Source organism: Ammospiza caudacuta, chromosome 27, assembly GCF_027887145.1.
Source record: "Ammospiza caudacuta isolate bAmmCau1 chromosome 27, bAmmCau1.pri, whole genome shotgun sequence".
Classification (NCBI taxonomy): domain Eukaryota; kingdom Metazoa; phylum Chordata; class Aves; order Passeriformes; family Passerellidae; genus Ammospiza; species Ammospiza caudacuta.
Genome location: NC_080619.1, coordinates 1,362,644 through 1,503,891, shown reverse-complemented (window position 1 = coordinate 1,503,891; position 141,248 = coordinate 1,362,644). Strand labels below are relative to the sequence as shown.

The following is a 141,248-nucleotide window of genomic DNA, read 5'->3' as shown; positions in this document are numbered from 1 at the left end:
ACAAGGGGGAATGGGTTCAATTTGAAAGACCAGGATTTGCTGGGATGTTGGGAGGAAATTCCTCCCTGTGAGGGTGGGCACGCCCTGGCACAGGGTGCCCAAAGTAGCTGTGGCTGCCCCTGGATTCCTGAAAGTGTGCAAGGACAGGCTGGACAGAACCTAGAGCAGCCTGGGACAGTGGAAGGTGACCCTGCCATGGCAGAGGTGGCACTGGGTGGGCTCTAAGGTCCCTTCCCACCCAAACCATTCTGGGATTCTGTGCCATGTACTCTGGAATGACCCTACTGGAGCAGCAAGGCTGGGGCAGAAGAATCCCTGTGGTACCCTGTCCCGTTCCGGCGCTCCCTGGAACGCGATAAATGGAGATAAACTCCCCAGAGCCATTCGCGAGCCCTTCCCCCTCACGGCACCGCCTCACCCGACCGCCCCCCCACGTGACCGCCGCCCGCAGTCCTCCTTCGGGTCGGAGCGCACGGGGTCGCTTCCGCTTCCGGCTCTGCCCAGCCCGTCATGGCGGCGCCCAGCGAGGCCGGGGAGCGGCGGCCTTTCGGGAGGCGGCTCCTCACCGACCCCTCCCGGCTTTTCCAGCACAACGCCTGGTGCGTGAGGGCTGCCGCCGCTGCCCGCTCTAGACCCCCGTGAGCCGCCCAGGGTTCTGCTGCCCTGCGGTGCCGCCCCGCGCTCGGCGGTGGGGTGGGGGTGGCCGGGGCGGGCTCGCCGTCGCCTCTCCGATTTGCGGTGTCTGTGGCCAAGCGCTGTGTAATGAGCCAGTCCCGACGTGCCCGCTCCGCCTCACGGGGCCCTGACCGCGGTGACCGCCCTCTTCTCCGGGCGCGCCTCGAGAGGCACCCTCAGGGCGTGGAGCAGGCCGGGGCAGCGGTGGATGTGGGGCTGGCGGCCGCACAGCGACTGCGGGCCGGGCGGGGACCGGCATCCCCGAGCGGGGCACTGCTCTATGTGGCCGGTGCTGGTGTCCGGGGGTCCTGAGCACTTGGAACTGCTCCCTGCGGGGTTCTGGGCCTTGGGGACTGATTCTCTGGGGGCTCCTGAACCTTTGGGATTGGTCCTCAGAGTGTCCTGAAACTTCAGGACTGATCAGCAGAGTTCTGAGCCATTCTCAATCCCTTCTGAAGCAGTAGAATTCCTCAGGCTCCTGTGGTTGCAGCAATTGTTTTATTGCTATGGTTAATAGAGGTAAATTACCTTCTGTCAGAATATCCATAACCTGACATTCTTTCAGTAAGGTTGTGCCAAGTGTGTGCTTGGAACAGGAGCTCTTTATGTAGATGCAGAAGTTGTTTTAAGTCAGTTAAACATCCAAATTCTCTAATTTGCTGGGAACTGAAGGTATTTTGCATTTTGGGGGTAAATAGATCCGCTTTTGGTCTCTGGCTGCTCTACCATGTCAAGAATCGGGTGTGTTTAATTTGTAATTAAGTGATATTTATATGTGTCAGCCTGTCATTCCTTCTGGGACTGTTCTATACAAAAGGTATGTTACAAAAGCATATCCTTAGTTTTCCTGTGGAAATTCTTAGTAATCTGTTTTTTCACAGACGTAATATTTAAGCCTTTGTTTTGTGAGTTAAAATCAGATGACTGATTCCTTGTGAGACAAGAACTGCTTCTTGAGCCTTGTACTCTGCTTTTCATTGACTTGTTTTAATGAAAAAAGGCCAAGTGAATCACTTTAATGACTGCATAACTGTGTATGTGCATTGAAGTTATTAATAATTCTTAATGCTTTAAAGCTTCCCCTAATTTTCTCATCATTTGATTTCATTTAACAGTTACCTTCCAAATAACCCAGCTGCCTTTTCTGCTTTAACTTGAGAGAGACGATGTAGTTTTGTGCTGAGTGCTGTCATGGTTTTAGCAAGGATCTATTCTCTTTAAATTTGACTTGACTGAGCATCCAAAATGGGACAGATTTAGGATCCCTCCTGTTTGCAATTCCATGAGTTCTTTCAGGACTAGGACTTGCACATGCTGACTAGGCTGTTGTGCTGGTGCTGGGCTGGAATTGGGGATCACATCTGCAGCCCAGTCCATTTGGAGGGCTCTCCAGACCTTTCTCTTTCCTACCATGCTTAGCTCTAGTTCATCTTATTTTTCACAACAGGGATAATGTGGAATGGTCAGAAGAGCAGGAAGCCAGTGCCAGGAGTAAAGTTCAAGAAAACAGCTCACAACTATTGCCACAAGACAAACAAGGTACTTTTGGAGAGTGTCCTCATGTGAGTCAGCTTTGTGCCAGGAATGGAACAGTCTGGCCAGAGCCACATCACAACATCATCAGTTCCTCTCTTCCCCCTCTCCCAGTCACTCAGGAGGCATTAACACAGCTGTGATAATGGGAAATTGAGGGGGAGGAACCTTTCTGGTCTTAATTTATCTCCCTGTGACTCTTCCACCTTCACTAGAGACTCCTGCTGGTTGGGAGGAGTCAGATTGGGTTACACTTCTCTGTCATGATGTGTGTGTTAAATACTTGTTAGTGTTCATTGTCAACAAAAACCTCTCTTGAGTGTAGAGTTGTTGCCTCTGCTTATTTTTGCTCTTTAAAGCTTAACTGCTAGTACACAGTTTTTGCTGACTTGCTGTGGAGTGAGCCCTGACCCAAGCTGATTTTCTCTCTAAAGGGTCTGAGAAAGTAGTGTCCATATCTCTACAAAGAGATATTTATATCTCTACAAAGCAAACAAACCACATGAGAACAATTTAATCAGAGAAAGAAAAATTATTTTATCTTGATTGTTTATCCTCAGATAGACAGCAAAGGGATTCCAAAGTTTGAATTTTGTATGATTTAAAGGATATTTATCACTCCAAAATGCAGAGCTTACTCGTCTCTGAATCAAGCTCAAGGTGCTCAGGTCTTTGGTTAAGTCATGGTTGAAGCCATTCTGAGATGGTTAATAATGCATTTTCTCCACACCTGGTAGAGATCATCTAGTTCCTCAAATGTTGGTGAAATGGTTCTTTGGTTTGATAAGAAACTTATCTGATGATGATCTTGTTATACCCTGCTGAGCTCTAGGGTGTATCTGCTCCTTTAGTGAAAATTAAATCGAGTGTGTCACCAGTCAGATGATGCTGAGCACTACTGGAACTATTGAGACACTTCCATATAGCTTCCAGTTGTGTTCACAATAGCAAATTTAATTCAGCAAAGAGTAACCCTCCTAATTTCTTGGACTCCTATAGATATCCAGCAGTTTTCCATTGTGATGCCCATTGTGTTGAGCTTATTTTAAAATATGGTTAGCATTAAAGGGTGCTGTCTGTCATGCTTTGAGAACCTACATACAACTAGGAAATTGTGGAGTAATTTGCTGTTGGAACCGTTTGTCAGAACTCCATGATATATTTTCCAGAGTGAACAATGGAGGCCAGTCAAATGTTGATGGTTGCTATTCACTGGGAAGCCTGTGGAGACAATGGGATGGCTGGAAAGTAGGGAAAGCAGCCCAGGCAAATGTGCTTGAAGGGTCTGGTAGTTTGAGAAACAGGATGTCCAAGGAGGAGAACAAAGGCAGAATATTGGTCATTATGACTGTATTATTCTGTGGACTACTTGGAGATGTCAGGATTTGTTCTGAAGAAGGAGGGAAGCTCTGTGGCTATGTGGAACTTTTGTCTCCTGGCTGGGAAAAGAAAGAGAGAGAAATCCAAGTTTCTTGGTTTCCTTTTGAGGTTCCATGATTAGCCCCCTTGCAATTCAGGAGGTCCCTGGTTCTCTTCTGGTCTTTTTGAACAGTTACTTTTGTTTGCTCTTCTTTTGCACAGTGAAGGGGTGAGAATGGGCTTGGCTTTGGGGGTATGCTCTTATAAAGGTGAGCAGGAAGTCAGGAGTCCTTATCAGGAAAGTCCCTGAAGGAATCTGGCTTGCACACCAATGGCACTGTGAACTAATACTCCAAAAAGGGCCTGAAATAAGTGTGATGTGAACTTTTCTGGCAGGAAGCCATGGTCATATGTTTGCTTAAATCTGTTTCTTGTATGATCTTTGTCAGCTGGCCCTTAATTTTTTGTATTTACATTGTTACTGATCATTTATTCAGGGCTTTGAAAACAGCAGGCTCCAAGGTAAATGAGCTTCAAATAAAGCTTCCCCACATGTAGTTTGGAGTATGACAGCTCTTCAATAGCATCCAACAGAATTTCAAACTAATGTAACAAAGGAAGAGTACAATGTCTTCTTCACCAGTGTAATGTGGCAAAAATATGGGCAATCCAAAATGGCTGGGCTGGAATTTTGTCCCAGTGTCTCAAGTAAGCATTCCACAGCAGTCAGGCTGTCATGGAATTGTTGGAGATGAGCAGGAATCAGGATCTGTGGTTTTGTTACGCGAAAAAGTTTCAGCCTCAGAAGCCTTGCATATTCCTGCTGGTACATGGGAGAAAGAAAGTTTAGGGTAGAGTGTGCAAGGGTTTGGGTCAATAGCACTTCTTTCAGCATCAGCAGTCCCTGACTCCTTCCATGCAAACAGTGAACTGACCTGGCTCTGTTCACTGTGACCTGCAGTGAGATCATGGTGCAAACTTACTGCTTGTGTCTAATACCAGACATTAAAGTTTCCTTCATCTTCGTGGGTAAGAACCAGGCTTCTTAAAAGGAGAAAATCCTTGTAGTTGAGGTAAAGAGATTATTTTCTATATAGCTCTTTGTGCTGCAGGGATATATCCTACTAAAAATAGACATATGACTGATTAGTGCTTCTTTGTTAAAGCCATTTTTGTCTATATTTGGCTGAGGCTACATATTTTTCCAGGTGTTCTGGGTTCACTCTACCATCTCACTTTGAAACAGTTTTATGTTCTTCAGGAAGACTAATAAATAAACAGCAGTTCAGCTAATAATACCCTACAGTCATTCTTATTCAGTAATGCATTTGTTGCCATCCAAAGATGGTTGAGGAGTTACTTATTATTGGCATGCAGTTGGGATTTCTGGCCATGGATGTTAATGTCTGTAGGTGATTTCAAGCACAGGATGCTATAATTAGGCATCAATTCCCAGAACAAAAAACTCATCACATTGATGAAGTCATAGAAAGTCACTTGGATTTGTAGCTTCCCGTGGAAGAAATAGTTCCCCCAGACTGTACTTGATCTGAAATCTGTGAAAGTGTGTGGAAATAAGTTTGTAGGTGACTCAAATTTCACTCTATTGTGGCTTTGTAAGCTTTTCCAACTCCCTGTAATACTCCTCTTTCTCCTGAAGTGAACCATTTGATGTGAAAGTGCTGCTGCTCAAATTAATTCTGTTCATCTTTAGCCTGTCCACCTTAGTTCTCCACTGGTACTTTAATGCAGTGGTCACTGTTGATTCCCCTCTTTTGTTTTAGTTCATAAATGTGTGATGCTCTGACATGCGCAGAACTATGGAAAGTAAAGTTATCTGGACTGGACTCCAGCAAAATGTGGAAAACATGCTGTCCTGTTACCTGCAGGATTGCATAAATTCTAACTGAGCTTCCTGCCAGGCAGGGAGAGTTAACTCATTTTTCGGTTTCTCCACCTGAAAATAAGAGCAGTGTTGGACAGGAGCTTTCAGCTCCAGGCAGCTCTCAGAAAATTCCTTAGGAGTTGTGCTTTACACTTAATGTCACCAGGCTCCAAATTAATTGTTCCAGTCAGCTGAACAAGTCAGTGTTAGAGATGGAAGTAAAACCTGGATTTCTTTAATCCGATCTCCTTCAAAGAGACTTTTTCTGTTGCTGGCTTCCTTTAAATCCTACCAGGAGACAGAGTTTCCTCTTCTCTCTTTTCCCTTTTTAAGTCCTAACAAAGTGTCTGTGAGGACATAGGCTGAGTGTTTGTGTAGGATTGCAAATTTAAATAAAGGATTTTCAGTCAGTAATGTCACTTATTACTGTAGGTTGGTGCATAAGTGCCTGCAGTGATCCCTCACTCTCTGAACTGATTAAACCCTGAGACCTTCTGATTTGATGCCTGGTGATGTTTTTGCTTGTGTTCACAGAGGAATATGAGGTGAATGCTAAGAAATACTGGGATGACTTCTATAAAATCCACGAAAACGGCTTCTTCAAGGACAGGCACTGGCTGTTCACTGAATTTCCTGAGCTGGCACCTCACAGGAACTCAAGCCAAAATGGAGATTCTGTACATGGATTTAGTAACAAAGAAGAATCCAAAAAGGAAGGGCTGGGAAGCTGTGAAATTTGCCATTGCTCGTTGGAAACCAGGACAGAGAGACAGTTAAACCTGATAAAAAGCCCACCTGGAGGCCACACGGAGGGGTTGGCTGCACAGAAAAACAGTGATGGGCATTACCCAGGATCAGCTGCATCTTACCGTATATTAGAGGTAAGAGCTGGAAATCAAAGTCACACATCAAAGCCTCTCTTGTGTCAGTGTGACTGGGACATAAAAATGTGTGTCACTGCCAAACAGCAAGGGAGGGGATGATTGCCTTCAGTCAGTAAAATGCAAAACTTAGAGGGTAGTTTAGAACTGAACTAAATCTGTTGGGATTCTTTTGGTTCAGACTCTGAATTAGCAGAGCACAAGAACTGTAAGAAGTTTACAAGTATAGAAGCCAAACTCTTGCTATCAGATGTTCAAACAAGCATTTTAAGGTCATCTTTTGAAGAAGCTGATTCTTCTACTCTGTATAAAGCTTCCCCTTCTGTCCTGATTCAGGGCAAATCTGTGAGGAAACTTACAAAGCAGTTTCTCTGGAAAGCAGATTCAAGTGGCCCCTCCCCCAGCTGGTTCAGGAAAATATTTCCCAGGAGAAAAGTGGAAAAAACCTCTTTATTTAACAAGCAAAGTATTCACAGGCATAAAAAATGAATAATACTGAACCATAAAACCTCTCACTGTTCTGAAGAGATGGCACCTTCAGAAAACCCCTGTCGTGGTGTGTAGCTTGGCTCACTCAGTCTGTTATCAGTCCCTCAGTGCTGGAATGCTGCATCCTGGGCCCTGGTGGGCCACAGATGTGTGCTCCCAGTGTTCTGGGGTTTTAGCCCAGAGCAGGGTCGATCAGTTCCAAGGAAAAGAAAAACCACAGGAAAAGAAAAACCACAGTCCAGGGAACTTTGCTACCTCAGCTAGCTAATAACTAAAAGTAAAGCAGAGTTCTCTCCCACTGCCTGTCTTGCAGACAACACAATCCTTGAGAAGGAACACAGAGCAGAGGGAGCAAGTACAGTTTCTGCAAACAAACTGCACACTTCTTCTCTCCTCCTTTGCTCTTGGAACCAGTCTTAAAGATGCAGAACTTAACATCCAGCATAAACAGAACTGACAAACAGGGATGCAAGCATCATATAGTCACCCTAGGACACCTTGTCATTGTCTTCTGCATGTTTGTGCTGACTCCTGTTTGCCTTGGGAGATGCAAAACAAAGCAATGAAGCCAAGAATGTAAAGATGCTCTTGGGTTTGTTCCTTAGGGCCTTTGTGATAACAGGGAATCCCAAACTGATACAGGCTTTGTCCCAGAGAAGTTTGTGGCAATTTTAAGTATTGGACGGCTCACAGCTGGTTGTGACCTTTTTGCTCTGTCACCTCTAGTTGTTCACTGTAGATATTACTGGATTTGTTGAATACTTAGTATTATATGAAAGTCCTGCCCTTCCAGGGAGAGTTAGTGTGAACTGTCCTGAATTTTTAAATTTAATTTGACACTGTCACAATTTCCTCAGACTACAGTGTTCTCAACGTGCATCTCCTATCTCACCTGAGTGAGCTCTTTAACTTACAGCTGTCACTGCAAACCCCCTGCGGTGTTTTCTGCTCAGTCTGTTTCAATTTTACTGATTCTTTAAACATTCAGAGGCAAATTCCCTAAACCCAGTTGTGTGAGCCATCATCTCTTCAAATGGGAACAAGCAGAAGGGGTAATTGGAGTAAAGCAAACCTAACTTCTCCATTGCTCTGATTTTCTATGGAAGTGAATGTAACTCATCCATGGCCTTTGCCCGTGCTTCAGTGACTCATAATGGTTGTTATGCTTGGGATTCCAGCAAAAACAGCTTTCAAAAGAGTAGCAATGTATAGCTCATTATTAAGATTTTGACAAGAGCTTGCTTAGTGGTTTCCCGCACATGTAATCCTGTTCCTCAGACCTTAACACACTCAGATCTTGCATGGACACTTCAGAATAGTCACTGCCATTCTCAGCTTTACTAATGCATAGTTCTTCCTTACATGGCTGTAGAGAGATGATTGAAAATTATCTGCATGTACATGCTGAAGGAATTATTTTCACTGTATACATCTGCTCTGTTTATGCAGGTTGGCTGTGGGGCTGGGAATACAGTCTTCCCAATTTTACAAACCAACAAGTAAGTAGAGACAAGAGGAAATGGCTTCCCACTGCCAGAGGGCAGTGATAAATGGGATATTAGGAAGGAATTGTTCCCTTTGAGGGTGGGGAGGCCCTGGCATGGGTTGTCCAGAAAAGCTGTGACTTTCACATTCCTAGAAGTGTCCAAGGCCAGGTTGGACAGGGCTTGGAACACCTTGGTCTAGTGGAAGGTGTCTCTGCCCAAAGCAGGGGTGGGACTGGATGATCTTTAACGTTCCTCCAAGCCCACACCATTCTGGGATTCTGTGAAGTAATTCTCAGTAGGCTTTCACCTGCATGAGATACCAGCCTCTTAAAAACAATTGGAAAAATGTTCCATTACAAGCTCAGAGAAAAGCCAAATGATAATGGTATCTTTGCCATCTGCAGCTTCGGGTTATTGTGTTTTGAGCTTGGAAGCCCTTGGTTTTAGATTTAAAATACAAAGGAAGCAGTCAGTTCCATATGAAAAGAATGGACATAAAGGAGCAATGGAATCCACCAGATTTTGCACAAAAACTAAAGCCTAGGATTTCTGGGCTTTGTGCATTTGAAACACTCCTGAATTCCTCAGCATAAATGAGTTTCTTTGATTTATTGCAGTGACCCGGGCTTGTTCGTTTATTGCTGTGATTTTTCTACAGTAGCTGTGGATCTTGTCCAGGTAATCTCAGTGGTGACTTATGAAGATGTGGGAAGTATCTGGGGCCAATTGCCCATTAACACAAATCTATACCAGCTGCCAGTGACTCTCTGGCTGTGCTGGCAGCTTTCTGGTTTTAGCCAGCCCTGGTGCTGACCCTTGCACTGGGAAATCTGGAAAATGAGCCATCAAAGATAGTAGAAATTAGGGAAGTAAAAGTTCTCAAAATGTCACGGTGGCAGCAAATAAGTCAGACAGATTTTATTCCCCTGTGGTTGGCAGTACTTTTCTCAATGCAGTGTTCTTTTAGCTGAGTAACTTGAAAAAAACTCAAACCTTGAAAACATTCAGGCTATTTTTTAACAGGAACTTAAGCTGGTTTTTGTTTGTGCGTGTCACTGTCACCACAGTTCTGGGAACATGGTCTGATTTCTTCTGTACAAGCACCTGAGGAAGAATCATGTTTGTGGTGCAAGAGGTTGGAGTTTGGTCAAAGGACAAATACCACTGATAAATTTCTGGTCAAGGCAGTACTGAGAATATATGAAATATCAAATGCAATCCTGAGATGACAGGGGAGCATAGCACCACAGTCAGCATCCATTTCATCTTCTTTATGTGACACAAGCACTGTTTGTAGAGGCTTCTGCAATCTGTAGCAGCAGCTAAATCTGATTTTTTAAGGCTGTAACTTTAGGCAATCAAGTTTTATTTTTGGGGTATAGGGAATATCTGTTTGTAGATTAAATGAATATTGATTTCAGTGATGCAGAGAGGTGCCCTGATACTCTCACTTATGTAAAGGTTTCCAATTTATCAGTATAAATCTCTCATTTCTTACCAGTGTTAGTGGAAATTCTGACCTTAAAATTGTGATCAACCCTGGTCCAGTTTTATGGGTTTTTTTGATTGACTGTATCAAGACCAAAGCTCTTTGTAAATCTCCCGTGTGTAAATATTTTTTCACATTTCACACCTGTTCCTTGCCTGACCAAGGAATATACCTGACACAAAAGTCCAGTGAGACAGCAACAGATCTCTGGACACACCTCTTGATAATGTGAAATTTAAAATACTCCATATAATACTAATAATCCATATAGTCCAGCTTATACTGAGATCAGGGTCTGCTACTAATGTTACTTATTTCTCTCCCTCAAATACAGAATAATGCAGAATATGATTCTTCTCGCTGCTTTGCATTTGTCCATGACCTGTGCAATGACCAAAGTCCTTTCCCAATGCCAGAGGAGAGTCTTGACATTGTTATTCTTATCTTTGTCCTCTCAGCAATTCTCCCAGAGAAGTAAGTTTTAATAATTCCTTCTGATTGCAGAAGATAATTCTTCTATGACTGGAGTTCTTTAATAATCTCCTATGAAGGAAAATGAAACTTTGTTCTGTTTGTGGTCTATTACAGGGACCTGATAAGGTCTCCAGGGTGAGAGATGGACGAGAACCTTGTTTCTTGATCAGAAGGCTGGATTTATTGATATATTATATATAATACATTATAACTATACTAAATAGAATAAAGAGAGCAGTTTGCAGAGGCGGCTGCTAGGCTAAGAATGGAAAAGAAAGAATCTATAACAAAGTTGTGTCCAGGGACTCTGTCCCTAGCTTGCACTTTGTGATTGGCCCTTAATTATAAACAAGCACATGAGACCAATCACAGAGGCCCCTGTTGCATCTCACAGCAGCTGATAATAATTGTTTACATTCTCTTCTGAGGCCTCTGCCTTCCAGAAGACACAGAAATCTGAAAGAAAGGATTTCTGTGAAAAAAATGTCTGCGACAGTGGTCCAGTTTTCCACGAAGCCTCAGCAAACAAAATTTGCAGGTATTTGCTGTTGTAACCAATTCTGACAGAGGACAGGGTGATTCATTGCTTGGATCACTGTTCTGAGCCCCAGCCACACTGAGCACTCACTTTGGAAAGTATTCTGCTGGATTTTCAGGCTCAGAGGGTAGATTAATTTCTAACATGGGAGGCAGCAAGAAAGAAGGGTTCAGGTTCAGGAAAAATGTGAGGAAAGCACTGTAGTCTTAGTGTGATAATTGTTGCAACCTACACTAGTCTCTTTTTTTGTTCCCTTTAGTTTTACTTCACAACACTTCTCTTCAAGTTCGCTTACTATTTGTTTTGCAGAAACCAGTGGAGATCCTTTTGTAATCAGGAAGAGAGAGCAGTTAATCCCTGCTGTGGCAGGATGTTATCCTTGTAGGAAAAAAAGCATAATTGGGCAATGTCAAAAAATAGAGGCCAAATAAAATGAACCCACCTGACTCTGGGAGAGCTCAGAATGCTGCTGGCTTTGGGTAGCTCTTTACATGAAGTTGAAATGTAAAAACTTTATTCCATCTTTTTGGAAGGAAAGAAACATGATTTTGCAGCTTGTTGAGTGTCCTGGTTTGTTCTTCTCTCAGAATGCAGTCCATTGTGACCAGACTGAGTCGCCTTCTGAAACCAGGGGGAATGATCTTGTTGCGAGATTACGGCCGTTATGATCTTGCCCAGCTTCGGTTTAAGAAAGGTATTTCCTTTCCCGTGGGAATTCTTGCTCCATCACTAGTAGATTCTGCTTCTCTGAAGCTGTGTCTGCCCTGTTTGGAAGCAGCTCATTAATTCTGCAAAGCACAGTGTGTGCTGGAGAAGGGCCCATTGTTGGATGGCAGTTGTTGATTTTTAAGTGATCACTGGTAACTGTTTTTATCTGTCTTCTCTTAGGTCAATGTCTGTCTGATAACTTCTATGTAAGAGGTGATGGCACCAGAGTCTACTTCTTCACACAAGGTAGGAGGCCAGAAACATCCCTCTGACTCTCTTCACCACTTCTTGTCCCTGTGCCCTCCTGATTGGCCACTAGATCTTTTCAGCCTCTTTCTTGGAGCCCTGTGAAATGTTAAGTATCTCCCAATTAAACAGTGACCTGGGCTTCTCAGCTTCTGGTGCAAGCATGACATGGTCAATTTCCTTAGTGGAAAATCTTTTAAGAGGAAGACTGGTGTGTTTGCTACCCTGGGAGGGGTGGGATTGGAGGAGCTCTCCTTGTATATTGGCTGCAGATGATGGAGAGAGATGGACACCACTTAGCAGGCCTTCCCTTAATTTTCCTGCTCTCATGTGAGGAAATCAGAAGGGTGTGGTTCAGCATGGAGCTGAGGCAGCCCCTCCAGTTCAGCTGCTGCTTGGTGTTAGCAGCAATTGTTACTCTCCTGTTTATCACCAGCTGCACCTCCAGTCCCTCCACTACTGGCCTCTGAGCACAGTCAGTTCTAGAGCATTGGCACAACTGAACTGTTCCCCTCTGCACAAGTCATGTTTGGCACAACAAAATGAATGTTTAATGCATGTTTGGTGAACACTTCACAATGGAAAGCATCTGATAAAGAAGCACAAGCTGAAACCTGTCAGACTTTTCCTACAGAAACTCCAGACAAACCACGTGCTCTGGGAGTAAGCTCTGCTGCTCAGCAGGACTGGGGCACTGTGAGACTTACTTATTTGGTCAGGATTATCTGCCAGTGGAATTGTTGAAGCCTCAAGGGCTCTTGGAGCTTTAATTGGGCCCCAACAGGGTGTGGGGTTGAGGGATTTTTTTTGTTTTCCAAATTTAACCTTAATGAATCCAATTCCCCTCCAGCCTAAGCAGCACAGATCTAACTGCCACTATTTAAAAGCATAGGTCTGATCCTGTTCTTTGCTCTTGTGGACTCTGAAATTCCTCTGGGCAAGGGGGAAGTAATAGCTCTGTCCCAGCTTGCCAGAAGATGCTCCTTAATTGCTTACTACAAGCAGTATGCTTATTTAAAACTGCTGCTGTTTCCTTTGTCAAGTCTCTAGTTCTAGATGTACTCCAAATAATTCTTTCCTTCTTTGCTAGAAGGAAAACTTGAAAAACTGTGATGTTAAACTCCCCTAGTAAAGTAGTTGTCTTGTTTGATCATTTGCCTGCTAGGGTGAGACCCTGGGTTTCCTCTGGCAGGATACTGATACCTGTGAGCAGGTATCAGTTAAAGAAAAGCTATGGTCTCCTCAGTTTCCTTCTCTTTGCTTCCAGATGAGTTAGATCATCTGTTTACCACAGCTGGGCTGGAAAAAGTCCAGAATCTGGTTGATCGGCGATTGCAAGTGAACCGTGGGAAGCAGATGACGATGTATCGGGTGTGGATCCAGTGCAAGTACTGCAAACCCAGCACCCTTCAGCCATGAGGCATGTGGACTCTGGGCTGGAGCCTCTTCATCTCCTCCTTGGTGACATGTGTGTGATGCCATTCTGCACACCCATGACCTCAGTGCCTTGTACCATGCCTGGCATCACTTCAAGTGAGTTTTGCTAAGGATTAATGCCCTGAGAGTAGAGCAAGCATTTTTGATGTCATAGAATCACAGAAATATACTGAGTTGGGAAGGACCTGTGAAGATCAAGTCCAACTCCTGGCCCTGCACAGGACACCCCAACAATCCCACCCTGTGCCTGAACACATTGTCCAAACACTCCTTGAGTTCTGGAAGCCTTGGGCAGTGACCCATTCCATGAGGAACCAGTTCAGTGTCCAGCCACCCTTTGTGGGAAGAACCTTTTCCTGATATCCAGCCTAATCCTCCCTGGACACAGCTGTAGCCATTTTCTCAAGTCCTATCCCTGGTCAGGAGAGTGAAGAGATTGGTTCCTGCCCCTCTGCTGTCCCTCAGGAGAATGTTGAAGATCCCAGTGAGGTCTGACCTCAGTCTCCTCCAGCTGAACAGACCAAGTGTCCTCAGCCAGTCCTCATATGGCTTCCCCTCAAGGCCCTTCACCATCCTTATGGCCCTTCTTTGGATGGTCTCTCATGGCCTAATGTCTTTTTTATACTGTGGTGCTCAAAACTGCCCCCAGCACTTGAGGTGGGGCTGCCCCAAAGCAGAGCAGGACAATCCCCTGCCTGACCAGGAATGCTTTACCTAATGCCCAGGACAGAGATGTCCTTCATGGTGCCAGGATGCTGCTGACTCATGTTCAACTTGCCATGGACCAGGACTCCCAAGTCCCTTCCTACAGCTGCTCTCAGCCTCATTCCCCAGTCCACCCACACATCCAGCCTTGCCCCTTCCCACATGCAGAATCCAGCACTTCCCCTGTTGAACTTCCCACAATTGGTGATACCCATTTCTCCGATTTGTCAAGGTTTCTCTGGAGGCCCTCTCTGCCCCTGAGAGACTCGACAGCTCCTCCCAGTTCAGTGCAGACAGCAAACTTCCTAAGTATTCCTTCAAGTTCTGCATCCAGGTCATTAATGTGGATGTTGAAGAGCACATGCTTGAGAAGGATGCCCTTTAAATGTCATGCTACTGGTCTGCATTTTAAAAATTATTTATGGTTTTAACCTAAGAGATGGTCATGGTGTCTTACAGCAGCTGAGCAAGTTGAGTAGCTACTTGCTCATCCTCTGTATTTCCACATGAAATAGGAGAGCTCTGACCTTATCTCTGTCTTGTGTACTCTTGTCTTTGCAACAAGCATACAAAGGATAAACCTGCTCTTCTCTGCAACGGCTCACTGATGTGAATCCCTTGGCTAGTTTATCTCGTGCAGCTATTTCCTAGTCATTCAGGTGTGTGCCAATCCATGAGTTAAAATACATTGATCTAAGGGCAGAAATTGAGACTATGTGAGTCTCTCTGTACCAGCTTTCCCTAGATGATTCAAGGTGTGGAGAAAGCAATGATGCTGTTCTGCCCTCATTGTCCACAAGAATGTCCTCCCAGGGAATCAGCAAATAATAGCTCAGATGCTATAAATTACTCTCAGGCAGGGTTCAGGTTTTCAAGTTTGCTGCTGATGCCGATTTTAGGGCACCTTCAGAGTGCAGCAGATCGGAAGCAGCTAACAGGACCAGGGTTTATAAATAATTACCTGCTTTTCCTACTGGCTGCACCTCCCAGGTCACAAACTACCCTGCCATGGTGATGTGCTAAACCAAAACACATGAGACACTTTCTTTAATCTGAAATCTCCAGGAGGTTTAATTTTTGCACTCTTGTTTCATTTCTTAAGAGGATGCCAACACTGTGGCTTTCAGAAGGGATTTCCCTGTCTTTGACAGCAAATACCTTTATCTCAGCTTGTTTTCTTCTGTTATTTTTAGGGTGTGGTACGGCAGATATTAGAATAAGTTTCATGCTCTTCAGTGTTGGTTTGATTAATGTAAATCATGCTTGCAAAGACTGTAGCAGTGGGGAACAAAGTGACATGGACCCCCTTATGCATCCAAAGGAGATTGCTTTATGGTAGAAATTGCCTTTTTTATACCTTTAATCTCCACCTGACATAGCTGAAACCAAACCGAGGCCTAACAGAAAGAGGGCACCCATTGGCTGGCTCAGCTGCAGCGCTGCTGTCCGCACATCCTATCACCCAATCAGCTTCCTGCGCATACACTGTCCGCACATTCCTTCAGCCAATCAGCTTCCTGCTCATACACTGACCATGTGTTCCTTCAGCCAATCAGCTTCCCACTCACACACTGTCCACCTGTTCCTCCAGACAATCACAGCCTCACTCCCAGCTTGACTCTCTCCTCACTCATAGCTGCCTCTCAGCTTTCAACCAACTTCCACCATCCAGCCTGCAGCTGTGCCTTTCCCACTGGGCCTTCTGGTGAGCATAACCTGAGCAACTTTAACAATTATACCCCCATATCCCACATCTCCCTGCCTGTTTTGGTTTTTTTATTAGGCAACAAAAACCTACAAGAAAAAACCTAAACAACTCCTAAAACATTAATAACAGTGACAACAATAATAACTATAAAAAGTTTTCAAAAACTCTAACATGCTTATAACATAGCAACTATATGCACATGGAATCAGAATAGTGCAACAAAAGGTGGCACACACCGTAATGGAATCCACTCTACCTGGTTGCCTGTGGAGACAGAGGCTTAACCTCTTCCCCATGTCATTAAGTCCAGGGGTCCTTTCCATTGTCCAGTTCATTTACCATTAAATTTTATTTTACCAAAGTCCTTCACCATTTCTGGAGATCTTAGATGAGTCTTAGTGTTGAAGGAATACTGTCTCTCACATGCTGTTTGTCCCGTCTCATCCCAATTTAAAAAAATTCAGGACATATAAGGCCTTTAGGTAGTCTGCCATGAGGGCACCTCAGCTCCCCCTCTTTTTGTTTTTCAAGCATGGTTTTTAGGGTTCTATGGGCATGCTTGGGGATAGCTTGCCCTGTGGGAGAGTGGGGAATGCCCCTATGGTGAAACACACCCCATTGCTGCAAGAAGTTAGCAGCTCACTCTGAGGTCTAGGCCGGCGCGCTGATGGTGTCGGGAAGGCCCAGAGTGGTGAAACAGGTGCGCCAGTGCCCGATGGTGTCACAGGCCTTCTCTCTGCTATGAGAAGTTCCCATTAGGAAATGGGAATAGGTGTCAATAGAAGCATGAACATATCTCAAACAACCAGACTCTGGGATATGGGTAATACCAATTTGCCAAATGGAGTTAGCTGTTAAACCTTGGGTGTTAGTACCTTCTGCTAAAGGAGCGAGAGCAATCCCACAACAGGAGGGACAAGACAACAGGATATCACGAGCCTGTGAGGAGGTCAATTGAAATTGTTTGCAAAAAGAATGAGCATTCTGGTGGAAAAGGCCATGAGATAACTTGGCCTGAACAAAAGTATTTGATACCACACCGGTCATTACAGTAATATCTGCATAGTTACTACCTTCTGCAATAGGCCCAGGTAAACCTGTGTGGGAGCAAACAAGTAACACATAAAAATCATGTTGCTGGCTGATAATCAAAGTCCACAGTAAACAAAAGATGGTTATTAACATGCATTAAATAGGAAGATTCTAAACGGAATGCAACATTGGCAGCATATGAGGAATCAGTTGTGATGTTAAGTGGTTCTTGTGGAAATAACTGAAAGTCATATCGGATAGCAGCCAATTCTAAAATTTATATGGAAGCATCTTTTAACATTAATACCCTTTTATGCCACTGGGCAGAGTCACCTCCACACCAAATCACTGGAATTTTGTTGGTTTTGCTGGATGTGTCTGTAAAAAAAGTTGGTCCATTGACAGGGGGTCATGCTGCAGCGGCGCTTTGCATACAAGGGGAGGTTACCTATCTCTGTCCATAAACAATGGGATAATGGATAGATAATTGTCCAGAAAAATATGCAAGTACAATATGAAAGTTAGTGTCTTCTGATAGTAACCATGCAAAATTTCTTGCCATGTCTTTACTTGCAGGTTATGTAAATGGTATGTGGATCTAGCTTGGCTGTTGAGAGTTTGTAGTCGCTCTTTGCTTTTCTTAATTGGATTAGAAGACATATCATTAACAGTCCACACAGTCTTTGTTGCTGTGTGAGGTAAGCATAACTGTTCTAACACATGTAAAGGGTCTTTAACAAACCATCAAAACAGAGCAGCAAAAGGTTGAAATTTGCTAGCAATTATTACAAGGTACACAGATTAATCAGGATCCCATCTCCAGCTTTGTCGGTTTTCTAGTGCTTGAGCACAGTGTGCAAAGGCAGCTTCTGGGGTCAGTTGTCGAAGCAAATGTGGGTAGGGGTTTCCTCTGAGTAAGTCAAATAAAGGGTGTAAAAGTTCTGTAGATAGACCCAAAACAGGATGCAACCAATTCAAGGAACCTAGGAGTTTCTGGAATTCATTTAAAGTTAGGGTGTCTTTAACACTGATGGTCTGTTGAGTAATTTTCCACCCCAGATAATACCACGGGGACTCATGTTGCACCTTTCAAGTCCCACAATGAGTCCTGCATTTTTAATTGCCTGCATGACAGCTACCTGGATAGAACATAAGATGGATTGATTGTGAGCTGCAAGTAAAATCTCATCCATATAATATATATGGATGCAGCTAGAAATTTACAATGGACAGGCTGTAGGGCAAGATTGACTACCCTTTGGCATGTAGTTGTACTGTTACATGTGCTTTGTGGCAACGTGGTCTGTTGAAAGAGAAGGAAGCCAACCCACCTTGTCGTTGATGAGCATTGACTTCAATTTATTGATTAAATCAGCCACTTTATATAACAGTGTTAATTAACTTCATGCATATTGCAAAATCCAAGCTCACGATAGGTTAACAGAGAAAACTCTAACCCCTCCTTTTGTTTTACCACACCCATGATTGTTTATTGAAAACAGGACCAGCGTTCTCACTGTGATATGAAAGGTTCCCAAAACTTCCATATCTGTTCTCAGAGTAGCTATCTTTTCCCAGAGAGCCCAAGGACAGAGTGTTTTGCCTGTTATGGGAAGACTGTCTGAGAACCTTATTGTTTATAAAGTGGTGCTTGAGAGAGCCTAATTGTTTATAGAATCAAGCCTGGGAAGTGCTTTACAACTACCTTTTACTTTTCCCTCTGCTGTATACCTTCATGGCCTCTTTCTTTAAGCCATGCTAGAACCAGACTCTCCACAGTGGTCCAGTGAAATCTCTTCTTTCTGCATGATTCAAGGTAGGGACAGAAGAGGCAAACCAATGTGCATCACCAGGATGCAAAGGGATGGTGAAAAACCAGTCTTTTAGGTCTAAAATTAATGTGGGCCAGTTGAGGGGAATCATTGTGGGTGATGGAAGCCCAGGCTGCAGAGCCCCTATAGGTTCAAAAGCTGCATTTACTGCCTGTAGATCCGCCAGTAATCGCCACTTGCCATTTTACTTAGGTATACAGAATATAGGGGCATTCCAAAAAGATGGGCAGATATTGCTTAAGGACAATTGCTCTTCCACAAGCTGTTTTTAATTTAGTAGCCGTTCCTTTTGTAGGGGCCATTGGTTGATCCACACAGGGTCTTCAGTCTGCCATGTGAGTTTACATATGTCCAGTATTTGATTTTGGAATGGTTGATCAATGGCCCCTATGAAAAGAGGTTCTCCCGTGAGGTTGAGTCTATTTGTATGATTGTTCCAAATTGTCCCAGAACATCTCTTTCCCCTAGTGTGGATGGTATAGAGGCAATGAATGGGGCAATCCAGGCAGTTTGCCTATCAGAGACAAGGACAAGTTGAAGGTGAGCACTTGGTCTGGGGCGCTGCATTCCTCCTACCCCAGTTAGGGTCAATATGGGGCTGATTGTGGGCCAATTACTAGGCCATTCATGGCTTTTAATAATAGAGACATCAACTCCAATATCAACAAGCCCTTTAAAATTTTTGCCATCTATACTGCAAATCAAGGTTGGCTGAGCTGTTGTAATAGAGCTTGTCCAGAAAACCTGTGGCTGACCTGTGCTACCAAAGTTATTTGTGCCTTGTTTACCCTTGCCACTAGGGGTTTTGTTGGAAAGGGGAATAAGTTGTGCTATATATTCACCTGCAGGTATAAAGAAGGGTGGCACAGGAGTCCATAGCATAATTTGTATTTCTCCTTCATAATCCAAATCAATAACTCCACGTAGTACAAAAAGTTCCAGTTTAGTGGCAGAGGCTATTACAAAGCATGGATGTTATTACCAAGGGCTCCCCACACTCCAGTAGGAACTAAGTGCACTGAAGATATCATAAGAGTTACTAATTCTCTGGAGGCAAGGTCCAGCCCTACACTTCCTGTGGTTGCAGGCAGGAGCTTGCTTGTCAAATGTTTTGCCTTGGATTTTTTTAATTTTCTGGGGTGTGCAGACCCGTCCCCTGCCAGAAGCTTTCTGGCTGTGTAGCTTTCCCTTTTACAGGGTACTGGGAGTGGCATTCAGCAGCCTAATGCTTCCCTCTTCCACACTGAGGACATTCTCTAGGCGGTATTTTTATCCCGTCCCTTTGTTGAGGGCAATCCTTTTTAAAATGACCCATTGAACTGCATTTAAAACAACCCCCTGCCAGCGTGTCCAAAATCTGGAAGTGTGTGGCTAAAGCTGCTGCTTGAGGGTTAGTATTATAAGCAGTAGTTCCCACATTTTGGCATGTTCTAACCATATCTGCTATGTCACAAGTATGCGAGTTGCGAGCAGCGAGCAATGCCTTTCTTAGGCATATCTTCATGAACGAAGAATATCTTCGTTCACATTTGTGAAAGCAAACTGCCGCAACAGAATAACTCTGGCTTCATTATTATCAACTTGCCAGGAGAGCGTGGCTTGTAGTCTGTCCAGAAGCTACACAAACGACTCCTCCAGACCTGTAAAATCTTAACAAATGACATGTTGGAATTGATACCTGTCCCTGGGAGTCACCGCAGTGCTTGCAAAGCTAGGTGGGTGATGATATCATACACATCACACGGGTAGCCTGCCTGTGCTGTAGGGACTGCGAAAGCACCCTCCCTGGTCAGCTGCAATGACAATTGGTGGATTTCTGTCTCACAGCGTTTCCGCCTGGGGTTTCCTCTGAGTAAGTCAAATAAAGCTGTTGTACACAGCTCTCAGTAATTGGTTAGCCAGACTGCAAACTGCGCCTCTGTTAGAATAATTTTCATTATGCTTTTTTAGTCATTAGGTATGAGGACAAACACAGTCCTCATAGACTCTAGTAGCTTAGGTCATGATGGGAAGATATGCCACTTTCTTTTACTAGTGTCCTCAGTTCTCTAATTACTTTATAGTCTAGCTCTTGGTATGCCGGTGTTCTTTCAACACATATTACTGGGCAGGCTATAACAACCGCCAAGTCACCCTCCTTCATGGCGGCTTCCCTGCATTTCTGCCAGTGCTGGACTACTGCGTCACCATTTTGGGCAGGGAAAGAGCCTGCACCCATGTGTGGCACCGGAACTCCACACTGAGGCGATCAACTACACAAGGATTTCCATCAGGGTAAGGCAATGCCATGAGGCTTGGGTTAATCTGGGGGTAAGGCAATTCTGCAGAGTATGGGTTAACCTCAGGGTTGTGTACGGGATCTGGTGGCGCTGAGGGTTCAGGGAAATTAATTTCTGAAGCCAATATAATGGCTGCCATTCACACAATTTACTTTAATGGCCACCATGATTGTCCCCCATGTGGCCAGGTGCCCACAAGTTTCAACATAGCGGCCTTTGGTAGTATCAAAAGGTCTCTGCCCCACCACGTGCCGGTCTGATGAAAGGGGTCCGTTAAAGGGAAAGTCTTTAACATGACGAGACACCCAGTCCAGCAGGATGCTCAGTTTCGCATCAGCCATATTAATAGATTGCTGATGTAGGAGCCGCCATACCTGGTCCAAGCTCCTGCTTTGTTCCAGGGATATTCCACCTCCCATATTCTTTCCTCGGGTATGACGTTGAGTCTCGATCGTGGGGGTCAGTCGGCATGCGTGCCAGAATGGCCGTGCCCTACCTCTGCCGCAGGCAAGCAGGATCACAGTTCAGCCACTGGCTGGGATCCAGACCACCAGAAACGGCCGATAAATGTGGACCCAACGCCAAAGGATCGGGGCAAAGGAAAAAAGGAAGGACTCTGCTTGCTCCTTCGAGCTGCTTTATTTTTTTCCCATGCAGAAGCGGTGCCAGGGTGGCGCCACGTGGAATCAGCAGTGCAGCACAGGAGTTGTTCTTTCCCGCGGCAGGAGCAGCGCCGAAGCGTGGCAGGTGACACAATACTCGTGGGCAATGGCAGCGGTGCATGGCGGCGGCCACGGCAGTGATCTCTCCCACGGCAGGAGCAGCGCAGCTGATGCCACACAGGTGTTCTTCGTTCTCGCAGCAGAGAGCGGTGCTGGCTGCAGAGAGCTGCCCCATGAGGGTGCTGGCAGAGCACAGGTGGAGCGTGGAACCCACACGGCTCAAAGAGGGTGCAGTGGCAAAGAGTGGGGAAACAGAGACAAACAATGTCTTTTATTGGGGGGGTGGGGTGGAATCCTGGGAGGGGACTGTCTGCCTAGCTAGGAGGGGTCTGAGGGGACAAATGTAAACATAGCCTAGAGCAGGAAAGTCACAGACCAATGGCAGAAAGGAAAATTGTAACTGACAGCAAATTCTCTAGGTAAAGGGCTGTAACAAGTCGACAGACAATCTACAGGGCAGGATTTTTGAGGATAAACAGAGAAAAAATCTGGAATTATTATAACTGCCACAGCAAGACAGGCTGCAAACAACCCCAGACAGAGATGAAACATACTCCTCAAACCCCTACTGCTATAGGCAGGGAGAGACCAAATATCTTCAAACCCCCACTGCCACACAGGTATACTCACCTATGCTAGGTGAGGTGCATGCACCTTTGATTCTTGAATTCTTTCCCAAACTTTCCTGGATCCTTTTCACTGGATCCCTCCCAGACTCTTCCCAGCCGGCCCATCCCTTGACCCAGTGGGACCTGCTACCAGAGCAATAACACACACCCTGCACCACTTTAAAGGTCCTGATTCAGGCCAGCCATTCGGTAGCAATGGGGAACAAAGTGACACGGACCCCCTTATGCATCCGAAGCAGATTGCTTTATGGTAGAAATCGCCCTTTTTCATACCTTTAATCTCCACCTGACATAACTGAAACCAAACCGAGGCCTAACAGAACTTAACAGAAAGAGGGCACCCATTGGCTGGCTCAGCTGCAGCGCTGCTGTCCACACATCCTATCACCCAATCAGCTTCCTGTGCATACACTGTCCACACATTCCTTCAGCCAGTCAGTTTCCTGCTCATACACTATCCACGTGTTCTTTCACCCAATCAGCTTCCTGGGCATACACTGCCCATGCGTTCCTCCAGCCAATCACAACCTCACTCTGAGCTGTCACTCAACTGACTCTCCTCGCTCATAGCTGCCTCTCACCCCTCCCACCGGTCCGGCCTGCAGCTGTGCCTTTCCCACAGGGCCTTGTGGTGAGCATAACCTGAGCAACTTCAGCAGTTTAAGAGTCACAACCTCATATCCCACAAAAAACCTCATGTGTTTGTGTGAGCCTGGGCCACCCTTAGGGAACTACAGTTTTCTCCTGTTAAAGTCTCTCTAGTGCCTGCCCTTTAGTTGAAGAAGAAAAAGCCTTGGCTGATATCTCTTGCCTTATTTTAGTACATGAAGCATCAAGATGTGTTACATGTGTCCTGCTGGCTGAAGCACAGTTCCCCTGTATTTTGTTTGCCAGACACTTGTATTTGGAGCTTGACATTTTCACCTCTAGAGCCACATAGATTATGAAATAACTGCTGTCTTGAACCAGAGGAGAGAGGCTGTGCTAGTTTGAAAACAAACCAATAGGAGATCTCAGGTCAGAGCTACAATTTAATAGGGAAGGTAAATAAAGGCAAGAAACACAAGCTTAACTTGACAGAGTCAGGATACAACCTGACACCCTGTTGGTCATGGCGGTGATAGTCCCATTAAATGGTGACTGCAGTCCTCTTGAGGTGATAGATGTGGTTCTGTTGAAGCAGTGATCCTGTAGAAGGGTCTGGTCTTCCTCTGAAGGTCCAGTGGTGGTTATGGAGCTCTTGTCCTCTGGGAATCCAGTAGGTAAAGATTCCTATTTGGCCTCTGCCAAGCACAAGCCTGACCCACCCCAGAAGCTCTGCAGTCACTGCTGTGTTTTCATGCTAAACTTATAAAGTCTGGTTCCCTGGCAAGGCTGAGGCCTCAGCCAAGGTCTAGGCAAAACACAGCTCAAATCCTCTGGCAGCAGCTGAGCAAGCTGAAGTCTCCTCAGCTTATCCAGGTGCAGAGTCAGGCTTAGCAAGAGCCCTGTGAGCATTAGACCTGACATGACTCATGTAACTTCCTCAGTGACAGACCTCCTCTGTGTTCCTGGATCCTCAGGCAGTTCCCTGGGGTCCTTTCCCTCTTGGTCCCTGAAGGAAGACCTCCTCCTGGGGTAGCTTTATCTCCCTGCAAGAAAAAATTATTGGGGTACACAGTCAGCATAATTAGCATGAATTAAAGTAATTTGAAAAATGCCTTATTATTTAATCATCCAAAGGCTTGTAAGCAGTGCAGGAAAATATGTTTTTAATTATAAACACAATTTATGTAAGTTGATAGATTCCCCTTTAAATTTAAACTCCTGAATGGGAGAAAATGAAGGCTTATTTGTTTGTGCTTTCAAGGCTGTATCCCAGTTGCCTGGTTTTAACTTGGACTTCAAGCAAAAACTTGCAGCCCTGTGAGCCTGGAGCCATTGAAGTTGCTCTTTGCCTTTCTTAATGCTCTTAGTTCTGCTGGAGTGTTTAAGCAGTCACTCAGCAGGGCCCATGCTGGGCAGACATGCTTTTGTTTCCTGTCCTCCCGGTGGTGTTCAGAAAACAACAAGTTAATGCCCTTGAATTGAGCCAGGCCTCCTACAGACATACTGTTTGAGCTTCCTTAACTAATCCCTGCCAGCTCCTCTCTCTCAGAAGCTGCTGTTCTCCTGCCACTCCAGGCCTTGCCCACACAGCTCTGCTCAAGTACCTTGGTTCTGACTTGCAGCAGCTTCTGCCATTCCCGCTTTGTGCCTGCTGAGCAGTCTGGGTTGCTCAAGCTTTCCAGTATGTTCAAAGGAAATTTCCACATTGACTTTTACCATGCTGAAAAGACAGGTTAAGTGCCATTAGTGTTTTGGGAGTTTTTTTCCCCTCTTCCTTCTTAACAGAGTAACATTAACTCTAAAGCCTTCCTAAGCATTTCTGCTGTGGTTTTGTTCCCAGCATTCCAAGTCTTGTGGTCTGTGGCCTACAGGCAATGCCAGTGTGGCCTGATGAACCTCCCAAGCAGAAGAGATGATTTCATAGTTTGCACATGCGCTGCCCCGGCGATCTTGGAGCCAGGCATTGTTACACTTCGGAAAATCTGGTCCTCAGTCTTGCCAGAAGATGGTGAATTTCCTTGGAGATTCATAGAGTGTTTTGACTGGAAGGGAACTTTATCATCACCTGTGTGACCCCTCACATAATCCTTTCATGTAGGGGTAATGCTGTCAAGCCTGTGACTTTGATTTGAACTTGGAGCTAGTCCTTCAGAAAGACTTTGATCCAGCTGTGGTGCTGAGGGCTCCCTTCACTGGCTCCAGTGAAGGGCAAAGAAGCTTTTGCCTCCCCAGGTACATCGTTCTCAGAGCATTGTGGTTTCACAGACAGGCTATGAATTGGGAGGCCGGATGGAACAGGGGAGGTGATGTGAACAAAGGGCTGTGGGGTATTTCTGATGCTATCGCTTCAAAATGGAGTAAATTGTAAATTCCACTGCAAATCAGAGCTTTCACCTTATCATCCTGACAGCACAGCAAAGTGAGAACAGCAGTCATCCATAGTGATTTGGATTGTTATAACAATGGTCGTCAAAAAATTCTTTTGACCAGGGGTATGTGAGATCAGACACAATTATCTTCTCTCCCAAATAATTCTGCTCTACCTTCTTTGAGTATCCCACCACTATTTCTAATCTGCAGTGAGTTCTAGAGCTCTGGGATAAAACCTGATTATTTTCAATAGAAGTGTGAGCAGAGGGAACCTCCTTGAGCACACACCAGCAGCTTTTGGCACTGCATCATAACAAAAGCTGGAAGAGCTTCTTGCTGTCATTGGCATTGGGATGAACTCTGGCTTGTCCCCACTGGATTCTCTACAGGAATTGCAGCCCCAAACTGAACTTTACTGTTTTTCCTGAGCACTGCTGAAAGATGCACAGATTTTACTGCCTAGAAGTGAGGATGGGGCTGCAGGGATCAAGTTATTACAGGATTTGGGGACCATCCTTCCATCTCTGTAAACACAGATGAAGGGAAACTGAGTCATGCAGTCTTTGTTCTGATCAGTCAGCAGGATCTGATGTCAGTCAGAGAAGTGCCACCATTTTTGGTTTATTGCCATATTGGGGAAAATAAATCCATGAGAGAGGATGCCACAATCAGGACCATTTTTGCTATTGTTATTATTTCTCTTCCTTGATGGGAGTGCCTGGCACACATTCTTGTGTGTGGTGTCCCTAGACACTGACTTCAACAGAAGTTCTGAATTTAACTGTGTTTCAGGGCAAGATGGAAATTACCAGGAAAATGATGATTTGGAGGAATTTTTTTGAGGACCCTCCTGCAAAGTGAGGTACTCTGGAGGAAAGGAGTTGTCAGCTCTGTGCTTAACCAGCAAAGCTCTGGAGTTTGTGCTTTTAGCTCTTGCCGAAGGCCATAAGTTCCTATGTGTGGCTGCCTGGCTGAATGGGAGCTTGTGTTGCTTAAAAAGTGGAACACATTGCAGGAAATTACCTTTGTAGGCAGCCCTGAGTGCTAATCTGAACTAAATAGGATACAGCATGTCAGAAGAGCATGAGCCAGACTTGGACACTTGGCTGGAACACAGGCAGGGAAGGGCAAGGGAATCTGAGCCATGTGTGCTTCTGCTTTTCCCTCCTGCCCAGGGATTGTATGGCATGGCAGTTTTCATGCCAGTGAAGGCTTTTATTCTTGGTCTTTGACCCACAGTGGGATGAGCAGGAAATGGCAGCGATTGGAAAGCAGTGATGGCAAAGCTCACTGGCAAGTCTTACATGTCAGCACCTGCCAGCAGCTCCCAGCCTGTTGGCAGTTTCCAGGAAAGAAGAAAATCCTGGTGGTTTGGACCCTGCTGTTCTAAGCTGTGTTAACCCTAAAAAGCCTTCACTGCAAGTACAAACATAGCATGGGATCAGCATCTTGATTTTGGGGTGGAGCGTGACTGCTGTATTCAGGTTATCTTTGGATAAGGACACTCGTAGCTCTTGTAATTTCATGTTATGTGGAAATTAGGGAGTTCTGGGGGATTGCCAAATCTTTGGAATATGAAACTTACTTTCAGCTCCTGGGAAGTGGGAAGCTGCTGTTGATAGTCCGTGGTTGCATGGGCCAGGCACACACCTCTGTGCTGTGTGTGCAACACGAGGGGATCTGCTCAGGTGTAACGAGAGAGGTGCCACCTTTCCCTGGGGTCACTGGATGTGGCTTTCCTCATTTGGAGATTAAATTGCCTGATCTCCCCTCAGACTCCTTCATTCCTGGGACCAAGCTCAAGGCATGCTGCATATCCCCCTCACCTGGGGAGCAGTACCTGGACAGGGCCACCTCACTGCACTCTGTAATTACACAGTCACATAGCTTTTTCCACATTCGGTGCCAATAGTGGATGTGAAGAGGTCAATGGAGGTTACGCAGAAAATTAAATCTTGACTTTTGCACAACTGCAAGTGACTTCTTCCCTACTGAGATGAGCCTCGTTAGGAAGATTGGAATGTATTTGCAGACATTCACAAAGAGGCTGAATATACTTAGAAAAAAGTGTGTGCAGTAACTCTGGCTTTACAATAGGATGTTGTTTGGATTTTCCTCTTACACTAATCTTAGAGCAGTTTGTCTAAATAAGGCTTTCCAAAGCCCTGTAAGGTAGAATGTTATTATGTGTAACAGCTGAGGCATGGACTCAGACCAGCAAGGAATCAGAATCATTTATTCAAAGAAACAAGATGGTTTTATAGACTGCTTCAAGACACAGTATTTCCTTATACGGTAATTCTCACTAAGCAACCTATCACCCATCACCACGTCAGCAACACGCTTTCTTAAAATCCTTCTGTGGGGTGGCCACGGCTGTTCACCCATCTGTCAGCTTCTGGCAGCTCCTCTCTGCAGGGCTCTGCCACGTGGCACCTCCTTGCCCCAAGGTCAGGCAGAGACAAGCCTCTCTGTGCTGCCATGTGCTTCTCTGTGCTCCCATGTGCTCCTGCAGGTGTGTGCCACGGCCTGCAGCTCAGCTCCATCCTGTCTCTGACCACAATTCCCTCTTTTTTTGTTTTATACAAACAAGAATCACTAAACGAAACACTCCCAACATTAGAACATTCCAACATTGGCCCACAACCCAAACCAAACAAGCTCCATTCCTCTTGTTCTCTCAGCTTCCCCACAAGCTGATGATAAAGCCAGAACAACCAAGGTTGGTTGAATCACTCTTGCAGGTACCCATCATGGACTGGAATCTATGAAAACACAAGCATAACTTTGTCCTCAGGTTATCAATGGAAAGGGTCCTTCCCATTTTCTACTTTCAAGATTCTTAGTAAGTCTGAGTGAACTTGTGATTCACAAAAATGTTGTTAGACTGCAGTTAGGTCATTCTGAATGTGATTGTAAAAATTAAGAACATGTAAGGCCTTTGTGGGGAATATAGCCCATCCCCACACTCCCTCTTTTTTGTTTTAACAACTATAACATGAACATGTTTCAACCCAGTAAAACAATGCATCTAAAAAGCAACAAGCACTACTGAGCAAAAATAAGCCAGATAATACCTTTAACTGCCTAAATGCTTTACCATCACCCACAGTCTGCCATCGCTGGAGAGTCCTGTTGCTGTTGACCTCATTTCAGAGAGACAAGACACACTCTTTTAAGATGTGAAAAAATCTACCACTTTATTTTATATATCCCTTTATATAGTTTCATAAACCCTCCCATGTCTCTCCCCTATTGGTCAGTAATTAGCTGTTACCCCATAGTAATTGGTCAGTCTTGAACAAGGTGTCTACGTGCAAGAAAGGGTTGTTTGTGAGATATTGTTTTATTCTTTTGCTGAGACGGTTGGGATTGTTGAAACAAGAAAACAGTCCTAATCTGTAGAATTCTTTTGCAGGGAAACAGGTTGGTTTTTGCTGTTACAGGTTTCTGTTTTCATGAAGAGCTGTTAGCTTTCTCACAGCTATGTCAGACCAAGGTAGGATTCAGTCTGCAAGGCCTTATACAGGCCTGCTGTTTGCCACCACAGAGACCCATTTCACAGTGAGAACCTGGAAAGCTCTCCCTGGACAAGGTTTCTAAGTTTGCCTCAAAAGGGGGTCCAGCTTTTATAAGACCAAATCAGCAAGTCAAAATGAATTGATTACATTTCTAGTGCAGAAACACTTGGGTCTGATGGTATATTTCCCTAACTAGCCAGGGCCAGGGCTAGGCCAGGGCCCAAGCCTTGACTGGAAGGGTTTCCCCAAGATATGTACAAGCAAACCTTTATTAATGTAACCAAAAGAATGCATATAAGTAACATTAAATAATTATCTCACAACTAAATGCCTTCCTAAAAACTCTATGTATTAATGCTGTCTGGATCCAGAAATATACTACCATCACCCAGTTAACCTTTAATCTAATTAACTGTCATGTTAAAACCTACAGCTTAGCGAAAATATAAAGTTAGTTTTTAACAAGAGCAAAAAAATACTTAAAAATACAGGAGCATCCATAACAAAAAGCAATTAGAACAATCCAGGGGGTCACAAGGTGGTGTGGTAAAAAAGCAGTCTTTGAGATAGGCTCCAGGATTGTGGCAACATTCTGAGTAACAAAAACAGGACAGTTTCACAGACCAGCGGCAGGAACTTTATCCCAGGCTTGCAGCCCCCTGCAGAAGGTGGCGGCCCAGTCCCCCTGGGCAACCCCTGCCTTGTGCAGGGAGCAGGGACGTGGCACTGCGCCTGCCAGTGCCACCAGGCTCCTTGGGTCCCCTTCTTACTGCCCACATGCAGAGAGCTGCTCACGTCCCACCGGCCCTGCTCTGTCACCGGCGCAGCGTTTGCCTCCATCCCCTGGCTGTGCCGTGTGCCCGCCAGCATGGCACAGCTCTGCCATGTGCCCGCCAGCATGGCACAGCCCTGCCGTGTGCCTGCCACCATGTGCTTGGCGCCTTGCGCTCACTGCCGCCGCTACAGCACCGTGCCCCTGCAGCTGCCCACGCCCTCCCGCCCTCCCGCTGCTGCTGCTGCTGCTGCTGCTGCTACACTCTTGCAGAGGGCACACAGAGAGGGAACACATACCGTGAATGGCACACAGAGAGGGAACAGGGTACCGTCAATGGCACACAGAGAGGGAACACATACCGTGAATGGCCCACCTGGCTCCAGCTGCTCACCACAACACGGCTCCACCTGATGGCACAGGGCAGAGCAAGCACTTCTAGGATACTGTCAGGGTGCCCTCGGGGATCAAATGGGTTGGGGAACCAGAAGCCATCTTCTGGTTCTCCTCCATCAGCCCCAACAGACTTATGGTCATTTGCTGGCAGTGCAGAAGGGGTCAGCACAGCTCCTGCAGTGGCACAAGTGCCCTTCATTGTCCATGCACCATGAGTGCCTTGCATACTGTCCACCACGGACGCAAAAGCTTTGTCAGTGCTGCATTGACTTGCATAACTCTGTCCCACAATGCATGCCCAAAAGTGTCCCATGTCTGAGGGTCAAAAATATTGGTGTCATCTAAAGTTGAATCCTAGTCTTTTGCCCAGAAGAAGAATCCATCCAAATCTGTGGATTCAACTTTCCTGACATGCTTTTAAAAATCTCTTCTCATGTCACTGCAACGTTCTGTTCATCCCCCATTGTTCTCAGCTGCTACCTTCAGTCTTGCAGAAAAGTTGATTGGCACCACGAGCTTCATTTCAGCTCCCAGGCTTCGTTTCAGCTCCCAGGCTTCATTTCAGCCACCTGTTAAGTTCAGTCGAGCGTTGCTACCGGTGCAACCACTAGTTGCCTATCAAGTCCCAATGTGGGATGCCATTTTTAACAACTGAGGCACAGACTCAGACCAGCAAGGAATCAGAATCATTTATTCAAAGAAACAAGATGGTTTTATAGACTGCTTCAAGATACAGTATTTCCTTATACGGTAATTCTCACTAAGCAACCTATCACCCATCACCACGTCAGCAACACGCTTTCTTAAAATCCTTCTGTGGGTGGCCACGGCTCTTCACCCATCTGTCAGCTTCTGGCAGCTCGTCTCTGCAGGGCTCTGCCACGTGGCACCTCCTTGCCCCAAGGTCAGGCAGAGACAAGCCTCTCTGTGCTGCCATGTGCTTCTCTGTGCTCCCATGTGCTCCTGCAGGTGCGTGCCACGGCCTGCAGCTCAGCTCCATCCTGTCTCTGACCACAGTTTTGCCCATTTTATGCAGGAGAAAGAAAAGCAGGGGGCAATCCCTGTTGAGAATAAAGTCCTCTTGTATTCTGGGAATCCAAGAGTGAGCAAGGACAGGGAAGGACTTTCTGGCACGTTCAAGAGGATCATATTGTTCCAAATGCTTGCAGAACCAGCGAACGTTTCCAGTAGTGTGTGCTTTGGGATCACAGAGATCTTCCCTTCCTACCTGCAATGCTTGTTTCCCCTCAGCTGGGCCATGGCAGCTGTGCAGTTGCAGGTGGGTGCCCAATTCCAGGTGCCTGCACACAGCCACCTTCCTCCTCCAGCAGCAGGACACACATTGCCTTGGATCAGGGCTCCGGGGCTGCGCATGGCTTGCTGCTCCAGTGAAGGCAGAGTGACCTGGATGCCTTCCTACTGGGTTTGGGTATCAAAGACTCCCTAATGGGGTACCTGAAGGTGTAGAGAGAGGGAGGGGCAGGAACAACCTCAGAGATAAACTCCATTGTATAGGAGGGTGGAGACTCTGGAATGGCCTCAGGAAGGAGTCAGGCATTGATCTGTTATCTTTGAGGCGTTCAAATCTCAAATATCAGTTGTCTCCTTAAGGAAAATGAGGAAAGACACTTTTAATGTTCCTAGAGTGGCAAAGCCCTACCCTCAGTAGACAAGAATCCACACAAGGGCAACATGTTTTGAATGCCCCAAGCCTAGAAAAATCTTCACTGGCAGCTCATGCCTCATTAGGTCTAACAATATCTGCTGTGCAGACAAGGGTAGGCCTCTTCAGGATGTGATGCCTGGAGGAGACATCATCCATGGTGTTAAATCTTCAAAACCCTGTTGAGTGTTGTACTCTTGTGAGTTTTGGTTGGTTTGTTTTTTTTTTTTTTTTTCCCGGTGCTATAAAATGTTTGGATTTGAGATCACTTATGCCAGCTTTTATGTTTTAAAGATTCAGGCTATTTGTTGTTTTTCTCCAGTCCCCAGCTGCCTGTGTCCTAGTATCACTGAGGACTCTCAGCTATTCTGTTGTGTACCTTGTATCAGTAGATTTCCAGACCTTATGGCAGTACAGAAATGCTTGGGAAAATGCAGTTAGTGTATTCCACAAGCCTGGAAAGCAGAGACAAAGAAAAGTCACCAAAAACACATTAAAAATATCAGAATCTTTACTCTTGACATTTTACCTTTTCAAAATTGAAGGCAGAAGGAACTTGTTTGATGCTCTGTTAAAATCTCTATAAAATCTTACCCAACTTTGGTCTAATCTGTCCTGTGGGTTAGCAGAGAAGCTGTGGTGGGAAGGCAAGGCTTGCCGCTGTTTTGCTGAGTGTGCTGTGCTTGTGGAGGGGAGCTCCAAGCTCCAGTGAGAAATAAGATGGCTGTGGCAGCTGAGTGGTTTTTCAAAACATGATACAAGTGCTGTGTACTAAGCATATGACTGACATCCAGGGAGGCTGAGACAAGAAGAGGAGAGCTACCACAGTAATGTAATCAGAGGCATTAACACTGGTTGATGGCAGACCTGGAAAGCAGGATGTGGACAGGAGAGATCTGGCAGAGCTGATGCTGGCAGAGAGCTGGCTTCTCCCCATGGATGAGATAATATTTGGTCAGCCATGTGCATACTCTGTTGCTCATAACAAACTCCTCTGAAAGGACCAAAGCTTAGGGGCTCTTAAAAAGTTAATGAGAAAAAGGGAAAACAGAATAGTTTCATACATCACTCAGGTGTGGGCTGGAAGGAGGAGTTTTCCTGCATGAGAGTTCTTGGAGGTCCAAATAGTTTCTTCTCTTGCTGGACCAGAATGTGAAACACTCAGAAATTGCTCCCTAACTGTAATATGATGGGAGAAATCAAGCTGAGGTCAATAGAATCTTGATTTCTAAACTTACATTGTTTTAGTTTTGACGCTTTATAAGCTTTTAGAAGTAGTATCTTAGAAGTTGATATTAGAATTTTTAATTGAATCAGAAAATTTCCTGTACAAAATGACGAACTATTTACATATTCCAGCCACTTTGAAGAGCAAACCTTTCCCTGTAAGAACAGAAATAAGCTGACCTTTTCTGACCGAAAGCACCTTCCGATAAGTTGGCTTTCCTTATTGAAAAAACAACAAAAAAACACCCAAAAAGCCAAACAAACAAACAAAAAAAAACCCCCACAAAACAAAAAATCCACTAACATAAAACAAACAAAACACTCCACCAATTCTCTGCTGAGTCCAAACCTGGGGGATCAGCTCCCAGGAGAAAATATGTCATAAAAAGTAGTCCAAGTGTGATGTGTCAACACTGATAATTATATTTTTACCTGAAAGACCTTTGCTCTTCCAGTGAGCCCAATCTCACATGTGCTGGCACATCACAGTTGGAAGTGTTGTACCAGGCTGGGCTGTGCGGTGCATCTCTGTTCAGAGCTGTGTCCTGATGAAGTGTAGGAGGAAAAAGTTCTGAGATCAGTGGGAAATTTATCCAGTAACTTCCTTCCTACTGTTATCTGACAAACTTTTCTAAAAATCCCTTGTACCTACCTGTACTCTGCTGACAGCAAGTGGGATCCTTAAAGGCTGTTCTAAAATTCCTGCTTACAGCCAGAAATACAGTTACAAGTTGTTGATTCCTTCCCTCTCTGTGCCACAAAGGGACCAGCTGCCATGTTTGGTGTGAGGTGCAATTTTGGCATCTTGGAAAGAAGTTGAAGCTGGAAGTGTTGTTCTGAGAAGCTCTTCAGAGGATGGAGGTGGAGAGGACCATATTGTGCAGCAGAGGAGTGTCAGGAAGGATATGACCACAGTGAGGGTGAGCTTCTGGACATGCAGGAGCAGAGCTGAGGTAGCACTTGGACTGCAAAACACAAGGGCTGCCTTTACAGGATGTGCTGAAGGGGATGTGCCCCAGTCCCGAATTGGGGAGTGAGAAGAGAAACTCCAGTTATTTCAGAGGAATGCAGGGCAGGAGAAGGGGAGTCACAGGGGGAGAACAGTGCAACCTGAGTTCATCTGTTCCTTATCAGATGTCACCACCTTCTGTTCTGGCCTGACCTGGCAGAGCCCAGGGCTGTTGCCATGAGCCCTCTGACAGGCCTGGAACTCAGTGGTGCATCAAGGGATGTCTAGAAAAACATTTCTGGCTGCAGTGGATTCTCCAGGAGGCTCTTCCTGGGAATTTGGTCCTGCTGGAGGGAAGGAAAAGAGGGACATTGGTCTGTGATTTTGGGGAAAATGACAGTGAGCAAACGACCATCAGGAAATGACAGAGGTTGTGGCTGCTCCATCCCTGCAAGTGTAAAAGAACGGGTTGGATGGGGCTCAGAGCAACCTGGTCTGGTGGAAGATGTCCCTGTCCGTGGTAGAGCGTGGGACAGGACCTTTGGGGACCTTTCCAACATAAACCATTCTGTGATTCTGTGACAGCAAAAGTTTCTTCTGTGGCCTACATGGAAATACTGATGGCATTGTGATACCTGGCAATGCAGTCCCTCGCAATGAATGGAGAAGGAGGAGGAAGGGCCCCATCAGGCGTTGTCAAAAGCCACAGGAAAAATTAGCCCAAAATGATCCCCTATAACCCCTAAAACACAAAGGTGGGGAACAGTACCATAGATTGGTTGCTACTGGTGTCCAATTCTGGTGTCCACTCTGAGAGGGTGAACTGCTCCCTTTGGAGTTGGAGGTGTTTCTTAGGGCAGTGGAGTCCAGAAGAGCTAGAGGGTTCAGTAAGTCAGTCCCTTTATTAGGTGTAACAGCTTCCACAACTCCTCTCCACCCAAAATCAAACTGAAATGCACTAATGAAATTTAAACCTCCTTGAACAATGTTCACTGCAAGTGGTCCTAATTAACGTTCCCCAAATGGCTGTAATTAGCTACCAGCTGATGGAATATTTACTCCAGGATTTTTTCTTTAAAAACACAACCCAATACAGACACAAACAACTATTTATTTAATTATTTATTTTACAAATTCCTACCACTAATCATGCTGAAAATGTGACTTACAGAGCAGGAGCTGAAACTGGAGTGGCTCTTGTACTGAAAGAAAAACAGATTAAAGCACAGGAAAAGCAGCTTGCACAAGCAGGCAGCACTCCCAGAGCCATTTGCTGCAGCAACTTAACAAAGTACAATAAATTAGCAATTTTAAAATAACACAATTTCCCCCATCACCTTGCAGGAGCAGTTTTTCCACGATGCTCTGCCGGCTCCTCTCCACGTCTCTTTTGCCAAACTAGTCGGCTCCAGTTCGGTCATAAATCGCTCGATGTCACGCAATGAAGGGGAGGGGACGGAGCTCCCTCTGTGTTCCCAGCCCTGGCAAATCCTTTATCGAGCTCGAAGAACCTCCGCTCCCATTGCTAATCCGCGCCTGCCTCCCCTCGGACAGGCCTGGCCACTTCCTCTCCCAACAATCCTCTCCTGCTTGTTTGCTTTTAGGAAAGCTGATTCAGCCTTGGAGCGAGCGGCTGCAACAGCCGCAGCGCTGTGGGTCCTGCTCCTGCTGCCTGCAATGAGCCGAACGAACTGCAGTGGAATTGCTTCATTCCAGCTGGAGCAAGACCTATCTTTAATCATTTTGAGGCCTCTTTTCCCGACTGTGGTGGCAGTTTGGCCTTGGAAAGGCGAGAGTGTGTCTTGGGGGCTGCTGAGGCACGCGGGTTGTGTCTCACAGATGTTATACCTGCTGGATCAGCCCTGAACCAGGGGCCCGGCCCATTCCAGGTGGTGTTCCCAGGGGGCAAGGATGGAGTGGGGATCAGCTGGGGGTGCTGAGGTGCCCTTGTACCCTTTACTCCGGGGGATGAGAGTGGTTTGGGGAGTGAGATTGCTCGTGAGTGTGTAAGATGGAGACTGGAGAGGAGGTGAAGAACTGGGGGGTGGGATGTCATACGTGCACTCCCTCTCTGGGGTATCCTGGGACAGGGGGCAGGTCAACCTCTTCTACCCTGGTGGTGGCATGTCCCTAGGCCAGCCCTGCCCCACCCCCAGGCCCTGGCTGGATCTGACCCTCTCCTTGTGCCTGTCATGCCCCAGCACCCTCTGCCCCTTGCTGCCCCGCCATCTGTGATCACCCCCTGCCCCACCTTGCTGACCCTCAGCCCTGACCTCACCCCAAGGCTGGATCCAAGCCCTGCATTGTGCCTGCCCCCACATCCCTCCATGACCCCATAGTCCACCTTGACATTCTGTTGCCCCTCAGCCCTGTCTGACCACCCTCCATCCATCCTGCGGCCCCCAGGCCTGCCCTGACCCCCAGGCCCTTCTAACCCCGCCTTGTGCCTAGCACCCCAGTCCCGCAGAGCCCACGGGACTCTGAACATCTGCTTCCTGCCCACACGTCTATTACTCCCCAGTGCCCCCCAGGCCTGTCCCCATCCCAGAGCTAGATCTGAACTGCCCTTGAGCCCGCTGCCCCTTCAGCCCCCCCGAATCCTGTAACCCCATGGTCCCTCCTGAGCCCTTGCTGCTCCCCCAGACCTGTGTGACACCTGCCATGCCCCCTGCCCCCTCAGACCTGCCCTGAGCCGCAGGTCCAAATGAGGGCCAAGCCCCACCCCGGATCCCGTAGAACTCTGATCCCTGCTGCCCCCCTGCCCTGTGTGACCCCCGCCCATTCCCCCTGCTCTGACCCCCCGGCCCCACTGACCCCCCCACCTGCCGCCCCCGCCCCTCCCTCCGCCCCCTCAGGCCCCACCCCATTCAAGCCACGCCCCCTCTGACCCCCCTTCCCCCTCCCGCCGCGCAAGTCTCGCGAGACGCGGCGCGGTTTCCCCAGCGCGTGTGCCCCCATCGGCCGGGCCGGGCCCAGCGCCGCGGGGCGGGAGGGACGAGGGGCCGCACCTGCCCCGGCCCCACCGCGCCCGCCGGCCCCGTGCACCCCCCGCCCCGCCCGCCCGCCCCACCTGGCCGCCGGGTCTTTCCGCGAGGCCTTTGTCCTTCCGCCGCCGGCCCGCGCGCGCTCCGGCCCGGCCAGGCCCCTCACGCGAGGCCGGGGATCCGCGGCCTACCCCCAGCCCGGAACCTTCCCTCTCCACCCCTCGCCACCCTTCCCCTCCGCCCTTCTCAGCCTCAGTGCCCGCGGTTCAAGCCGCGGAGCCGCCCCCGGCCTCCTCTTCCCGCCCGTGCCGCCGCCGCCGCAGCAGGTTCCCTCCCTCCCTCCTCCTCCTGCTGCTGCTCCTGCCCCCGGCGGCGGCGGGATCCGCGCGGTGCCCGGGGAGCGCTGGGCCGGGCGGCGGCGGCAGGAGCGGCAGCGCCAGGTGAGACCCCCAGGGGCGGCGGGGGCAGCGTGGGGACACTTCTCGCCTCGTCCCCAACCGGCCTGAGAGTGGGTGGGGGCGGCCACGGGGAAGGCGGTGGCGGGGGCTGGTACCGCGGCCCGGGTCACGGTTGCAGGGCCGCGGCCTGAGAGCCAGGGCGGCGGCAGCGCGGCCTGGGCCCCTCGCTGGGCACCGAGCAGCGCAGGCCCCGCGGCCCGGCCCGGCCCGGCCCGGCCTGGCGGGCGGGGGTGAGAGCTGGGGGCGGCGGAGGGGCTTGGTCTGCGAAGCCTCGGGATGAGGGCTGAGGCGGTGCTGGAGGGGAGGAGGAAGAGGCCGAGGCGGTGCAGCAGCTGGCAGCGGGGCAAGGCTGCTTGCTTGGCGGCTGCTGCGTCTGCGTCCCGAGTGGGTAGGAGAGGGGTGTTGGAAATCCCCTCCCAGGAGGACAGGAGGGAATGCTAGCCCTGCCTGGAGGGATGCAACGGGTCCCGGAGCAGCCCCCGGCGGGGGGAACTTGTGTCAGCCCCTTCCCCAGAGCAGCATCCCGGTGTGGGGATGCGATTCCCTGCGGATGGTCGCCCCATGATGGACGAGAACCCTGGGAGCGCTTGAACATCTTTGCGTTTGCGGCTTGTCTGTCATTTTCCTCGCTACTCAGATTTCCTGTTTTGAAAACTGGGCTGAGAGCTTTGTTGGGCTTTTAGAGCCCGTGGCAGAAATATGGTTGTTTAATAACCACTTTTAGGATCCCGTTAGTTTTTGAAGGTTGGGACTGATTTGGGAGAGGAGTTGAGAATGCCCCCGGATGGATTCACTTTGCCCCTGTGATTTGGAGCCGCAGCGTTTGGAGGAAGCAGCAGGGACAAAATGGACAGTTCATAAAAGGAACAATTGTGCACTGCCTGTTCTAGAGGGCACTTGCTGCCCTTCAAGAACTTTCCTCATCGCATATGCTCTTTACACAGCAAATCTTTATCTTCTGTTTCTGGCCTTTTTATTTTTTTCTACCTTAGTCCAGAAAATGGAACTGGAACAGACATTTCTGGAAATGAACTTGATTGGTGCAGTTGGGAAGATGTGATTCACAGTTGTAATAAATGGTGAATTTTGTCCCATTTTTTTCTCAGTTCAGGATTTGAATTATGTATTTCCTGATTTTTAACCTGTTTACACAGTTATGCAGGGTAGATTTTTAACCCTTCAAATAAGGCCACCCATAGTGTTGGGTTGCCAAGAGGTACCCCAGGTACCTTTTGGGCGTAAAAGCTGCTATTTTAGAAGGATCTGATGCTTTACCTTGTAAATTAAGAGGTTTAATTGTGTGTTATTTTCTTCTTATAATCCCATTCTGTGCTTGGAAGAAGCAAAGCTGTTATCAGTGAAATCTTGAGTTCATGGAGCTTGAGTATTTCCAGGATTGGCCAAAAATAAATTATGGGGTAAAGAATGTTGCTTTTTTTTTCTTCTAGTCATGCAGCACAGATGAAAAGCTCTGAAGCTTTTAGTCATAACACTCTGGTCCCATGTTTTCATTTTAATAAAGCATCCAGTGGGAAAATGTGTCATAATTTGTTTCTTGGATTTAGAGATCTTGAAATGGCTGGTACAACAGAGGAGAGGAAACTCCAGCAGGGTTATGGTTTAAATACTATAATATGGTGGCAAAGTCATGTTGTTACTACATGGTAATCTTGCATTTCTCTTGCAAGAAAATGCTGTCTACATGGTTGTGCTGCAGAATAGGCACTCTTAAGTTTCGTCAGTGGCACGGAGTACTAAATGTCTCTGTCTTTCCTTGCATTTCATAATCTGAGTGTTATTCTTCCATAGCAGCAGAAATGATGGAAGAATTGCATAGCCTGGACCCACGCAGGCAGGAGCTCCTGGAGGCCAGGTTCACCGGGGTTGGGGTTGCCAAGGTGAGTGTGAGTACCTGTGGTGACAGCTATGACTGCTTAGCCATCCTGCCTTGTGCTTGGATTGGGTTTTTTGATTTCTACATGGATAATTTTTCTTTGCACACAAATTCTGTGTCACTTGTTGTGTTTTGAGCTCTAACCTGTGAAGTATGTTAGAGAGGAATGAAAATGGGATCTCTGAGCAGATGTTTTGTTGTACAGAAGATTTTGGGCTCTAATTAAGTTCTTAGGAATTGTTCCATCTTATGGCATCTTGTGTGCCCAAAGCACTCCATGACAACTTTGTAGAACTGGGAATCTCATCTGGCCCTTCCTTTCTCCAATAACATCTTTGAGAGCTGAATTTGGCTGCTGATGGGATACAGTTTCAAGTGTTGTGTGTTGGATACAACACATAACCAAACTGAAACATTGAGTCCTATTCTCTGGGGTGCAGGAGCTAAAATTTTCTACCCCATCAGACAGAACATACAAAAAAATGTTTGCATGGCAGCTCTCCTGTGTCTGATCCACAACCTGCTAATAAAATCCCATCTTTATCCTCATGTACAGCTTCCACTTGGTCAGGCACTATCTAAAGCAAGGCACCCGAGTAACAACCTTGTGTCATTGCTTCGTGTCCTGCCATTAAGCTGTGACTTCTCAAGGTGCTTGGTAGTGTTAATGTCAGACTTTCTGAGCAATGAAATGGTGACAGAACTAATTTTAAACTAGGTCAGGGATAATGAGTTAATTTTTGAGGGAGATACTGAATTTTGAACATGAAGGTAAAGCAACACATTGTTAGATGATTTTCTAAAGCCATTTAAAATTGTTTTGAGATAAAACCTTGTAGATGCCGCATTTCTCTGAAAAACACAAAGTGATTCAAAACTTGAAAGAGTTTTGTTTGGATTTTCACTTTTCTTTCTGCTCTGCCTCTCAGACAGAGTTGAGTCTGGGAAGAGAGCAAAAGGAAGCCAAATGCTCAGCTGTAAGAAAGATTAACACTAGAAGTTAAGAGGTAACAATTTCAGTTGCTGAAGTAAGAGTGTGGGGATTTTTTATCTTTTTCCCTACTCTTAAGACTTCTAACATATTAAATTCTTTTTATTGCATGAAAGTTGATGGCATTTACTGTGCTGTGATCTTGTTTCATACAATGTTACAACTTTTCATGTACTTTATCACCTGTTTCTTGCCTCCTGGCCCCCGTTTTGTCACTTCAGAATCTTTAGCTGTACCAGTGCAGATAAACCCAAACATCTTACTAGAACAGCTAAAAGCATAGACACTGGTATAGCTTTAAAGCAGTACCAATGTGTTTAGCTTTCACAAAGAATGTTAGGAACTCTTCCTTTTAAAGGAATAACCTTTGAGAGATACAGGAAAGCAAATCTTAATTATGTTTCCAATATGTTTAGAGCAGAAAGTACGTGCCCTTTTCTGTAGGGGTGAATACTGAAAACTTGTTTTTAAAGCAATCCAGGGAAAAAAGCCTTATTTGTTGGAGACCTCACTTTGAGCAAAGCTGTTCTGTTACTGAGTTTTATTTTTACCTGTTGTTACAGGGTTATACGTTGTACTAGCCAGTAAACTGTTAAAGTGTATTACACTTATTGCAAACAATATATTTATTTACTTGCATTCTTGCTAATTTGTAATAGATCAGCCAACCATTGATATAAATTAGCATGACTCTACTATGTTGCAGCAAATTTTGGTTGCAATATTAATTTCAGCTACTACATTCCCTCCCAGGTTGGTGCTTCAAATTCCCTCCCTACCCCCCCAAGCCTCCGTCCGTCATGCTCCGCACTGGCATTGGTAGGTCACTGTCTTCAAGGGAATATATTGGGAAAGCTGTGATACAATTTTGTGTGATTCAGCTGAGATTTTTAGCTGGCTCCAATGAAATGTTTAACGAAAGAACCATGTAGTAAGTGAGTGCCATCTAGTGGGGCAGGGCCTGGCCCATCCTCCTGGGATGGAAGGTATCTGGTGCTGTTTATTGCATAAAAGGAAGAAGTGTCATCTCAGATGTGATTGGATGAAGGCAGCAGGCAGTTGCACTGAGCTTCCTGCCTTCCTCCCACTGGGTGTATCTTGCTGTGTATGGAGTCTTTCTTTAATGTTTAGCAGCATTTAATGTTTTTTAATGTTTAGCAGCACAGAGTATATTTTGGACCTGTATAAAATGAAAGCATTCGTATATACCTTAATACAGCTTCAGCTTCAAGCCCACAGTTCATCTGTGTTGTTAAAGAGCAGCTGTAAGTGTTTGGAGGTATGAATGAGAGCAAGCTGATCTAGAACAAGTTTTCAGGCTGGAAACTAGAAAAAAGCTTCTAGCCATCAGAGTAATGGGATTGTGGAAGAGCTTTCCAGTAACAACAGTAGAGGATAGAAATCCTAAACTGTTTTGGAAACAACTGTGTGCTTGTCACCTCCTGTGGTAGCTGAAGGCACAACCCAATGACCAAGGTCATTTGCAGCTCCAAAAGCCTCAAAATTCTGTTGCAAGTCTGTGATGAAGTTTCTTACTTAGTAGCTGAAGAATGTATCTCACTAGAAGCTTGGAGTTAATTCATTGAATCAAATTTATGAGCAAGGAATGTTTCTAGGCAACTGTTATACTCCTGTGCTTCACCCATGTCACTAGATAGCTTCATAAAGCTGGTGATGCTTTAGACGTCTATTCTTGCCATATGGTGAAGTGCCATTCTTCACTAAATTCCCAGAGCAAGTCCCTGAATTAACGCATGACACTGACATTGACTGTTCCTGCTTATTTAGCTCCTGTTTATATTTACATACTGGGAAAACCTAAGTGTATATTCCCATGAGGCATTATGCTGACTAGACATTTTCCTTAGGTCAGGAGGCCCAGGAGACAAAATGTGAGTTGTTTCTCTAGATAATATTGTTTAATTTTGTCTGTTCTCATCTTCCACCTCCCTTTCTCCTATTTGAGTGCTGCCTTTAAGATATCAGGCAAGTTAACTTGAAGGGATTTGTGTCATTTCCACAGACTTCCTGGATAAGAATTTAAATTAGTAGTTGTGATGGGTGAACCTGTATTTGTACACAGCCTGTCTCAGGCTTAACCAGGGTGGATCCTCACAGCGGCACATGTGTCTTCTACAAGTTTGGTTTTCAGAAGATCTCTGAACCAAGCTCTGTGTGCCACTTTTATAGTTAAACTAAAATGGCTGAAGTACTTCTAGGGAGCATAGCTGGGCTCTAGGAATCTTGTAGATCCATCTGACTGTGCCAGAGTTTAAAAAGTCGTGGTCTTGGTAGCTAGTGCTCTTTTTCCTCCTGCTCTGAGGTAATGATGCAGAATATATGCTGCCAAAGAATTGTTCATAAAGAACAGTATTTGCTTGGATTAGTTTGGTTTTTACTTATTCTCTGTAACTTTTGAAGTCTTGATCGCTTCAGCAACTCCAGTTCTGTGATGTACTCAGCAATAGTTTTAGCAGCAAGGTTACCATGTGGAGAATTTGTGTTTGAGGATAATCATATCTTCCTTGGAGGGAAGTGGTGCTGCTCAGTGGTGGTGCCCAACAGGTGTCATAGGCCATGAGAAGAACCAGTTAATAAGAGTTGTAAAACTTAGAATTGAGTTTTGCAGCTCCTGCAGAGTGTGCCAGGACTTTATGCCAGATACTTGAAAATTGTTTGGATGCTTCTGTGTGCAACATTACTTCAAATGTGTTGTCTGGCTGCTAGAGCCCAGAAATAGTTGTCAGATCTCAGTCCTATTTCTGCTCCTAAGCTGAGGGTTAGGATGAGTCGCGTGACCCTTCTGTCCAGTTTGCCATCAGTAAAATAAAAATACCATCTTTCCAATCCTAGAGAACTCTCGAAGCATAATGGAAGCCAAGCAAATCCTGCTGCAAATCTACTTGCCCATCTGATAGAGTGGGGGTTACCTGTGAACATCTGAGAGTAGATTAACTTCTCGTGGCAAAAAGACCTCAGTGATTCAGGGATTTCATTATCAGCAGTAATACTGAGCTTTTCTAAATGTCTAGCTAAGAAGTAGGTTGTAATTCTCATACTTACATGATGCTTGAAATAAGATAAGAATATGTTAATTAAACCTGACATAGTAGCACTACACCAGAGTAACTGTAGAGCCATTTGACCATTTCACTTTGGTGTAAACCTGTGTGGAGTCAGCACTAGTCTTTAGTGGAACGAAGGATTGGCTCTTTGCCTTTGAAATCCATTGATCTGCTACAGAATTCAGAGGAACTTGGTTATCCTGGCTTGAGGTAGTGAAGCATGTCTATCTCCATGTCTCCTTCATTTGGACAGCAAGAAAATTTTGCTGTGCATGTTGCTGTAAGCCTGTGTTGGAGACTCTGGCTAGGCAGCTGGAATTCCTAGAGCTCCTTTTCGGTACGAGGAATTGGAGAGCACAAAATGGAGACTGCCCAGTTTGAGTTGTGGAGTGATGGATCATTTCTGGGAAGTTGGGGAGGCTGTGGAAATGTACAAGTCATGGGAGGCAGAAATGGTAAGGGGGGCTGAGTCTGCTTGGTGTTGTTCTAGATGATCTGGTGGGAGCTATTAGCAGGATAAGTTGTTTCTTTGGAAGTCTCAGCCATTGAAGCCTCACTGTGGGCTTTCCAGGGGCTCTGGCAAAGGGAGAAATGACGAACCAGCTCCTGTGACTGGCCAGATTTTATATTCTTGCCTCTTGAGTAGGAGTCTTCAAAGTGCCTGCTGCTGTTGCATCCAATTCTTAACATGGAGGCTTTATTGTGCATAGGTAGGTCACAGACTTTGAAGCAGCAGTTGATAGGTGAATCACCAGGGAAAAAAGCATGCCAGCTTATCTTGGAGAGAAATTCCTTGTGGAGGAGGAAGTGTGTGCTGTTCTTGTGCTTGTCATTTGGGTAAACACTATAGGTACTATTAGCTTGTTTCAGATGACCCACGTATTTTGAATTTTTGCTGAGTCCCATCACCAATTGCCCTGACAGGGCACAGTGGATGAGTGGGCTAGAAGTAAGAGCAGAGAAGTGCAGTATTATCCCAAAGTGGTCTGTGCTAGAAAAATCAGATAACTTCTGGAATAAAATTCATGAGCCTTATCTGTATAAACTATTGCATGTATATTATGTGCTAATATGCACCCTGCTACTTCCCTGGCAATATACTCATGTTAATGTTCTTTGTTTACTTCAGGGTTTTTTTTCAAAATTCATGTTCATTCCTTCAATTCCTTCTGTGTCATGTCCACTTAAAAATTGTATGCTAAATTAAGTATTGAACGTTTATCCCAGGTCAGTTGCTGAGTGAAATATAAACAGTCAGGAATGCTAAAATATAAATTTGAAGCATTTTTTATAGATGCACTAACTGACTGTTAGCTGAAGGGACATACTCAGATATATGGTTTGTCGCATCCATGCCTAAACTTGTTGCTATAACCAGCTGACACCTAATTTTACACATAACCCCATGTTATCTGGATAATCAGGAAAACTTGCTTTTCCTTTATCTTGACATATTACATGAGGAGAGGTGCAACTGAGCACGAGGCCATGTTCCTGAAACATCCTAGGTATTGCATCTTTGTTGCTTTGAGTACAGCACATTCTAGTGAATAATTTGGGTTTCCATAGCCAAAATACTTCAAAACAAGACTTTTTGCCAACTTTGCCAAGTTCAGCTCTTGTCTGTAAAGGTCTTATCCTTTAGACTAAGAAAAGTGTCAATGGAAGGTCCTCTTAAATGTGAGCAGGGGAAAAGCAAAATGATGCATTTGCTCCATTGCATGGGTCAAAACATGTCTACAAAGAATTAATTATGCATTTGTTCATAAATCAATACACGTGACAGTGAAATTGCTGGATACCTGTAGACAATGACAAGCTGTTCTGTTCCAGTTCCCTAATGAAGAAGTTGGTTCGTTTTCACCCTTTCTGCTACTGCACTGAGTTGAGTTTTACCACATCATCAGTGTAGGTTCTAGAGGAACATTTGAAATAAAGAAAAAAAAAAGGGGTGGGGGGTTTCTGGTCAAGAATCTGACCAGCATTGAACTCCTCTTTTATTGATGTGAGACATGGTTTTGATTCCAGCTGGTAGAGCTAAAAATTTCCAATGCAGGGTAGTCAGTGCAGGTACTCGTAGTACTGGAAGTAAGAAAAACATTGTGGATTTTGTATTAGGCATTTTTCCAGCTGCTTGCATCCCAGAACTTTACATTAAGGTGCAAACTGAGTGGATTTCTTGAACAAGATAAACTTGTATTTCTGCAAAAAGTGTTAGTATAATTTTTAGCTATAAGTGGCCCCATCAGTTTATTTTCCAGGTGATCCCCAGAATACAGGGGCCTTGCAGAAGAGTTGTCCTGTGTATGCCACTGATGTTCCCCTTCAATCATAATGTTCATGGAAAGTTCAAATGTGGTGTTTTTGAAACAGCTGCTCCTGTCATTTGCTATCCATCTTCAAAATGGAGACAGCAAGATTTAAGCAAATGTGGAAACAACTTTCACTTTCATCTTTATCATGTCAGAAGCCCAGTGTGAGCCCAGCAAACACTCATTTGGAGAGAAGCTCCTGTATCTTACAAAGTTCTCACCTGGCACAGAAGGTTGATTGGTGCCTCGGATGTGTTGTTGGGGTTGGAGCTCCTGAGAGAACAGACAGATTTTGGAGAGCAGCATTTGTGCAGTTTATAAACAAGTTTTTTTCATGAGTGAAAGCATTTACTTTCTGTTGCCACTTGCCATAAGATTTTACAATTTTTTTAGCAGTGAGGCTTTCATGTGGACGTAGCTAAGGTTAATGTTGGCACTTCTGTTAGGTCCTGTTGGCCCAGGAGTATTATTCCTGGAATAACCAAGAGTTGTACCTATAATATTTGTGAGCCATCACATTGGGTGGTAAGGAGCTTGTTGTTTTGCTTAAAAGAAACTATTGCTGAAGAGATGAAGTGAAACATTTTTTCTGGTCCTGAGCTATTTGTGTGATCCCTTGAAGGGATAATAGTATGGCTTAAAGAATGTAAACCTGCAATTTTTCCTTAAGGGAATCCTAAATGTTCAGCTTCTTGAGCTATTCAGGTGTTGGGTTTTTTTTTTTTTTTTTTTTTTAAGCAACTGAGCATGTTGTTTTAGGAGAACTGAATTTGATATTTACACTCACAGTGAACACAGAAGGTAAATGTCTACTTTCAGCACATGCCTGCTTGGGAATTTAGGTTAGTAATAGCTAGATTATGTCACAATTTGATAGTGGTGTTTGGCCCTTAAACAGGGGAGAGAGAACTGATCTAGTAAAAAATTAGATTATCTAGAGTGGGGTTTCTCTGTGGTGTTAAGGCTTCTCCTCCACTCCACCACTTGAGGCTTCTGCTCAAGTGTATAATGAGAAGTGGCTTTGCTTTGAGGAAAGATTGATTGGTGGGAAGTGGTTACTGCAAAGTTAAAAATGCTAAAATAGAATGCATCTTGGGAAAAGATGCTCACAAGTTATTAATTGAGAAGTGGCTTTATCATGTCATTCTTCCTGTTAATACATTCCATTGTTAATTGTGAACCTTGTTTTTACGTCTTTGTCAAATTTGTCTTAATTTCTTAAGTTAGATCTGTAGGAAGATACTCTTGTGTCAGGATAAAACACAGTGACTTTGCATGATTCACTTTTTCCTTTTAAAACCGGTTTTATTAGAGATCTTAAATAATTTTCAAACTACTTGGATATGTAAAAATGCAGATGTGTATCCAGCAGAGCCTGAAAAGATGCAGCAGACTCTTGAGGTACCTGGTTACAATTTTGGTAAATCTTTTTCTGGTCTCGTGAGTTTCTGCTTTGGCCTGGTGGGAGCAGCTGCTCTATGGGCAGGTCACACATGGGTCCATAAAATAGCCAAGTGGGAAAGGTTGTGTTATGGGTGCCAGTTGTACTGCTCTTAACACAAGTTTCACTTGTTCACTTTCCTAGTGTTGAAAAAAGCATAAAATGACACATTTAAATCAATGGTAGGGCCAGCATCTGATAACAGTAATAGCTGGCTTGCCAGATGAGGATGCATCTAAATGCTTAGCTCAGGGTCAAGCAGATGCTTGCCTGGAGAGCTAAGCTTGGAACTCCTGCTACTCAACAAATTTAGGTTTTCTTCCTCAAGCCTTAGGCTTCTCAAAATACCACCTTGGCTATTTTGTGGATGTGGGTAAATAGACCAGTTAGGAAATGAACTGATGCAGAAATACTCCAAAAGTTGGATCATTATCCTGAGGAAAAAAATGCCGAACAATCCAACTGTCCTGCTGCAAATATCTTCTGAAGCATCTTAGTGCCCCATCCCCTGTCTAGGAGTTTGATCCATGGTGCTGTTGTAACTGTAGTTAGCCCAGAGATTGAGTGATTTTTAGGATGGGTCTGCCTTGTAGGGAAGTTGTTTCTAACAGTCTTTGCTTGCTTCTCACTAGGGTCCGTTAAATAGTGAGTCTTCCAACCAGAGCTTGTGCAGCGTGGGCTCTCTGAGTGATAAAGAGTTGGAGGTAAGCAGGCACAACTGCTTGGGTAGTTGGGTTTAAGGTGAACATGATCCATCTCAAAGCATGGAAGAAATTGTGAGAATCAGTGACAGTCTTAGTTTGGAGAGTGAAAGGGACCAGGGAAGTATTTAGCTTGACCCTGCAGGCTTTCAACTTCTCTGTGAAGCTCCTCCTTGAAGCTTCCCACCATTCCAGGAAGGTTTTACCTAATCCCAAACACAGCATTTGTAAAAGCTCAGTTTGGGAAACTGTGTTCAGCTCATTGGGATACATTTTTGGATACACATAAAAAGCCAGAGAGCATTAATGGAAAAGTTTGCCATATCTATCAAAAAATGTGACTTTGCCTAAGCCTGTACAAGGCAGAGCATTTTGTGCATTACTCTGTGGAAGTGTGGGGAGGTGAAAATTGATGCTTTGTCTATGGTTAGTCTCACTTCTTTAGGATTAACTATTTCAAAATGCTCATCAAAGCAGCAAAATGAATTGTCTTTGGATTTTTATTCTAAAATCTAAATCTAATTTTATCCTAAAATTCTGTGTTAGTAAACCAAAACCTCAAATGAAAGTGCATTTTCTTATGCATTTCTTATGAACTTCCCCCATAGTTACCAGGTAAGTTTTGGGTCATATTTCCCTCTATTATATGGCAGTACTGTTATGAGGGGATTTTAGGGATGCAGTATCTTAAACTCCATAAAGAGTAGTTAATAGTGAAAATCTGAGTATTCATTCTTTTAATTGTTTTTCTTTTTAATGTACTTCTGTGGAGAGATATAAATTGACCAAGCTGACGTATTCGAATCTCCCATTCCTTGCTTTTTCAGTCTGTAAGAGATAATGTTGTGTGTCATTTTTATTATGTAAGTACTTGAATGGAAAAACAACTTAAACTGATTCTCATTAATATGCTCACAGCTCCATGGAGGCTGTAATGGAGCCTGTGGTGTTACAGTCACGCCAACGCTGTTCAGGAGCTGCTCTTCACTAGACACTGAGGAGGCAATGGCTCTGACTTTTACTCATAGAGGGGCTGCAGCAGCAAGTCTCTAGGTAGTTTTGGAGTTTTCAGTACCCTCATTCTAAAAATGTACCTTGCAGACACAATAACCACCTTTGTCTTAACATGCCCTCCATCGTCTTACCAAAACATCCCTGTCTGTGAATGCCCAGCTGGTAACATGGGGCTGTAGGTGTCCAGCACCCACTGGGAACACACAGCCAGGTTTAGATTTGCCTTTTTCCTTTTTGTCCTACTAAAGGAAGGAGATTGATTTCTATGCTCAGTATGAGCAAGTCTTTTGGTAGAGATCTTTAAAGAGGGTACTTGAGATTTGGGTTTCCAAAGAGCATGAAACTTAGATTTACCATAGATTCTCTGGCCATGGCTTTCCCTCCCCCAGAGCTGTTTTGCACAGTGTTTTTCTCCCTGCCCCCAGGCTATAGTTCAGTGGTGGCTGCAGTGACTGGAGAACATACAGCTTGGGAATTATTTGGGGCAATTTTAAAATGACAGTGGTAATGAGAATGACAAGACATCTCTTTCCAGCAACCTCAATGAGCTGCTTCCAGCAGTGCTTCCCAATGTCTTCAGCAGGTTTGGCCACAGATGTGATCCTGGTGATGGGGAAAGCACCAGAGTCTCCTCCATTCTCATGTTTAGGCTTGCTAGCCTCATACAGACAGATAGGCATGACACTTCTGGAGCCCTCAGGCCTGTCAGCTGTGCTCTATGTTGTGCCTGTGCATAAATAAATTGATCATGCATAAATCCACTGATCAGCTGCCCATCAGGTCTCTGGGTGCTCACAGAAATGGCACATGCACCTGACCCATGACTTTAATGAGAGCTGGTGAGGAGCAAACAGAAGTCTAGGTGAATGGCTGCATCTGTAACAGCTTTGTCTTGCCTGCTGTCCTGGGATAGTTCTTGCAGCCATCTGCAGTGGGCTTTGAGAAGAAGCATTACCTGCAGGCAAAGTGAATTGGCTTTAGAGACTGTGATTGGACTGCAGATTTGGATGTCAGTACTTAAACCTCTCATCATTATTCCCCTTGTACCAGTACTGTGATCACCTTGAAGGGGTTTACATAGGTCTTTATAAATGTTGAGCTTGCTCTGCTAACCCTGTAAGGTCACTGGCTTGCAGCAGCTAAAATAGAAAAACTAAATTACCTTCTTGTTAACCACATTCTCTCCCTCTGCAACACATCTATGAGAAGGTAGCAACTCTTTGAGAGCAGTTGTTTCTTTAAGTACCAGCAACAGAAAGAAATTAACCAGAGAAATGAAATGGCCACTGGGGATATGGAACAGGTCATTGTGTTTGGACATTTTCTTTAAATCTTGGAATAACTGCAGTAATGTTAATTTTGAAGTATTGTTTAACAGACTCCTGAGAAAAAGCAGAATGACCAGCGGAATAGGAAGAGGAAAGCAGAAGCCTACGAGACCAGCCAAGGTAATTCATGCTGCCACCCTGCCATGGGATTGCTGCTTGCTTGGTAACTTGGGCACAATGCGCACAGGCAGTGTCCTAGGAAACTAATGGCTCTTCTCAAGGGTGTGTCAGGCAGCTTGTTATAAACTACTCCATGATGGTGTGTTCTCTTCTGGGAGCCTTGTTACCCTTATTGGCAGGAAAATACTTGGTTTACTTGCACAAACTTTTGCATTTTTATGGGACAGGCTGCCCAGAGGTTTCATATTCTGCTCCCAAGTTCTGTTTTGGTCCTGTGTCACTATGTATACAGCAGCCAGACTTCTGAATACTGTATTGCTTTCCAAGACACGTGTCTGCCTTTTTCACCATGACAAATCAGGAATAAGTTGTGCCTAAGCTGGCAGTGCTGTCCTGAGTGGAAAACCTGGTGTGTTCAATCCAAGTTCACATTTTCAAGCAAATGGGCAGAGGGGCGGATTTTGAGTTCTTTCATTCTTCAACAAGAAAGTAATGAGAATTGTGTTGACAGGACTGCTTTGATAATGTGATAGTAAGAAAAAAGGACTAGGTTTTAATGAGCTGATGTTAAGCCACTGCTAATTATCTCTCAAACTCTTACAGGAATGCTTGTGAGAGATCTAATATGCAGTAATTTAGCTGAAGGTGGAGGAGTAAAAGTACCCTTTGCTCTCTCCTTATCTTGAAGGAAATTTTGGGGAACCTATGCAACAGTCAAGACCTTCAGTGTTTTCTAAGTACTTCAGCAAGTGCAAATGCTGTTTGATTGGATCTGACGTGTTTGGAATTGAGAGTTAATTGAATTGTCAACTGTAGAGCCTCCCAAAAACAGCACAAGGGCTGTCACCCTGGGGCGGGTTTTTGTTATGCGGAAGCTTTGTTGTGATAGGTGTTGCACTGAACAGGAAAAGGAGTGTCAAAATGTAGGAGGAGATTTTTAAGATGGCATGGTAACTTCTCTAAAGTACAACTCTTATTTTAGTTCTTTGCTTTCCTTTTTAGGGAAAGGCACTCCTAGAGGACATAAAATTAGTGATTATTTTGAGGTAAGAATCTTATCATTGACAAATCTGCCTTAATTCACATTTTGCAAAATCTGAATAGAAATTTGTGATGTGACGTGTTACTGATCTGTCATTGGGATCATGGTTTGGTGATGTCAACCTGATATGCTCAGATCTGATTAGGCAGAGGATATGAAGAAATGTATTTTTAAATTAACAGTTAGTTGAACAGTTGATAAGGCATTTTTTTCATTTAAGTGTAGGTTTAAGGTTGATTTCCATTGGAACCTTTATCTCAGTTGAGGATATCTCTAGGTTTGCAAACAGTTTTGATAAGGATCCAGAGTTGAAAAAGAGCCCACCTGCACAAACCTGCTGATTGGAGTGGGAAGTTGTTTCCAGGGTTCCCTCTTAAGAAAAACTTCTCATGGGAGGCTGGTGCCATAGGGGCCAAACCCCTCCCCAAAACAGTGATGGACATTCTAAAATCAGTATTCTTTTCGCAGTGCGTAATATCTGAAACTTTTCTAGGTCTGCACAATCCAGAGCTGTAGCTTTTCTCTTAAGTTTATTCTTTATTTTATGGAGTAACTTAGAGTCAGAAATTAAGTGCTTATTAGTGCTTACTTCTTTCCCAGGTAAATTTTTTTATGAGCAGTACCCTGTAGGAGTTTCTGTACCAACTGGAGCAGTTCCCCAGCTCCTTACCTCTTCTGCCTCTCAACATTGACTGGCACAGGTGCTTCAGTGGAGATGAACATTTCCTACCACTCCTGTGGTGCACATCAGACACATCAGTCTCTTCACAGGGAATGGGCTTCCTAATTCCAGAGAGTAAATAACTGATCTATGGCCAAGCATTCAGGTTTATATCTTTTTGAGTTATGAAGGAAAATGTACTTAGTGAAAATACAAGTGTTTGTTTTAGGTACTTCAGTTATTTTGGAAGCTCTGTGAACTGTTAAGGTTTTCCTCTTAACTTATCTTCAGTTTATGTAAACTATTCCCTGAAGCCTTTGCAGCTTCATTTTTAAGGTGAATGTATTTCTTTTGTCTGTGTTAATTTTGGTTAAATGTAGTATCTCTGTGGAAATCCTGATGATGAAATCTGTTTGTGTGCCCAGTTTGCTGGGGGCAGTGGCCCAGGAACCAGTCCTGGTAGAAGTGTGCCGCCTGTCGCCAGATCCTCTCCGCAGCATTCCCTGTCCAACCCCTTGCCGGTGAGTGTTCTTGGGGACACACTTGGTGGCCTGGCATCGGTTAACTTGGTGGCCATGCTTCAGACAGGTAATACAAGGTTCTGTCTCTTGGTGAGTGGTTCTGAGAGCGAAACCATGTCTAGGACCCTGGGACAGCAGCTAGTCCAGCCATAGCTGTCATGAATATCTGAGCTTAAGTTGTACAGGATGAATGTTTCTAACATGCTGCCTGAGTACAGAGGGATGTCAGTCCTTAATAAAGGTGGAACTGACCTGTTAGTTACCCTTTATTCCATTGTAGCTCATGAACTCCATGGAGTCGGGAGTATGTTGTGTGTTTGTGCAGCACTACGGGGCTATTCCGATTTTGATTGGACCCCTTGGGTATCTTTAACAATGTGCCCACCATAATTATTTTGGGAAGGCCTTTTACTTCTGTTCGTGTGCACATGACTTGCAAGGGGCATTAGCAAAAGCTTCCAGAGACGTGTGTGTACATGCCCAGCTGGTGCTGGTTTTTGGCATGTAATTCCACTTTACTTGCAACATTTCTGTGAGGTCTGGATGTGAAGAAGTAACATGTGTTTTTAAACCATTTTAGGACAGAGCAGCTAAAAAAATTGTTGCAACTAGCAAAGCAGTATTCAGAGGCTCTGTTGCCTGGGCTTTAGTGTTGGCTGGGCCCCTCTTTAAAAATGTTCAGCATTTATTGAGTGTCACAAAGACTGGAGACATTGTGGGAAAGTTGGGATTCCCAAAGCCAAATGCAAAGTCTGTAGTGATTACATTATTCTGCAGAGACCTTTGCTGAATGTACTGAACTAAACCTCAACACTAAACACTGCTCAGAATTCCATGTGTTGATAGATTTCAGAAGGTTTGTAATGCTGCTTGAAGGGAGAGCTTCATGTACACTTCTAGATACTTTTTAATGTTTCTAAAAATTAAAATAGATCTTATTAATTGAATGGACTTTCATGCTATCATTTATCAATTCACTAATACATCTCTTTAAAGAGAAGTTAATGAAAAAATAGCATCTCTGAATGTTGCAGATGTGTGAGGGATTTGGGACAATTCCAGCAGATTAGATAACCCACAATGGAACAAGTGGATTCTTCCTGTGGTTTTCTTCTTCTATGCTTTTATGTGTTGAGTAGGTAAAAGTTGAATGGAGTGTTTCTGATGAATACTGATGTTGCAGTTAGTTTCAGCCAGGCCAGTTTGTCTCTCTCCTTACACAGGTGCTTATCTGCTGCTCTTTCCTCTTCCAGCTGAACCCGTGATGTTTCTTATTCACAACAAACTATTCTGGGCCTTTACAAGATCTGTCCTCTTCTTACAAACTGAATGTCAACGCTTTGATCTAATCCCCAAAAAAAGGAGGGGATGAGTGAAAATTGGAGGACATTGAGTCTTACCCATTACAGGTGTTAGTAATGATCTTGGAACGAAGCAGAGTGTTACAATGTCTTTCACATGATACAAACCTCCTCCAGATCTGAATTTATCTGTACTGTACTGGAAAATTTCTGCAGTCAGAACTTGCAGAGGAATTGTAATGGCCTCAGGATGTAACTACTTCTCTTCAAATCTCTTGGCTGATTTGAATTGCCTCACTTCTCACTTGATTAGAATGATCTGCAGGTCTTGAGACTCTTGTGAGGCCACTCTCAGGCACAAGCATTCTTTTAGGGAAGGAAGCACACTCTTGGAATTGGTAATGTTAACCAGAAAACAGGTTGCAGTTTAGGTTTTTAAGAAAAACTGAAGCCTGACCTGATTCTTTGATTTCTCTGAGGCATTTGCCTGGCCTGGAGTTACAGCTTGGAAGGACTTGCATGATTATTACCCAGATTGCCAAGTTTTAGCAGTGATGGTGTGGCTTTGGAAGCCAGGGCATTGAGATGCTGTGTGCTGTGATCAGTGTAGCTCAGATGATTCTTCTTGTTAAACTCAGTTCCTCTACCATGGTTGGAAAACTAATCTACTACAGGACAAAGGAGCTAGCCCTTAAGAGATGTAATGGACCTTTAAAGGATTTTGGTAATGAATTAGTACTTCACTTACCTTGCAGGAGATGGGCCCCAGCTGTAATGATAAAAGTGAGCATACCCTGATGTCTGGGTCCTAGACATGGTTAGGTTGCTGCCATTTAGCACTTCTGACTCAGTTTACTTTGCCAGAATAGCAACGTATCGTGAAATTGGCTGTTTGAAAATGAGTCCTTAAGAAACATAAAAAATTATAATTGTGAATGCAGTGACCGCAATCCCAATGTAGATTTTTGGACCTGCAATCTATTTTGCTCTACTGACTCTGAAGCACATGTATTTGCAAAGGAGGAGGATGTGTTAACTGACAAGGAAGTCTGTCCTGTGTGTTCATTTGTTAGGGTTTTTTTTAATTGTTAACTTCATTTCCTTGTTGCTGTCTGCCATTGGAGCAATGACTGCAGGAGTCCTGTGTGAGTTATCAGATCCTCACCATGCTGCCTGCTCATTCCTGAGCTGCTGCTTCGCTGACAACAGTTTTGGCAGAGTCAGAGAATCGCTTCTTTTGATTTAAAAAAAAAAAAAAGTAGTTCATTGTGTGTTTTTTGACTGTGTTGCAGCGGCGAATGGAGCAGCCGCTGTATGGGGTAGACGGCAGCGCAGCCAAGGAGCCGCAGGAGGAACACTCTGCTCTGCCAACACTGATGTCGGTGATGCTGGCGAAGCAGCGGCTAGAGAATGAGCAGCTGGCACAGAGGGGAGGTGGCCTCTGTTTTACTTTTGTCTCGGTGAGCAGCTCTGAAAAGATTTGAATCCTAAGGCATGTGTCTAGTTAAGGGATGGGGAATTTGAAGCTTTTCTGCCCAAGTGCAGCCTCATTTTTGCTGACTCCAGTCTGTCACCTTCTGGTAAGTTCATCTTCCTTGTGAAGAGTTCTAGGTCCCAGGCTTTGCTTATTTAATAAAATGGCATGAATTTTAAGTTTTAAGCTCAAAATCTTGCCTAGATCAAAATGATGTCATCCGAGGGGATAATGTGATAGATGCAGAAAAGCAAAAGATTGAAGTGTAGTCTTGTTGCGAGAAGTGTTTGGATTAGCCTTGCTTAATCTCAGCTGCTGTGAATTATATCAGGCTTTTAAAAGCTTTGTCTTCAGCAGGTTGGACCAGGCTTCTTGGAAGAAACTGACTCTGCTTTTATTGAGCTGTATCTCTAAAGCATCCTTAAACCTGAGCATGAAAGTGTGGTGCGGGCTAGACTGCAGCTCCAGTGTGGAGATTAATGTATCTGCACAGGCACTGGTGGTCATGCTGAGGGACATGTAACAATACACAACTTTCTTTTACAGGCCCAGCAAGGCAGCCCATCTTCTACCGGATCAGGGAACACTGAGCATTCCTGCACCTCCCAAAAACAGATTTCCATCCAGCACAAACAGTCACAGGTATAGCTCACTAGACAACATAGCTCTTGGATGTGAGGTTGAAGCTTGACGCAGCTTGTCTTCTGTGCTAGAGGGTGCTGCTGGTAGTGGGCATGATGTTTCCAGTGAGAAGAGCCAGTATTCCCAGCTCCATCTGTAACTACTGAATGAAGTTAATTGCTCTGAGCTTTGATCCTCATCCTGTATAGAAGGTTTTCAGTTGCTGCTGCTGGAGTTTGTCCAATCTGCTACTGAGGCTTTTCTGTGTCAGTGCTGTGGGCAGTTTGTCAACTGTGTGTGATTGTGCTTGGGAGAGAAGCACCTCAGCTCTGTCTGTTTCTGCTCTGTTGTATCCTCAATGTTCTTCCTCTCTCTGGAAGTGAAGGTGAGAAGGAAACCTGAGTCATAGTTGTGAATGTCTCTGTTCAGGCACTGGGTCATGGGTGCATCACGGTGCTTACAGTACAGATTGCCACAGTCTTGCTGGCAGCTCTTTGACCTCTGCAGAGTCCACTCATGGAATAGTTGTCCTGTCAAGTGTATTCCTGGTGTATTCCTGAAAGTGATTCCCAGCAACTTCACTGATGTGGAGTTAAGAAGAGGAGTAGCTCTTCTGACTGCACTGCGATCTTTTTGGTACCTTTTAAATTACTGAGATTCTTTTAGCTGTGTTATCTTCTGTTGCTTACCAGGGTGCCCAGGTTTATCTGCAATGCACCTGGTTTATCTCTTCTCCAAGCCTGCTTTTAGTCTTTGGATTTTCATCTCAGATCTCTCTGTGTCTTCCCCTTTTAAACTATCATTTCCACACACCAGTCTCTGTCAGAGGTTATTTTGTTGCTGGGAAGGTCCATTCTCCATTAACCCTGCAGGTGGTAGAAGTTCTCTGTTCAAGGACAGCAATCTCCCCTCTGTGGGTACTCACTTGCTCAAGTCTGGGCTCTGTTTTGCTACTAGGGTCGCATTTGTTGTCTGTATTCTTAAAATGTTGGTTTGGGAAGATCCCTGTTTCCTGATAGTGCATGGAGAGGTCTGTGTGTGAGAATGATGCCACAACTCTAGAACCTGCCAGAGATTATGTCCATCTTTGCTGTTCCAAGACCCATGCTTAAAACAGTGGTCAAACAGTGGTGTCAGCTGGAGGAAAAAACAAAAAGTTTTTTTTTTTTCTTCTATACTTAACACACCCACAAGGTCCATGTTCTTAGCAAGACATTATCTGAACAAGCTTTCTGCCAGTGTTCAGCTTCATGATATTCCCCACAGGTCTAGGTGGGGCATATTCGTGCAGGAAAGAATCAGGGAAGATGTTTGGTGGTGTGATGAGGTCCTGTACACATTCTTGGTTTTTCCCTCCCAAGCCTGTTAGGAGTTGATAGAGTTAAAAAATAGATACACTTTGATGATTCCCAGCTTGAATCACTTGGGACAATGCAAGAAACAAATCAGCATGATTTCCTCAGTGTTTTCAGTTAGTGCTAAGGCCTGAGTGCTCTGAGGTGGTTTGGGGTGAAGTCACATGTAAGGGTATGTATCCTGACTTTATCTGACATGGGATAAGTATGTCTCTGCCCTTGCCTAGGTGAAATAACAGTCAGTTACTAAAGAAACTTTCTGCTGTTTGGCCACCAGCTGCACCAGGTTCTCCACAGACATCCTGCATGGTACCTCCCATGGCAAAGCCTTTCCTGCAGGCAAGGAAGCATGCACCAAGTTGAGTCAGTGAGGTGACCTGCCCAGGCTGCCTCTTTGTCTCTTGGGAATTTAGACCCATTTTGCGTGATGTGCCATGTTGGCGGGAGCTCTGTTTGAGCTTTTCCATACTTGGGCATATGTTGGGAAGCCACAGTGAGCCAGGTTTGTCTCTTACTCCATGATGTTGGCTTCCAGGCAAGCTTGAAATTTGGAGAATATTTATATAACATCTCCACAAGTAAGCCTCTGCAATCTCTTCTCAGAAATGGAATAGGTGCCTGCCAACCACGACTGTGAAATCTGTGTGTACAATCCTGGAGAGTTTCCTCTGTGTTGACTTGACTGTTTTAGATTCTGTGTTCAGGTACACACTGACTCCTTCGCCTTCACCACCCTTTAATTGGAGTGCTGAATCTGAAATATTCAAAGAATATAGTGTGTGTCTTCTGTTCTTAGGTATAACTCTCACTTCACTGCTTCTCTGAAGGTATTTGAGATGTTTTGGATCCCCTAAAACTTTCCAGATAGTTTTCACTGAAGAGCTATAAAGCTCCTGTCCCCAGTGGGTTTAGTTTATCAGAAACAAAAGCTTGTGCCCAATATTCTTGTTGTCAATCTGTTACAATATTTTAAGATGAATACCTGTGTTTTCTGTCAGGACCACTTTAGAGCCTGCAGGTGTTGTCTTTGTCTGCTGGTGGCTGTGTGTGCTCATGAAGGGTCATAAAGTTGATACTCCTGCTAAGGACTGGGATTTAGTGTGGGGTTTTTTTCTTAAGCCTTTTTTCTGTGTAAGCTCTCCTACATAGAGACCACCGAAGAGTATGCAAAACTCAGCTATAAATGTAAAATTCACAGGACACAGAGAATATTTTAGGCTGTTGAGAGTTACCAGTTTGTGCTCTTCAGAGCTCTGTGCTGGCTGACTGCACCTCTTGTGCTGGAGGAGCCCACCATGCAACAACAAAATGAATAATGGAGAACATTCTTCCCCTGAATGTCAGGATGCAGGGGATCAGTTCTTCTGAGGCTTAGCAGGGGGTTACACTGGGACTTTAGTGCTGACTATTTGAAACATTATCCATTTGTCTTAAACATGGTTTATGGTGATTTTTCCCTACAGTCTGACCTCACAATGGAAAAAATATCTGCACTAGAAAACAGTAAGAACTCTGACTTGGAGAAGAAGGAGGGGAGGATAGATGACTTATTAAGAGTAAGTATTTAAAGTGGGACAACTTTTCTAAATGCTGCTATTTAAAGATACTTAGAATGCTTGTGCCAGCCAGGCTGCAGAGCAGGGGCTTGTATACCAGGTGTAGAACCAACGTTTGCCAGGTAAAACAAATCAAATGATCCCTTAGATGCAGGATAATTGTCTGGCCTGTGGACACTGTTTGGGCCTGATCAAACCTAAGCAGTACCTGGTTGTACAATGCAGAGTTGTTGTAGCTCTGGGGTTTTTGTCCTCAGCAGTGCTGTTCTCCCTTTGATCTGTTGCACACTTGTGTATTTTGCTGGTTAACCTAACAGGTTTCTCTGCAGAATTCACAGAATCATGGAATCATTAAGGTTGGAAAAGACTTTGAAGGTCATCACCAAGTCCAACCATCAGTGTAGCACCACCACCATGTTCTCACAACACCATGTCCTCAAGTGCCCCATCTGCAGTTTTTGAACACTTCCAGGGATGGTGACTCCCTTTTTCCTCCACCCAGTTACTCCCCTCTTCTAAGTCCTGAGGAGCTGACTCTGCCTTCTGTTTGGCAGCATGTTCACTAGCCTCTCAGTAGCCTGGGAAGCCATGTTCTGAAATGCTTACTGAGAACAATCAGAGACATGTATAGAGATGAGAATATCCTTTGGCCAAACCAAAATAAAAAAGCTCTTAACCCATTAGTATTCTTCAGTAAAAGATAAATACCTTCAAATCATAGGATCTTGTTTTAATGGAGGAGTTCTAATTGACTTATCTTTCATCAGCTGGGAGAGGCAGCTCTTGTAAAGTGTTGGAAACCATTAGAAAGCACATTAAAGGGAGTAGAGGGAAGGCTTTGTGTGTGTCTGGTCTCACCTGAAAGAGCTCAGTCAGGCTCATTGGAGACATTGGGCACATGTGTGCTTGTGGGAAACAATCCATGAGGCAGGAAATAGTTGCAGTTTTTTTCAATTATTATTTTTGCTTTCACAAGACCATTAGTTGGAAGGGAAATGGTTATATTTAACTCTGTTAATGAAAGTGGTTACACATAGAGTCGTGCTGCATGCTGTGGTGGTGTGAACCAGCGGCTGCCACTGGGAGCAGTCTGTGTAGAAGGGCTGATGGAAAGTGACTCAAACAAGAATTTATCTGAAAATACAGTTTCACCATCCTTTTACTCTGCCAATATTGTGGCTAAAGTGGGAGGATAGTCCAGCAATGACTAAGCTATTTTGAGACTTTGTAGCTGTGGCAAGGTCTTAAATGCTTAACAAAAAAAAAAAAAACCCAAAAACTTCTGCTTGTCTTCAGTCTCTTTGTACTTTAATTCCTTACGTGTAAACCAGGATGACAGAACTTCCTTGTTCTAGAGGGATGTTAAGGTGTGAGTGAGTTAAAAACATTAGAGTTTGTCTTGGATGTTTTGCTAAACAAAACCTGTTCTTTTATCTTGCTGGTTTGCTGACTTCAATCCCCATGGCTCTTCATATGTGATGCTTAGTTTGGCTCTTCTGAGTGGTTTGAAGTCACAGGCTTTGTTCTCTGTTCACTTTTAGGCCAACTGTGATTTGAGACGGCAGATAGACGAGCAGCAAAAGATGCTGGAGAAGTACAAGGAGCGGTTGAATCGATGTGTAACGATGAGCAAGAAGCTTCTTATAGAAAAGGTTAGCAGAGGACATCTCTGCAGCCACAGTTCATGTCCTTGAAAATATCTCTGTCTTCTTAGCAGTAAAAACCTGCTCCTGTTGCTTCAGTGATAAAAGATAACTGGAATTCTGTCTTGAATTACTTCTTTGCAAACAGGAATGTAATCCAGAGGCTGAAGTGGTTCACAATGTTCAGATTTGGTCACTTTCCACAGTGGCAGAGTGATCTCTTGCTTAAATGAAAGAGCTCTAAATGCAGCAGGTATTGCTTGTTGTGCAGCTCTGGGAATGCAGGAGCAGTGTCCCATTGTGCAGTGGAATTGCAGATACGCTCTGGGACACGGGCAAGCAATTTAGACCTTTCAAATGGCAAAGTTGGAGATTGTTGCTTTGTGTAACACTGCAAACAGCACACTGGGAACAGTGCCAGCTTCACCAACATGCAGCCTGGTTCATTACAGAAAGATTTCCAGCTTTCCTGATGGTTAAACAGTGTGAGGGTTTGTTTGCTCTTTCACCTGTTGGCCAGTTATACCTATTGTTTGTGGGTACTGGATGGGCAAAACTACTCGGGTGCTGGCTGAAACATGCCGTCTGTTTGAATTGATTTTGTCACAGAGTTGATTGTTCTTGGCTGAGCAGGGCTCCCCTCTCCAGAGTGGTGACCTAGCTGAGATTGTGTCACTTCTGGACATGTACAGGACAAGGACTGAGCTGGCTGATCACTGTATCTTAGTCTTAATAGTGATTCAAGGTACATTTTGTTTCTTCATCCCCTGAATAAGGGCCTGGTGAGAACTGGGCCTGCAGTCTGTCTTGGCTACTGATACAAAAAGACAATTTTAATCCTACTGCCAGGCTGATCTCAGCTGATCATAGGATGGGTGAGCTGCCCAGGCAGTGATCAGGAGGGAAGAGTGAGGCTGAAATGCCACGATGGAGGTGAACAAATGCTTGGCAGTCCAGTGTGAAGCACCAGCAATAATTTGGTCAGTGATACTCAGCTGGATTTCAGATAATCAGAACTGAAATAATAGAAAGTGGAAAGAATTGGTGGTGATTTAAAATGCAGCACAGCCCTTAGCTAGTAATTTGTAGCTTGTATTTTTACATGGCTTTATTTTGCTTTCAGTCAAAGCAGGAGAAGATGGCATGCAGGGATAAGAGCATGCAGGATCGATTGAGGCTGGGGCACTTCACCACGGTGCGGCACGGCGCATCCTTCACCGAGCAGTGGACAGATGGCTATGCCTTCCAGAACCTCATCAAGTGAGGACAAACAGGATTGTCTTTAACTTCAGAGGCAGAAATGGAAAAAAACCCTAGCAGTTGTGTGTGATGTCTTGCACGTCAGAATGTGAGAATGGTGTGACTCATGCATGGAAGGATCAGATAGGAACTCCTGACAATGGGGAACTTTTTCATGCTGAAGTGAGAAATTCATTTCCACTGAAACTTCCAGAGACTTGAACTGGAGTGAAATGGTTTGAGTTGGCCTCTGGGCCAACTGTTATTACCTGTCAGAAAACCTCAGTGCACCCACCTGGCTGTGTAGTGCTTGGGGTGGAGGGGTGGACCAAAATCTCGTGTATATTGGGAGTCAGTCAATTTGATTTGCATCCTTGCATATATTAGTCAAAGAAGGCTAATTAGCTTGCGCTATTTTTTTTTTTCCCCTTAAGTAGAAAGTATAGAAGCTTGAAAGAGAAAATCCATACTATTTAACTTGTTTTGCCTTCTAGTAACAGTGATCAAAGGGGCTGCAGAAACCTGGAAATGAAGATCAGAGACCCTTTATGCAGGATATTAATGGAAATATCCAGTCAATTCCCACCTGGCCTAGACCTTTAAGTAGGACTTGGCAAATTAATTGCATTAGAGAGTTATGTACGATCCTTTAAAATCACACCACTTCTCTGTAGTCTGATAGGGAGGTGCAGCTCATGTTAGGCACAGATTAAGGACTGTATAATTCTTCCTTTGTTTATGGAAATCATGGAAAAATACTTCTGGAATACTTACCTGCAGTCTCAGTCCCTTTTTAAAAGTAAATGGGTATGCTTGGGTCATTTAGACTTGAAATTTCAAGAGTGCTCTTGTCATTATAAAATGTTTGAGATAGTCTTTTCATCTTGGAGGAGAGACAGTTCCTTAGTGAAATCAGGAATGATGTTGGTTATATTCCAGAGAATTTAGGATAGCTTAACTGTACTTTTGAAGTGTAAGGGTACTTTCTCGGGTAGTCCAGACTTCAGCAATAGTTTTAGCAGGAAAATCTTGAGATTTTGAACAGAGGCTTTTAGGAAAAAGTGTGTGGAAAGTTAGTGACTTGCCACGGATCCTAGGTTTCCATGGGGTTAGCAAGTCCTTTGAATGTCCTCTGCATGAATTAAACCTTTCACTTACTGGAAGATTTCTGTGAGCCAGGAAAATAATCCTGTTTTACGTAAAAATACCTTTAAAACTCTGACTCATTATATTTGTCACATTTCCCTTTTCTGTACAAAAATATTTTGTTACAAATCTTACAAGCGCAACTGATTTGAAATTCATGGGTCCAATCTGGTAAGAACAGATGCTGAAGACAACCAAGTGCACGCCCATAGTTATCTGTCATGTTTTTTCTCCTCTCTGCTTTTCAGGCAACAGGAAAGGATAAATTCCCAGCGGGAAGAAATAGAAAGACAACGAAAAATGTTAGCAAAGAGGAAGCCACCCGCGATGGGCCAGACCCCTCCAGCAAGCACCGAGCAGAAGCAGCGCAAGAGCAAGACCAATGGAGCAGAAAATGAAACGTAGGTTCTGTGGCCTTCTTGGTGTATGGCAAAGCCACATGCTTTGATTAGAGCACAAAATATCTCCTGGGAAATGTAATCTTGCCCTTGCCTCCAGGCCTCACTCCATGAATGAATGTTGTGGAATTAGCCTGGCATTCAGCAACATCTTGCTCCAGTTCTAAATAACTTTCACTGAAGTAAAATAAGGATCATTGCTGAGTCCAGACTTTGTATGAGCTTAACTTTATTTTTTTATGAGTCCAGTAATTTTTTCAGTGTTCTGTTGTGGTCAGGTTTGAAAAGTGGGCACTGACTTTAGTGTTGTATGTTCAGAATTGATATCAGTATCAGGGTATACATGGTGGTTTGTTTTTAAGGAAAACAAAATTGTACACATTTAGAAGCCTCAACTTCTGTATATTTACTGTGGAGAATTCTGAGTTAAGGGTTTTGAAACAATTTATTTGGCATGCTGAAGCAGTAAGATGCCCTCGATAGAGACAGTGCATTGAGCATTGGCCTGTTCTCCAAAACAGTTCTTCACACATAGGCAACTCAGGGAGATGGTGGAAATGTTACTCTTCTCATGTTTTGTTTTTGGTTTTTTTTCCCCTGCCTCTTTTGAAGTTACTGATGCTCCAAGACTTGATAGTCTTCTCGAGTAAGGCTGGGACGTGAAAGAACTTTAGAACATTATTTTGAGAACATTAGAACATTGAGAACTTTAGAACATTATTTTTGTGAGTTGGAAATACATTTAGTCATAGACTTAGCCCTGCCTTCTCCTAGTTCCCTTTATAGACTTAATTTTATTGCTGTAGGCTAATACCATAACCCTCATTGACACTTTTCGTTTTTCATTATTAAATCTCTTGGGCTTGACTTGACCTCAGAGTTCCAGAAGCCCTTTGAATTCTTGGTCTTAATCTTTAAAAGGACATGTGAAGCAAAAGCCCCCACTGCCTTCACAGTGTCAGCAGAGATGGCACAAGGCTGTGTGAGTCGTGATATTCAGGGTGCCCTCAGCTCCAAGGCTGTGACCCCAGAGTGGGATACAGGTGCCTGCAGATCAGGGGGTTGTGTTGGAGAGCACTGTGTGTTTTCTGCAAATAACTAAGTTGGTTGGAGACATTTCCCCGTCATTCTGGCCAAGGGAGCTTGAAAAGAACTAAATAAAACTTTAAAGTCATCCTTTTTATTGCCAGGTTTGAGCTGGGAGGAGCAAATGGAATGTCTGTACATGGATATTTTGAAATATTGCTATTCACTGTAGTAACCTTTCCCTTCCAAAGGGCAGGATGAGCTTTCCCCATTTTTGTGGGCTTCTTTTTCTCCAGCAGTCTGGTGCAGCTGTAGCATAGCTTATTCTGGAGACATGGCAGCACAGGTCCTGGTGAATCCTGGTCATGTCTGTGATGCTTCTGCTTGTGCTGTGAACCTGCCTTGGCATAATCCAGCTTTACCATGCTCTGCTAGGAAGCCTCTTGGGCTCCCAAGGCTTTTTCTCTGTTTCTTACTGGTTTGTCATTCTTCACTGATATGTTTTAGGGTGATATTTTTGTGGTTTAGAAAAGCTTCTTGTCATGTACTTGATTAAAAACTGCTTGCCAGGGTATGGATATGGTTCATGTGGAGTGTTGTAGCTTATGTGAAAACAGTGGTGCTCTTGCAAGTCAGCTGTAGCAACTGGACTGACTGACTATTTGCTTAATCATTAGTTATCCAGTAAGTGCATTTGTTGGACCATGGTGTATCAGGAAAAAAATTTTATGACCTCTGGAGGGAGGCTTTTCCCTCCAGTTTGACCTCTGGAGGGAGGCTTTTCCCTTCAATTTTTGGAACTCTTACAGAGGCTGATTTTTAGGCAATTTAAATATAAATGTTTTTAAAAGTTGAATGAGAAACAGACAGCCAAGTTCCTTTTTGATTTTTGGTTTCTCTGTGGTTTATGGTTGCTGCTGTGTCTTAAAAAGGAGAAGAAGGTCCTGTGATGCAAATTTAAACACAATCTCTTCCAAAATGAGTTTTCTAGCCTGTAAATGAGAAAAGAGTTTTCATTCAGGAAGATTATTGCGCTGGGGCTGGTTAGGGCAGCCTTCAGCTGTGCTAGAGGTAGGTGTAGGGTGTTTCTAGCATGTTTCTGTGAAACAGGGCCATGTTTGTCTCAGAGCCTCCTTGATTTTTGTTATGGTTGCTGTGACAGACAGCTATTTTGGGCATTGTTAGCCTGGTGGTGCTTGTTACATCTCTGCCCTAATGAGTAGACTGATGGTGTTTGTTATTTGTGCACAAACATGTGCAAACCTTTTTGCTCGTTTATTCAGTTTACTCTTTATTCCTTACACAGCAACAGCAACCAAAGAATCACAAAATCACAAAGACCTAAACTCTTGGGACGGTCTTTTAGATTATCTAATCTAAATAAAATTCATGCTGTGTGTGTGAATTAGAATCATAGAATCACAGAATAACCTGAGTTGGAGAGGACTCCCAGGGATCCTCAAGTTCAGCTCAGGGCTGCCAGCAGTTTTATAAGAAATGAGACCACATGTGACCATTTTTGGTACCGGTTTGTTTTTTATGTATCTTTAATTTGTAATAAGCAGTTCCTTCTGCTCAAGATTTTTTCATAGGGAAATTGGCTTATGAGTTTTTCATTAAATTTATCAGGTAACAACTGCTTTAGGCCTTGTTTCAAGTACCTGGACTCTGTGTCTTATCAACAGAGGGAAGCTGGGACATTTCAAGATGAGTGCTTGATGAGCTGAATGCTCTCACCTCTCAATTTACTGAGTAAGGTCTCCCTGCACAGCCATAGGACTCGGTCCCCCCTTGAAAGAAGTTGAGGTGTTGATGCTCTGGAGGCCTCCTGCACTAACATTGTGTGAAAGTACTGTGTAGAGCATAACTGGTGTTGCAGAAATCCTCCTGGGATATGCTTTGAACTCAATATAGGTTTAGAAGAAGATATTTGTATGCTGTCACGTGCAGGTCTTATTTACAGAGTGAACAGATGCAATTGATAAGCATGTCATAGCTTTGTGTTCACATATGATGCTTTTACCAAATTCCTTGTTGGTAGTAATGAGATGGTTAATATAGTGATAAATTTTCTAGTCTTAAAGACCTCAGTGTGTCATTGCATTTCACTAGCGATGGGCTCTGTCACTCTTGTAGTGTAAGGCTTTGCTTTGTCCTACGTAGCATGCTTGGCATGGAAAAGAGTTGAAAACAATTTGACCTCCCACCTAGAGCAGAAATTTTGCACATAACTTACTGTCAATAAAATAGGGATTATTTACTTTATCCCATTGCTTCTCCTAACTACATGTGAGGTTGAAAATCTGATAAAGTAAATTTCCAGGTGTTTCCCTGGAAGCCACTTGACAGAACCTGAAACAGGAAAAAGTTCTGAATCTCAGGTCATTGCTCTGTTCACTGGCTGTGTGGCCAGGTGTGCTTCTAGTCTCAGAGTGAATAGCTGGATTGAATTATCCAGCATTTATTTTAAAGAAAAAAAATTGAAAGTGAGTCAGTAAAGTGAACTTTACACAGAAAAATAAGATGTGGAATATTTGGGCTTCACTTTTCTATATTTAGATTATGGTTTAGCTGTTTTCTTTAAAAGTCAGTAGCCTATATAGCTGTTATAAGGAACTTGAATTTGAAATTAATGGATATTGTTGAGGTTTAAGGTTTTGTTCTCCTTTAGACTGATTATTAAAAAATATAGGTTGCAGAGTTTATCTAAAAAATTTTTGTGCTGGCTGTTGATCTACTCTGTGGAGTTGTTACTTCCACTGGCAATGTGCATTCTGTAGATTGTTCACTTTGTTGTTTGGAAACCTAATGTGTTGAGTCTTCCTTTTTCATGCAGGTTAACATTAGCAGAATACCATGAACAGGAGGAAATCTTCAAACTCCGACTAGGTCATCTTAAAAAGGTAAGACCTAGTTGGAGCAAAGGCTTTTTGTGCAGTATTCTGTGAACAAGAACATTTCTCTGTAGAGGTCACTACTCGTTTCATAATCAAGAGGGTTTTGCAGTTGTAAGGATTAGCCAGAATTTTGTAATAATTTTCTGGGGGCGGTGATATTCACAGAAGATGTTCTTTGCTTCAATAAATAGCTTTCTCTGTCCTTACAGTTAGGATTTCGTGCAGAAATTCTACTTTTTTGATACATCTTCTGTCACTGTGACCTGTCTAGTGGTGGACTCTGAATGTGTATAACATGAACAGTAAGAAATGGACCAAGGGAAGAAAATTATAAAAACACAACAAAAAAATGCAAGTCATTGACTTGTTCGGTTCTTTGCAATATTGAGTAACCAGTGTTATCACTCCAATAAAATCTCTTGGGCTGTTGCAAGCCAGTCCTGTTCAGGCTGCAGCGCTGCACGTTTGTTCTTAAATACCTAGGCCTCAGTAGAAACTGTACCTGCAGGTGAGGTTATATTTAGATAAGCTGTTGGTTACCTTGAAAGTGATTGCAGTGACCTATAAATAAGTTTTCTGGAACACTTCAACAGATGAAATATTGGGAAAAAATGTAGATGTCTTCTTCCATTTCCTGGTTAGGTGTGATCTTTGCTAAGGTCGCGGAGTTTTCTTTTGGAAATGAACCAAAGAAGAAGTAAATGTCTTGCTGGAGTGCCTCTTCCTTTCTCAGGTGGTGCTTGAGCTCTGCATTTAGTTTTTTTCCTGTAACCTTGACACACAAGCTGAATGCAAGGCTTCATTAATGTGTCTGTACTCCTTGTTATTTTCTGTGGAAGAGAAAGGTTACTGCACACCCAGAATCTGCTGACAGTCTGCCCATTATGCTTTATTGACCTATGAACAAAGAGAAGTGACACAGGCAAGAGAATGCTGCTGGCATGCTGGCTCTACAGGTCCCATATTGCTCCAGGGGATTAACTGCAGGTCCATCTATCCTGGCATAACATTGCCACCCTGGAATGGAGGAATCCATTTGGAAATGGACCTTAATAGAAAATGAAGTAATGTGTTGGGATTGTGGCATTGTCTGAAGCTGTGCTTGCCCTTCTCCACTTTTGGAAACTGGCTCATTCTTTATGTCTAAAAATAGAACTAGTTGGAAAGGAAAGGAGCAGAGTCACAAGACAGATGGGTAACAGTGTCCCCTGAGTCACATACACAAATTGTACTGCTCAGGGAGCATGTTTGAATTGAGATTTGCAGCCCTGGCCACAATGATGCGAATTCTCACGTAATTTTTGAGGGCACAAGAACTTCGAGCTAGACAAACACTTTGTCTGAACTCCCACATGGCATTGAGGAACACTCTGACCTGTTTGAGCAGTTACCACTCGTAGAATATAATGTCATTCTCTCACACTTCCCATCCTGTCCAGATGCTGCCCCATCCCATATGTCATCTTGACATCCCTGCTCTAACTGCTGAGGGTTGTCTTCTTTCTCTTGTCCCACCAGAACTGAAATTCCTTCAAAAACAGCTGTATGGCACTTCTGTGGGGAAAGAGCAAGACCAGAGCAACAAGACTTCTTAATTACAGAAACTGTTATAAACAAGGAGGTGTAAAGACATGTCTCCTCCTGTCTGTGTAGGTGTGAATAGAACTGCCCGGTCAGTTTCCATTCCTGTTACTCGCCACATGACTGCAAATTGACTGTGACCACCTCTCTGATCTCCCAGACACGTTTTATGCCAATAACCTCTTCAAAAGTAGAATTCCATTTGTGTTTCCATAAGTCAGGTGGAAACACTAGCTGCAGTACCTTACAGAGTGTTGTGTTTTCCTTTCGGTTTTTCCTTGTGCAGGAAGAAGCTGAGATCCAGGCAGAACTGGAACGACTAGAGAGGGTTAGAAATCTGCACATCAGGGAATTGAAAAGGATACACAATGAAGATAATTCACAGTAAGCACATAGGATTCAGGGATAAGAACTTAAAGTAATTTTTTATTTGTTCTTTTCATAACAAGAAACAATCTTTTCATAATTTCTTACGTAATCCTTTTAAAATTGATTTTATAACTCAATAGTCACTTCATTGTGGGGTGGTAAAGGTATAGCTTTAAGTTCATGTAAGACAGGCTTCCACATTCATCAAAGTACCCCTAAATAGTCTTTCATTAGTGCAGAGTGATCAAATAGCATCAAATTTGTCAGTCATTAACACAATTATATTTCTGTCTGAAAGTGATATCATAATTTCTTAGCTGTGCAGTAGCTGTAATTTATTGTGCAGAGGAGGTCATTGTTTCTGTCTTCTTACACTGTGTCTTTCTTACCAGATTTAAAGACCATCCAACGCTAAATGATAGATATTTGTTGCTACATCTTCTGGGTAGAGGTGGCTTCAGTGAAGTATATAAGGTAACTTGGAAATGGCAATCTGGTCTAATCTGGATCTGCAGGAAGCAGAGTTTTTACACTTGTTTTCTCAATGTTGTACAAGTTATGGAGGGAAGAAAGAAGTACAAAGCTCATGGTGCATCTGGCTTGTATTAGCCATCAGAGTTGAGATTTTCAGGTGCTCGCCTTGTCCTCAGGGGTCAAATTTCCTTGAAATGAGTGTCAAAAAGTGTTGCACCAAGTCTTCAATTTTTGTTAGGACAGAAGCAAACCACTTGTTTCTTCATATGCTGTGCACAAGTACCTGCAGTGGCTAAGCCTTACTGAGATGGCACAGCAAGTCTGAACATCTCTGTAAATAGGTGAAAATAGCTCCAATAATAAGAGCAAAGCCTGTACTTCCTGAGGGTATAAGGCTCTTGTGTCTCTTTTTCTTGTGCCTTCATTTCACCCTCTGAAATAGCAGACTGGGGGCAGTGTGTGTGTGTGTGTTTGTATAGTTTTGGGAATTCTTAGAGCTGAGAATTCCTGGTGTCAACACTCTTAACAGCCAAGACCTGGGATACTTTGGTGCTTGTTATTTGACTATTACACTTAGAGCTATTCCACTTCTCAGTATACCCCATTTGTACTCAGAAGTTTGGAATTCATGTTGAATTTGGCTAGAATGGAAATAATTGTGCCAGTGCAAATATTGGAAACTTCATGGTGCTTTATTGTTTTGATGCAGCACAAAAATAAGAACCTAAACTAAGGGGACTAGACTGCTCAGATGGGGGGGGAAAGTGTGAGCTGTGTCTAAGTACTTTGAACTGCTTTGCTGACTAAGCAGAAAGTTTTGGTTCCACAGATGAAAGCAAGAGGGCATGAGTGTTTCCTACCTGCCTGCTCTTAAGAGTTGTAACTGTTATTAAAACAAAGAAGTCTTAGCCCTTCCTCTTGGCCAATCTATTAAGCATTAGGAATTAAGTGACAACTTTTGAGATGAACACACATTATGCCTGTTTGCTTACCACAGCATTTTGTCCTGGCCTGGAAATCATTATATTATTGTTGCTGCTCTCAGGCAAGGTAGAAGATTTCTGCATTGCTCCGTGAGTGCATTTTCAGAGGTCCATTCTTTAAGGACTGTTTAAATAATAAAGAAGTGGAGGGAAGGATAAAGCACAGGATCACACAGCTCTGCTAAATTCTTGAATTCTCCAGCTTTTACATATGCTGAAATATTATGCTTTAAGTTGGAGAGCTGAGCTACTGGTGTGAAACAAAGCATTGAAAAATCTTCTGTATTTTGAGGGTTCTTTTTTATTAACTCAAGTGTAGAAAATTAATTTTGGACTTGGGGGAATAATAGCAGGGTCTTTCCCAGTATAAAAACTTTCTATATTTTGGTAATTTAGTCTTCCTGGTCCTTTTGCAACTCTGATAGTTAAATGCCAAAATCAATGCAGTGTGAGTTAGATCCCATGGGGAAGGTCAGATCAAAGTGCAGAATATTCAGTTGTTTTCAAAGCTGCTTGAATTCATTAGTGCAACTTATCAAATGAAAATGTGGGTTTGCTTTTCCCTCACTGTTTCAATGCTGATTTCCTGGGTGGGGATATTGGTTTGTTAGAGCTTGTCTGCTTTTGCAGTATTAACTTCAGACTGTGATTCCTACTGATTTTCAGCTCTTCTCTCTGCAGGCATTTGATTTAACAGAACAGAGATACGTAGCTGTGAAAATACACCAGTTAAATAAAAACTGGAGGGATGAGAAGAAAGAAAACTATCACAAGTAAGTGAGTTTGTAAAGCAGCCAGCAACGTTCCCAATTCTTCCTGCATTTGGTTATCCAGTGCCTGTGAACAGGCTGCCAATTTTTTTCCTATCTTTGCTGCATTTCAAAAGCCACTTTCTATCCCAGTAGCTACTTGCAAAAGTTCTGGTCAGATTAGAAATACTTTAAATATGTGCATATGCACACAAAGTTTTGTATAAGCCCTGTGCTTCTGCATTTTAAAGCATCAGTGCTCTGTGAGAAAAGTGCTGAAGTGGCTTCTCTCTGAAATGTTCAAGCAGTTCCATGGGAAATAGTTTTTCCTCCCCATCTTTCAGGTACACACCTGCATTGTGCTCTCTGGAAGCCTCCCCCTTCCCTTTGTTTCCTAGAATAAGTGATAGTAATTGTGGCTTTCCACTAACTGAAGGCAGCCTGCAAGAAAGATGAAAATAAACTTATTTACAAGGGCCTGGAGTAACAGCACAAAGGAAGAATGGCTTCAGCCTGAAAGAGAGCAGGGTTAAAATAAATTAATTTCTTCTTAGGAGGAAATTCTTTACTGGAAGCTTTTTGCTGTTGGTAACTCTTGCTCCCCAATGCCATGGGTTAGATAACTCTGTAGAGTAACAGCCAAGCCTTATCCAAGATAAAGCTATGTTCTTAATTCCCCAACAAGTCACTGGGACAAATTAAGCTGAATTTGAAGCCTGGAAATCAGGCTGCTAAGCATCATGGAATTCTAGAACTTGCTGATTTTTGTATTCAGCTGTCTTGAATCTCTTAAGGATTTATGAGGCTATTCTATTTTGGCAAGCAGTACCATTAATCAAGATGAGTTATTTTGTAGCATTGCCAGGGTTGGAGCTGCACTGGAGTTTTGTGGTTCCTAAGAGCTGTTCTGTGCAGTTCCTCCTTCACTTGATTTGTCTGAAGCTGTCTGAGGAACGTGCATGGGTTTGATTGAAGCTGGATGCTGTGCGGTGTGTCTGGATTCACTATCTGGAGAAATTAGAATTAAGTCACTTGTATGACTAATGCTCAGACTTTGCTGTTTTCAGACATGCATGTAGAGAGTACAGAATTCACAAAGAACTGGATCACCCTCGAATAGTTAAACTATATGACTACTTCTCACTGGATACTGACTCGTAAGTTGTGTTGCTCTGTCCTTTCCCATTGTTTGACCAATTCACTAAAGACAAAGTATTTAAAACTTTTTCAGGAAAGTCCAGAAGGTGTCCACACCAATGTTAGACTTTACTGCAGAGATAACCAAGGTGTACTTACAGCATACACTGATTTTCTGGAGACTTCAGCTCACAAACTCATGTGGTGTATTCTGTCAGATGTGGTGCTTTACTGGTAAATCCTGCTCTTGACCCTGGGCAAATGCCACAGCTGGCACTGCTTTCAGCCTCTGGGTCTTTTATGGGAAATCTTGGACCTTTGTACTGTTGAGCATTGAGGCCTGTGCTCCTGGTAGCTTACTTTTAGAAAGGGATTCATAGGCTGAAGGACTCTTAATGTAATATATTGGCCAAATGGGTGAGTTACAGACAAGCAGTAACAGTGTTCTGGTTTATATCAGGTGCCTTAATTGCAACAACTCCTGTTTTTCTTTCAGGTTTTGTACAGTGTTAGAATACTGTGAGGGGAATGATCTGGATTTCTACCTGAAACAGCACAAGCTAATGTCGGAGAAAGAGGCACGATCCATTATCATGCAGATTGTGAATGCTTTAAAATACTTAAATGAAATCAAACCTCCCATCATACACTATGACCTTAAACCAGGTATGCTGTGCTGCCATGCTTAAGGATGCTAAGGAAATGTAATGGGTTACAGATAATATGAGGCAGTTTCCTTTGTTCAAGCAGCAGAAAGAAGACAGGGCTGTCTGGGAAAGCTAACTTGCAGCAAGAAAAAAAACGTAAAATGCACAGAACCTTTGGAAAATGTGTAAAGGATGTTTTCTGCCAGAATCGCAACGTAAAACGAGAAGTAACATGTAAAACAAGGAGATGTAACATTTTCAAGAATGAGACCTTGAACCACCAAGTGACTCTTAGTTTTCTTAATGTCCTGCTTGTATTCCACTTCAAGAGCTTGTTATCGCTTCATAAAGTCTCCCACAATTACTGGTGTGCTTCATGTTCCCATTCTTCTGGCTTATTCTTTCTGTAATCATCTGGCTGAGAATTTGATGGCAGAAGCTAATTTTGAAATGTTTGTTTTTTCATATTGTGTGTCAGCTCCCAAAGCTGAGGACGCACAGTCAGACGGCTCAGGTTTGCCTTTGAGTTAATTCAGTTACATCTGCTGGGGAGAAGATCCTCCCGAAATGGTGCTGTATATTTTCCTTTTACTGCTGGGACAGAGCCACAAGGGAGAAAATGGCAATGCTTCATTTTGCAATGATGCATATTGGCTACATAGCTTTTTTCCTAATCCAGTAAACTACCCAAAGAGATGGATGAATTATCCCTAGCTGGTCTCCCTGTACTGGTGGCACCTCATCAGCATTGTGTAACTGGTTTGTGATGTGGTTTGTTGCATCAGCATGAGGAATGTGTATGGGAGATGTTGCACTGGTTGTAGTGACCCCATTTCCTCCCTGGCTGTTCCCAAGTTGTCTGGGTTCTGCCTGCAGCTGCCTAGAGCTGTGAATCATCTGCTGCCATCACACACAGTTTTGCTACTTTATTGTAGGCTTGGAGAAAAACAGTGATGATCTGACTTCTTGATGGGTTTATAAAAGACTCTTGCCTAAGCAGTAATTGTCCTTTTTGAGCTTAGAAAGTCACTGTCAGGAAGGAGAAAATTTCTGGCATGTTGAGAAGACAGGGCAAGTCAAAACTTACGGGCAGAATGAGTCATAACTGTGTACGTGTACTTCTCTCCTTAATCCTCCTTTTTGACCTGCCCTTCCAACAAGATCTTTGGGAGGGGTCAAAGCCTGGGCTTGAAGTTCATTTGGCTAACAGGGCTCAGGATCTGGAGGCTCCAAGCAATATGAGGTCACTTAGGTCATTCAGGACGAGCAGATCAGCTCTAGCACTTGGTAGTCCCTGAGTTGTCTCTGAAGTTCAGGATTTTGAGAGTTAAAACATCTGGTGCAGCTCACTGTAGGTCCTTTGTCCTTATGCAGGGCTCAATGCAATTTTATTCTTGATAAATGTGTATCCTAAGGGTTGTTTCCTTCCTCTCTCTAGGTAACATTCTTCTAGTCAATGGTACTGCATGTGGAGAAATAAAAATCACAGATTTTGGACTTTCCAAAATCATGGACGATGACAGCTACAACTCAGTTGATGGCATGGAGCTGACATCGCAGGGGGCTGGTACTTACTGGTAAGCAATGCCTGGGGCACTTGCAAGTTAAGATCAAGAGCAGTTTATAAACAGCTTTGGAAGTGTGTCAGCTCTGTGTTTGCTGCTATTAGCTTGACACACTGGAGGTTTGAGACCTGGCAACTGCTTTTCTTGTCACACGGCTCTTTTTGAGGCTGGCAGCTTTTTACTGTTCAACAGGTCAGTGTTTGAAAACCAGCTCATATTCAAAAGGCTGGTGCAAAGCTGCTAAGATAGCGAGCTCTGGAGTGAGGCTTGGCTGCTCTTTCGCAATCCAGAGTGGCTCCATCTCGCATCTTAAGCAAGAACAAGGGAAATACTGTACCTATTTGAAAATTCAGGTGCATCAGGGAGATAAAGAGTATTCTGAAATTAGGAGGTGAAGATCCCTAGCTAGCTCTCGAAAAATACGTAAATCTCATGGTGTTGTCTGTTCACTTGAATGTCATGTTTTCAGCAATTCTTTATCTTCTGTGCCAAGTGTCACTGTATAACCCTTGGCTGAGAGCAGACACTTGGTGAGTGCCACCGAGTGTGACTCTTAGATGTCACCCAAGCTGCAAACTGTCACCATGGGCAACAGAAAATTTGTTGGGCCATTCTGTGTTGTACAGCTTTGTTTTGTTCCTAAAAATTAAACTAGCTGTACCCTGAGTGAAGCTGAGTGTCTTTAACTGGGGCATGGCATATGGGGTTGTGTTTCTAGAAATAGGTATTTTGGCTGTGTGCTTTTCATTGTGGAATTACTGGCCAACCCTTTCAACAGCAAATACAAGTTCTGAAGGTAAAAGAGAATGGGGCTTGTTTACGTGCTCTGGTGAAAAGAAACTGACTGTGCTGACTAGCTCAGAACACAAGCATCTGGAGAGTCCTTGGGATCACTGTTCCCAGAAGGAGTAGGCATTGGTGATCTTGGCCCAGAGGTGCACAGGAATGAAATGGGACCCTTGAGTCCCAAGCCAGTATCTGATAATAGAATTTTCTGTTCCAAAGGAAATCATAGATAATACTTGAAGCTGCTGCTCATAACTTCTTAACACTTCCTTCTAATCAGGTATTTACCACCAGAATGTTTTGTGGTTGGGAAAGAACCTCCAAAGATTTCAAATAAAGTTGATGTCTGGTCAGTGGGAGTCATCTTCTATCAGTGTCTATATGGCAGAAAGGTAAGAAGGTGTTCAATTTCTTTTCTTAGTGGTGTTTCCCAAACCTTTTGGGAGGCAACCCAGGCTTCTGTTTCCTTCTCCACAGACTTAGAATGTGCTCCCTTGTCTCCTTGCCATCAGTTCCAGGGCAGAGTGCGTGCTAATGGAAGTGGGGAGCATAGGCTGGGCTGTGTGGTGCTCTACCTTTAGCATTTCCTTCAGAAAAGACATTCTGCAGAACATCTCTTTCCACTGGGCTTGTTCCCACTGAGGCTGCTTTGGGCAGGACAGGTGTGCCATTCGTCATCTGAGGTTTTTGGTCTGGTCTTGTCTGTGACACTTTCCATGCCCTGAGTCTTTGTTGGTCTTGATGGCTGCAAGTGCTGGGGCGGGGGTGGGGAAATAGACCCACTTTAGGAGTTTTTAGGATGACTTTTTTGGAAGGGGAAAGCGTGGATCAGGAAAAGATGATTTGTCAGCTTTATGACAACAGGAAAGATAGGATGGAGAAGGGAAAGGAGTCCATGGGCTCTTGATTTCAGGAGTCTCTGGTAACTAAATGTTGTGAAAGCTGGGGCTGACACACGTGCTGCTCAGTGCTGTCAGTCAGACACATGGGACCTGCCCAGTAGAGATGAGTGGGGGAATCTCTGCTAGCTCAGATGGATGGCAATGGTCTAACAGACTCACAAGGTGTGGATGCAGGTGGAGATCCCTACTGGGCAAGCCAGGCATGTTCCAGCTTGATCCCTTTTGTTCATTTTAGCACGGGAGCAATGTGTCCTGGTCCTCTGGTATCTGCAGCACCTTCCCAGCAGCTGTGGGCTGCTTGCCTGGAAAAATGCTGATGTCATGTGATGATAAACAGTAGAGCTATGGGATTTTTATGCCTGTCACCAACCTTTAACAACATTTTCTTTCTTTTGGTAGCCCTTCGGTCACAACCAGTCACAACAGGACATCTTGCAGGAGAACACAATCCTGAAAGCTACTGAGGTGCAGTTCCCTCCAAAACCAGTAGTCACACCAGAAGCAAAGGTAAATCTGCTTGAGGTTCGGGCAGCACAGGCAGTTCCAGCCTCCTGATTTTCATGAAGCCAGCAAGAGTTCTGTGTTTAATGCTCACCTATCACACAATCATCAGTGGCTTTGCATGTCCCATCCTTGGAGGTGTTCAAGGCCAGGCTGGATGGAGCTCTGAGCAGCCTGGTCTAGTGAAAGGTGTCCCTGCCCATGGCACAGAGGTTGGAATGACATGAGCTATAAGGTCCTTCCAATCCAAACCGTTCTGTGATTCCATGATTACTGCAGCTGTCAGGCTGAGCACTGAACACTGGGTGACTCTGCCCATGCTTCTCCTGGTCCAAAATGAGATTTAGTGCGGGAGCTGGGCTGTGTCTAGGGAAGAAATTTTTGCACTGAGGTTGTCACATTGGCCCCACTCCCAAAGAATCAAAAGCTTCCTGTTTCTGTCATAGAAACTAATTCTTGCTTTGGCTTTGGGGTGCTGCAGGCGTTCATCAGGCGGTGTCTGGCCTATCGGAAGGAGGACAGGATAGATGTCCAGCAGCTGGCCTGTGACCCCTACTTGCTGCCTCACATCCGCAAATCTGTATCCACAAGCAGCCCAGCTGGAGCTGCAATTGCATCAACCTCTGGATCATCCAATAACAGCTCTTCAAACTGAGACAGAATAATAGGCCAAAAACTGCTTGAGAAACCGGCAAAAAGACTTTCAGAAACACCTTTGGAACAGAGGAATCCACAAGGGTCTCAAGAAACCTGTACCAGGTGCTTTTTTCTCTTGCTTTTTTCCATCCATAGAGCATGACAACATCAACTCTCATCAAGAAAGCCTTCAGCATCTAGGCCGAGCCATGTGGATAGGAGATGGCTTGAGGTTTATCCAGTCAGTGACCACAAAAGGGTGGCTGCTCTGAGCAAGGAGGGGAAACTCAAGAAAAAATAAAAAGACATGGTTCCATGTACTGTGAACTTCTGAACATGCAGCCTTGGGGAATCCAGGACGCCGTGTGTGCTTCATATGAAGAATGTGGACTTTGGAAAAAAGACTGGGCTAGTCCAGTGTTGATATTTAAACATTGTTCTTTTTCTTTTAATAAAGTTTAGGTAACATCTCCTTGAAAAGCTCGAAGCACCAAGGTTCAGCTGGGGATGGTATATGACTCTTTGCCCTTTGGAGGGGAAAAAAGTTGATCCTGCCTGTTCATGGCACTAGAGTTAGTGTTTTATCCCTAATTAATTTCAATTTTTTTAAAATAACAATTTTTTGGAAGAAAACAGTTTTCTGGTCTTAGTGAAACCCGTATTAGCAGGTATGTGGCAGTGTCCATTGTGCAGCTGGTGCAGCTTTCTGCTCCTTTGGGACAGCCTCTTAGGAATGATTCACCTTCTCAGGAGGGTGGCAAAGCCCTAGGAGGACAGGCCTTTGTCACTCTGTGATCAGAGTGGATCACAGCTCAGGCTGCCACAAGGTCTCAGCTGCTGCTTCATTGCTCTCCCAATGGCTGCACTGTTTTAATGTGTTGAAGTGCTGCTGTTTTTGCAGACCCAGCCCATCATGCTCACACTGCTTTCCACACTTGTGAGCCTGATCTTGGCTGGCAGGCAGAGAGCAAGTGGGGATTGAAGCATGGCTCGGGTGTCACAGGTGTGATCTGTGCCCACACAGCTCTCTATTGCTCTTGTTCATGTTAGAGTGTTCTGAAGCTGAAGCCTCGTCTGCTCCTCTCTGTTGGGTGACTTGGCAGCAAAGCTTCCTATCTCCCTCAACAGTTTTCAAACTTGCTGACTTGTGAAACTTGCTGCCATCACTGCATCCGATTTCAGGTGGCAGGGAATGAGATAATGTTCTTGAAAGGAGCAAACACCCTAATTATTGTCTCCCTCCTGTAATCTGTGTGGAGGGGTCTTTACCTTCAGCTGGATCTGCCTGCTGTGTAGTGGGAGCCTCCCACTCTGCTTCCTTTTCCCTCCCACATAGAAGGAAAACTGAAAACACAAAAAGCGCAGCAATTGAACATGTGGCAGCCAGGTTGGAGTGCTCCTAACATGTGGCAGGAGTTCTTAGCCAGAAATATTTAAAGATGCAGTGTCAGGAGCGGGGTTTGTCCCGGGGGGAAGACGAGCCCTGCACTACTGCAATTCAGGATGCTGGTTAAAAAACAAACCACCCTGTGCACACTTTCCAACCCAGTCCCTGCACCACTGTGGGCTGGGGGATCCTTTGTGGGACAGCTCCAGGATTGTACTCACAGCTGTGGCAGCCTGTGGGCTGTTTGGGTGGTTCTGTTACCCCACTGGCATCTCCTGGCAAGTGCTGTTCTCCATCATGCACTCAGAACTGCCACTTGTCTGCCTTATTGTAAGCCATCATCTGCAAATACTGTGCTTAAACCTGATCAGGAACTTGTTAACTGAGAAATGGAGCAGTCTGTTGGAGTTAAGCAACAGGCCAGGGAAGTGGAGAACTGCTGCTTTGATTTTTCTTACTATTTTTGTAGTGACTCTTGGGCTTTTAATTGGATTTACTCCCTTGCAGCTGCATTTAGGGTGGTGTCTAAACTGCTGTAGTGTTTTATACAAAGAACAAAAATACTGCATCTTTAAATCCTCAGCCATCCTCTCTTAGCCCTTTCCATGCCTGCTGCTCTAAGCCAGAAGTTAATTGTCCAGCAAGGAGCTTCAAAATGTTTATTGAGCCTCTGTCAGGAGAAATCAGGGTTGGTGCTTCATCCCATTTGCCGAAACTGGTGATTTGGTATCTGTCCACATCGGGGAGAATTCTAAAAGGGTTTTTTTCTATCCTGGTCCCATTGTTTCTTGGCCATCCAGTGTGTGCATCTCTGTGGGTGTGATTAGTTTTGTGTCAAAAGCATTTATTCCTGCTGTGCGACACCCATTCAGGGCCAGGGGACAGTGACGGCTTTTTGGGGCTGATAGCAGGGAAGAACCCTGGTAGAATTCTGGCTGCAACACTTCCCTTGTTAAGATGGGTTTCACTTCCAATAACAGACCCTATTGCCACACTGTTCATTTACTTAAAGTGTATGAAGAATTTGTAACTTAAACCAGGCCAGACTGTTTTGGCTCTACCCAACAGATGAGATATGGATATTAAAATAAGTTTTAAGAAACTGATTTGCTTGGCTTTTACTGTTTTTCTGTTCTTGGCATTGGCATGAGCTCTCTTGCAGTGGCTGCACAGAGATGACACAAGACAGGATGAGGAAAGATGGAGGAAGGGTGTATTCCATAGCTCAGAGCAGTGAGATCTCTGCATCAGAGGGGGAATTGATGAAAATTACCGAGTCAATTACTGATATTGATCTTGTCCTGGAACATAAATTAAAAAGCTGAGGTGGATTTGTCCCTCATTTCCTGTAGAATATCACCTGCTCTTTAGAAGCCATATAAGTTGAGGACACAAAAAAACACCTTTTCTCTTTATGATAATCTGTGGGTCACAACCCCCCCATCCACTCCCCAACCCATGGATGCCCAAATCTCCCCTCTCAGTCACCCACAATAACCACCCTGAGCAGTGATGAAACTCAGCTCCTTTAATTTCTTGGGGCTGGGCTTTTTCAGCTTTACAAAAATACACAACAGAAAATTCAAAAGGATGGTGGCAGCTGAAGATGTTGAGTCTGTTTGTATCTGGAGTGGGGAGTGCTAGGGCCCAACTCACTCTGTTGCTCCTCCACAGGCATGTGCTGACCATCCCCAGGCATCCCCCAGGAGCCAGGGCTGCTTCCTCAGATGAACAGTCACCAGGCCCCAGGTTACTCTGCAAACCTGACCTGACCTTCACTGTGCCTGAAGTCAAACTCAGTGAGTGCAAGTGAAACCAAACACTGAGCGAGCTTGGCTCCCTCCCTGCTGCTGCAATTGATCATTTCCAGCCCCCTGTTCCAGTTCAGATGATGTGACAAATTTGGGCCAGGAGAGGCAGCAACGATGCTCAGTAGCATCAGCAGCAGCAGCATCATTGTCCTGCAGTGGGTTAGGGACACACCTTGATGCCCTCAGGATCAAGATTCACCAAGGGGCTGCCTCGCTGGATGCTTTGCCTCCTACATTCGCATTTGGGAGTCATGCTATAAATGAGCTTCCCTCTACGAAATGGGCCAGTCCCGTTTATTTTGTGACCTGGCAAACCCACAGTGTGAGCTTTGCAACCGCTGCCACTGTCTGCCTGGGTTCTGCTGCTGGAGGATGCTGTTTTATGGGTGCTACGCAAGCTTGGCTCAAGCAGCCTTAAACTAAACCTTCCTACTCACAGCTTGGAGGAGAACAGGAGACTGGAGTGTGTGGGAGCATAATTAGGCACAACCCTGACACCCAGTGAGCCTGGACCTAAGCTTTGCTACCACATGCTGATGCATCTTTGCACCAAGACTGATTTTCCATGGCTGCACATGGCTCTCCCTGTGGTCTCTGCTTCTCCCTGGCCCCAGTGCTGCCCTCAGGGGCAGCTGGGTGCCCCCTGGCCATCACCCTGGGTAGGGGCAAAAGGCCAAACAAACGGAGAGCAGCTCGGCCTCCCCTCGCTACATTCACACCCAGGAGCAGGCTCTTGGCCACAAGGACACTATTGTCTGTTCTGGGAGCAGGCTGAGACACACCCCCATTCCATGCTGTAGCTGCATGGGGGTGTGAAGGCCAGGAGAAGCTGCTGGCATGTGCTCATGCTCATGACAGAGCTCATGCTACCACCAGCTCTGTGTGCTCTTCCCTGCTCCTCTGTGCTCCCAGCCTGGATCTCCTCCTGGGATGAGTTGCTGTAGTCTTTTTCTCCCTCCACCTTCAGCTGCAGCTTGTGTTTCACTCACTCTGTTGCTACTCATTTCCAAACACATTCAGTGAAGGGGTGGCTGAAGTGCTTTCAGCTGATTCAGGAAAGCCTGAATATAGAGGTTATCCACCATCTGCCCCACCAGTGTAGGATGAGCCTCAGCAGCCCCCAGGCTGCCCTGGCCAGGAACTGCTTTCCCATCCTCCCTGCTTGGGCTGCAGGGATGGCGCAGAGCAGTGCCACGGTCCAAATGGAGTTAAAATACTGGGATAGAGATAAAAACACAGGAATTAAGAAAAAAATGCAGGGATGCTGTGAGCAGCAGCAAGATGAAGACAGGGAGATTTAGCCTCATGTTCAGGCCAGATCTCCCATTCCCCCCTGGGCTGCCGTGGGGAACAGCAGCAGCAAAGTTACAAGGTGATTGGCTCTGCTTTGCATTCAGGGGAAGAAAAAAATGCAGAGTTCTGCTCAGCCCTGTCCTCTCCCGGCTGAAAGCTCTGGCTGTATAAGAACCATGAGCACGCGCTGCCCTGTCGGCAACCGCCTTGCTCTTGGCTCAGCTCCACATCAGGATCAGGACTCCAGACCTGCTTTGTTCAGCATTGGCTCATCCCAGCTCCTACTAATCCTGAAAATCCACACACTCACACCCAAACCCAGGAGACTGGCTGGGATTGATGCCAAAACCCCTCTAGGCTAAAGGAACTGGTGAGGGATGGAAGTGGAAGAGAACATGCCCGTGGCTATGAGGTAAGGCAGTGGCAGAGGTGGAAATGAAGCACTCAGGGCCAACTGGACCATGCTGCTCTTGCTGCAAAGGGCAAGGGAACAGGGTTAAGATCTCTGCTCTGTGGTCTTATACCCACTTCTGGCAGGAGGAAGATGCTGTTCAGGATTTACTGTTCTCCACTACTCTCCAGCTGCTTTCCCTCCCCACTCTGCAGGCCAGTTCTGCCAATTTGCTCTTGAGTCATGCAGAGCAAGTGTTTTTCTAAAAGGAAAATTTCTTGTAAATGGCTGGAATTCTCTCTCTGCCCCTTTCCAGGAGCCCTCCAGGGGAGGCTAGGCAGGAAGGAGAGGCAACAGGCTCAGAAGGCAGCCCTGCTCTTTGGGCAGCCCCCAGCCTTGTCTCGCCCCCGCAGCGGAAGCCCAGGATCTCAGCGCTGCTCTTCACAAGGCTGGAGCGCCCTGAAATTCCTCATGGCAGCTCCAAGTGAGCACATCTGGTATTAATAAATTATTTGCAACTTGAACTTGTCTGACTTTTCAGGGCTGCAGAAGACAGAGCAGCAAAGAACTCTGAGAGCTGCTGTATGGGGCACCCACAAAGGGACCTCTTTTGCAGTGCTGGGAGACAGCAAATTTGGGAAGGAGGTCAGGGGGAATGAGGCTGACCAAGCACATTAAGGGAACCTGGCAAAGCTCCATTTGCTCCTTGCAAGAGCCAAAGGAACAGTTGGGCCGGAGGCAGGGAAAGGGCCCCTCATTTTGGCCAGGATCCCTCTGCTCGCAGCTGAGTGTTGAGGGGGCTGATCCCAAACATTGGGAGGAGCACGGGACGCAAACAGGAGGTGCCCTACGACACTCCCTGCCTGGGAGTGGAGCCTCAGCCACCAGCACTGAGAACTGCTGTTGCAATGTTGAACCATAATGAGAAAACCAAACCCTCAGGAGCATCACTAATGGGGCCCTGATGACAACAAACGTGCCCGGGTCAGTGCAGGAGCTGAGTCCCTCCATGGTGTCCCCAGGCTTCTCCCCAAAGGGAAGGGTGCAAATGCAAAGCTTGGGGATGAGTCCCTTGCTGTACCCCCATGGGATTCCCCACCAGACCTCACATCCCAGTGAGAGGATACCAATCACCCTCACTGCCTGCTGTGCAAAGCCTGGAGCTTGAGAGGGAGCTGGACTGGCTGTTGCTGCCTGTCTCCAACAGAGAGAGCGACATGGCCATTCCCTGCTGCTGCTGCTCCCGGCATAAGGGAGAAGGAGCCAGCAGACACCAAGATGGCCTCTTCCCCAAGCAGTGACCTCAGTGCACAGTGCCTGCCAGGTGGGTGTTGATCTTGGCCCAACCAGCCCTATTTTGGGGCCAGAATGAGGCCAAGGCAGTGCTGAGCTTTTGTCAGAACCTGGCAGCTGCTGCTGATCCCCAAAAAAGCAAAGCCCCTGACACCAGAGTCCCCCAACAGTGGCTGCCCACATGCAAGGCTTTGCTCTCCTGGAGCCCTCAGTTCTGCAGAGAGCCATGGGCTGGGGGAACACCCTTGGAAGAGTGTAACAGAGCAGGACATGCTGCCTCCCTGGTCATACAATAAATAGACCCTTAGAACCTGCCAGCCCTCATAGGTGGCCAGACCTTCCTTCAGAAAATTCTGAAGGCTACAGATGCTGTCCAGGTCCCCAAATCATTTCCTTCTAATGCCTCTCACATAAGCAAACAACAAACGTGCCCCATGACAGCCCTAAACTTAGTTGGTCATGGGGTGCCTCACTGCCACTGAGCACCCCTGCTCCAAATCTGAGGTTTCTCCCCCACAGTTATGGTTGGGTCCCACTCCACGTTGGTGACATATTTTGCAACTTGCTGAGCATCCTGACTGACCTGCTTTTTCCCATGTGCTCCTGACCTGGTCAGACCTCCAGCCAAAGGCGGGCAAGTGGCTTGGATCTATCTGCAGAAATGTTTTTCAAACCTTCTGCAGGATGACTTTCACTCGAGCCAATGCTGTTTCACCCATCCTACTGCAGTCCTGCCACCGTGACCACTCCCTACATGGGATATTGCTTTGGCCAAAACCCAGAGTTTATTTTTCCAATTAAATGACAAGATACAGATGCTTCAAGTGTGGGAACCAGCTACTGACACTGAATATCTCAAATTCTGGGTAATCCTGGGATAAGCCCATTGCTCCAAATCAATCTTCCGAGGCAAGGAGCTCTCCTGAGATTGTGGCCAGAGGTGCAGTTGGCCATCTCTTGCACTCAGCCATGTCCCCTTGTCCTTGCCTGGCAGCAACTCATTAGGGCCAGAGGGGTCAGACAGCCTGGAAACATCCCAAGGGAAAAACACATTTCCACCAGATCCACTCATCCACTCTGTTGAGTAGCGACTCAACTGGTACTAAACCGGATTAGGAAGAGAGTAGGTAAGGAGCTGTTGGCCTGTGTTGAAGAAAATAATTAAGAAGTGCTAATTATCTGCTAATCTCATGTAGCATAGGGGCCTCCAAGACACAGGATGAACCAGGCCAGGAAGCAGCAATTTTCCATGGGATCCAAAACCTTTTGACTCTGCTATGTTCCTTCTTTTGAATGAGTTCAACTTACTTGAAAGGGATGTCAGGTTTGTCCAGGATGTGTGGAGGGTCCCACTCATGGGGACTTCACAGCCCCATCATGTCCAGCCACTGGTGTCTCAGTGGGTGGCATCCCCCTGGAGTTGTCTCCAATTTTTTGGCACAGGAGAGAGGATCTGGCTGATTCCTTCCTCTCTTCTGGGCTGTCATGCTTGTTTCCTGTGGCAGCCATGGAGGCCAGCAAGGCCTTTCTCTCAGTGCTGTAGCAATTAAAAAATAATCCCTGCTTTAGAAAAACCAACAGTCCAGATGCTCATGTGCTTAATTAGCTCCCCCAGAGGGTTTGCATCCCCAAAGCCCATCCTGGCACCAGCTTGGAGGTCCTTCCTGCATCACTGGGAAACAACAGATTCCTTTATTTTCTGAAGAATAGCCAATATATGGCTGGCTCACACCCATTCCTCACCCCCTCAGGGGTTTGTGCCATCTTGGGGCCAGATCCTGCTTCCTCCTCAAGGGAGCTCTGCCATCAGCTTGGTCTCCTCAAAAGCATCATCTCCCCTCAATCTGTATGGCTGAGTCTGTGTTTCAAGGACTGACTGACTCTCCCTGCACTGCTCAAATCCCAGGAGAGTTTGAGGAGGTAAGGCTTCTACACCCTTACGGATGCTCCCACAAGAATGGGCACCATGAGCATCACCCAAATGCACCAAATGGATGTAAAAAGCCAGGAATATGCCTGCTTCCAGTGTTTTCCATGTATACTGCCTTCTTTGAGTGGCTTTTGTGGCCATGGGCAGCCCTGCTGGAGTGGAGGTGTGAAAATAAACGTTTAAAAGTTCTTTAAAAGTTTTTAAAAGCCTTTTATGTTCAGCTCTGGATGTGGAGCCTACATTGGATATTGTGGACGTTCTTTGTCTCATGCCCGAAGCAAAACACCAGAAGTTGGAGAGCTGCACCAGCACCCCATAGCTGGAGGGATTGGGCTTGTGGTGGGAGGTGTAGTGAGCCGTGTCCAACCTCAGCGTCCGCAGCTGAACTGGGAGCTGCCTAGCTCCGTACCGCAGGGATGGATGGAGGAGGATCCAGCTGGGCTGGCTGTGCTTGGAATGAGATAACTCTGCCTGGCACCCAGAGGTGCAAGCGACGTTGTGTGGCGGGAGTACAAGGCAGCCCTTGGCTCCTCTCCCCGGCCAGGTGGGGTCCCACGCTGGCGACCCGCAGCGGGACCGGCGGCACCGCGGGCATCTCCCCCACGCCCTCCGCCCCGTACCGAGGCACTGCGGCCACCCGGGGTGTGGAGAGGGCTGCGTGGGTATCTGCTGCGGGAGCCAGCCATCCCCGAGCGTCTGCAGGGATGCCCTGGCCCGGCTGGGCTTCATTCCCGGACCCCCGGCCCCAGCGATGCGCTGCAGCGGGCGGAGCCCCCCCGGGCTGGGGCCGTGCCCCGCTCTCTCGCCGCCGCTGGGCCGGACCCCGGTCTGCTGACGCAGTGTCTGAGCCCGGCGAGCCGGCTTCAGTTTTTTTTTCTTATTTTGTAACATTTCTCCCCCCCCCTTTCCCGCTCGCGTCCCTCCTCCTCCTCCTCCTCCTCCTCCTCCTTCTCCCCCTCCCCTCGCCCCGCTCCCCGTCCGCGTTCCCGGCTCGGCAGGAGCGGCAGGAGGGGCCCGAGCGGAGCGGAGCGGGCAGCGCCGGGGATGGGGCGCGGCTCGGCGGGACCGCGGCCCGTCTGCTCCGCGCTGTGCCCCCCCCTCCGCGGCCCCCTCTGCTGCCTCCTCGGGCTCCAGCTGGTGCTCGGCGCTGCGCACCCAGGTGGGACCGCGCTCTCCCTCCCTCACTGCACTTTCCCGAGTTTTCTTACGGGGGGAAAAGGGGGGGCGAGGAGCCAAACCACGCCGAGGAGCCGGAACAGGGCTGGGGACGCCCCCCCGGCCGGGCTCCCCCGGGGCGGGGGTGGCGGGACCCCGGCGGCGGCGCGCAGGGCGGGGGGATCTGCCTCGCTCTAACGCGGATCGCATCGCTGTGGCCTATTTCCTCGCGGAATGTTTCATTTGCTTTTACTACGGTTTGTTTTACTCCATCCCTCTCCGGTCGTGGTGCCTTCCGCCGCATTTTGTTTTCTGCAGTTTGGTCGCGCCGTGTTTTCTTCCCGTCCCGCCGCGTTTTCACTCCCTTTTATCACTCTTGAGTTTAACTCCCCGCGCCAAGCGGCCACGCAGCGCCGGCCGAGGCGGCGGAAACGCTTCCGCGGCCGCTGGAGGGGCCAGGGGGGCTCCGGGCCTAGGGCGGCCCCGGCCCGCGGCGCTCCGCAGCCCCTGGCCGGCCCTTTGTCTCTCGGGGACCGCAGCTCGCCGAGCGGGAGGTTGGGAAGGGGCCGAAGGGAATTGTTGGAGCTTGCCGCCCTCTCGCATCCTGACCCACTCCCCTCTCCCGACGTGTTAATCTGATGAAAAAGATTTTCATAAAATCTTTTTTTGATCGGATCGGGGCCCGAGTGTCTATTTGCAAACTTTTTTTTTTCTTCTAGTAAGTCTTCACAATAAAATCAACGGGTTGTATTGTAGCTTTTTTTAACCTTCTGAAGGCACTACGAGCCAGACGCTGGAGGCTCCTCTTCGTGGCCCCTGGAATTGCCGTTTGAGACCCTTTTCATCCCAATACCGTCTAGCCTAGAACTAAAGAACTGCTTTTGGGACTTCCTTGAATTATTTTGGCTCTATTCAGAAAATTTTAAGATTTGAAAAGAGCAAAATTGACTACTTTTGCCCGAAAAGAACTGTAATCCCTTGGCCTATTTTGTCAGAGCACATTTAGCAAATCCAAAGCAGCCTTGGAAGTGGCAGCATAGGAACACACTGATCCCCTCTCCCATCTCCCCTTGCCCCCCCAGGGCTTTCCCCTCTCCCCTCAGTTTCACAGTGCCTGGGGTGCCTCACTCAAGGGGCAAACATGGACTCGATGACGGTGGGCAGCAATCCCAGGCAAGCAAGGGGTCGGTTCTGGCATCAGAGGAGAAGCTGCTTGGCTGGGAGATGGAGAAAGTAGGAAGCAATGGGAAAGGAGACCCCTCACCCTGGGGCACTTGGAAGAGTGGTCAGGGTTTGCTGCTGTTTGTAGACATCTCAGCTGGACTTCTCACAGCTGAATTCCTGTTAGACCTCCCCATAATTTACTTGAGGGCCGTGAATTCCTCCTTCTGTGGGCTTTTAGGGGGTTATTTCATTTCAGCCAGGTTTTGCTACCTTTACAGGCTGATTCTGGCTGTTTCATCCCAAAAAATGTCAGTGGGCTCCAAGTCTGGCAGTTGTGAGGACAGAGGCACCTCTATCCCGGCCTGGGGCGGGAGCGGTGGCGGCCGAGCCCGTGCTGGGCCTGGGCGAGGAACAAGGCGGCTTTCAGCGGCCGCCAGGGCCACGTCACTCACGCCTCGCTGGTGCTGAGCACCCCCCAGCCCCACTGTCAGCTGCTCCTGCCCTGCATCAGTCCTGTTTCTGACCTGGTGGGTGAAGGGGGCAGAGGATGGCACCAATGGAGGTGCCACATCCAGGATCCCCCAGCACCAGCCCGGATTGCAGCTCAGAGAGGATCCTTACTGGGAGTTTTGGATCAGGATGGAATAGTCCCAGGAGTTCCTTGTTCACAAGGATGCTTTCAATGGGGGCCAGCCCAGCAGACAAGCATTGATTCCCCTGGGGAGCTCTTGCTTCTTTGAGAGGTTTGTGCCAAACCCTCACCTCCGGGATAGCCAGAAAGTTGGAGCAGAGCTCTTGGCTGGAGGTTTGGGGCTCCTTGCTGGAATATCCTTCAATTCACCCATCTGTGCAGCGTTGTGTGGGCACCTGCATGCCTTCTCAGGGAAACTGAGGCAGCAGCTGCCATCCTGCCATGGCTGCAGGCAGGACAAGGTCCTTATCTCAATGCCAGGACTTGGTGCTGGATCAACTACCCACCTATCCAGTGCTCAGTGTAGGTCCTGCCATGTCAGCTGTGGGTTAGAGAGAATGCAGAAGGGACCTGGAAAGAATTTACAGCCTGTAGAGCAAACACAGCCGCCTTTCCATTAATTTGCCCCCCATTTTCCCCTTTCATAATGGAAATAGCTTGTTGCATGGCAAATGCAGTCCCAAGAAATTATATCTCGATCTTCTTCAGACTGTTTGGGAGCAGGAAAAGGGGTCAGAGCTGGAACCTGGCAGGGCACAAGGGACAGTGGAGACCTCACCTCCCCGCCATTTGCAGCCACAGCAGCACTGGGATGTGGCAGCAGGCTTGGGGATGGGGATGACAAGAGTGAAAAGAGATTTAATTTAACCTTCCGTGCAAAACTGTTCGACTGCAAATCTGTCCTCTTCCCCTAAAGCCGCCCAGCTGGTGTGGGGACCCCAGGTGGTTTCCCATGGGGAGGTGCTCCTTGACAGCGTGTGCAAAGGCGTTTTCAGGCATTGAGGTCTTGGTGATGGTTAAAGCCACGTGGCAGATTTTTCTCTCTGGTTTCATTTTCTCTCTGGCTGGATTTTGCACCTTTCCCTGCAGGCAGAGGCACTCTCTTTAAGTATTACTTCCTTAAGTATTTTCCAAGGAAACGTTTTGCCCCAAAATCAAAGCAAATGTGTGCTGAGGGTGCTGTCGTCCCTCTGTACTAAATAATTTTTTCCAGATGATAAATCCATCACAAGAGGCTCTGGTCCCATTGACTCGGTGGGTGCTTGGAGCAGGGAAGGGAAGGCTTTGGTCCAGCTCTGCCAGAGGTCCCAGTGCTGCACGATCATCATGCTCTGCTCAGTTCCATGAATGTGGCTGGATCTTGGGTGGGAGGGGGAGTGGTTGCTGCCCTCCCACCCACTCCAACCCAGCCTAAGCCAGCATTTCCTGATCGGTTGTTTAAGCAATTTGTAAAATTTGTTTCTTCACGTGCAGTGAGGAGCAGGATTTTAATTAATCTGAACTGTGCACAGCTCGCAGAGCATCAACATTTTTCTCATTCCTAAGATTGCTTGGAGCCCAAAAGAGACCCACACAGATGCTCTTGTTCTTAAAGAGCCCATCTGTAATTTCTTAAAGATTAGAAGATGATTAGTGGATTGACTTGCAAATTCCTGGGAGCACTCTTTAGTCTGGGAGCAAAGGTTTGGTGCTTTCAGGGGGCACAGAGTATTTTCCAGTATAATTTCCATGGGGAAATTATACTACTGGGGAAGGGGCCTCTGACAGAATTTTGGACACACAGCTGGGTTGATGCTGGAACTCCCAAAAGAAATGGGGATGTCTGTCTTCCTCCACTTCTCCACTGCACTTTGTGATGTCGCAATAGGGACGCATATGGGATTTTCCATGTAAAACAGCCTTGTTTGCAGGATGGTGCATAGGTGGAATGGACAGATGGAGCTTTTCCCCATTCCTCTGTCTGAATCCCGACACGGCAGCTTGGGGCTCTGTAGTAAAGGTCCCATTACCCCAATAATGGCCTGGTCTGGAAGTGCTGGGCATGAGGCAGATAAAGGGCAGCTGGTGGGAAGTTTCATGGTAAATATAATTTTAATTTAAAAATATATATGTATGTGGGACACCAGAGACTGCCCCTGGTAGTGTGAATGTTCTTAGGTTTGGTGAATAGGGGTGTCCCTGTCCAGAGACAGTGATACCACTGCTCAGGGAAGGAACATTAGGAGTGGTGCTGGAAAAACAGTAGAGAAGAAATCTATGGATCTTTCATAATTTTGGGGGGAGTTTCTTTAGTAGTTTTGAAATATTTGATAAGTCCTCTGCCAACTGTGCTGGAAGCACCTTGTCTATGAGGTGCTTGTCTATGTCAGGGCTGTCCTGCGTGTCACATCACACCACTGGGGGTCTGGGGTGCTGGTGGCTGAGGGAATGGGGACAGTCAGAGGATCTGGGACCAGAGCAGTGCTCAGGGGTGAGTGACCACTGTGTCCTGGGAGAGAGCCTTTGCCTCTCCCACTATGTTCTTGGTGGAATCCATTGCATTCCTCCATCCTGGCTGGAGCCATTCGAAGGATAGTGCTGCCTTCATGTCCCTGCATTCCTTGGGAGTCAGAACCTCTGGATGAATGCAGCTGCTGCAGGGCTGGAGCCTGGGCCAGGTCTAGGGAGAAATTGGAGAAAATTTCCATCCTTCTGTCCTTTGCTGGGTGCTGGAGGGCAGATTTTGGGGCTCTTGTCTCCCTTGTGGCCACTGCTGTGGTGAGTCCCTTGGGCTGCCAAGGGACAAGCATCCCTTCTGGAATGCATTCATTCATCTGTGACCCAGGCAGGATGTTGGGAGAATGGGCTTCTTAATGTCTGTAGAGAGGCTGAAGTGAAGTATGGGGCCCCTTTCCAAAGCCTTTGTGAGACAACAGGAGTGAGCAGGGTGGTAGGTAGCCGTCAACATTGCAGCCAAGTAAGGAGCTCATCACGTACAGCTCCTACCATACAAACAACAGCTTCTCTCTGTCTGCTGGGCCAGCCAAGAGAAGTTTCTCAGCTCCAAGTGGACATCCAGCCTCTCCATACCCTCCATAGCCAGATTATCAGAAGCTTCACTTTCTTCTTTGCAGCCAGAGGTCCTTAATTCCCTGAGGTCTGTTTTTAAAACGAAACAACAACCACCCTCTTTTATTCTGAAGCTTGGCTTGGAGCACCCAGAGCTGCTTCTGGCCCCAGCCTAGCCTCAGGGTTGTGCTGTGCTGACTGATGCTGTGGGATGTTGGGCATCATTGCTCATTTGCTACTGTAAACCTCTAATTTAGGAGTGTCAGGGGTGGGGGTTGTGTCTCCTCTCAGCTCAGGAGCAGACAGGACTGGTGCCTTTCTTGAGCCAGACATGTCCTGGGCCTGCCAGAACGGCTGCATTTCCTTCCCTTTTTTTTTTTTTTTTTTTTTTAGTCTGAAGTTCCTCTCTAAGGAGTTGCATGGAGTTACCGATGCCAGAGGCAGCTGGGGGTGAGGTAGAGCCGTGATGTCCCTCCTGCAGGCTGGGAATGCTCTCGTGTCCCATGATCGCTGGCAGCAGGGATGCTCAAGCTCTGCTGTTGGGAGCTCCCATGGGCACAGCTGATGCTTTTATCGCTGTTTCCCATTCCCAGCCCATAGAAGGATGCACAGGCTTCTTTCCTTTGGCCAAAAATTGGTGCTCTTCATGGCAGTGGCTGTGCTTTTTGCTCTTCTCCGCACCAAGACTGTAAGCATCAGCCATGCCTGCGCTGACTGCTGGAGCTGGACTTTGCTGGGAACTTCTCTCCAGCAAGGGGATTTTCCTCCAGAGGAATAATTTGTCCGGTAATATGAAATTCAAGGTGGAGTTGGGACTTTTCTGTGACCCTCAGCAGAACTGTCTGGGCATGGTCAGGGGCAGTCCTGGGGTCCTCCCCTCCCAAATGTCACTGGAAGGTGAATTGTTGGGCTGGTCTCTCCCGGTTCCAGCAGTTCCTTCTCTTCCTCAGGGCTGTGCAAGCTGGGCCCAGCTGATGCTCTGTCAGGTGAAACTCTCCTGTGTTCCATGAGCAATGATTTTTGGTTCTTTGTGGAGTCCCAAAATGGCTTGGGTTGAAAGGGTCCTTAAAGACCCAGGGGCACCTTCCACTAGTATGGACTGCTTCAAGCTCCATCCAGCCAGGCCTTGGACATTCCCAGGGGTGGGACAGTCACAGATTCTCTGGGCAACCTGTGCCAGGGCCACTCCACCCTCACAGGGAAGAATTTCTTCCCATTTAACCCTGCCCTCCTCCAGCTTAAAGCCACTGTCCTGTCACTCCAGGCCCTTGTCCAAAGTCCCTGTCCAGCTCTCCTGGAGCCCCTTTAGGCACTGGAAGGAGCTCTAAGGTCTCCCTGGAAACTTCTCCAGGCTGAACATCCCCAGCTCTTCCAGCCTGACTGTATTTTTGGTCATATTTTTCTATGTTTTTTTTAATGCCAGGGGAATTTTTCTTCTCTGCTGCTGATCTTTCCCCCATACTTGGTGCATCCCCACCATGTTTATTGTGAATGAGTTCCCAGTTCCCACAGTTTTTCACTCATCATGGCCATGTGGGTTTCAGAGCCACTGCTCACCCTTGGGCTGCAAAAATGGGCTGAAAAGATGGTGTTTTGGAGTAGGTGGCTTGGGGCTACTATGCTCTGTTTGCTGGCAGGTGAGAAACATTACATGAGGATGTTCAGGCTGAAATGGGGATTCCTTTCTTCACCTTGCAAGTGAAGGGTGGGTTTCTTGCTGTAGGACGTTACAGGTAAAACCTTTTCCTGGGCTCACAAATCCAAATGAAGGTGTTAGCAAGCACAGAGGGCTGCAGCCCCTGAGGGAGCTCATGAGTCTCAGAGTGCCAGTGGAGCCCTGTTTGCTGGCATGGCTAGGGCACCTTGTGGGCTTCAAGTTTTTGCTGCCTTTACTGGCTGGTTTGGAGCAAATCAAATCCAGCGTGTGTCTGCAGCACAGGAATCTCCAAGGGGGATCCGTCCCTGTGGCTCCAGAGGTGTTCAGCCTCCTGCACAAGCAACTTGGAGCTGTGTTTTTTGGGACATCCCACATAAAGGGGAACATTGAGTGAGAACAAGGGCAGGGAGCACCTTTCCCAGGGCAGCTGCAGGGCAGGGATGAGTTCCAGAGGTTTGCAAGGGGCTCTGGCATCACACGGTGCCATGATCACCCTCAGCAAGGAGCCAGAGAGGTGGCAGGGGCTGCCAGGGATGTGGTATCAGAGCCTGGCAGCACTGACACGTTGGGGACAGCATTGGCCTTCAGTTGTAACTGAAGCCAGAGCCCTGGAGCTGCTCCAGTCCAGGATAACTGGGACTGGGGTCCTTTTTTGAATTTGCTCCCTGCTGGTGATAGGAGGGTGACAAATGCAATGGAGCAGGGATGCTCTGGGTGTTGTGGGTGCCTGAGCTGGAATGTGTTTGGGGCTGGGTGATGCCAAGGATGCCCATCCGTGCTGTGCTGCAGGGCTTTCTCTGTCCACTGTCCTTGTGGCCTCTCTCATCCAGTGCTGCCCACAGTCCCCAAAACAGCTGAAAGTTTGTGCAGTTTTCCATATTTGCTTGAGGATGGTAAAGCTGTTGTGGAAAGGGTTGAGCTGAGTTCCTTCACTTCAGGCTTCCTGCTGGCCAAGAACTTGCTTTTTTTGAGTAAGAAGAATCTGGAGCCAGTACAGGGTGTAAAAGCTCCCTTGAGGGCTGCCTCAAAAGATGGCAGCTTCTCCATCTCTGCAGTGTTCAGCCACCAGTGCCAAGGCCAATTTCTCCTGTGGTGCTCAGGCATGAGCGCCCAGTATTTCCCACGAGGGTGAGGAGAGTGTTTCTGCTGGCAGAGCCAGTGTCCTGCTGTCAGTGACAGTTCCCCCTGTCCCCACCATCACACTGCCTTGTAGCACCAGCTGCTTTCTGTGATCCCACCAGCAGGCTGCAGGCAGCATCCCAGCGGATGCATGGCTGGAGCAAGGCACCATCCTTGATGGAATGTGTGGGATTTTGCTTTGCTTTCACAAGTCCTCCACAGAGGAGGAGGACCAGGATGCGATGGGTTAGAGCTGCTCCAAGCTGGCCCTGCTCAAAAGAGGGAGGATGCAGGAGGGAGGGACGGAGTGTGCCAATACCAGCCCTGGTTTAATTTTGGTGATTTCAGGCAGATCATGCAGCAGGATTGTGTTTTCCTTGTCCTGTACCAGAGGACAGCCCCTCTTTGGGAAGGATCTGCAGGTGTTGATGTGATTTGGTTTGCATAACTGGGGGGCGTTTGGAAAGTTCTGCATGTGTGATTTCAGGTCCACAGGTGGGTACCAAAACCTGAGGAACATCTCTGGAAGAAGTCAGCCATAGCTGTGCCATGGCTACTGAGGGGAGTGCAGGACAGCAGGTCCTGGAAAGGATGAGGACATTCCCAGTCTCTTTGGGATGCTCCTCTGGAGCCACCTCCTGCAAGGATCAGGTTTGCTCTGCAGAATACCAGCTTGGGGAAGGGAATTCATTGATCCAAACTTGCCTCCTCCCACCCAACTAAACATGTATCCTGGGGTCAGGAATGCTGAATGCTCCTTTCAGTGCCCAGGAGCTTATCCAAGCACCACTGCCAATGTCATGGATACCATGGACCCAGTCTATTCCAAATTCTGTAGAAATTAGGGAAAGAAAGGTGTATTTTTGATGAAACACCGCTTTGCTGCCTTGTGTTGAGCTCATGCAGGTCATCCCCCCCGCAGTGCACAGTGAGCAGTTTTGCTGGAAGAGCTGAGGGGGATGCCAGGGCTGAGCTGGTGCTGGAGCTTTCCCATTCCTCCATGGCCCAGCTGACCCTGGGGACACACTGCTGGCCTCTCCTGCCTTCTGTGAGCCAATGGGCTGAGCTGCTTGCGGCATGCAGGGGCTGCCCAAATCCCATAGCCTATAATTTCCTGCCTCCCGCTCTTCTCTTTTTAGAGTAAAATGGTATTTTGTGCTTCTCTGGCCCCGGGCCTGCCCCCTCCAGTCTGGATGGCTTCCTTGAATGTGGTGCCACTGCAGGACCACTGGTGAGTGTGGCCGTTGCATGGTGCTGCCAGCCCCACTGTGGCACTGAGCACCTTGACACCGATTCCCGAGCTGCTCCAGGGCTTTTCCAACCTGGTATTAAGTTTTTCTTGAAAGACAGGGCTCACAGATGTCCTGTTGCTGTTGCTGTCTGTGGTGATGCTCATAGTAGAGCAGCTTTTCTGTTCTAAGGAGCAAAGCACTAGTGTTTGGCTCCTTGCAGAGGAGCCACTGTGGTATCAGGCCCCAGGGAGGCCTCATCCTTCTCCAGTGGGTCACAGCACTGATGCTGCATCACCCAAACCCGCTTATAGACCCCCACAGCCCTGGTGCTGGAGGGGCTTCACTGCCCTCTCTTTAGGTGGGAAGGGGAAAGCAATGGTGTAGGTGTGGGAGAAGGTGTTTGGTGGGAGAAGAGTTGATCTCCCACTGTCCAGGTCGGGATCAGGCCAGTTCCAGCTGGAGAAACACCAGCACCAGCTTAAGGAGCCTGAGCTTCGGCCAGCCAGAATCAGCCCTGTCTAGATTTTTGCTTCTTTTCTCACTTGCCATGATTTTAAAAATATTTTCAGTGAAATGAAATGTTTCATTAACATGAAATAAATAAATTAATTAAATAAAATTTAATTTTATTAAATTAATTAAATATTAAATAAATATTTAAAATTAAATAAAGCCCTGCAAACAAGCTTCACGTTTGTTCATTTGACATAATCAAAAAAATGTCATCTGGGCTGGGGAAGGGGCCTCTGACAGAATTTTGGACACAAAGCTGGGTCGATGCTGGAACTCCCAGAAGAAATGGAAATGTCTGTCTTCCTCCACTTCTTTTTTCCTCTCATACACAGAGCAGAAAAGTTCTGTGAATCAAGATGTTTGTTGCTTGAATGTGCAGGAGCTGTCTGTAACAACTGAGCTGGGCCAGGGTGAGGTTGTGGGGAAATAGGAAATGAAAACCTTTTCAGCGCAAAGAATTCATACAATGGCAAAAAAACAAAGCAAACCAAAGCTAAATATAGTGGGGCCCGTGAGTTCACTTGGACTTCTGGTGAATGTTTGTGGTGGAAAAAAAGTTGGTGTTTTATAACAAAGAACAACAAAAGTGCTGATGTTGATGTGGTGCTTTAGGAGGATTCTTGCTGGGGTGTTGGGATAAGAAGAGACAGTGACAAGCCCTAAGGTGGCTTTTTAGCTTAGAAACATTCATTTGAAGAAATAAAGTGTCTTTTAAACTTGACACATCAGCTGGAGCAGCATGTCCCAGCCTAATGTCTGGGATTTACTGGTTTGTGCAGGTTTTGGGATAAAGTCACATGGTGGGGGTCAGGGAATTTTCTTGGGGAATCATGGTTGGCCTGTGGCAGCAGGCAGGACTGTGGAATGTGTGTGGAGTTAGGGTTGATCTCAGCCTGCCTTCCCTCATCGGCTGCACCTCTGTCTGCTGGCAGCAATTCCCCTCACTTGGCTTCCGCCTCCCAGTGCATGGGCTGGGATTCCAAAGGGTCCTGACATGACATTTTGTATTTGCTGGGACTGGGGCTGTGCAGGCACTTTCCTTCACAGGATGGGAGACCTTCCCCAGCAGTTCCTGTTTGCTCCATAGTTTTTAGCAGGTCCCCAGACACACATCACAGCAGTGATGGATGCGCTATTTCCTTGCTCTGTTTTTCTCCGCCTGGAGCAGATGGGTGGTGTGAAGCCATTGGCTTCTCAGCACTGGCAGCGTGGCAATGCCTGGGAATGCTGCAGCCAACTGCTGCCCATGGGAGGTCAGTTTTGAGCAGCTCTAGCAATGCAGTTAGTGTGGGTGAGCACTTTGTGCTGGGTCCCATGCCCAGGAGCCACCCTTGGTGATGCCACAGTAGATACAGACACCCACCTGTGTCACTCTGCCCGCAGCCCACCAGCGGGAATAGACATTGGGGCAAACCCTGATTCAGTGCTGAAGGGAAGTGGTGGTCCCCAGCATGCCAGGTGCTGTGCCCAGGGATGCATGCCAAAACTTGCTTTGCACAGAGCCAGAATGTCCTGTCAAGAGTCAGGGCCATGCGTGGCACATATTGAATCTCACCCCTCAATGCTTTCACCCTTTCCGTTTGTTCTCTCCCCAGACTCCAAAGTCTTTCTCATCTACAACACGGGCACGCAGGGCTGCCTGGAGACCAAGGACTCGCTGGTGCGACTGGCCAAGGGCTGCAACGCCAGTTCCACAGCCCAGCAGTGGAAATGGGTCTCCCGAAATCGCCTCTTCAATGTGGGGGTCATGCAGTGCCTGGGAGTATCATGGCATGGCACCAATGCCACAGCAGGGCTGCACCTCTTGGCCACCTATGAGTGTGACCGTGAGTCAGTCAACATGCGCTGGAGCTGCCGTGGGCTTGGGGAGCAGCTCTCGCAGCATCTAGGTGCCCGCCTGGGCAATTCCTCCCTGGACAGGGGGGACCAGGTGCATGGCTCACAGTGGAGGACGTACGGCACCGAGGAAGATCTGTGCTCCATGTCCTACTCTGGTAATGCCTCCTTGGGCACTGGTGTTTTCCTGTAACTCAAACCAACCCCAAAATGTGAGCTGAGGCTGTGGTGCTGCAGCAACTGGGTCCTGCCTGGGAAGTTCAGTCCCAGCTTGTTGGGGCTGCAGAACCAGGCAGAATCAGGGCGATGGGGAGTGGGAAGCCTCCGGGCACTGCACAGCCCCCCACACTCAGCCAACCTGCACCCCTCACCCCAAATCTCCCTCCAGCCCCCATAGACACATCCTCAAGCAAGGCCTCCTCTTTTCTCTCAGAGATTTACACCATCCAGGGCAACTCCCATGGGAAGCCCTGCACCATCCCCTTCAAGTACGACAACCAGTGGTTTCACGAGTGCACCAGCACAGGACGGGAGGATGGGCACCTCTGGTGTGCCACCACCCAGGACTATGGCAAGGATGAGCGGTGGGGCTTCTGCCCCATAAAGAGTAAGTAGGGGGACACATCCCATGGAAAAAAGCAAAAACCCCAAATCCCCTCTTAGGGACTTCCAGGCTTCTCATCTCCCCCTGTGAGCAGTCTGCAGTGCCAGAGCAGCATGTTGTTGGGGTTTATTGGGTTATTGAGGATTTTCTTGTGTCTGTGTTGGGTGCTCACCCTGCTCATCCCCACAGGCAATGACTGTGAGACCTTTTGGGACAAGGACCACCTCACAAACAGCTGCTACCAGTTCAACTTCCAGTCCACCCTGTCATGGCAGGAAGCCTGGAATAGCTGTGAGCAGCAAGGGGCCAACCTGCTGAGCATCACAGAGATCCATGAGCAGACCTACATCAACGGTGAGATTCTGGCAGCCTATCTGTGTACTCCTCATCTGGAGCAGAGCCGATGGCAATGTGGGCATTGCCACTGCCAGTTTGCTCTGCTTGCCCCACGTTTGAGGGGGTGACAAGCTGAGGACTGAGCTGGGCTGGGGGACTGAGTCTGCCCTGCTGGCTGTGTTGGCTACAGGTCTGTTGACTGGGTACAGCTCCACGCTCTGGATTGGCCTGAATGACCTGGACATCAATGGAGGCTGGCAGTGGTCGGACAACTCACCCCTCAAGTACCTCAACTGGGAGAATGGTGAGACAGGGGAGGTTGTGGTGGTGATGGGGCTTGAGGAACACCCAGTGATCACCAGAGGTAGCTCCATGGCAAGGGAGGTGGCCCAGGCTGCTGCAGGGACAGAGAGCCCCAGGGGCCTGTGTAACAGCCTGGGATCTCTGTGGAGCTGGAGCAGGGACACAGGGTGCTAAGGGGGAATTGGCCCTCTGCAAACACTCGTTGACCCTGTGGATAACGTGGATTGTCATTCCTTGTTTGGTGAGTTGCTGCATCCCTGCTTAGTGCTGGAGTGTGGCTGAGGAATGGTTCCCAGCTGCAGACACCCATCCCTAACCCTGGGGTACTCAGAGGGAAGAGGGCCCATTGATCATGCCTGGTGCCATCACCCAAAGGCATTTGGGGGAAAACAGTGATACTCTTGGAGGAGGTTTGAGGACAGGTGGGAGAAGTTCAGGTCTGGTATTTTGACCCATTGACTGCTGTTGACATTTCCAGGTAAAACAGTGACCCTTTGCGTTCTTGTTTATTGAGGCACTATAAATAATCCTGGGCACTATAAATAATCCTGGGGTCATGTCTTCGTCATGCAAAATAACAAAATAAAAGGGGTTTTAATGGTGTTGAAGCCGGGAGAGCTGCATTGGTGGCTCTGTCCTGACTCCTCCTTATCCTCAGTAGCCTGTCCCCTCCTTATCCCATTCTCCAGACCAGCCCGACAACCCCAGTGAGGAGAACTGCGGGGTGATTCGCACCGAGTCGTCCGGGGGATGGCAGAACCGCGACTGTGGCATCGCCCTCCCCTACGTCTGCAAGAAGAAGCCCAACGCCACGGCCGACCCCTTCCTGGCGGGTGAGCAGAGGGTGACCAGCACTGGGAATGGGCCAGCTCCATAACCCATCTGGTGCTCCCACCTCAGCATGATCGGGGGATGCCGCCCATATAGGTGCCCCTGGTATCCTCAGCTTGCTGGTGTCCTAAGTGTGCAGAGCAAGGCTTGAGCTCCCTAGATTTAGGAAAAGTCATCCCCAAGGAACATTTCCAAGAAGTGCTTTATGCCATTCCAGGTTGTGTGGTAAGGGAGGGATGGAGAGCAGCTTGTCCCCGTGGCCCCCAGGGGAGGGGATGCTCTCTCTCTGTCCTTATTCCTCTGCAGACAGAAGGGATTTTATTTTCTCCCTGGAGCTCTGAAGACACCATTCCTACATCTTGCACTGCCTATTATATTTTGGCCGTGGCTTTCCCACTGCGGCTTTGGCTTCGTCTGCTGAGCACCCGTAGGACTGTGGTCCTTTCCCTGCCAAGGAGAGGGCTGGATAGCTGGGCAGGAACCCTCAGGCTGCTTTGTGTCCTGCCAGACTCGTGGTCAGAGGTGAAGGTGGACTGTGAGCCCAGCTGGCAGCCCTTCCAGTCCAACTGCTACCGGCTGGTAGGAGAGAAGAAGAGCTGGCAGGAGGCAAAGAAGACCTGCCTGCGGAGTGGGGGTGATTTGGTCAGCATCCACACGCTCTCTGAGCTGGAATTTGTCACCAAGGAGATCAAGCAAGGTAAGAGGAGCTTTCTGTGCCAGCAGCCCCTTTCCTGTCTTATGGGGTCCATGGAAAAGTCCCTGGATATGCTGGAGGCTGCAGAGTTGACTTTGTGCTTGTGCAGGGAGCAGAGGTCCCAGGCTGGCAGGTGCTGTGTTCCTTGGAGGAGCCCATAATCTGGGTGCATCCTCCATCCAGCAAATGTAAAAGCTGTTCCCAGAGTAGGCAGTGCTAAGTCAAAACTACACAGCTGCAGCTGGGAATAGTGCTAGTCCCAGCTAGTTAATGTAGGAAAAGATGGAGAAAAAAATCCTGCTGGACTTGCTGGAGGAGGCCAGCAAGGAGGTATAGGAGAGTGGAGGAAGGAGAGGAAATACTACTGCCCCCAGGCTGGGAGCAGACTGGGATGTGCTGGAAAGGAATGGTTGAAAACCAGTAGTTCACTGGACCTGAGCTTGCAGTTCTGGACTTGTACTCCCATACTGCTAGCCCCTCTCCCATACTGCTAGTCCCTCTCTGAAAGCTGCAGGCAAATGTCCCTGTGTTTCCCACTCTGGGGGTCCATGTCCTTGTAATTTCCTACTCCAGGGGTCCATCCTTGCAGGCAGGAGCTGCCCTCTCCTGTCCACTGGTACAAGGAGTTCAGAGCTGAGCCCTGAGTGGGTTTTGGCAGGTGCTGGTGCAGAGACCAGTTCCATCATGAGGGCTGAGGTCATGGGGGGTCTGCACAGGGTCAGCTAGGGGGAGCGAACTTCACTCCCTCCCTTCCTGTCCCGGCAGATGTGGAGGAGCTCTGGATTGGCCTAAATGACCTCAAGCTGCAAATGAACTTTGAGTGGTCAGATGGGACACCTGTGAGGTTCACGTACTGGCACCCCTTTGAGCCTAACAATTTCCGTGACAGCCTGGAGGACTGTGTTACCATCTGGGGACCGGTGAGAGCCCGGAGGGGATGGGGGGTTATCCTGCACCTCTGCAGGGAGCACTGCAGCATGCTCATTGCTGAGGAAGGCATTCCTCAGGGAGTGTCTCCAGCTGGGTTCAGCTAGCTCATCTGAGCCATTGGGATGGGAGGAATCTATCTCATCATCGTTGGGGATTTGGTGTAGGGGAGTAAAGTCTTTGGACCCAGTGTAGAGATGAAGGGACGGGGACATTCCCCAGGCTGTCAGATGGGCTCACTGCCACTTTTTTTACCATCCTGCAGGAAGGGAGGTGGAATGACAGCCCGTGTAACCAGACCCTGCCCTCCATCTGCAAAAAGCCTGGTCGGGTGAGCCAGGAGAAGGAGGAGGATGACCACGGGTGCCGAAAGGTGAGGGGCACATGGGACAGCAGTAGTTCTGGCTGCTCCATGGTTCTGCATGGTGCTTGAGGCTTCAAGGGGACCTTTCCCTAAAACCATTTAGGGGAGCCCTGATGAGCAGCACCCAGAGCAGCTGGTGTGTGCCTGAGAACTGCTGAGCTGGAGCAGTCTGGGGCTGCTGAGCCTCTCGCTGCCATGGTAGAGGAGTCCATGGGAAGAAATTGGGACACAAAACACATGCGTCTGGGCACATTGTCCAAGACTCTTCCCCATCAGGCAGCCTTGGCTGCCAGCAGGGATGTTCATTTTATCCCCCCTTCCCTCTCTTTGTGCTAAAACACAGGAGCATGTGGGAACCTGGCAGGATGGAGGTGGCTGCCAGCCCTACGCCTTGACAAGATGGCAGGTTGCCTCCTCCGGGCAGGGCATGGGCATTTTGGGGACACTAAACCAGCAGATTCTCACTCAGCCTGTGCCCTGCCTCGGTTTCCCGAGCCGTTGCACAGGGCTGAAGCCAGCCTGTTCCCACGCTTGCTGGGAAGTGGTTTTTGTGGTTCTCTGCAAAGCCTCCAAGGACTGAGTCTGGCAGCAGCGTGGCTCTTGAACCTCTCCCAGCCTTTCAGAGCTGGCCGGCATGCTTGTGCCCTGGCTAGCAAGCAGCCGCTCCAGGCCAACTCCCAGAGGTGCTGCTGGGCTCCTCCCGTGTCCCAGCCCCATTTCAAGCAGCTGCTTGGCTGTGCCAGAGCTTGGGGGAGCACAGCAGCCAGGAGAGCTGCCATGCAGAGCCAGATTTGAGGGCAGCCAGACGTGGCTGGAAGAGCCTCCATGTCCACAGGTACTATGGATGAGACACTCAGTGGCAGAGTTCTGCTACCATGTATCTGCGTGTCCCCAAAGCGGTCCTGAGGACTCCCTGTTGAGATTTAACTCCCTCCTGGTTCTCCAGCCTCAGTCTTAGCTTGGCCTTGGGTGCCCAGCAGAGATGCACTGGGAAATGAACTGTGAGGGATAAATGAACCAATGCAAGGGACAAATGAACCAAGAACCATCCTTCCTCTACTTACTCATTCTCAATGAGGACTTTTGCCACTCAGAGGCAGAAGCTGGTGGAGAGGAGGCACATCTTGCTCAGGCATTCGGTTCTATCCACTCCAGCCACTGCGCTGGTTTTTCATGGTGGCCTTGCTGCTTTTTCCCCCTTTAAAAAATCTCCTTTATTTCAGGAACAGCCTTAAAAAGGAAGCAATGAAGTATAGAGGTTTGGGCAATGGAAAGGCAGATCAGGAGGGATGTGGGGGCACACTGGAGCTGAAAGCTGGAGGCAGCACTTGGGGTTGGGGATCCTGTCCTGGTCCTCTTTTAGATCACAGGGACTAGTTGTGGTGCTGTATGTGGGAGTGCACCCTTGGGGTATTAGGGGTGCTGAGGCTGGTGCTGGTTGGGGACCCATCTGGGGACCTTGCATTGTCCCAGGACAGGCCTCCTTTCTTGGTTGCTCAGTTGCATCTATGCTATTCCGGAGGGACCCAGCTTATGAGTCTGTACCTGGATTTGCCAGCTTCAGAGAAAGGCTGTAGGAGCAGGAACTTGGAGGCAAAACTGGGATTTGCGGTTGTTTTCATTTCCCAAAGCTGCTCTCCTGCTTCCTTCCCCACTGTGCTGATGACACTGCACTGATGACACATATGGCATGTGCCCCCACTGCCTTCCAATGCCCAGGGGACTCAGGAGTAGAACCCTAGTGATGCTTTCCCCTTCCAGGGGGTCCATGAGCCTGGAGCCACTTGGTTCCTTGGCTGAGCCACTTCACCCTTGTGAAGGGTGTGTGTCCCCTCTTGCAGATGAGTCCCCATGTCCCTCCTGACTCTGCCACCACCGCTGCCACCCCCAGGGCCACCCTGCTCCCTGCTCTGGCAGAAAACAGACAGTATTGTGTCTCCAACCCCGGAGAGACTCCAACATCAACAAGGCAGGGGATTAAAGCTGGCTGCGGTGGTACTTGCTTTGGACTCAGTCCTGCAGTGTAAAGAGGAGGATTGTGTTCCCCTGCCTGCTCCCTGGCCGGGGCTTGATGCGGGCAGGGAGAGCTGTTGCCCCAGCTTTGAAGCTGCCTGGGTGTTTATTTTCCCTTGTAGCCATGTCGTCTGAGGCCAGGGGCTTGTTGAAGCTCAAAGCTGAGCGGGGTCAAGCTGGGGCAGCTGGGGGCAGGAGACCTCCCAGGAGAAGGCAGAGGTGGTGGTGGGGAACTTGGGATGTTGCTCTCGTGCCCTGGGATTGCTCCCATCCTTCTGGGGAGGTCCAGGTGGGCAGTGGTGGATGTTCCCTGTCACCCGTCCCCAGGGCTGGAAGTGGCACAGCCCATCCTGCTTCTGGCTGGGTGAGGACCGTGTCCCCTACAGTGACGCCCGCAAGACATGCTCTGACTACAGCTCCACGCTGGTTACCATCACCAACAGGTCAGTGCCATGCCAGTGGTAGTGGGTTTGCCCCAAAACAAGCCCTGCAAGGAAGTGACTTCCAAGGGCTGGAGCATCATGGGCAGCTCAGTGTCTCGGTGGACGATCCCACTCTCACTGTCCCTTCAGGTTCGAGCAGGCATATGTGAGCAGTCTCATCTATGGCTGGGATGGGGAGTATTTTTGGACAGCTCTGCAGGACATCAATGAGACAGGCGCATTCCACTGGCTGAGTGGTGATGAGGTGACGTACACTCACTGGAACCGCAACCAGCCCGGTAAGGGATGGGGGTGGGATGAGGACTCCCCCTTCATGGAGGGCAGGGCTGGCACTGCCCTCCAGAACAGTCCAACTCTAAGGCTGGCATCTCCCCTGCTCTTGTGAGCACTCCAGGTTACAACAAGGGTGGCTGCGTGGCCCTGGCCACCGGCAGCTCCATGGGGCTGTGGGAGGTGAAGAACTGCAGCACCTTCAAGGCCAAGTACATCTGTCGACAGAACTTGGGCACCCCAGTCAATCCTGAACTGCCCAGTCCTTTCCCCACACCCAGCCTCACTGCCACCTGCCCCCCAGGATGGAGCTCCGACCCCAAACTACGTCACTGCTACAAGGTGAAGGGTGGTTGGGCAGGTTGGTGTGGGGATGCACATTCCTCCCCTGTGCAGGGGAATGAAGGGGCACATTTTGGAGCTTGCAAGAGGCACTCCACAACCCTGGCTGGGGCTGGATGGCACCACTGTGTCCTGGGACACGGCTGCCTGCAGGTTGGAACAGGGCTCTGCTCCTGTTCTGCTGTTGAGCCTCCCATGCTGTGGGTTTTTGCTTTCTCAGGTATTCAACTTCGAAAAGCTGCAAGAGAAGAAGACGTGGATCGCTGCACAGGAATTCTGCCGGGAGCTGGGAGCCCAGCTGCTTAGCCTAGGCAGCTATGAGGAGGAGCATTTTGTTGCCAACACCCTCAACAAGATTTTTGGGTGAGAGGCTGGGGGCATCAGCGTGTGTCCCACTGCTGGTGTGTGCTTGCCACAAGCCCACAGCCCTCCTGGTGGTCTAGCACATGTGAGTGGATGGATGGATGGACGGATGGATGGATGGATGGATCTCTCTGAGCACAGACCAGTGTACAGAAGGTGCATCAGTTGGTGTGGCTAATGTGGGAGATGCACAGGAAGTTCAGTGTAATTTGGGGATGGAGCTTGGGTTTAAAGCAGCTCCAGTCCTGAGATGTCATGCCTGTTATCCCAATTCCTATCTTCAGGTATGTGGGGATGGCAGGCTTTGAAAACAAACAGAAAAAGCCTTGATTATAAATATATATTTGTAGAGAAGTATAAACCCCTCTGGTTTGAAGGAGGTTGTGTACTCACATGTGCCCCTGGGTCCCCACAGGGAGTCAGAACCGGAGCTCCATGAGCAGCACTGGTTCTGGATTGGCCTGAACCGACGGGACCCTGCTGGGGACCAGAGCTGGAGGTGGAGCGACGGCCTGGGGGTGAGTCCAGGGGGCATTTGAGTTGTGGGAGGGACGAATCTGGTGCTGGTGGAAAGGACCAACACTGCCCATCTCTCTCAACCCCCAGTTTTTCTACCACAACTTCGACCGCAGCAACTATGATGATGATGACATCCGGAGCTGCACAGTGCTGGATCTGGCCTCCCTGCAGTGGATGCCGATGCAGTGTGAAGCCCAGCTGGACTGGATCTGCAAACTGCCCAAAGGTACTGGCAAAGGGGTCCCCAAAACCATCAGCTGTGACTGACCTGGAGGAGCATGGGCTGTAGGGTGGCAGAATCCTTAGGAGGAGGGAGGGTGATTCCTAATTCAGGGACTGGGACAGGTACTGTCACTTCTGGGGGAATTCAGGAGGGGCATCCTGCCGTTGTAGCCCATGAATGGTTTGCAGAGAAGCATCCATGGGAGCATCCCAGCCTGCACCCCACTGACACCTTCTCTTGCCCTTTCTCCAGGTGCCGATGTGAAGGAGCCAGAGATCACAACCCAAGGTGTGTTAGCCACAGCCTTTTGACACGGTCACAGAATATTTTGAGTTGGAAAGGACCCACAAGGACTATTGAGTCCAGCTCCTGGCCCTGCACCCCAGCAATCCTACCCTGTGCTTGAGAGTGTTGTCCAAATACTCCTTGAGCTCTGGCAGCCGTGGAGCCATTGTTACTGTCCTGGGGAGCCTGATCAGTGCCTGACCACTCACTGAGGGAAGAACCTTTTCCTGATATCCAACCTCAATGTCTCCTGGCTCAACTTCAGGTCATGCATAGACCACCTGATGTCTTCAATGGATGTCTGCTGCAGTGTTATTAAGAGGATGGATCCTGGGCAGGGTTGTGGGAGGGAGGGGAATCCAGGCATCTCACTGCAGCTCCATTGCAGGAGAGGGACAAAAGCAGAGCAGCCCAATAGACAGAGATGTGGATGTCCTGTCAGGGTGACCATGGCAGGGGTGTCAGCTTCAGTGTAAGGTCTGGTCTGTGCCTGCAGGCAGCAAAGAGTGGGTGAAGTACCAGGAAGCCGAGTACAAGTTCTTTGAACACCACTCAACATGGCTGCAGGCAAAGCGCATCTGCAGCTGGTTCCAGGCTGAGCTGACGTCAGTGCACAGCAAGGCCGAGCTGCACTTCCTGGGCCAGAACCTGAAGAAGGTACCAAGGGGACAGGAACTTCCCAGGGCACCAGTGGCCATGGGCTCTGCTACCTTGTGGGTGCTCTTCCTTGCCTTCTTTCACCCTTTTCTGGAGGGACCATATTTGGGGGTGCTAGGCTTTGCTGGGGTCATGATGGGTTTGTGTGGTGGCTGGTCCTGATGCCTGGGGGTGGGTTTGGGGCTTAGCAAAGTGATGTTTTTTGACTTGCTTTTGCAAGCTGGGGAAGGGTGTCTGATCCCCATGGCAGCCTCAGTTGCCCCCAAAGACTCTCCAGTCCCTGAAGGGCACTGATATGTCCTCTCTGGGCGTGCAGTTCTCCAGGGGCCAGGAGCAGCACTGGTGGATTGGGCTGCACACCTACGAGAACGACGGGAGGTTCAAGTAAGTCACAGCCACTGTATCGCTGGACATCCCTACCCTACAGTGCCCATGACATCCCCATACCACTATGTCCCTGCACAGTGCTGTTCCCACATCTCAGAGTGCTGTGACTCAGCAGCTGCATCTTGGGTCTCATCCTGGGGTGCTGGGCTGGAGATTCCTCACCCAAGAGGGTAGTGGTGGAAAAAGCTCCCAGTTAGGGCATTCAAGTGGTCCCATTCACCAAGTCACTGCTCATCCTCCTGATGCTGTTCCAGGTGGTCTGATGGATCCCTCCTCAACTTTGTCTCTTGGGCACCAGGCAAGCCTCGGCCCATCAGCAAGGACAGGAAGTGTGTGTACATGACAGCCAGCCGAGGTGAGGGCAGGGCAGGGCTCCACATGGGGCTCTGAGTGGCTGGGGCACTGGTACCAGTGCAGAGGGGCTTCATGCCCAGCCTGTCCCTTCCAACAGAGGACTGGGGGGACCAGAAGTGCATGACAGCACTTCCTTACATCTGCAAGCGAAGCAACGCGACAGCTGTGAAGCCTTCCCTCTTTCCGGTACCTGCTGCCACAAGTGGGGGCTGTCCCCAAGGCTGGCTGCCCTTCCTCAGCAAGGTACCAGTGGAGGGAGAGGGGACAGCAGGATGGGAAAGGGGATGGCAGGATGGAGAGGTGACAGCTTCTTCCCAGTCTTCCACCAGCCCTGCGGAGCCACAGAGAGAGTGGCTGCAAAATGGCAGGATGGAGATGCCTGCACATGTTTTGTGGGGAGTGCTGGGGGGTGCATTTACAGGGATGCTGGGAGACATGCTATGGGATGGTGAAGGTGAGGTGTGTGCACAGGTTTGCCAGGATAGATGTGGAAGGGCAGAGGGGTTGGGGGGTGGCCTGCATGAGGGTGTGAAGGGGAGAAGGACCATTGTGGCAGAATGGGGCTGCAGAGGGTGGCTGAGTGGGGAGGGTGCAGGGCTCAGGACTGGGGTCAGCTGCATCTCCTGGCCCATCCTGTGCCCCTGCGTCTGCAGTGTTTCAGCTTCAATGGCCACAACAAAGGCGAGATAGTGAAGTGGCCAGAGGCGAAGCAGTTGTGTGAGAGCCAGGGCGCCATCCTGGCCACCATTGCCAGCCCCCTGGAGCAGGGTAGGTCTCTGCCCCACCACCCCACCAGGGTTCTATTTGCCAGTGGTGGTCCTCAGCCTCTGACCTGTCATTTGCAGCCTTCATCACTTCCATGCTGCCCAACATCTCCTTGGACCTCTGGATTGGCCTGCACGATGCCCAGGGGGAGTTCCAGTGGGTGGAGGGGGAACCGCTGCGGCACGTGAGCTGGGCACCTGGAGAGCCCTCAGGCTGCAGCTCCTCCAGCCCCAATGACAAGCTGGTGAGGGAGATTCCCCATAGCACCCCCTTCCCTCAGGAAGGTCCCACAGTGCCAGGCCCAGCCTTGGAAAAGGAAAGATTTAGTGGGCTGGGGTGGCTCTCCAAGGGCAGTGCAGGATGCAGCCCTGCAGGGTGGGGGTTTCTGGCATGGGAATCTCTGCTGTGTGGGACAACAGTGCTAGGAGCAGTGCTGACCTTGTGGTTTGGCTGTGCAGACCAACTGTGTTGTGGTGTGGCATGGCTCACCCCCCCTCTTCACGGGACGTTGGGATGACCGGAGCTGCCTGGAGGAGAAACACGGCTATGTCTGCCAGCGGAGCATAGGTAGGAGGGGGATGAGGGGACAGCCCCAGCTCTCTTGGCTGAGGAGCTGTCACTGCCACCCTGGTGCCCCATGCTGTGATGGGACTGGGGAACCTGGGGCAATGGGTTTAGCTTGAGGAGACGGACTTAACTTAGGTGGGTGGGTCTCTGATCCCAGCCTTTTGTGGGACAGCCCCAAACCTGTGCACACCAACCTGGCTCAGTGTGTCCCCACAGGGACATGCATCCTGGTGGACAGCTCCTAGGTGGGGATGGTGCTAGGATGTCACTGCTTGTTGTTCCTGAGGATGTCCCTCTGTCCTTCCCAGTTGCACCAGGATGTTGCCAGGTGCAACCAGCACAATACTGCTAGGGGCAGACTGGCCTGGGTAGGGATGGACCAAAGGGTGACCCACCTGGGATGCAGGAACATCCTCCATGCCCTCTGACCATGTCTCTTTTCTCCTCCAGACCTGGCCCTGAGCCCTGCGCAGGCACCATTCCCCCCTTCTCCTACTGGCACCCTCTTTTACCACAACAGCACTTACCGCATCCTGCAGAAACCCCTCAGGTGGCACGAGGCGCTGCTGCTTTGCGAGACCCTCAATGCCACCCTGGCAACCATCTCCAACCCTTACAGCCAGGCCTTCCTCACACAGGCCGTCAGCAGCCTGCAGGCTCCGCTCTGGATTGGGTTGGCCAATGATGAGGTGAGGGAAGGGGGCAGGCACCTGGGGCACGGGTCCCCAAAGGGATCACAGCAGCCTCCCAGCACCTCCTCCCTGTGGTGTTCCAGGGAGGCCGGAGCTACTCGTGGCTGACGGAGGAGAATCTCATCTACACCAACTGGCAGGACGGGGAGCCCCAACAGATCACTGGCTGCTCCTACATGGACACGGACGGGAGCTGGCGCACAGCTGGCTGTGACACCAGGCTGCAGGGGGGCATCTGTCAGTTCCAAACAGGTGCTGGCCAGCGGCCTGGGGTAGTCTGGGTGGGGTGTGACCAAGGGATGGAGACGGCATCCCACCAGGGACCTTCTGGAACATGTCCTTGTGGGTCTTGTGCTCTGGGACCCCAACATCCTGTGCCCCACCACACCTTTAATATACCATGTGCTTCCCAGGTCACCCCCGCACGCACAAGTGGACCTATAGTGGCAGCTGTCCCAAATCGCTGGAGGACTCGTCCTGGATCCCCTTCCGGGATCACTGCTACACCTTCCACATGGAGATCACTCTTGGGCAGAAGGATGCCATGAAGAGGTGCCAGAAAGGTATGAGGGAGCTGGGGTGGTAAAGGAGGGTGATGCTTCCTTGGAAATGGAAAAGAGTTGGATCCCCAGGATGCTTGTGGGTGCAGCAGAGCCCCCTTGTCCCTGTGCCCCTGTCCAGCCTTGGTCAGCCATCATCTCCTTGCTGTTCCCTGTTAGGGTTCCCCAGTCGTCATGTGGTTCATGGGTGGGTCCTGAACTTTGTCCTGTTGGGCACTGCTGCTCCCTAACTCTATCCTCTCAGTTCTGGGCTTCTCCGTGACAGTCTTCCCTCTGCAGTTGGCGGCACAGTGTTGTCCATCCAGGATGAAATGGAGAATGTCTTTGTGTGGGAGCATCTCCAGGCGTACGAGGGCCTTTCCAAGGGGGCCTGGCTGGGCATGACCTTCAACCCTAAAGGTACAAAGGAAGGAATGAGGTTTGAGATATTCCCTCAGGCACCTCCATGAACTCCCACCAAGTCTGTGGTGAACAGAGGAAGCCCTTGGTGGCACCAGTGAGGAGGGCTCATACCATAGTGTGACCAGGCACACTAGTGTCTCAGGCTGTGCTGGACATACTGCGTGTGCCCTCCTCTGGCTCGGTGGGATAGGAAACCCAAAGCCTTCTTCAAGGCACTGGAGCCTGCAGATTCAGGAAGGTGCGCTGTAGCCCCTGGTCCTCCTCATCACACCACCTCACCATAGAATCACAGAATCATGGGATGGTTTGGGTTGGAAGAGACCTTAAGGCCAATCCAGTCTCACCCCCTGCCATGGACAGGCCCACCTTCTACTAGACCAGGCTTCCCAGAGCCCTGTCACACTTCCTTGTACTTTCTGAACTGGAGCAAAGGTGGGGTGTCCTCTTCAGCTTCCTTAAGCCTAATTTTCCCATTTTCCAGGTGGCACCTTGGTTTGGCATGACAACAGTGCTGTGAACTACTCCAACTGGGGCCAGCACGACACGGGGCCCAGCATGCTTAGCCAGAACAGCTGCTACTGGATCCAGAGCAGCAACGGCGTGTGGCGTTTAGGCTCCTGCACAAACATAACCATGGGGGTCATTTGCAAGATCCCCCGAGGTACGGCCCCCTCTGCTGCTTGAGGCTTCTGGGCTGATGTAGGGTGAGCTAGGGGTCTGGGCAGGATGGTGCACAGCAGAACTGTCACAGTGGCAGCACCAACCACATGTTTTCAGTAATTCCAGTGCAGGGGCTTGTATGGGTTGGTGTTGGAGTTTACAGGTCTCCATTGGGCTCAGTGATGGGCTGCGCCCAATGTGTCTCATTGGCTGCGTCAGCTCCTTGGGGCGGGATGAGGCCGGTGGGACAGTGGTAGAGCAGAGCCAGAGGACCAGCCCAGCTATTCATCACCTGTTGCCCGTGTGGTGCAGCACTGGGAGCAGTGCAGAGTGTGGGTCCAGAGTTGCTGGTTGTGGGAAGATGGGAGGGTGTCGTGGGTATGCACTCACCTGTCTGTGTTGCCATTGCAGTGGAGGAGAGCAGCTTTTCCAGGGCAGGTGAGTAGCACCATCAGCCTGGGCATAGTACTGGGACTGGAAACGAGGACTGGGAGCCTGTGCCACATCCTGACTTATGTAAATAATGAAAGGAATGGGGTTTACCGGTGGGGAATGCCATTCCCAAGTGACTTTGGCCTTGACTTAGGACTTCTCAGCAGCAGGAGCCATCATTTCATGAAGGTGTGTGTCTGCCCAGCTGCTTGCCAGACTCTCCTTCCAGTGCCCACACTGCCTGGTCAGTCAGGGGGATGGCCAGCATGTTTGCTGGTAGGATCCCAAAGATCCATCCCAGGCAGCTGCTAAATGTTCATACACACCACAAAAGACCCAGGGAGTCTGCCCAGCCCCAGGAGGTCTGCCCAGAGCAAGATGTCCACAAAACACCAAAGCAGATTGGCAGAGTCACAGAATATGCTGAGCTGGAAGGGACCCACCAGGATCAAGGATCATTGAGTCCAGCTCTTTAAGTGAATGACCCATACGGAAATCAAATCCACAACCTTGGTGTTATTAGCATCATGCTTAACCAACTGAGCTAATCTCATTCCAGTCCTGTCCTGCTCTCCAGGGCAGTGGTCAGCCCCAAGACTGCCAGAGCTCAGGAAGTGTTTGGTCAGCACTCTCAGGCACAGGGCTGGATTCTTGGGGTGTCCTGTGCAGGTCCAGGAGTTGGACTTGGTGACCTTTGTGGGTTCCTTCCAACTCGGGACATTCTATGATTAAATCACCCTGTCCAGAAACACAGGTTTAGCTGGAGCCCCACCAGCCTCAGCCTCTCCTGCAGGCTGAGCAGGGAACAGGAGCCATCTGTCTGCCTCTCAACAGCCTTTTCCTCCCTGCAGCTCTGCCAGAGAACACAACAACCATCGCAGTGGTTGTGCTGTCGACACTGGCACTGTGCACCGTGCTGGGGGTCGTTGTCTTCCTGTACAAGCGCCGACAGGGCGCAGAGCGGGGCGCCTTCGAGAGCGCTCGCTACAGCCGCACCACCTCCAACCCCAGTGAATCTGCTGAGAAGAACATCCTGGTGTCAGACATGGAGATGAACGAGCAGCAAGACTAATGGCAGAGGGGACGCTGGGGATGGGGATCTGGGGAGGGGGGAGGATGGAGAGCATCATGCATGCTATCCCCATGGTGCACGGGGCAGGGGTAGCAGCAGGACTGGTGTAGCAGGGCAGGGAGAGGGGCTGGGATCAGGGTTGTGGTCCAGCCAGGTGGGCAAGAGGGAGCCAGGGTTCCTCCTGCCCGGCATGTCACTGCCATCACCTCTGGGCTTGTCCCCAGCTGCTGGGACTTTGCCTGCAGCAGCTGTGGTGGCAGTTTCAGAGCTAAAAAGTTTTGAGAGAAGTTGCTGCATAAGTTTGAGAGCTTTCCAGTGGCATGAACGGGCTCCAAGACACCTTTGCCTTTGGAGAAGGCAAGCACAGGGATTCAGGGCCCTGCAGCAGGCTCTTCCCCCAGGAACCGAGCTGGTGTCCACGAAGACATCCTCCCAGGCAAGAGGTCTCCAAAGCTGATCTACCTCCCCTCTGTGTGCAGCGGCAAGGGGCCTGCCAGCTCCCAGCCCCACCACTGTGCCGCTCCTTCCCTCTCTTCGGCTTCATCCCCGCCTCCAGCAGAAAGCAGACACACTGTTGCAGCGATCCTAGCATGGAGCCCCACAGGATCAGCGATGGAATCCTCTCCTCCCTGGCACATTCCTAGGGCTGTGTACAGCCCCAGGGACACTGTGGCAGCTCCCCTGTTCTGTAAGCCAGAGCTTGTCCCATTTTCTTTGATGTGTGTGTCCCCCAAATAACTGCACGGGAGAGCACACCAGCAAAATGCTGGCCCAGCCCCTCTGGTGGAGCGCCCTCAGTACCCCAGAGCCCGCAGGAGGAGTTGGGTGCTGGGGCAGGAGATGCTGCCAGAGATCTGGGACCACCCTCTGTGCCTTGTCAGGCAGGCATGGCCTGGGGCTGGGGTCACTTGCCGCTGGTGCCTTGTTGGGCCCAGAAGGCTGAGGATCAGTGCTCTAGAGTGGGGAGGATTTGGGAAGTTTTGGTGGTTATTTTGAAGTTGGTGGTTTGTTGGTTTTCTAAGGAAATTATGGTAGCTTTTGTTGCTATACTGTACTGAGTGCGTGCTGAATATATACATTTTTTCACACAGCTGACTGGGGTGTGTGTGGTTGCCTGTTTCCATGTAGGGTGTAGCAGAGGAGGAGGTGGAGGAGGAGGAAGGCAGTGTGTGGCTTCCTGCCTGGCTTTTGAGCTGTGCAGGGAGGAGTGGGGGTGCCCAGGGCTGAGCTATCCTCCATCAGCTGCATGCAGCAGCATCCCGGGATGAAGGATGCCTGGAGACAGCGAGAGTTGTTAGGTCTTCAATGACGATTTCCTGCTAGGAATGGGATCCAAAGAGCCCCTTGGACCTCTGAAGTGGGATGACACAGTCCTACAAAAGATGTTGCCTTTAGCCCTCTGCCTGTGAGACTCGAGTTGAGGTTGGTTTTGCTGTAAGAACAGGAACAAGAAAATTTTTCTAAGTCTCCTTTTTGACACCCGTGTGCATTTTAAAATCTGTTGATGAACACTTAAGATGGACATTAAGTGTTAAAAAAATTGTTGGGGGGTGGAATGGGGGAACCGGGTACCACTTAGTTTTTGTTTAATTTTTGGCAACCTACGAAAACTGCCATGAAATTTCAGGGTGAGGAAGAATCTGGAGCACATAGATCTGCCCCAGCTCCATTTCTCTCTCTCAGCTTTCTCTGCCTTTATTTCATGAGTCCTTTCTAGTTTGGAGCAGTTGGTTCTGTCCATGAGCCCATGCCTTCCTGATGTGGGAGCTAGAGCCTGAAAAGCCAAGCATGAATCCCTTCTCATCCCCAGCATCTGGAATTCCTGCTGCAGGGGTGCTTGGAATAGCATCCTGAGCTGGAAGCTGTGCTGCTGGTGGGGTGGAGGTCTAGGATTAACTCCTGGATGGTCAGAAATGTTAGGAAGTCCTAAAAAATAAAGATTGAGGTTAGGATTGATGGGCAGGTGCGAGGGCAGAGCAGTGCTGAGGGTGCAGCTGGGCAGTTGGGGCTCCTTTGAAGTGATGAGACCCTGTGCAGGGTGGGAGCAGGGTAGCACAGGGCATTAATGGTGGGATGGTGGGGAGTGATAGGTGCTGGAGGAAATTCTGTAAGTGCTGGAGAGGCTGGGAAGGAGGTCCCACAGCCATGCAGGAGTTGTTAAACTTGGCTCTCACCCAGTCCAGCCTGGAAGACCTTGTTTAAGAGAGTTTTCTTTTTTCCTTTCTTCTGGATTACTTTGTAGTTTTTCATTCTCCTTTTTTTTTTTTTTTTGAGAAAATAAATCTGTACAGTCTAGGAGAAATGTTGTCTGAGAAGAGTTTTGTGAGCTGTCGGCAGTGATCAGGATTACAGGGAAACACATATATGGTTACATGGTATCATCTATCACCATTAGATAATGTGAAGAATTGCTTAACAGGACCCTGTCAAATATATATATATATTTATATATACACACACACACACACACACATATATATATATGCTTTTTTTTTTACTCTCTGTGGTTTGTAAGTTCCTTTTAGAAACTTGGAAATAAAACTTCCTTACCCACTTATTTTCTTCCTTTTATTTTTTTTCCCCTTCCTTTTATTTGGGAAAAGCAAAACTTGTCTTTCCCTGTGTCCCCAACAAGTAATGACTGTAAAGCTGAAATGACACTTTCCTGCCTGCAGCAGAGGAGGTTCCAAGGTGCCCAGGTGAGGGGGATGTTGTATTGATTCCTTGTGTTTTTTGGTTGCATGTCCCATGGATATGGTGTCTCTGTTCCACTGGTTGTTTTGAAGTGTTGGCTGGAGTGCTCCCACACATCAGGCTTCCCTTGCTTGCACTGGTCTCTGGGTGCTGTTTCCTCACCTCCCTCTTCTTTGGGGCTTCCACCACTCCTTTCCCTGGGGTGAGAACCAGCACTTCCCCGTTTGCCCACTGTGCCCAGGAGAGAGGCGATTTCATAATCACAGAATCACTTAATGGTGAATTTTTTTGGTTGGGAAAGTCCTCTAAGCTCATCGAGTTCAACCGTTCCCCCAGCGCTGTCAAGCCTACCACTAACCCATGCTCCTACTTGCCTCATCCACACAGCTTTTAAATTTCAATGAGGTTTTGTTTGGGTTTACTGGGCCCATTTGATTTTGTCTTTGATTGGGTGAAGAGCACGGACAGGCACCTGGAGCAGAAACTCTCACGATGCTTTGAAGGAAGAAATTCTTTTTCTCTTCTGGTTTTCACCCAAGAGGTGAGAGGATCTCAGGGAGTGCTGCTCTGTTTAATTGTAAACAGCAGTAGAAATAACGCGGAGGGACACTGCACTGCAGCAGGGAAAAGGAAACTGGACTCATCTTCCTTCTGGAGTTAAACCCTCTCAGGGTGATCTGACCTGAATTCAGGTATGCGTGTTCTCTTCAAACGAATCTCAGGCAAAGCTTGTACTACTGGTGTGAAACAGTGAAGATCAGAATGTGGTTTATTTATTTATATTTTAATGCAAAAGAAATGTAGCCTTTGGGGAAAAGCACAGCTTCTAGTAACCAGAGGCTCTTTCTCACAGGCCTGAAGAATGTCTGCCTTTTATCAACTCTTTGAAATTTGAACTGAGCATGCTCATTTTAAAAGACGCTTTAGAAAATTCCATGAGGTCTGGTTCAGAATGGATTCATCCGGAGAAGGATACAAAATAGCCTCATTATTTCAATCCCCTCTAATTTCCCTGCTGAATACCAAGGTATCAGATAGAGGGAAGGCAGCACCTCCAAAGCAGGCAACTAGCACATTCTAAATTAATCTCTGGCAGGTGAGCTGCCTGTTAGCTCACAGATCAGCCCTGGATCATGGGCTAGTGTAGGGGTGTGGAAGGGAAATGTCCCTTTTATTTTCAGAAGCAGTTTATAGCATATGCAAGGGCAGCACACCACACCCAGACCCCAGGTTGGGCTTCATCTGATAAATCTGAGTCAGCCCAGGGTGTTGGCACAGCCTGAGACTCCCGTTGTGTCAGTTCTGGTGTACTCACTGGGTGTTGGCAGACCTAAATTGGGTCTGGTGAACAGTGACCTGAAGTTCCCTGTTTTGAATAAAAAGAGGAGACTAGGGCAGCTTGGTGAGCTGCAGTGTCTACATAGCACCTGATGACATGTGCACAGAATCCTGCCCTCAAAGGCTAAATCCCTCCATTTGATAGGTAAAAACAGGCCTAAGCTGTTTATGCCTTACTCAACATTTGCACGGAATACTTGTAGCCATGCACTGAGATGGCCCCAATATCCACAGTGTGTGGGAAGCACTCTAGTATATTTGGGAGTCCTACAGCACAGGCAGTGCAGAATCCATGCTCAGCTCTACTTAAGGTATGTGGTGGGTTGGTCTACAAGCTGTAGCTAGCAGAGTGTAGAGAGGGTGAGGAGCCTGCTCAGCTGAGCTGCTCTCTGCCACTCAGATCCAGCACAGTGGTGCTTGTGAAGGTCACAGTTCCGTGTTACATGTTCAGGAACATGAATGTGCTGAGGGGTTGCAGCACAACAGAGGCCAGGGTTTTGCAGAGCCACAGATGTGTCTGGGCTGTGACCAGTGGCCACTGCCTTTTTGAATCAAATTGCTCTTGGCAGCTGTTTTCATTTCACTCTGTGGTAAAAACCGCTGCTCTAAAAACAACCAGTTTGTGCAAAACTAGTCACCACAAGACCTTTCTTTCCTTATTCCCAGAAGCCAGACATAAGCCTGACTCAGAAGGTATTAATCTGTGTGGGATAAAGTAGGAATCCAATGTTCTGTGAATGCGCTGTCTGCTTAGTAAGTGATTTTTTTCAGGAATAATCAAATATGCTGGGTGCTCCTCATTTGGGATGATTACCAGTTCATGCTTAATTGTTACCTTCTAATTCACTCAGTACTCAGTTTGTAAGGTCCAATGTGAACACCGGTGAGCACAGTTCCACATATGGATCAGGTTTCCAGTGATGGACAATAACCAGTATGGACTTAACCAGCAGCATAGGGGATAATAAGTCCCTTAAAATTTACAAAGTGATACCATCTTGTCACAGAGTAAAAAGAATTATAATGTATTAAGCAAAATGTTTCAAGTTAATGTAATTGAGAAAATGTGCAAATCAGGCAAGAATTCAGAAAATTCATGTACAAATCTGTGCCTTAAAAATAAGCTTAAAAGAATTTATACAGCAAATTTGTACTGAACAATTATTTGGCTGAGATGCAAATGGTTCAGGCTTTTTACTGTACAGTGCAGTGAAACATTCAGGCTCTTTCCTAGCTTCACTTCCAAATAACAGCTGTATTTTCTAGTTGCTTTCTGTGGATTCAACTCTATGTGCCAGCACTGAAGTCAAGATCTGAGCAATTGTTTTCTTTCTGCCTACACTCTCCCTCATAAAACAAAGGAAAATTCCCACTTTGTTGAGGCCATGATAGTTATTAGAGAATGTAAAATACAAGAACTTTCCTGAAAGTTCATCACACTCCAGCTGAGAGAAAACACTCTATGTGTTGTTCACAGATGTCAAACTGTGCTCTGGTCCCCTTGGCTGGAAGCTGTGGACAAGATCACATCACTTTATAAGCTCAAACTCTAATCAGAAGAAACGTCAAAAGCAAAGTATGTCAGAGTTAGAGGTGACTCCAGACGCACATCAGGGGACTACAGGAATCTCCACAGCTTGTGATTTTAAAAGTTAAAGGAGGTTAGTTATAAACACAACTTACTAGCCAACTGTTTCCAATTAGGTGAGGCAGTTTTGGGACATAATGAACAGAAATGCCATTGACTTCACTACTGGTTACCTTGACCTGTGGTCTTTGAAAGTAATTAGCTGTCAGTGTTTGGACTTTAAAAGACAACAGTAGAAGTTAAAAAAGGACTGTGACATAAACACGCTTGTTTTGGCTTTAGTTAAAGTAGGAGAAAAGTAGGAGTATAAAAAAAACAGTGAAAAGGGTACTTAATATAAAGGCTTCTTGGTGGAATTCCAAGGTCATGAGAGTTTTATATGTTTTTCTCAGAGTCAGGATCTGTAAACGAAGAATGAAGGGTAGTTTAGAATTCTTTTCGTCATCAACAAGAAAAAAAAAACTAAGTGAAGTTAACAAGATGAAAAGTCATTGCTTTCTCTTAAGTTTGGAGATAGAGAACAATCACTGAGTAATTATTTTGATTGCCATTATCTGCACAGTTATCTTGCTGTTCTACTCTCTAAGGCACCTGCACAACCCCTTCCAAACTTGGTTCTGCTGCCCATCTGAGGGTACAACAGCTTCCTCAGCATTCAAAAGCTGTTTATCAAAGGCTATGATGTAGCCTTCATTTATACAGTTTGACTTACTGTGAGAAAGTACAAAGTGTAAATAAGGTTTTCTCACTACACATAAACTTCTAAGAACTGCAATGCCTCGGTGTCTTTTTGCTTAAAATGGGAATTTTGTAATCCTTACAGTAGTGTTGATAAGTTTTAATATGTGGAAAACCTTTTCAAGCCACTGGTTGCAAATCATGCAAAATCATGCAGAGTCCTGCTTGCTTAGATTATCTATTATTTACAATACAGCTGGAGAAGCAGTTTTCTTTTTGATGGGTTTGTCAAATCTATAGCATTGTTAACTCCCCAATATTATATAAGAAGTAAATTTGGTCCATTCAGTAACCACCAGACGTAGTTCTTTTGGCATAGTGGCTAGATGGGGGACAGTGTTATTTAAAAAAAGTAGGAAGGTCTATTTAGAAGAGACATGATCATTAATTGTTAAAATTTAATTCAAAACACGATTTTATATTCTAAGGAATGTGTCAGCATCAGCAAGTCACTTTTTGTCTCTCTGTGTTTGAGAATGTTTTGCACCATGCTCTGATGGAAGGCAATGTGCTGGAAGTGGAAAGGGCAAGTCCTGCTGTAGGAATTCCTCACTGCTGGAGCTAATGGGATAGAGCTTGTGAAAGTCGCAGCTGTAATCAGTCAGGCAGTTACCAGGTGTCACTGCAGCCCCAGCCAACTGCACCGAAGAGTTATCCTTTGGCCAAAACCCATGGAAGGGGAAGTGCATCCATGAAAGGAAAGGGACTCACTCCAGCTGTTTGAACTTTCCTGAGTTGTGTTACAGACACAGGACCTGAAGCCTTGCTCCACTTGTTTGGCATTTCACATTGTTGGCAGTCATTCTAAGCCTTTTAAATCGTATTTATATGTGGTGTTTTCCTGCAACTGGCACGTTTGAAAGAGAAACATCACTTTAGCAGCAGCATCACAATCTGCAACTTCATCATCAGCTCCTCAGAAAATGGATCTACAAGATAACAAAATACCTGTCAGTCACTGGGAAAATGCCTATTTAAAATATGCATTCTCATTTTTCTCTTCACTACATGGACAATAGATTGTAATAGGACCTGGAAGGTGAAGGAAAAGTATCTGGTTTGGCCAAAGAAGGCAAATTCACACTCTGGAGAATATTATTATGCTAGAGTAATAAATAATTTACTATTAAGAAAGTTTTCTTACCCTTGTATTTGCATTTTATTTCAGCCTTTTAAAGAAATACAACCCCATTCACTGGTTGAGGGACAGGAGTTCCTGTTCTGTAACACAATTCAGCAGTGGTACATCAGGAACAGGGAGTTAATCTCTTTTTAGCCAATAATCATTGTCCACAAAACTTAGTTAAATATGAAGTTTACTTTGCCTAAATAGCCATTAAAAATCAGAATTAGGACAAAGAAAAATACCTCTCTAATGGAAAATAGATAAAATACCTGTGCAATGGATATTTTAACTCCAAGATCAAAGTGAAGGTTGTGAGTAGGAACTATGGAGGCAGCAGATTTACAATCACAAGGCACAGAGCAAATGTAGAGTGTGTTACACTCAGACATATGGAGTGAGTGATCCCTGACTCACCAGGTGATAGAATTATCAATAAAAAATAAGTTCAAGCAAGTTCAAGCAAATTTCATAACTACATTTAAATTTTTTTCTTTACTTCTCATTGATTCAATTAAAAATCCTCTTGTTCATAAAATATGTTCCAGGGTAGGTATTTCTGTGGCTTAGATGTACTGCAGGATTGAAGACAATTTTATTTTCCTGGAGTAATGGTCACATTCAGGATAAGGTGTGAGGCAAAACAGAGTTTGAAGGGAGGGAAAGGGGACACAGACTGAAAGAATTTGTTGAACAACAAAGACTGCTGAAAATGTATTTTTTTAATCGGTAATACCAGCACCTCTTTAAAATTCTTGTCTGGAATGCAAGGTAAAAAAAAAATTAAAACTGTGAATACGTTTTAGCAGGTTACTAGGAGTCTTCCAACATCCTTCTGAACTCAGCAGGGATGGGCACCTAAAAATCCAATGGCTTAATGTAGTTGTAGGTCTTGAATCCTGAGAAAAGAAACAACCCAGAAAGTTTCCTCAAAGGATAAGGCTTCAGCTGGTCTTTGTTCAGACACTGAACTTGGTGTGGCAAACAGCTTGGGGCTCCTCCTCTGTTTGATGGAGCCCTGCTCTTTGACATCACAGCTGTATGAGTAAATGCTCAATGCTCTAACCCACAGAATACAAAATCATCTTGCAAGTAAAAGCAGAGTATTTTCTTACAGAAAATATAAGAAATTAGAAATTTTCTTAGTTTGTCACGGCACCTTAAAAAGTAATCCAGCTCCTTACCCTGGTTTGCACATGTCAATGCCTCACTGCTAGCAATGCTCTGGTAAACAGGGTGGGTATGCAGAATTTCCTGATCAACTCAAAGGAAAGAAAACACCGTGACTTTGTTAGAATTAGATGAGAACAAAAGCCTTATTAAATGCAAAAAGTCTTTAAAGAGATGCCAGAATTCTTTCTAGAGGTTCCAGAAAAAGCTTGTAAGTGCTGGTACAGGCAATTTCATTTTATTGAAACGAAGAATCGGGGATCACCAGCACATAAAACACGGAACCATTTGAATTTTAGTGCAACAAACTTTCAAAGAATTAAAGGACTAAAGCCCAACAGCCAGAACTTGTACACTGTGGGGGGTTTCTTTTTTCTTGTCATTGTTTATTGCTTTCGTAGAGAACTTCAATTAAATATCTTTACTTCACACTTGATGCCATGTAAATTTTCCTAATTTCTGAAACTTGGGTTTCCTGAATTTTTTCCTCCCTCTTTTTGATGTCTAATGTGTTTCATTTATATCTAACATCCCTCTTGACAATTCAGGAGATAGTTAATATTTAATGGAAACAACTAAATAAGAATTTTGCAAAAATTTAAGGTCTTTTGGAGTTCTAAGCTCCAAAGCTGACTTTCATTTTCCTCTGCTTTTGGCTGTCTTGAGCATCAGGAGAAAGGCAGCCAAGATCAATAAAGATTTCCCATTTTAACACTGACTAGATGTACAATTTAATATAGCTAGAAAAAGCAAAGAGAATGCTTTGTAAGAAAATAAAGTATGGAAATGCTTAAAAAAAAGACAAGTGTGGAAATACTTAAGATACAGTAAAGCTTTGGATTACATTCAATATCAAAATGACTTGTAAACAGACATGACTGGTTTGCCATTAAATTTTACCATCTATTACTTTATACTTAAAAGATTTGTTTCATTTAAGCATCTGGTACTAAGACAAATCTAGAGTTGTAAATTCTTATTAATTTTTTTTAAGTTGTTGGCTTTTGGAATTAACTTTATACACGGGGAAAGACTACCAGACCGTCAGATATTTTTATGTATTTAATGATGATTTAATAACATGCTAATAACACTCAAACTTTGGAGTACAACAGAACTTAAACTAGGACTAAAGAAAGAATGTATTCTTTTGAGATTCGTGTGGGAGAGAGTGTGTCATCTGCACTTGGTGTTTGTCATTTCCAGGTCCAATTTGAACTGAGACTCAAAGAGAGGTGCATGAATGTGACATTTGCTGATACAACCTGTGGGGTCAGATCAAGGCCCTCTGCCCCTTCCTCACAGGATGGCACATGGAGTATGAGGAAATCTCTATCCTCTCTTTGGGCTTTGGCTGATGGGAGGGGGGTAGACAGGGCTTTTTTCAAAACCCAAAGGTCTCCTATAACTGAAAGCTCTTGGTTTCACTCCCTGTTCCACATCCAAGCTGTAGAAACACGGACCTGCATCAGTGAAAGATGAAATTATGCAAACAGCTCAGTAGCAGAAGAGTACTGATGGTAAACTTTTATTAAAACAGGATCAAAGTCTCATCAATTGTCCATCACAGATGCAGCAGTTCCACCACTGAGCCACTTTTGGGACAGTGCCTCTGCTCCTTCATTTTTCCTGCGATGATTTATTGCATGGAGCGGACCAACTCAGGTATCAAAAAGTACATGTACTTCACAACTGAATGTAAATGATTCTGTATCAAAATATTTGAATTATCAACTGATAAAAGATTGTGAAAATCCAACTCAAACCCCTGCCATGGCTCTGTGTTTTAATTCAGTATTATCTCTGAAGGGCTTGTTTGAAAGTGGTTTTGCTTTCATTCTGCCTGTTGCCGATAGCCTCCTCAGTGGAGTTTTCAGCCAGGCTATCTGTAACCTCTGGCTGCAACATTGCATTATTTGACACCAAAGCTGTCACTTCAATACTTGATTATTTTAGGAAAATTATAGCAAATCAAAATATTTAGCATTTTGAACTGTTTCTCCTGCTTGCAGTAAATGTACCACTTGTATGAACGGGCTTGTGTTACAGGAGAGGGAGTTGGACTAATTCAGAGCACATTTGACCATGTAATGCTGGGGCATTAACTAATAATTGAGGCTGCTCAGAAACCAGATTCATTCTGGCTATAATTCTGACCTGCTGCTGTATGAGTCCTATCCACCAGAGCAGATTCTACACCTAGTCCTCTCACCTGTTACTTGGTATCTCACACCTGAACCCAGAATTTCAGAGGTATTTTGTTGAAGTGAGGGGGAGAACGACCATCCTATAATGCATCGAACTCCGACTTTATTGATCGATCCATCACTTTAAATAACAGTGTTAATTAACTTCATGCATATTCCAAAATACAGCTTTATGATAGGCTAACAGAGAAAACTCTAACCACTCCTTTTGTTTTACAATACCGTTGATTGTTTACATCAAACAAAATCAGTGTTCTCACTGTGATACGAACGGTTCCCAAAACTTCCATAACTGTTCCCAGGGTGCCATCTTTTCCCAGAGAGGATGTTACCTTTGTTATGGGAAGACTGCCTGAGAACTTTATTGCTTATACAAGGATGCCTGAGAGAGACTAATTGTTTATAGAAGTCAGGCTGGAAACTGCTTTGAAACTGCTTCACAGCTACCTGTTACTTTTCTCTCAGCTGCATGGCTTCGTGGCCTTTTTCTTTAAGCCATGCTTGAACTAAACTCCCGACATTTCCCCCGTCTTTTTCTTTAAAAGAAAGGAGGTTAGTTTGCCACATTTTCTCTATCATCCTACTAACCATCTTTTGGATACAGCTACAGAAACAAGGTAATATAAGTAAAAGCAATAAGAGTACTCCTAATATCCCTATAGCATATGTTATAAGGTTTCTTAGCCAGGGTCCCAATCCAAAACTTTTAAGCCACCCATCAATACCTAATCCTTCTTCTTCCTTAAGCTTATTAAGTCCTAGCCGTAGCTCTTTTATCTTAGCATGAATAGATACAGAATGATCAGATAAATTCATGCAACACATTCCTTCAAACTCTTCACACCCATGGCCTTGAGCTAATAATAAGAAATCTATAGCAGCTCTATTTTGTAAATCAGTGTGGTTAACACTTTGTACATCTGAAGATAACATATCTAATATCTGTGAAGTTTTATTTAGTTCACCCTTAGCCCAACACCCTATTTGTTTTGCTAGAGTCAATGCTTTGCTTGCAGCACCCCAGGGTAGGAAAGCTGAAACCATCACTTGTTTAAATTTACTCCAGAACCACGGATCTCCTATTTGACTACAGTCCAAGTCATGTAAGCTACGCTTTTGCCTGCTTACCTGATGACTTAATTGCATCAGCACAGATATATTAGGGTGAAATAGTGATAACTTGCCTAAATAACAAGGTCCGCCCTGAGGTTGAGCAGGTATACCATTCCAGGCTCTATCTCCGCAAATTAGAAATATTCCTGTAGGTAATTTCTTAGGTGTCATGATGCTAGAGCCTTTACAATGGCTGTAGAGTTGTTTAGACACTATGTTTGGCTTTAGGGCTGAATCCAAAGTTGCCCATGTTTGTTTATATGGATTCATCTTTTGAGGATTAAAATAATCAAAGTTAAACCATCCACCATCAGAAGTGCTGGTCATGCTAGCATTTGCACTTCCAAAAAGCTCCAACTCCTCAGGTGGAGAATGCAAAGGAATATTAAGAGATTGAACTAACAGGCATTGACGGTAGCCATCACTCTGACTGGCAGTGTACCCTTTAGGCAATTTAATATTTACCATACTGTGCATACATAAAGCACGATTATTAATAAGACTGCAGAATTCTTGAGGAGACGATACTGGCAATGCTGAGACAAAGCGACGACTGATTAATCTGTCTAGCAAGTGTTATTCATACATTATCTCTAGGTTGATTAAACTGTATTACCCTTAATTCTTCAGCTACCACTACACCTAGCAATATAACAAAAGTAAACCTCATTTTTCTGTTTTTACTTTGACCTTTTTTTTTTCTTATCAGTTTTTAACCTTTAACCCTTTTCAAAACACACTGTACCTCCCACCGATAATAAGCCAAGATTTTCTGCTCATGTGTCTCATAAAGATCTAAAGCTGAGGCAGTGTTTAGTCCTGTTTCATTCCGTAGAGCCCACTCCCAATTATGTTCCCAGTTATGTCTATGATTACAGGTATCACACCATAAACGAAAAAGTGACAACTGATCCACCCAAAAGGTCTCATCACAACCTCCACAACACAGTGCAACCCAAGCAGCACAATGTGGGCTGTGACATTCAAGGCAGTTCTCTTTTGCCGATCCTTTTATATGGAAAGATGATAATGATTCAATAATGTCAATCAGTTCCCCGGTCGTCCGGCAACAGTGTTTTATCCCAAAGGGTTAAAACCACCCTCAGCTGAGCTACAATGTCCGGCCTTATCAGGCATTGCACGGTAGGTGGTAATTGGACTAAGAAAAGAAAGCTGTTAGCTGTTTTCATTCATGTGAACCTGGAGAGGAGGTGAATGACAAGTCTGAAAACGATCCTTTCTGTCCTTGAGATTTTCACATCCACCTCTTCCCTGGGTTTCTCAAAAATGTTCAAAATCAGTTTTATAGTCTGTAATCCTTTAGTCATTTGGCTGAAATGGCATCAGCTGGGCGATTCTCAGTCCTTTGTTGATTTGGAGTGGAGAGAAAGTAGTATGCACTTGAAGCACTTAAAATACTCAACTTAGCAGACTTATTTTCAAATTAATAGAACTTAACTGGCTTCAAAATTCTATGGGCTAACTGTGCTACACTCTTTGCAACATAAGAATAGGCAATTCTAATAACTAAATAGTATTTTCAGCTAGCAAGGTTTCTCTGATGTTCACAACAACACTTTGAACACAAGTCATAAAACAAACACCTATCGTAAAAGCATAAATCTATCTAACATCACTTAAACTTAATAGCACTTATACTTAAAATACTTAAACTTAAAATATTTAAACTTAATAGAACTTAACATTACTTAAACTTATCTTTACTTAAACTTAATAGAATTTTAAATCAACAGAACTTACATGTAAAATCTCTTAATTCTAACAAAACTATAACAAAATTTAACTGATTTTAGACTTATTTGTAAATAATGTAAGATCAAACTTAACAGAATCTAACTTATCTTAAACCTAATATGATTTAACCTTAACAGACCTCGAAACTTAACAGCAAATAAACTTAACAAACTTAACCTTAATAGTATTTAGCATTTAATTTAACTTAAACTACTTAATAACAGATAAAACTTACTATAGACATAAAATATAGCATTTACTATAACTTACTTACAGGCCCGATTCTAAAATATTAAGCTAAAATAACTTTGTTCACGTGTTTGCTATAGCATTTCTATATCAAAAAACACACTCACAACATCTCACTCATACAATCAGTCTAACATATCTTAACATTTTTAAACTTTTCAAAATATAATTCTAGAGTCTGATGTTCCACTGACTGAGCCATCCGGGCTTCTGATGTTAAAGTCTCTGCCAATACAGGTGATTTCAAGACAGCATACCAATGCCGAGCCAAACCGGCCGAAATTTGACCCATGCATACAGTACACTGATTCCTGTTTCACAGTCTCTGCCAGGAAAAACAAAAGTGCCTTTAACTTTCCTTGTTTACCATCACTTGTTTCTTAATTTCAACAGGGATCTTTTCCTTTTGTTGACAAAAGTTACATCCATTAGGCTGTTAGGTCTTAAACTGAAGCTTTTGCCGGCTGTGGGGGGAGGGAGAAACGCTCCCGCTGCAAAAAGCGCTCCAGTCCCGCGGCGCGTGTGACGGAGCGGGCGAAACTCCCCCCCCTGCGCTGGATTCTTTGTTTACTCGCCGGCAGGCTGACTCTGCTGCAGGCACCGCGGCACCCGTGGCTCCCCCCGCGGCGGCTTCGCTCTCCCCCCGCGGCGGCTTCGCTCTCCCCCCGCGGTGGCTTCCTGTGGTGTCGGGTTGGAGACAGAAGAAGGTGCCGATGCTGCAGCGATGACTTCTGTTGGTGCCTGGTCGTCCGAGCGGCATTTTTGGGCCCATATTATTTGATTTGCAAATGCAGCTGACGCTTGGTGAGGTGCAAGAGCAGCTAATACCTGACTCTGAGAGGACTTTGCCTGTTCTTGCAAGCCTATTCCTGACGTTGATTTCTGTTTGATCGCATCTACCACAAAAGCCTGCTGTCCCGTAGATATGAGGGCCATCTTCTCTAATGCCTCTTCTATAGTCCAATTAGTACCTAGGGTGTTAAGTACTCTCCTATTAGTAGAATTACAATTTCGGAGAGCACACTCCCTGAGCAATACTCCCCTAAGATATTTTGGCACCTCAGCTCTTTCAATTTCTGCAGCAACCTTGTCAATAAAAGAGCTAAATGATTCCTCTCTGCCTTGCTTGATTCCTATATATATAGGTCTCTCTTCTGGTTCCTTTACCCTTTCCATCGCGAGTCTGACTAACCTTATTGCCTCCCGGCACTTCTCTTGACCTATTAAGGCTTGTGCCTCAGGACGAAAGAAAGGTCCCAGACCCATAAGCTCACTAACAGTGACGCCATGGAGAGGGTCACCCTGCTGTCTTTGTACTGCCACGCATTCATTTACTAATGCCTGCCAATGAGCGTTAAAAAGCAATTGCTGATGTTGAGTAAAGATTAATTTAACTATGCCACGACAATCATTAATAAGAAGAATACTGGTGTCAAAAATATAGTCGAGCATTTGCTTGGCTGGTTCGCTTTTAAAGCCAAACTGGCTAACAGTAGCTCGCAACTGAGATAACATCTTCCAATCTAAAGCACTAATTGTCGCTTGCATACCTCCGCCAGCCTGGGGGGTGAAAATAACCGGACAAGCCAGTTCGCTCGCTAAGCTTATCAACTCCTGGTCTCCCTTCTCCATTGCATCTTTGGCAAGAGCTGCCCACGCATCCCGTCTTTCCCGTGCAATCATCACCGCTCGATCGTTTTCCAACCCAGGGCTCTGATTACTTTTCGGGAACGGGACACACGTTTGTGGCCCTGGCTGCTGCGATGCAAGCAATACGGGAGACTCAGAAGTGCTATGCGTAGCCTGCGGCAAAGCGGGCAATAAAGCACCCTGCGGAGCACCCTGCGGAGCTTGGCTCGTCAGGGGGGGCTGGCTCGTTAAAGGAGGCGGTAGAAGCGGCGCAGAGGGTAGTAAAGCGCCCTGTGGAGCCTGGCTCGGCGCCTGGCTTGCCGAGGGAGGAGGCGAGGTCGGTAATGAAACCGTCCTCATTGCAGGGCCAGGAGGAGTCCCCGACTCTTTATCAAACTCCCTCTCTTGATCGTATTCTTTATTACGATCGTGAGCGGCAGTAGCCTGATAGGCAGCCCTCTTTTCCGCCTGAAACTGCAACAGTTCGTTGTTAATAACCCGCCATAATTTACCCATTTTCCTAGCAGTTTTATCATCGTCTAACGTAGCCTGCCATAATATATCACCAAATTTACGCCACTCCGACAACTCGTGAACCGTGTGGGGATTCACAAAGACTCCCCTTTCCAGACCATAAGCCAAAAGACCTTGCAATTCTTTCTGTAAGTCTATACCCTTAATTTGCCTTTTTTGCAAAAATGTAATAAAAAGTTCATATGCGGCTTGTCTTTCCATACCTCTTTTTAAGTGCGCACTTTCACCTAGCAGCGTATTCCAAGACTTCTATGCCGCACGTATCAGCTGGCCCATCTAATTATGGTCGCCAGGGCACGGCGCGTATCGGCGGTTTTCTTTTTTCCTCCGCTTTAATTTCGCGCTTATTGCCGCTCCCGCTGCTTCGGAGCCTGAACCATTCCTCACTTATCCTTTGGTGTTCGCAATCCCCGTGATGGCCGCGATCGTCGTGGTGTCCGCTATCACGTCGGGGTCACCAATTTGTTGAAGTGAGGGGGAGAACGACCATCCTATAATGCATCGAACTCCGACTTTATTGATCGATCCATCACTTTAAATAACAGTGTTAATTAACTTCATGCATATTCCAAAATACAGCTTTATGATAGGCTAACAGAGAAAACTCTAACCACTCCTTTTGTTTTACAATACCGTTGATTGTTTACATCAAACAAAATCAGTGTTCTCACTGTGATACGAACGGTTCCCAAAACTTCCATAACTGTTCCCAGGGTGCCATCTTTTCCCAGAGAGGATGTTACCTTTGTTATGGGAAGACTGCCTGAGAACTTTATTGCTTATACAAGGATGCCTGAGAGAGACTAATTGTTTATAGAAGTCAGGCTGGAAACTGCTTTGAAACTGCTTCACAGCTACCTGTTACTTTTCTCTCAGCTGCATGGCTTCGTGGCCTTTTTCTTTAAGCCATGCTTGAACTAAACTCCCGACAGTATTTCTAGATTACCTGGTTATGCTGTTAAAAAGATCAGATTTTCCACACTAAGGCTCCTCTATCCAGTTAAAGTTATCTTTTGCAAGGTAAGATGAACCACATATAAAAGAGCATATTTCTATATCTTAGACTGTACATCAACCTTAAAAAAACTGTGGCAAACGGATATTGGCTTTGTACTGGGGATATTTAAAATTAATCTCCCTTCTTTTGCCCAGTTTTTGGGAGTGTAAAATTCTCTGCTGAGTTCAGCTGGCACTGGCACTGCATTCTGTTTTTTGAATGGCAAATTGAAAGGTTTTAATATTATTATAATAGACGGTCAAAATGATATTTCAAGTGAGAATTTGTGGAACTGCCAAAACTAATACACCACAGAGAGGTGACTTATGTGCTTCATCTCAAAGTATTACTTCACTTTTTATTGTGAACCAATGGTTTTTCAGGAGAAAACTGTGAGGTTTCTTTGGGTTTTTTTGAGAGGTGTTGTCTTGTTTTTAATGATGTTCAGCCATAACTAAGCCCAAAATACCCACTAATTTTAAGGATACACATATAACAACAATAACAATAAAAGAAAATAATTATTCTTATCACAGTGTTATTTTAAATCGGACATTTCAAAATTAGAAGACTATAAAAGATTCACAAAAATCCAACATCTCATAGCCTGGGTTCTAATTCAAATCCCTCCCAACCTCAAGACAGCCAGGAAGTCACTAGCCTGTAGTTTCAGGATGACTGATGAAAGACTTCACACAAACCACAAGCAGCCACTGGATCAGTTGATGTGATTTTTTTTTAGAGCAGCTCAAGTACACCCTTAACGCTCCAGTGAAAATATATTCTATGAATTTAAAAACATAAAATATGTCCTTCCAGAGAGTTTTGCAAGGTACAGAACACAGTTCCATGCAGAGTTTGACTGCCAATTAACTGGAAATTTTCATCCACTGTTTTGCAGCTTGTAACAAGCTAAGAGAGGGGAAATGGGTCCTAATTTGACATGTCCATAGGGTTGACCCTCGACTTCGTCACAAATGACAGCACAAATGGATCCTAACTCTTTCTGTGTGTATGCCTGAAATGAGTGGAATAATGAGGGATCTCTCAAGATGGAAATTGTACTCACCAAGCCAAGAAGAGCTTTCACATGGATTTGGATGCTTATCATAAGAACAAGTGCTGGAAAAAGACCTCATCAAACCCTCATTTTCACCTTTAGTTTAATTAAGTTTCCCTAATTCACTGCTGCCAAAACTACTGAAAAGAGTTAGTGATTTGTTAGTATTGGCTGTATCTCTACTCATGTAAATCAGCACTGTCAAAAAAGTCCTTATAGGCGAAATTTCTTAGTCATTCCTGGTAAAAAGAGCTCAACAACAAAAGAGAACTGATAAAGTGCTATAACAGCCAGAAGAAAGCAGTGAGGACATGACCCAATATTATAGATAGGAAATGATTTGCTCTCACCATTAGGGGATTAATATTTTGTGTATGTTAAAAGAGGTTTTATTGATGTATGGTTATGTTATTGCGGTTTGTGGTTCAGATGTCCTCTGTTTTCCCCACAGTTCCCTTTCCAACTCCCGTATTGTCACCACGGTTCGGCAGATATAGGGTGGGACGCTGAGAGGAAAGGTGGATTTGTCTTTACAAACAAGCTGTGGGTCTGCTGGTAGATAAAACCAGCACTGGGAGATAAAAGAAACAATGGGAAGGATTCCACTGATTGATGAACGGAAAAAGATTTGCTTTTACAAATAAATTTTAGGTTTGCAGATAAATGAAATTAGACATTGAAAGATGAAAAAAACAATGGAGAAGAAAACCCCCTAAAATGCCATAAGAATTAAGAATTAAAAGGAAGGGTTATACATTAGAGGGAAATCTCGGGTGTTATGAACAAAAATTCAGTTAATATTTTTTTTCTGTGAGAAAAAGTTACCACTGCTGCTGGGCTGCTGCCTTTGTTATTGTAATCACGGGTCGTTGTCGTTAATGGTTGTTTTTGTATTAGTAAAAGCCCTGGCTGGGGCGAGTTAATGGCCCTTCTCCTGAGACTGTAACAGGTGGGGACCTTCCCAAGGCTAAGTTGTACCTTTCCCAGAATAGTGGAGACACCTGGGAGGGTGGGGGGGGTTATGCAAAGTGACTCCCAAGACCAGAATGCTTTGTGGAACCCCCGACTCCAAACCCACGGAGAAACCCCAAAAACAACGAGCCACCTAAGAGTTGAGAGACTGGAGTGATGTCTGGACGTGAGGAGCCGAGTGCTGAGCCTGCAGAGACGCGGAACACCTTCGGACCCTCTCGCCCTGACCATGGGAGTTGACCCCGGCGGTGAGACCAAGCTGACGGAACGGGAGGGGCACGATCTGACGGGAATACCACGCCCCAAAGGCTTCCAGGGAGGACTGGATTCCCCCAGCTCTGCCCCTGGTGGACAGAGCTGTGCATATCCTCCTCCTCTGAGTCGCCCTGGGAGAGACAACGGGAGACTGCAGCCCCGCCGAGCTACCCAATCCTGAGCTGATTCACTTTTAATAAAGGCATTAAACAGGAGAAGAAGTCTCCTGGCCCTTGTTTATTTCATCGGGTATCAGGCATTCCGGGAAGTCTGTACCTCTCAAGTACCTCAGCCCATGGGGAAAGAGAGAAGGGAAATGCGGCTGGGAAATTGGGATAAAAAGGAAGCTGCGTCCTTCAAAAATTGGAGAGATCCCAGGGGAATGCCCCATGGCCTCTCCCTTTATTCGAGTAAAGTAAAAGGACTCCTCTCTCTCCTTTTTGGACATAAACTTCTGGTGTTTGTGGGTTAATTTTCCTAACCAGGTGAAGTAAGAGGGAACTGGGAGAACCGCAAAAGGCGGGACGCGAGTGAAGGAAAAAAAAAAAGAACAGAACCCGCGGAGTGAACCGCAAGCGAGAGAGGAACTCAAGCTCACCTGGAACGTCAGGTGAAGAGCTAGAGGATATCGGGGGTGTTAGAACGGCCAGGACCTCGGTCGTCCAGGGCCGCTGGCTGCGGGAAGCGACGGGCAGCTGCGAACGGTAGGAGGCTGCCGCCAGGTGCTGCCAATGGCCAGGGGCCGGCCCGCGGACGGGAACTGACCCGGGGCGCGGGGCCGCCCGTGAGCGGAGCCGCCGATCGTGCTCGTAGATCGGAAGGTTCCGGGTGCGCGGGGCCGCCACTAGCGGCTGCGAACGAAAGCTCTAGCTGAAATAAACAGAGCAGGAGACTTTTCCTCCTCTTAATGCCTTTATGAAATATGATCAGCTCAGGATTGGGCAGCTTGATGGATCTGCAGTCTCCTGTCGTTTCTCCCAGGGTGACGAGAAGGAGGATCTGCGCAGCTTTGTCCTCGCGGGGGGGGGGGGGGAGGGGGGAAGAGGTGTCCATTCCTCATGAGACGCTTTACGGTGTGGTGACCCCCTAGGATGTTGTTGCTGCTGCACCATCGCTCGGTCTGTCACCGTTTCGGGACGACTCCCTCGGTCAGGGCGAGAGGAGCTACGAAAATGTTCAGCATCTCTGCAGACTCAGCACTCCGTTCCTGACGTCCAGACATCACTCCAATCTCTCAACTCTTAGTTGGCTCGTTGTTTTTGGGGTTTTCTCAGTACGTTTGGAGCAGTAGTCCCCCACAGCATGCTGGTCCTGGCGTCACTTTGCATAGCCCTACCCCCCCCAGGTCTCTTCACTATTTTGGGGAAAAGTACACCTTTGCCTCGGGCAAGGCTCTGCTAATACAAAAGGAGCAATTAGCCACAACGACCCGTGATTACAATAACAAAACAAGCAGAACTTCAGCAGCAACAGTGATCTGGCTGATTTTTGTAACCTTTTCTCACAAAAAAAAATTAGCAGAATTTTTGTTCATAACACTAGCCGCAGTAAAAGCCCGGCGCCGCAGGTTCCCCTGTGCAGGGCTGCCGGCGGCGACTGGGACGCGCCGAGCACGGCAGCGCCCGGCAGGGCGGACCCGATTTTCGGGCCGGGGGCCGCGGGAATCCACGTGGGCGATAGCGACTCGGGGGCACCAGCGCGGGAGCAGCACGCAGGGGCGGGGGAGCCCCAGCCCGCCGCGGTCCCTGGCGCCCAGCGGCGGCAGCAGCTCCTGCTGGGTAGGCCGGGAGAGCGAGGAGCCGACACTGGCAATGTGCAGTGAAGCCCGGGCAGAAATCAAAGAATTAATGATTGGAATGTCTCCTGTTATTGTCAGCAGGGTTGCAGCTCTATGCAAACTGACATTTTCATTCCTATGGAACAGGTTATAAAAATCCAGCTTTTACTAAAGTCAAGATAAATATCCTCATTTTTGCCATTTTACTTAAATTAGAACCTTATTTCTACTGCTTCATATGCACATAAGACCTACTACCATGCTAATATGGTACCTCACCTTTCCCATTCTCCCTTCTATAATGTCCTCAAATTGTGAATATAGATATAAGGATATGAGATATATAGATATGAGCCTCATCGGCTCATTTTAGCAAGAACAGTTAGTCACCTAGTTTCTCGCTAGTTCTCTGTTTGTTTGCTTTTCCTTTCTTAGAGAAAGGCGGGGATTTTTTTCTTTATTGTTTTTCCTTTTCTTTGTCTTCTCTTAGCTGAGTTAAGAAGGCGAGATTTCCTTGCAAAGATCTGTGAGTAGCTATTAAGAGGGGTGTTTTGTTGCAGAGGGCTGATAGAAAGAAATGATACTAAGAACAAGTAAAGAATCCCCAAGGGGAGGGAAAAAATGAAAGGATAACCCTAAACAGCCCCTTGGGAAGAAGACTGACCTGGTGGAGATGTGACCCCAACACCAAGAGTAAAGATAAGGTTATGCAGTATTGTGTGATAAAGTGGACTAAGAGGGAGACTGGGTCCAACCAGGTGTACTGGCCGAAGTGAGCAGAAAAAAGAGTGGATGTGTCTGGTTTTAAACGTCCATATGAAAATTAAAGAACAACGCCAGTACAGATCAGGGAGAAGGGACTTCTCACTGAACAACCCTTCTAGCTCTAGCTTCTCAGTCCTGAATCTCAAAAGAAAGCTACTCTGCACCCCACTCTGTCCAAACTAAAAGTCCTGAATTCGAGAAAAATACTGGCATGGTGTATGCTTTGTTTTCCTCCTTCCTTTTGCCTCCTCCTAGCTTTTCCGCTTTCTCTGTGACCTCTAACTTTTAATTAAGTGTAGCACAGACTCCGTAGTGACACCTGCAGACTCAAATTTAACACTAACAAGTGCCACTTCTCTTTCAAGTTAAGAGAAGAGCTTGGGTGTCAAAACCTTTCCCTCTTTCAGTTTGAGATACTATCATGATGAACTCTGTTTCGAAATCACTGTCAACACTGCAGAGAGGTCTGGAGCTTTTCTTATCATGTGTGCCTGATCCCCAAGAGACTGTGAGCTGCCTTCCACAGAAACAGGGACCACAAGTACCTCCCCTCAGTTAAGGGGCAAGAGTTGCCCCTTGACAAAACACAACAGTTTTTCTACTGTCACCTACACTTCCCCTTCCCCTCCTCTCCTAATGTAAGGGGTGAGGGATGCCATATGTGCTATGCACTAGCAGTTTTCCTCAATAAATCCTCCCAATCCTCTCCTTCATGCTAATCAAGACCCTGGGGAAGACAGGACAGCAAAAGGTGCTCAGTTTTGTGCCCTCCTGCCCTTGTAGGGTAAGAGGCAGGAGGCAAGAATCCAGCATGGTCTCTCCTTTCCTTTAGGACAGCACTGTCTATTCCTACCCCAAAGGCACAGAGGGTGCTACTATTCTCTTTTCCAGGACCCCACTGGGAGTGGTATGCTGGGAGGTTAAACAGTTAAATATTGCCCAGAGGGTAACAGGCAGTAGATGTGGTTCATCTCATGTCAAGACTGGCCTGGCCTTTCTTTATAGTAGCATGTTTTAACTAATTGTGGGCATAATTAACTGATTAAGTGGTATGAGGAAAGACAAAAAGGTGAAGAAGACTGTGACACAATGTCCCACCCATATTACCCTTTCCTGTCCCATCCTCACCATGATGTAATCCCAGAGGGAGAGTGTCACAGACATATTTTATGAAAAATCCTTTTGCCAGGATTTTTTCTCCTGAGAAGCTGAGAGGCCTCAGAAACTAAATGTAAACAATGATTATCTGCTGCTGTGGAATGCAACAGGTGCATCTTTGATTGGCCTCATGTGGTTGTTTTTAATTAATGGCCAATCACAGTCCAGCTGTCTTGGACTCTGGTCAATCACAAGATTTTATTATCATTCCATTCCTTTTTATTCCTTTCAAGCCTTCTGATGAAATTCTTTCTTCTATTCTTTTAGTATAGTTTTAATATATATCATAAAAGAATAAATCAGCCTTCTGAAACATGGAGTCAAGATTCTCGTCTCTTCCCTGATCCTGGGACCCCTGTGAACACCATCACAGGAGAGACTCACCAAGAAGTCAGGGCCAGGAGAGCTCTGGGGGAGGGCTGTGCATGTGTGCCAGTGTGTGTGCCCGTCTGTTCTGGGGCCTGGGACTCTGCACGTATGTGTCAGTGTGCACGGCTCTGTGCTTGTGAGGGTGCACAGGCTCTAGATGTGAGCATGGCCCTGTACCCAAATCTGCGTTTCCCTTCTTGGTGACTGCTTTGTGCTGAACTGAGGGTGGTAGAACTGACTACACTCAGGCCATGTTTCAGTAATGGTAACCTGTCTTGTGGCTGGGTAGGTGTTTGACCTCTTTTACATTAAATGACTAAAAGGCATCAGAGATATGGGTCTGGCCCAGTGAATATTAGAGAAGATCAGGAAGAAAGCAAATGTCAAATACTGATTAGACAAGAGCAATGGCAACCACCAAGCACAAATTAAAAGGAATAAAGTGATGGTACAATTGAAACTACAGATGTAAAATCCAGAACCCGGAGCTGGTACACGTGTATGGTTTTTGGAAGGAGGTGGCTGCTTCCTTTTAAAATCTAATTAATGTAGATAATAATCACTAACATGAAAAACAAGGAATTCATTTCCTACATTCCTAGATGGAAGGTCTCTAAGGAAAGCACAGTGGGAAGCTAGGTGCAGAATCAGATGGTGTTAAACTTTCCTGAAACAGATCATGAAAGAGGTGTGAGCTCTCTAGAAGTGCTAATTCGGAGGCAGATACAGCAAAAGATCTTGACCACCTGTGGGAAGTGAAGATTTCATGGTACTTGTAACTGTCACAAAATAAAAGGCAGCACCATGGAAATGTTCCATGAGGGGCAATTGATTTTGCCTTCCCAATTTTCTGCTCTATGTTTCTAATTGAATACTTTTTCTTCAAATAGTGAATCTAATCAATCCTCAAGGCAAAACATTTATTTTGTCTCACTCTTGACAAACAAGTGGGGTTTTTTTGCATTTTGCCTCTGTAATTAAAATCCAAGCACCAATAGTGACATGATATATAGAAATTAATAATTATTTCCCCTGTAAATACACTGTGCAGTATTTCTGTCATGGAAGAGTAATCCTTATTTCAAGACAGAGATGGCTCTATTCCACTGATTAGAGACAAGAAATGCTGTGTAGATTTGGGGCAGGGTGAGGGAGAGAGGAGCTGAAGGGGTGTTAGAGGGAGAACAGCTGACAGGAGGGATTTTTGTACATGTGCACATACAGAATTCACATTGAATGTAAATTGGATGTTGAATGTAAATTCAAACTTGATAAAATTTACTGATGGTGTTTCTGAGAACTGCCATACTCCTTTTGAAAATTTTAAGTAGGAAGAGGCAGGACCAGCTAGCCTACAAATGGAAGCAGCATCACCCTTAACTGTGAATTTGTCTGACACAGGACTCTGAGCAAAACACCTCAGATTTTTGTCTAGGTGGTTTGGAGATGGTGGTGTGTCTCTCTCATGGGTCTCATGGGAGAGGCTATAACAGGGGTTTTGTATTCTTTTTGCTATGTTGTTCTATGCTTTAGTGTGCTTATGAGGGTTCCTCAGATTGTTCTTTTTACTGTTGTCTCTTTCCCTCTAGCTCTCTGCATTGTTTTCTTCTCAAGCCATGATGATGTTCTTCAGGCTTTCATTGAGTGTCAGCCAATCTCAGCCTAAGTAAAAGGCTTTGTGTTCATGTGTATTTTACAACATAGTGGAAAATCAACCATCTAGAAAATAGTTTGCTGGTGAATGCTTCTGTCACAGTATTCTGGGAAATAATTTTCTTTTATGTGTAATGCTAGAAGGCATGCAGAATCAGAATATACACTATTTACAGCAAATAATTTGAGAAAGACAATTCTACCAGATTGTGCATCTTCTCTAGGTAATAGGATGGACTCTGGCACATTGAATTATTTATTTATATGAGTAGAAATGCTGAAAAGGGCACCTAACCATATGTTTTAGGTCCTTTTGGCATCACTAGGAATACATCACAAATAATACCTTAAAATTAAAGCAGTATAATATGATATCAAACACCTCAAGAAAGAAACAAAAATGTTACTCTAAATAATCTAGCAATTATGCACACTTGGAATTCATCCTAGTTTTAAAATGTGGAGGAAGGAATGAGCCTTGCAACTTCTCCTTGTGTGGAATGTGTAGGCAGGAAGTTGTGAGTTACAAAATGAGAGTTGAATACAGGTATCAGTTCGAATTCAAAGCTTCAAAACCAAACTCTGTGCATGGGATTCACATGCAAACTTTGTTACTTGGCTGCCAGTATCAGAAAGCTGTAATGTGTAGAAGTGGGAATTCAGATTCCTACCAGGCATTCAGAGAAAAGCCAAGACATTGGAAAGACTCTGAAGAAGGCAATTCCTATTTGCAGTTTGCTAAAATGCCTAGTTTTAATATCTTACTTAGTTTAGCTCGCAGAGTGAAGTCCTATCCGTGGTTTGAACTCCCTTGAGTCAGGGAAACTTGAGAGTAACCGTGAAAGAACAGAATTTGTGCATTAGAATCCAAGAATAGCATTTTGCAATCTTACCAAGAAGTCCTTTTCCAGTTGTGGAGCTTCTGTCAGGAAGCAATCTTCAGATGTTTGCTGTCGTATAGGACATGAAATAACATGACGTGGAGACACATATCTCCCAAAGTTAAAAAGAGAGCTTTTAATTTCTGACTCCAACATTATAGATTTACAAAAGTGACGGTGGATTGGAGGGTGAAAGTGCCACCTCTCCAATGACACTGGAAAAAACAGCAGTCCATCAAATTTCTCGTCCTCCATAAAAGAATGCAAAACAATAAGTTATTTACATAAAGTGTGTAGAAAGTTTGTTACAAGAATGTAAACATCAGAAGGCTTAGAAAAACTTAGAAAAACAGGGTGACAGTTTGCAGCTTTAGGAGATGGACTCCCACTTTCAGTCATGGGTGCCATGGAAGTTGACAGGACTGACGGGTATCACTGGCCTTGGTGTCTAAGGGGCCGTGTCTCAGCTGTCCCAAAGATATTCGGGCTTTCCTTGTTGGAGAAAAGAGCTGCACTGAAAGGCCAGGGGCCTGTGGCTGAAAGTGGGATTCTGCCTCCTAGAACTGTGAAAGAATGAGAATTTCTCCCAGAAGAAAGCTGCCAGGAGCTATGGCTCTGTCTGACCTTGGACTCATGGGGGCCACCTGATCTGCCTACAGGAGGCTGGGTTGCCCAGTTGCATTTAGTTGTGGGAGGTAATGGTTAGGATGGTGGCTAGGGTAGTGGTCAGGGGTAGTGGTTAAGAGCAGCGGTTAGGGTAGTTCTAAGGTCAGTGGTTAGAGTAGTCTGGGGTAATGGTTAGCAGTAGTGGTTAGGGCAGGTTAAAATGACAACTTTTCTTCTTTATATAAAAACTGATTTCCAAATACAACTCCATATGTACTGCTTTATATGAAGGATCTTAGAGAATAAGAAATTCCAAATACAGATATATAGGGTTTGAAAATGAAAATAGAACATTTGTATGTATAAATTAAATAATAAAGGGCTTGAAAACAGGAGAAAATATGATCCCTATGAAGGCAAGAGAAATCGATCTGTGTATTCAAAGCTTTTTTGTGTCACTGAAACGCCATCTGAGATCTTGGCTGGGACTTACACCGCTGCTGTCACCTGTTGATAAGCACGAGGAATTACGCACATCCACTATTTTTAATGGCTCCGTAGTGACACCTGCAGACTAAAAACGGCATCGCAACTAAAATGTGCGGATGCGCAGTGACGCGACGGTGGCTGTGCGTTTGCCGTGGCTTTTTACACTTACGCTGCTGTCCAGTAGGGAACATCCAGTCCGGTGAGTCAGAGCGCTTCGGTGGCGCTTTCAGCGGCTGCTGCTGCCTCGCAACCGGCCCTGGTGCGTGTGCAGTTCTCAGGAGCAGCTTGGGAGCTCCAGGCACAGGTCCCAGCTGCTGTGGTAGCTCTTTGAGGAGATCATCCATTTCCTAGTGTCAGTAGGGCGATGTAAATAGATATCTAAGTAGAAATAGACAAGTCTGATACTGAAGAGTCAAAATACACAAGTCGAAACAGTCTAAATATATATTTTTAATAAATAACTTATATATGAGTGTCCTGGTTTATATATAAGTGTCCACCCATTAGGGGTGGAATGTCCTGGGGTGACGTTATGATGCTTGTATCCCCATTCATCTGTTCTGTGCCTTTAAGACTGTCTCTGAGGAGTGAAAGTTTTGTTTGGGTTTCTCTTATCAGGGACACAGAGACAGGCAGTACACATGGCTGCTTTCGCTTTTTGCTTTTGGCTTTTCTGCTTTTGCTTGCTTGCTTGCTGTCTCTCTGCTCTCGCTTTTGCTTCTGCTTATTAGCTAGTTTAGCTAAACAGTCCAAATTCCTTCCTGGACTGTTTCTCCTCTCCTGTTTCTGTGACCATCTCGAACCTGCTCCGGACTGGGACTGGGAACACCGATGGTTTGCACCGTTTGGCTGCAGCAGCTGCCCCAGCGCCGGAGGGACTGAGAGCAGAGCAACCACCCCTGAAAGAGACTTTCTGATTTCGCCATCTTTCTCAGAGCGGTGTCATCTGGTATTGTTCATTTTGTGTGCTGGGGGGTGCTGTGCCTGTTAAATAAACAGGTTCTTTCCACCTCTCTCTGAGGAATTCTTCCCGAACTGGTTGGGGCGAGGGGCCGTGTGGGTTTTGCTTTCTGGAGGGGCCCTCCTTTGCAGATTCTTTAACAAATTTGCCCTAAACCAGGACAAATATTGGTGCCCATCCTGGGGGCTCAAGAGAGTGGAAAAACCCTGTTTTGACTGCATTTAGGTTGCTATTACTCTGTGTTCGTTTAAATCAGCTAATAGCCATGCTTTTTGAATTCATAATGTCTATAGGGGTGAAGGTTTGCATGCATTTCTGGTCCCTAGGGTTTTTTGAGATTTTAATACCTCTATGATCCCTAGGTTTATTTTCTTATCCAGAATTAGCTTTAGTATTGTTCCTAATACGTAGTTTTTACATCAGAGGGGGGAATAGCGATCCTGCTGGGCTTAGTGGCAATGATTTGCAAGAAGTTTATAAGCATGCTAGGATCTGCTCCAGGTATGAATGGTTCATGGCTGTGGTTATGTATCCAGTTTGTTGGAGGAGGAGCAGGAGGGAATGAGGTTTTTCAGCCCCTGCTTTCCTTCTTCTCCTATGAATCAGTTGCATCACTATGAAGGATGTTCAGTTTCCCCTCAATGTTAAAGAAACCATCTTCCTGGTATTCAATCTGGTAACCTTCCTCT

At 46.5% G+C, this 141,248-nt stretch overlaps 3 protein-coding genes across 8 annotated transcripts; all 3 read left to right on the top strand.

The window, feature by feature from the left end:
* The first annotated feature begins 510 nt into the window (after nucleotides 1-510).
* Nucleotides 511-15,067, top strand: LOC131568503 (tRNA N(3)-methylcytidine methyltransferase METTL2-like). Its single transcript, XM_058820589.1, has 9 exons — nucleotides 511-599; nucleotides 2,123-2,214; nucleotides 5,987-6,333; nucleotides 8,272-8,321; nucleotides 8,927-8,987; nucleotides 10,133-10,272; nucleotides 11,398-11,504; nucleotides 11,699-11,764; nucleotides 13,032-15,067. The coding sequence occupies exons 1-9, from the start codon at nucleotides 511-513 to the stop codon at nucleotides 13,181-13,183; spliced, it is 1,104 nt and encodes a 367-aa protein (XP_058676572.1). The 3' UTR covers nucleotides 13,184-15,067.
* A 21,527-nt stretch (nucleotides 15,068-36,594) lies between these two features.
* TLK2 (tousled like kinase 2) lies at nucleotides 36,595-79,573 on the top strand. Of its 5 annotated transcripts, none has more exons than XM_058820443.1 (23): nucleotides 36,595-37,018; nucleotides 38,849-38,934; nucleotides 40,675-40,740; nucleotides 47,372-47,443; nucleotides 49,833-49,902; nucleotides 50,905-50,948; nucleotides 52,031-52,126; nucleotides 54,720-54,887; nucleotides 55,448-55,543; nucleotides 58,341-58,433; nucleotides 59,975-60,085; nucleotides 61,200-61,336; nucleotides 62,710-62,862; nucleotides 66,722-66,788; nucleotides 68,650-68,747; nucleotides 69,125-69,206; nucleotides 70,871-70,962; nucleotides 72,006-72,095; nucleotides 72,572-72,741; nucleotides 74,161-74,299; nucleotides 75,354-75,465; nucleotides 76,375-76,482; nucleotides 76,958-79,573. In XM_058820443.1, exons 2-23 carry the CDS (start codon nucleotides 38,854-38,856, stop codon nucleotides 77,129-77,131), a joined length of 2,319 nt encoding a protein of 772 aa, XP_058676426.1. In that variant the 5' UTR covers nucleotides 36,595-37,018; nucleotides 38,849-38,853; the 3' UTR covers nucleotides 77,132-79,573. The 5 variants fall into 5 exon arrangements, with proteins under 5 accessions (XP_058676426.1, XP_058676425.1, XP_058676428.1 ...); XM_058820442.1 differs by having other exon boundaries at nucleotides 38,846-38,934; XM_058820445.1 differs by lacking the exon at nucleotides 40,675-40,740.
* Nucleotides 79,574-86,203: 6,630 nt separating this feature from the next.
* On the top strand, nucleotides 86,204-112,491 carry MRC2 (mannose receptor C type 2). Of its 2 annotated transcripts, XM_058820465.1 has the most exons (30): nucleotides 86,204-86,376; nucleotides 97,173-97,571; nucleotides 97,847-98,020; nucleotides 98,207-98,371; nucleotides 98,544-98,657; nucleotides 99,346-99,489; nucleotides 99,996-100,184; nucleotides 100,947-101,101; nucleotides 101,374-101,481; nucleotides 103,813-103,928; nucleotides 104,058-104,206; nucleotides 104,323-104,540; nucleotides 104,761-104,903; nucleotides 105,319-105,421; nucleotides 105,510-105,648; nucleotides 105,898-105,933; nucleotides 106,427-106,587; nucleotides 106,904-106,971; nucleotides 107,229-107,329; nucleotides 107,426-107,571; nucleotides 107,982-108,096; nucleotides 108,174-108,337; nucleotides 108,552-108,660; nucleotides 109,111-109,349; nucleotides 109,436-109,604; nucleotides 109,766-109,915; nucleotides 110,192-110,311; nucleotides 110,796-110,975; nucleotides 111,386-111,412; nucleotides 112,258-112,491. In XM_058820465.1, the coding sequence occupies exons 1-30, from the start codon at nucleotides 86,262-86,264 to the stop codon at nucleotides 112,476-112,478; spliced, it is 4,437 nt and encodes a 1,478-aa protein (XP_058676448.1). In that variant the 5' UTR covers nucleotides 86,204-86,261; the 3' UTR covers nucleotides 112,479-112,491. The 2 variants fall into 2 exon arrangements, with proteins under 2 accessions (XP_058676448.1, XP_058676447.1); XM_058820464.1 differs by lacking the exon at nucleotides 86,204-86,376 and having other exon boundaries at nucleotides 96,854-97,571.
* Nucleotides 112,492-141,248: the final 28,757 nt, after the last annotated feature.

What these genes read in the sequence shown, in the direction of transcription:
- MRC2 (XM_058820464.1), top strand. Translation starts at nt 96,854, where the DNA reads ATGCAGTTAGTGTGGGTGAGCACTTTGTGCTGGGTCCCATGCCCAGGA. An exon ending in CACCAAGGAGATCAAGCAAG is followed by an intron (nt 100,185 to 100,946) that starts GTAAGAGGAGCT and finishes CTGTCCCGGCAG; the next exon opens with ATGTGGAGGAGCTCTGGATT. An exon ending in ATGACCACGGGTGCCGAAAG is followed by an intron (nt 101,482 to 103,812) that starts GTGAGGGGCACA and finishes ACCCGTCCCCAG; the next exon opens with GGCTGGAAGTGGCACAGCCC.
- LOC131568503 (XM_058820589.1), top strand. Translation starts at nt 511, where the DNA reads ATGGCGGCGCCCAGCGAGGCCGGGGAGCGGCGGCCTTTCGGGAGGCGG. An exon ending in CTTTTCCAGCACAACGCCTG is followed by an intron (nt 600 to 2,122) that starts GTGCGTGAGGGC and finishes TTTTCACAACAG; the next exon opens with GGATAATGTGGAATGGTCAG. An exon ending in TCAGCAATTCTCCCAGAGAA is followed by an intron (nt 10,273 to 11,397) that starts GTAAGTTTTAAT and finishes TTCTTCTCTCAG; the next exon opens with AATGCAGTCCATTGTGACCA.
- TLK2 (XM_058820443.1), top strand. Translation starts at nt 38,854, where the DNA reads ATGATGGAAGAATTGCATAGCCTGGACCCACGCAGGCAGGAGCTCCTG. An exon ending in TCTGTTTTACTTTTGTCTCG is followed by an intron (nt 54,888 to 55,447) that starts GTGAGCAGCTCT and finishes TTTCTTTTACAG; the next exon opens with GCCCAGCAAGGCAGCCCATC. An exon ending in TCCAGCACAAACAGTCACAG is followed by an intron (nt 55,544 to 58,340) that starts GTATAGCTCACT and finishes TTTTCCCTACAG; the next exon opens with TCTGACCTCACAATGGAAAA.